The sequence below is a fragment of the Callospermophilus lateralis genome, chromosome 2, assembly GCF_048772815.1.
Source record: "Callospermophilus lateralis isolate mCalLat2 chromosome 2, mCalLat2.hap1, whole genome shotgun sequence".
NCBI lineage: Eukaryota > Metazoa > Chordata > Mammalia > Rodentia > Sciuridae > Callospermophilus > Callospermophilus lateralis.
The window spans coordinates 211,754,822-211,886,011 of NC_135306.1; the positions used below are offsets into that span (position 1 = coordinate 211,754,822).

At 57.7% G+C, this 131,190-nt stretch overlaps 12 protein-coding genes and 1 non-coding gene across 34 annotated transcripts in view; 6 read left to right on the top strand and 7 right to left on the bottom strand.

Moving 5' to 3' along the window:
* Positions 1 to 17,281: 17,281 nt before the first annotated feature.
* Positions 17,282 to 51,595, top strand: Chid1 (chitinase domain containing 1). Of its 3 annotated transcripts, none has more exons than XM_076847811.1 (14): positions 17,282 to 17,367; positions 22,060 to 22,105; positions 23,712 to 23,864; positions 25,214 to 25,363; positions 25,835 to 25,967; positions 26,715 to 26,780; positions 27,643 to 27,749; positions 28,436 to 28,497; positions 31,572 to 31,664; positions 39,743 to 39,844; positions 40,570 to 40,725; positions 50,912 to 50,992; positions 51,169 to 51,211; positions 51,417 to 51,595. In XM_076847811.1, exons 3-14 carry the CDS (start codon positions 23,754 to 23,756, stop codon positions 51,513 to 51,515), a joined length of 1,203 nt encoding a protein of 400 aa, XP_076703926.1. In that variant the 5' UTR covers positions 17,282 to 17,367; positions 22,060 to 22,105; positions 23,712 to 23,753; the 3' UTR covers positions 51,516 to 51,595. The 3 variants fall into 3 exon arrangements, with proteins under 3 accessions (XP_076703926.1, XP_076703928.1, XP_076703927.1); XM_076847813.1 differs by having other exon boundaries at positions 26,715 to 26,759; XM_076847812.1 differs by lacking the exon at positions 22,060 to 22,105.
* A 1,512-nt stretch (positions 51,596 to 53,107) lies between these two features.
* On the bottom strand, positions 53,108 to 72,256 carry Tspan4 (tetraspanin 4). 4 transcript variants are annotated; one of them, XM_076847816.1, is made up of 9 exons: positions 72,151 to 72,256; positions 69,468 to 69,532; positions 66,913 to 66,992; positions 56,001 to 56,192; positions 55,341 to 55,415; positions 54,669 to 54,770; positions 54,436 to 54,567; positions 54,281 to 54,364; positions 53,108 to 53,591 (listed from the first exon to the last, which is right to left on the bottom strand). In XM_076847816.1, exons 3-9 carry the CDS (start codon positions 66,973 to 66,975, stop codon positions 53,523 to 53,525), a joined length of 717 nt encoding a protein of 238 aa, XP_076703931.1. In that variant the 5' UTR covers positions 66,976 to 66,992; positions 69,468 to 69,532; positions 72,151 to 72,256; the 3' UTR covers positions 53,108 to 53,522. The 4 variants fall into 4 exon arrangements, with proteins under 4 accessions (XP_076703931.1, XP_076703929.1, XP_076963878.1 ...); XM_076847814.1 differs by lacking the exons at positions 69,468 to 69,532; positions 72,151 to 72,256 and having other exon boundaries at positions 66,913 to 67,362; XM_077107763.1 differs by lacking the exons at positions 66,913 to 66,992; positions 69,468 to 69,532; positions 72,151 to 72,256 and adding an exon at positions 63,095 to 63,144.
* Positions 72,257 to 73,304: 1,048 nt separating this feature from the next.
* Polr2l (RNA polymerase II, I and III subunit L) lies at positions 73,305 to 75,849 on the top strand. Its single transcript, XM_076847817.1, has 2 exons — positions 73,305 to 73,619; positions 75,593 to 75,849. The coding sequence occupies exons 1-2, from the start codon at positions 73,525 to 73,527 to the stop codon at positions 75,699 to 75,701; spliced, it is 204 nt and encodes a 67-aa protein (XP_076703932.1). The 5' UTR covers positions 73,305 to 73,524; the 3' UTR covers positions 75,702 to 75,849.
* Positions 75,850 to 76,945: 1,096 nt separating this feature from the next.
* On the bottom strand, positions 76,946 to 81,172 carry Cd151 (CD151 molecule (Raph blood group)). Its single transcript, XM_076847825.1, has 9 exons — positions 81,068 to 81,172; positions 80,010 to 80,071; positions 79,294 to 79,384; positions 78,974 to 79,165; positions 78,602 to 78,676; positions 78,168 to 78,272; positions 77,927 to 78,085; positions 77,721 to 77,807; positions 76,946 to 77,636 (listed from the first exon to the last, which is right to left on the bottom strand). The coding sequence occupies exons 3-9, from the start codon at positions 79,375 to 79,377 to the stop codon at positions 77,577 to 77,579; spliced, it is 762 nt and encodes a 253-aa protein (XP_076703940.1). The 5' UTR covers positions 79,378 to 79,384; positions 80,010 to 80,071; positions 81,068 to 81,172; the 3' UTR covers positions 76,946 to 77,576.
* A 740-nt stretch (positions 81,173 to 81,912) lies between these two features.
* On the bottom strand, positions 81,913 to 87,743 carry Cracr2b (calcium release activated channel regulator 2B). Of its 5 annotated transcripts, none has more exons than XM_076847821.2 (10): positions 87,529 to 87,743; positions 85,039 to 85,229; positions 84,854 to 84,965; positions 84,260 to 84,452; positions 83,717 to 83,863; positions 83,528 to 83,621; positions 83,197 to 83,289; positions 82,865 to 83,031; positions 82,629 to 82,700; positions 81,913 to 82,352 (listed from the first exon to the last, which is right to left on the bottom strand). In XM_076847821.2, exons 2-10 carry the CDS (start codon positions 85,198 to 85,200, stop codon positions 82,169 to 82,171), a joined length of 1,224 nt encoding a protein of 407 aa, XP_076703936.1. In that variant the 5' UTR covers positions 85,201 to 85,229; positions 87,529 to 87,743; the 3' UTR covers positions 81,913 to 82,168. The 5 variants fall into 5 exon arrangements, with proteins under 5 accessions (XP_076703936.1, XP_076703935.1, XP_076703937.1 ...); XM_076847820.2 differs by lacking the exon at positions 87,529 to 87,743 and adding an exon at positions 87,131 to 87,503; XM_076847822.2 differs by lacking the exon at positions 87,529 to 87,743 and adding an exon at positions 85,972 to 86,741.
* A 553-nt stretch (positions 87,744 to 88,296) lies between these two features.
* Positions 88,297 to 94,274, bottom strand: Pnpla2 (patatin like domain 2, triacylglycerol lipase). Its single transcript, XM_076847819.1, has 10 exons — positions 94,182 to 94,274; positions 93,324 to 93,585; positions 90,815 to 91,047; positions 90,670 to 90,735; positions 90,102 to 90,311; positions 89,836 to 89,896; positions 89,548 to 89,724; positions 89,308 to 89,440; positions 89,062 to 89,184; positions 88,297 to 88,975 (listed from the first exon to the last, which is right to left on the bottom strand). The coding sequence occupies exons 2-10, from the start codon at positions 93,508 to 93,510 to the stop codon at positions 88,696 to 88,698; spliced, it is 1,470 nt and encodes a 489-aa protein (XP_076703934.1). The 5' UTR covers positions 93,511 to 93,585; positions 94,182 to 94,274; the 3' UTR covers positions 88,297 to 88,695.
* Positions 94,275 to 96,859: 2,585 nt separating this feature from the next.
* On the bottom strand, positions 96,860 to 99,599 carry Rplp2 (ribosomal protein lateral stalk subunit P2). 3 transcript variants are annotated; one of them, XM_076844897.1, is made up of 5 exons: positions 99,447 to 99,599; positions 99,126 to 99,252; positions 98,035 to 98,083; positions 97,086 to 97,184; positions 96,860 to 96,975 (listed from the first exon to the last, which is right to left on the bottom strand). In XM_076844897.1, the coding sequence occupies exons 2-5, from the start codon at positions 99,246 to 99,248 to the stop codon at positions 96,902 to 96,904; spliced, it is 345 nt and encodes a 114-aa protein (XP_076701012.1). In that variant the 5' UTR covers positions 99,249 to 99,252; positions 99,447 to 99,599; the 3' UTR covers positions 96,860 to 96,901. The 3 variants fall into 3 exon arrangements, with proteins under 3 accessions (XP_076701012.1, XP_076701009.1, XP_076701011.1); XM_076844894.2 differs by having other exon boundaries at positions 96,860 to 96,978; positions 99,447 to 99,558; XM_076844896.1 differs by having other exon boundaries at positions 96,860 to 96,978; positions 99,126 to 99,249; positions 99,447 to 99,557.
* Positions 97,870 to 98,004, bottom strand: LOC143393269 (small nucleolar RNA SNORA52). The gene has a single exon (XR_013090566.2). It is a non-coding gene; the product is annotated as a small nucleolar RNA SNORA52 (small nucleolar RNA).
* A 2,287-nt stretch (positions 99,600 to 101,886) lies between the features above and the next one.
* On the bottom strand, positions 101,887 to 112,210 carry LOC143393126 (uncharacterized). Its single transcript, XM_077108618.1, has 4 exons — positions 112,204 to 112,210; positions 110,914 to 110,953; positions 102,641 to 103,415; positions 101,887 to 102,143 (listed from the first exon to the last, which is right to left on the bottom strand). The coding sequence occupies exons 1-4, from the start codon at positions 112,208 to 112,210 to the stop codon at positions 102,054 to 102,056; spliced, it is 912 nt and encodes a 303-aa protein (XP_076964733.1). The 3' UTR covers positions 101,887 to 102,053.
* Pidd1 (p53-induced death domain protein 1) lies at positions 102,543 to 108,849 on the top strand. The gene is made up of 16 exons (XM_076847838.2): positions 102,543 to 103,168; positions 103,803 to 104,191; positions 104,587 to 105,000; positions 105,303 to 105,512; positions 105,593 to 105,647; positions 105,798 to 105,999; positions 106,079 to 106,204; positions 106,298 to 106,477; positions 106,555 to 106,702; positions 106,790 to 106,925; positions 107,004 to 107,154; positions 107,243 to 107,366; positions 107,441 to 107,559; positions 107,636 to 107,749; positions 107,852 to 108,051; positions 108,255 to 108,849. Exons 2-16 carry the CDS (start codon positions 103,882 to 103,884, stop codon positions 108,511 to 108,513), a joined length of 2,748 nt encoding a protein of 915 aa, XP_076703953.1. The 5' UTR covers positions 102,543 to 103,168; positions 103,803 to 103,881; the 3' UTR covers positions 108,514 to 108,849.
* On the top strand, positions 109,132 to 116,660 carry Slc25a22 (solute carrier family 25 member 22). 8 transcript variants are annotated; one of them, XM_076847829.1, is made up of 11 exons: positions 109,204 to 109,221; positions 111,068 to 111,111; positions 112,138 to 112,316; positions 112,410 to 112,535; positions 112,797 to 112,852; positions 113,637 to 113,727; positions 114,244 to 114,362; positions 114,451 to 114,625; positions 114,828 to 114,982; positions 115,064 to 115,139; positions 115,211 to 116,660. In XM_076847829.1, the coding sequence occupies exons 3-11, from the start codon at positions 112,297 to 112,299 to the stop codon at positions 115,362 to 115,364; spliced, it is 972 nt and encodes a 323-aa protein (XP_076703944.1). In that variant the 5' UTR covers positions 109,204 to 109,221; positions 111,068 to 111,111; positions 112,138 to 112,296; the 3' UTR covers positions 115,365 to 116,660. The 8 variants fall into 8 exon arrangements, with proteins under 8 accessions (XP_076703947.1, XP_076703948.1, XP_076703944.1 ...); XM_076847830.1 differs by lacking the exon at positions 109,204 to 109,221 and adding an exon at positions 110,279 to 110,296; XM_076847832.1 differs by lacking the exon at positions 111,068 to 111,111 and having other exon boundaries at positions 109,132 to 109,221; positions 112,142 to 112,316.
* A 364-nt stretch (positions 116,661 to 117,024) lies between these two features.
* Positions 117,025 to 119,860, top strand: Cend1 (cell cycle exit and neuronal differentiation 1). Of its 3 annotated transcripts, none has more exons than XM_076844899.1 (2): positions 117,025 to 117,123; positions 118,362 to 119,860. In XM_076844899.1, exon 2 carries the CDS (start codon positions 118,458 to 118,460, stop codon positions 118,911 to 118,913), a length of 456 nt encoding a protein of 151 aa, XP_076701014.1. In that variant the 5' UTR covers positions 117,025 to 117,123; positions 118,362 to 118,457; the 3' UTR covers positions 118,914 to 119,860. The 3 variants fall into 3 exon arrangements, with proteins under 3 accessions (XP_076701014.1, XP_076701015.1, XP_076701013.1); XM_076844900.1 differs by having other exon boundaries at positions 118,440 to 119,860; XM_076844898.1 differs by having other exon boundaries at positions 117,025 to 117,115.
* A 6,219-nt stretch (positions 119,861 to 126,079) lies between these two features.
* Gatd1 (glutamine amidotransferase class 1 domain containing 1) overlaps positions 126,080 to 131,190 on the top strand; it is a 5,400-nt gene continuing 289 nt past the window's right edge. Inside the window, exons 1-8 of one of the 2 annotated variants that reach the window (XM_076847840.1) lie at positions 126,080 to 126,195; positions 127,835 to 127,911; positions 128,602 to 128,707; positions 129,123 to 129,230; positions 129,846 to 129,940; positions 130,419 to 130,512; positions 130,758 to 130,869; positions 130,984 to 131,190. The exon at positions 130,984 to 131,190 is cut by the window's right edge and continues 289 nt beyond it. In XM_076847840.1, coding sequence (XP_076703955.1) covers positions 126,132 to 126,195; positions 127,835 to 127,911; positions 128,602 to 128,707; positions 129,123 to 129,230; positions 129,846 to 129,940; positions 130,419 to 130,512; positions 130,758 to 130,869; positions 130,984 to 130,990 — 663 coding nt within the window. In that variant the 5' untranslated portion in view covers positions 126,080 to 126,131 and the 3' untranslated portion in view covers positions 130,991 to 131,190. Of the gene's footprint in view, positions 126,196 to 127,834; positions 127,912 to 128,601; positions 128,708 to 129,122; positions 129,231 to 129,845; positions 129,941 to 130,418; positions 130,513 to 130,757; positions 130,874 to 130,983 lie in introns of those variants that run through there. The other variant, XM_076847841.1, reaches the window with a different exon arrangement.

A 131,190-nucleotide genomic window follows, 5' to 3' on the forward strand; every position in this document is an offset into this window, starting at 1 on the left:
GAGGAGAGAGAGAGAGAGAGGGAGGGGGAGAGAGAGGGAGGGGGAGAGAGAAGAAGAGGGAGAGAGAGAAGAAGAGGGAGGGGGGAGAGAAGAAGAGGGAGGCGGGGAGAGAAGAAGAGGGAGAGAGAAGAAGAGGGGGAGAGAGAAGAAGAGGGAGGGGGGAGAGAAGAAGAGGGAGAGAGAGAAGAAGAGGGAGGGGGGGAGAGAAGAAGAGGGAGGGGGGAGAGAAGAAGAGGGAGGGGGGGAGAGAAGAAGAGGGGGGGGAGAGAAGAAGAGGGAGAGAGAGAAGAAGAGGGAGGGGGGGAGAGAAGAAGAGGGAGAAGGGGTGGAGAGAGAGAAGGAGAGAGGGGGAGAGAGGGAGGGAGGAAGGGGGGAGAGAGAGGAGGAGAGAGAGAAGGAGAGGGAGAGAGAGGGGAGAGAGAAGGAGAGGGAGAGGGAGAGAGAGAAGAAGGGAGAGAGGGGGAAGAGAGAGAGAAGGAGAGAGAGGGAGGGGGAGAGGAGGGAGAGGGGGAGAGAGACAGGGAGTGGGGAGACAGAGGGGGAGAGAGAAAGAGAGGGGGAGAGAGTGGGCTTTTATTGGGGAACTCTAAATTCTGGGGAAAATCCTGTCCAATGAAGATCAAGGGGGACAGTGTTGTAAGGTCAGGTGCGGTTGTGGAGAGGCAGGCCTATACACAAAGACACCTTCCTCAAACCCAAGAAGGGCCGGGTAGTCTAGTGGCATTTCTGCTACCTGATGCCTCAGTCACCCAGCCGGGGAGTGACTCTGTCACATGCGAGGTTGGTCTCCCACACCTCTCTTTAATACTGACTCTGAAATTCCCACACCTGTCTTCCTGTCTACACAGTGTGTCAAGGAGGGCCTGACAGGTGACCATACAAAAGACCCCCACCTCTGCCAGCACATTTACCCTCAGCCATGCAAGCAAGCCTGGGGCCTCAGTCTGCTGGAGCCTTCCTGAGGAAGAGGTCATCTTCCATAGTGTACAGTGGGCTTTTCTTAAATTATCTGAGCTGGATCTTTATCGAATTTTAGCATCAAGGTCACAGTACTGTTCCCAAGGGGATGGTAAAGCTGATAGCCCTTTCCTTCATCATGGGTCTTGGCCACTGGGTTGGAAGGGCTCTGCAGGCTCAAGATTTGCTCACATCATGAAGGAAAAGACCACAGTAGGGCTGGGCATCCCAAACACATGGCTCCTGTGTTGTTGGCTAAATATGCACACCTGGACCTGCTTAGGCCTCCTGTCAGTTTTACAAATAGCCCACGGATTACACAATCTCCATGATTGACAGTGAATTACAGACAATGACCCTTGCAGAAAATTGGGGTTAGCCATCTGATCCAGGCTGTGACCCTGAACTCCATGCTTGTTCGGAGACGGTTGTGGCAGTCCTCTGAGTTAGTGGCTACCTCTGTAGTCATCAGGAATAACATGCCCAGGGAAGATCAGACTCTGGGAGCAGAGCGTTCTCTGCCAGGCACAGTTTGCAGGCATGAGGAATTCAAGAACCCAAAGGTAGGCAAGTGGGTTGTTCAAATGGAGCTAGAGCTGGGCACAGTGGCCCATGCCTGTAATCCCAGTGACTCAGGAGGATTGCAAGATCAAGGCCAGACTCAACAATTTAGCTAGGCTCTAAACAACTTAGCAAGACTTTGTCTCAAAATAAAATTAATAAATAAATAAATAAGGGCTGGGGATATACACATGTATATGTGTTTATATATACATATGTGTGTTTACATGTTTGTATTCGTATGTGTGTATGTATGTGTATATATGTATATTTACACATTTATTATGAAGCCTGACTGCCTGAAGATTGATGAACCCAAGCTCCTACTGTTTCATCTTGGGGCAAAAAGCTATCTTGATGTACACATCTCATGTCTCACAGCCACAGAACTAAGGGAGCCCAGAGCCATATGCAACTGGATTCAAGACAGTTGCATAATAGCCACATTTAATGCATCATCTCCCCAGACATCTTACAGGGAAGCTGGAGTGCTGGTGAGGCAAGCATGGGGCCCAGGAACCTGGGATGGGGATAACCAGAGATTCCGACCCCCACTTCTCAAGATCCTTCACACACAGCCCCAGCCCTTAAGACCTAGGAGTCAGGTTTCAGAGACCCTCTCTGAGACTGGAAGACATGGCTCCACCAGGATCATAGGAAGTCAAGTTAATGTCAGCAGAAGTCTAGGTTGTGTGGGACAGATTCTAAGAGAGCAGGCCTAGTCAGCAGCTCTGTCCTTTGGGACACCCACCAGGCCTCTGGGTCAGCAGAACCAAGTCAGACAGCAGACATCCCTCATTGCTACACTGTCAAAACAGTTTAGTCATGTCCAGTGGTGCATACCTGTTAGCTCAGCGAGGCAGGAAAAAAGCAAGTACAAGAATATAAGACTATAATGTTGTCCATAAGATTAATTATATGTTGAGCAACTCAGCAAAACACTGTCTCAAAAATAAGAATTGAAAAAAGATCTGAGATGCAGCTCACTGGTAAAGCACTTGCTTGACATATGCAAGGTCCTGGGTTCTATCTCCATTGGGGGGGGGGAGCGGAGGGGGGAGCGGGGGGTGGGGCGGCGGGCAGCATTATTCACCTGATTTCCAGAGGCAGGTCAGGACACAGATCCCAGTGCCTTGAAGAAGGGGAGCCAGGCGCTCCTGAGCAGGGAGAGGCCTCAGGGAGACATAACAGCCTAGTCCTCAAGTTGTCTTTCCTGGTGATTTATCAGTGAAACTCAGCAGAGACCTGTAGGTCAGAAGTAACAGGACTCCAGACTGCAGCTCACTGGTTCCTGGGAGCCTTGGTTGCCAATCAGTCCACTGCTCAGAGAGGAGACTTAGGGGTCAGAGGAGAGATGCCACTTTGGCCTGGGTCTGTCACCATGGTAATGGAGCTGGAATCAGCATGCTCAGCAGCAGTAAGAACTCCTCCTTGGCTTCTTGGCAGGAAGGAAGGACACTGGGGTAGAACTGGCCAAGTACTTGGCGTGCAGCACAGACCAGTTGGTACTGGCTCCAGCCCCCACCCTCAGTGGTTCTGACATGACAGGAGGGGTACAACCAGGGTGTTGGTTTTTTAAGGCACTCTAGGCAGTTCTGGTGTGTGGTACCAGTTGCCAAATCCTGGACTAGCCCAGAGTCAAGCTTCCACCATCCTCAGACACGTGCGTGGAGCCGGTGTGCTGCATACTCACCCTTCACTCCCCTCCCTGCCAGTCTGCAGGAGTGGGCATGTAAAGTATCCTGGATCACTGTTTGCTCCCTTGCTGGAGGTCCTGGGGGGAAGCCGCTGTCCAGCCCTTCCTCCCACAGCAAGCCAGGTCAGATCAGGCCCACGGGTGATCTCTCAGATGTATGGGCAGAAACCAAGCTGTACAACAAGCTAGTGATGAGAGGGTTTTACTGCTCCCTTTTGGAACACCCACTCATCCAAAGTGGCCAGCTAGTAAGGTGGCTGTGGGTTCTGGGTTCAGGTAAATGACCCACCTGTCCTTGCCACAGTCAGAGGAAAGGGGAAAAGAAAGAAGGCAGAAAAACACTCTTCTTACTCAAGTTGCAAACAGGATCGTTTTCCAGTCTCTTCTATCCACACCCCACTGGCTAGAATTTCATCAGTTGGGGAGACTGAGCTGCCAGGAGGCCTGGGAAATATAGTTTTCAGGTGGCAGACCTGTGTCTCCTAAACGGTAGGAATGGAACCTAAGAAACCAGCAGCAACAGAGCCACCTCAAATAGGTGGAGAGTGACAGGAACACTGCTTTGCTTAGCAGATACAGCACACCTGGAAATGACTGTAAGAGCCACAGAGAGCCGCCTCCCTGCAGCAGCCTGATTCCTGAGAACTTGGGTCATTGCACCATCCCATAGTCATCACACCAACAGGATCTGCTGAGCTGAAAGTAGCTGTACCCGGAGGACACATTTGCCAATGGCAGAGATGTCTGGCCAATTCCTCTTACTGCCTTCCTCCTGTAATCATTCAGCTGATCTGGCATATGGATCCCCAAAATAAAAACTATGTTTCCTGGGTTGGGGCTGGGGCTCAGTAGCAGAGCACTCTCCCAGCATGTGTGAGGCACTGGGTTCTATTCTCAGCACCACATATAAATAAATGAATAAAATAAAGGTCAATCAACAACTAAAACTATATGTAAAAAATTTAAAAAAAAAAAAGTACATGTCTGTGTCCCAGTCTCCTCTTATAAGGACATCATCATTTGGGATCAGGACCCACCTTAGTAACCTCATCTGAACTGGTGACCTCACTTAGTGACCTCATCTGCCACAACCCTGTCTCCAAATAAGGACACATTCTGAAGTACTGGGGTAGGACTTTGATATAAAAGTTTTCAAAGACACAATTTAGGCCACAATAGAGATGATATTTGCACACATTGGGGCATAATTTTGAGTCACCACCCTGTCCCTCTTCCCCGTACTGGGAGCCTGGTTTTGATAGCAGGAACTCCATCTCGGACCATGAGGATAAGTACCAGCTGTCCATTGCCACAGGGCCTAGAAGAGCTGGTATTTGTGTCACTATTGTTGGGGGCTCTGTTCTACCCAGCCAAACTTAGATCCTAACTGTTACCATGCCTGAGGGTGCAAGAGGAACCCCAGGAACAATACAGGGCTGTGTTCCAGGGGCTGTGTTCCTGACGGTTCCAGGGGCCCAGGGGTCTGTTTCCTGTCTGGTCATCAGTACCACTCCATGTCGGCTCCAGTCTCAACAACACCATCAACTGTCAGGAAATGGTCATGTGTCCCTCCCCCATCAGGGCCCAAGGCCACAAGACCAATGCAGCTGGTGACAGGAGCCAGGAGAGGTGCTGAGGAGAAGGCTCTGAAGATCCTGCCTCTCCCTAGGAGGGTGCCACTTCGGGCCTCCGCTTTTCCACAGCCCCCAAACTCCCTGCGAGGACTCAGGCCAGGCCAGCCAGGCCTGGAGCCTGCTGATGACCACCTGGCAGGCCTCCCTGGCTTGGGGATTCTCGTAGCAAGTGTTTCCCTATTGGGCTAGTGTCCACCTCCTGTCATGCCAACACAGGGCGCTCACCCCCGGCTCCTTCTTCTAAGGGCCCAGCGGGGTGAGCTGATGGGATACATGCCATTTTTAAGATCCGCCTGAGAAAAACAACTTTAGGGAAGAAAACGTGCTGAAAATGTCACTGAGGTCTCTCCACACAGCTGAAGGCCTTTCCTGGGGCTGATTGGATAAGTGGCACAAACCAGACGGACAGACAACAGGAATTCATTCCCTCCCTTCAGTCAGCTGAGCAGGGTCCTTTTAGAAGCCTGGGGAGAGTCGGTGTGCACTGTGCCCTCCCACCTGTTTCCCTGGCATTCCTGGGCATGAAGACAGAACCCCATCTCCAGCCGCAGCCTGGCGTGCCTTCTTACCTGTGTGTCTCAAATCTTCCTCTCCTTCCTCCTACAAAGACCCCAGTCAATGGATTAAGCACCCACCCTAATCCAGGATAATCTCCAAGATCCTTATCTTGATGACATCCACAGAGACTTCCCAATGAGGTCACATTCACTGGAACCAGGGGCAGAAGTTGCACAATCTTGGGGGGAGGGGGCGGCATCCCACCCAAATAGCTACTGAGAAGAGCTGCCTCTTTGACCTTCATGCTACATGTATGCTCCTCCTTTTGTTTTTAGGGTTTTTAGGTTGGTTGGGGTCACTGAGAAGCATCAAACCCACGGCAGATGCCTGGAAGCACACAGATCCTGGCCAAGGACAAACACAGTGTGGGGCCACACACTGTCACAGACACCCACCCCAGGGCTCTGCGCCTGCCTGGCTGCTGGCCAGACACCCACAGCTGTCACTCTGGCCAAGGACAGTGGGGCCAGTGGGGCCCACACAAAGGACACAGACAGAAAATCTGCTGTGCTGGCCCTGGAGCTCCATCTGGAAGCTTCCGCTGCACATGAATGTGCCTGCTTCCTCCTTCCCTCTTGCCTGAATCTGCTTATCCCAGCACCTAGAGAGGATGTCTCTGTGCACAAGTGGGGATGACTCTGCAGCAGGGAACCCTAGGGTGTGTCTATCCTCCTGGACTTCTGTCCTCTAAATTGGAATGTCTCAGCAATAGTGGCTTGTGTCCTGCCCTCCAGATGACCCAGCCAAGGCCTTTGGTTAAAACAAGATAGAGTCACTGGGCTGTCAATACTGGGAAGGGCCTTGCTGATCCTGACTTGGCAAGAGAGGGATAGCCCAAGCCACCTGCAAGGCTGGGGACCCCACCTTGGCCCCACTCAGGGACACTGACAAGCCCGGGGAGACACAAACTCTGCCCCAGAGGCCAGACAGCCACCAAAGCACCTCCAACAAGCAGTGCCAGTGGCTTCAGAGTGCTGGCTACCATCTAGCTCCCATAGCAACTCAGAGACACCCTGAGGCTGTCCCTAAGAGGCAGGCTCAGACTGGGGACATCTGCTGGCCAGGAGCACTGGGGTGGGGTGACCCCAGAGCAGGAGCAGGGATTCAGTCAGCAGCAGAAAGTCTTTTCTCTGCAGGTCCACAGAGGCCACTCTGTCCCGGCCTGTACTCCAGTGCCCACTGCAGACAGGCGAGGGCCAGCAGGACTGCCTCAGAGGGCCCTGAGTTTGGACTTTGGCCAAGGCACTAGATACTGAGGATTGGGACATGGGGCAGAAGGCTGGCTTGCTTTCTGGACAAGGGGGCTAAATTGTTGGGATTTGGTTAAATAATTAAGGTTTGGCTCACTGAGTCATAAATTCCAAACCCAACTTTTTTCTTTGTTTCTTTTTTTAGGGTATTGGGAATTGAACACCAGGCACCACACATGCGAGGTAAGTACCTTACCACTGAGCTACATCCCCAGTCTGTTTTTATTTTATTTGAGACAGGGTCTTGCTAAATCGCCCAGGTCACCCTTGAACTTGTGATCCACCTGCCTCATCAAGAACAATTTCTTAGCCAGGAGCAGGTCTGTAATCCCAGTGACTCGGTTAGTCTCATGAAGAAGAATCATAGGTTTGAGACCAGCCTGGTCAATATTTGAAGACCCTCTCTCTCAAAAAAAAAATTAAAAGTTCAATTCCCAGTTATTTACACACACACACACACACACACACACACACACACACACATTCTTTAACTAAATGTGATTTTATAAACCTTGCTATTCCCTCTGTAAATCTAGAAGGCTTTACAATCTTTTTTTTTTTTTTCCTCATTGCTGGAATTGAACACAGCGATGCTCAACACCTTCCATGCTTTTTAATTTTAAGTTGCTGAGGATGGCCTTGATTGAACTTGTGATCCTCTGTCTCAGCCTCCTGAGTCCCTGGGATTACAGGACTGTGTCATTGCCACTGGAGAAACTTTATAGTTATTTCTTTCTTTAGTTGTAGATGAACATGATACCTTTATTTACTTATTTTTATGTGGTTCTGAGGATGGAAACCAGTGCCTCACACATCCTAGGCAAGCGCTCTACCACTGAGCTACAGTCCCAACCCCTTTATAGTCATTTTTAAGGAGCCTCTGGATGACATTTGGTCTCATCTACAAATTCAGTTAATTAAACGTTTTCAACATTTCAAGATGAATTTAATTTACACTAAATATCCATGGTTAAGGTCATCAGAATTGACAACAAAATCTGAGGAATCTCAACAACTCAAACAGATTAAAATCCCAGAGTGCTCTACCAAACATGTTCGGGTTTAGTTATCAGAGTCCTCGGCTGAAGACCCCAGCTCTAGGAGTCCCAACAGGCCTGGCTCAGTCACCTGTCCCAATATGCAAGGTCTTTGAGATTTCATAGAAAAAGGCAAGGGTCTTCGCATCACTGGCAGAGTAGGTCATTTGGTCAGCCATGGTTCTGTGAAACACTGGAAGGGATGATCTCTTCCCCTCCTGGGATGATTGCTCTTGCTGAGGGGCAGTCTCCGTTCCAGCATCGGGCAATCGTCCCCACCTAAGGAGCAATCGTGGGATGATCTATTCTCCCAGGTTCCATTCCTTGTCATAAAGATGCTTATCAGTCAGACCTGTCGTTCCTGGAATTCAAGATAACCACAGAATAAAGTGGCTCAGAAGGAATACAAAGTTGGACAGACGAAGTCAGGCCAGCGATGAGCCCTCCTTCAGCACTGCTCAACCCAGAAATGCCGATGCCCTGGCTCTGGCTCTCTTAGGCCTCATTCCACAGCTTCCTTAGCCTCTATCCTTAGGTGGTGGTGGGTATCCACTGAAAGAAACCCATTTTCAACCCAGGGACCTGTGGCCCCTTGATGCCAGCTCCAGGGAGCTGAGAGGCAAGCCAACAGCCTTGGGAACCAGCTCTGCAGAGGGGGCTGGCCCTGGCCTCCTTGCTCCCCTCCCTCTGTTCCCCAGGCCTGCAACGCAGACCTAGGTGCACTCCGAGTGGATTTTGCGAATCTGTAGCTCAAAGGACTCTGACCTCAAGTGGGACCCCAAGAAGGATGACTGCCTTTGCTACGTAAGAGACCTGTGAACGTCACAGCTCTCAGGACACCCAGAATAGCTCACTGGGCCCTCTAGAGCTCTGCCCAACTTGGGTTCACCACGTGCCAACGGTGCTGCCACGCTGGACACCAGGAAAGCAGTTGTTGCATGGCCTTCAGCACACATCCAGCCCTGGCCGCTCTGGAAAGGCTTGGGGGACAGCTGGCAGAGAAAATGGGGAGAGAAAGAAGGGAACCTTATTAGAAGGAAGAAGAGAGAAAAGCTCAGCTCACGAAGACTCTGAATGGGGAAATAGTCACACAGTGCACCAGGAGTTGGCCCTGGTGTTTGGGGAGTGTGTGGTGTGTGTATGGGGTGGTGTGTGTGTGTGGCGGGGTGTGTGTGTGCGGGATATGTGTGTAGCAGGGAGGTTGTGTGGTGGAGAGGTTATGTGACCGGTGTGTGTGTGGCAGGTGTTCTGTGTGGCGTGTGTGTGGCAGGTGTGTGTGGATGGCGGGTGTGTGTGTGTGACGGGAGTGTGTGAGTGGCAGGTGTATGTGTGGTGGGTTGTGGTAGTGTGTGTGTGGTGTGTGTGTGTGGTGGTGTGTGTGTGGTGGGATGTGTGTGTGTGGTGGGGATGTGTGTGAGTGGCGGGTGTGTGTGTGGTAGTGTGTGTGGCGGGTGTGTGTGGTGGGTATGTGTGGTGGGGTGTGTGTGGTGGGTGTGTGTGTGTGTGGCGTGTGTGTGTGTGACAGTGTGTGGGGGGGTGGGTATGTGTGTGGGGGGTGGTGTGTGTGTGGTGGATGTGTGTGTGTGGTGGGGAGTGTGTGGTGTGTGTGTGCAGCAGGGGTGTGAGTATGGTGGGATGTATGTGTGTGGCGGGTGTGTGTGTGGTGATGTGTGTGTGGTGGGGTGTGTGGTGGGTGTGTGTGTGTGGCGGGGTGTGTATGTGGCAGGGATGTGTGCAGCGGGGGTGTGTGTGGCAGGGTGTGTGTGGCAGGTGTGTGTGTGGCAGAGGTGTGTGTGGTGGTGAGTGTGTGGCTGGGTGTGTGTGGCAGGGTATGTGTGTGTGGTGTGTGTGTGTAGCGGGTTTGTGTGTGCGGCATGTGTGTGTGTGGAGGGTGTGTGTGGCAGTGTGTGTGGCAGTGTGTGGTAGGGTATGTGTGGTGGGTGTGTGTGTGGGGGTGTGGCGAGGGTGTCTGTGTGGCGGGGTGTGTATGTGGCAGGGATGTGTGTGGTGGGGGAGTGTGTGGCTGGGGTATGTGTGTGGTGAGGGTGTGTGTGTGGCAGGGTGTGTGGCGGGGTGTGTATGTAGTGGGGATGTGTGTGGCGGGTGTTTGTGTGGTGGGGACGTGTGTGTGGTGGGTGTTTGTGTGGCAGAGGTGTGTGTGGCGATATGTATGTGTGGCTGGGTGTGTGTGGCAGGGTATGTGTGTGTGGTGGGTGTGTGTGTAGCGGGTGGGGGTGTGCAGCATGTGTGTGGAGGGTGTGTGTGGCAGTGTGTGTGTAGCAGTGTGTGTGTGGTAGGGTATGTGTGGCGGGTGTGTGTGGGGGGGTGGCGGGAGGTGTGTGTGGCGGTGTGTGTGTGGTGGGGGTGTGTGTGGCAGGAGAGTCTGTGACAGGGTGTTTATGTGTGGCGGGGTGTGTTTGTTGTGGCAGAGGTGTGTGGCAGGAGAGGGTGTGTGTGTGGCGGGTGTTTGTGTGTAGCAGCGGTGTGGCAGGATGGTGTGCGTGTGTGGCGGGTGTGTGTTGTGGGGAGTGTGTGTGCAGGTGTGTGTGGCAGGGTGTGTGGCAGGTGGTGTATGTGGCGGTGTGTGAGTGGCAGGTGTGTGTGGCGGGTGTGTGTGTGGCGACTGTATGTGTGTAGTGCGGTTGTGTGGCAAAGGTGTTTGTTGAGGCAGGGGTTGTGTGGCAGGTGTGTTGTGTGGTGGGGAGGTATTTGTGGCGGGGGTTATGAGGGTGTGTGTGTGGTGGGGAGTGTTTGTTGTGGCGTGTGTGTGGCGGGGGTTATTGTGGCATGTGTGTGGTGGAGGGGTGTGTGTGGCGGAAGCATGTGTTTTACGGGGGGGTGTTTATGTTGTGGGAGTGTATGTGTGGAGTGCGTGTAGTGAGAAGTGTGTGTGTAAGGGTGTGTGTGTGGCGGGATGTGTTTGTTGTGGCGGGAGTGTGTGTGGAAATGTGTGTGGCGGGATGTGAGGTGTGTGTGTGTAGTGGAGTGTGTGTGTGGGTGTAGTGGGGTGTGTGTGTGGCAGGGGTGTGAGTTGTGTGTGGGGTGAGTGTGTGTGGCAGGGATGTGAGGTGTGTGTGGCAGGGGTGTGAGGTGTGGTGGGGTGAGTGTGTGTGTGGTGGTGTGTGTGTTTGGATGTGTGTGGCAGGGTGTATGTGGCGGGTGTGTGTGTGGTTGTGTGGGGGGGTGGGTGAGTGTGTGTGTGGCAGGGGTGTGAGGTGTGTGTGGGTGTGTGGCGGGGTGTTGTGGCAGCGTGTGTTTTGTGTGTGTGTGTGGGGTGTGGTGGGATGTGTTTGTTGTGACGGGTGTGTGTGTGTGTGGTTTGTGTGTGTGCGTTTGGGTATGTGTGGGTGTGTGTGTGTGGCAGGGGTGTGAGGTGTGTGTGTTTGGATGTGTGTGGGGGTGGTGGGGGGTATGTTTGGCAGGGGTGTGAGGTGTGTGTGGGGTGAGTTATGTGTGGCAGGGTGTGTGTGGGTATGTGTGTGGGTGTGGCGGGGGTGTGTGGGTGTATTTGGGTGTGTGTGGGTGTGGCAACGTGTTTGTGTGTATGTGGCGGGGTGTGTGTTGTTTGTGTGTTTGGGTGTGTGTGTGTGGCAGTGGTATGTGGCAAGGGTGTAAGGTATGTGGGGAGGGTGAGTGTGTGTGGTGTGGGTGTGTGTGGCAGGGGTGTGAGGTGTGTGTGTGGCAAGGTGTGAGGTGTGTGGGGGGGTGAATGTGTGCTTGTGTGTGTGGCAGGGTTGTGTGGTGTGTGTGTGTGTGTGTGTGTGGCAGGGGTGTGAGGTGTGTCGGGGTGAATGTGTGTGTGGGTGTGTGTGGCAGGGGTGTGAGGTGTGTGTAAGGGTGAGTGTGTGTGTGGGTGTGGCAGTGTGTGGTGTGTGTATGGGTTTGGGCGGTGAGTTGTGTGGGTGTGTGTGACGGGGTGTAAGGTGAGTGTGGGTTGTGTGACGGGGTGTGTGGGGGGTTGTGTGACAGGGGTGTGAGGTGGGGGGGTGAGTGTGTGTGTGGCAGGGTGTGGGGGAGTGTGGGGGGGTGTGGAGGGTGAGTGTGTGTGTGAGTGTGTGTGATGTGGTGTGAGGTGTGTGTGGGGTGAGTATGTGTGTGTGGGTGTGTGTGGCAGGGTGTGTGGGGGGTGGGTGTGTGTGTGTGGGGGGTGAGTTTGTGGAGGGGCTGTGGGGGGTGAGTGTGTGTGTGAGGTGTGTGATGGGATGTGAGGTGTGTGTGTTGTGTGTGTGTGTGGCAAGGTGTGGGGTGTGTGAGGTGTGTGTGAGGTGTGTGTGATGGGGTGTGAGGTGTGTGAGGGGTGTGGCGGGGTGTGGGCTGAGTGGGGTGTGTGTGTGGGGGTGTGTGATGGGGTGTGAGGTGTGGGTGTGTGTGGGTGAGTGTGTGTGGTGGGTGTGGGGGTGTGTGTGGTGGGTGTGGGGGTGTGTGGGAGGGTGAGTGTGTGTGGGTATGTGTGACAGGGGTGTGAGGTGTGTGTGGGAGTGAGTGTGGTTTGTGTGACAGGAGTGTGAGGTGTGGGGGGGGTGAATGTGTGTGGGGGTGTGTGGGTGGGGGTGTGTATGATGGGGTGTGAGGTGTGTGTGGGTGTGTGTGGCAAGGTGTGGGGTGTGTGGGGTGTGATGGGGTGTGAGGTGTGTGGGGGGTGAGTGTGTGTGTGTGGCAGGGTGTGGGGGTGAGTGTGTGTGTGTGTGTGACAGGGTGTGGGGGGTGAGTGTGTGTGGGATGTGGGGGGTGAGTGTGTGTGTGTGGTAGGGTGTGGGGGGTGTGGGAGGTGAGTGTGTGTGTGGGGAGTGGGGGGGGTGTGTGGGTGAGTGTGTGTGTGGCAGGGTGTGGGGGTGAGTGTGTGTGTGACAGGGTGTGGGGGGTGTTGGGGGTGAGTGTGTGTGGGATGTGGGGGGTGAGTGTGTGTGTGTGTGGCAGGGTGTGGGGGGGTGTGGGGAGGTGGGGGTGAGTGTGTGTGGGTGAGTGTGTGTGTGGGTGTGTGTGATGGGGTATGAGGTGTGGGGGGTGAGTGTGTGTGTGTGTGTGTGTGTGGCAGGGTGTGGGGGGTGAGTGTGTGTGTGGGGTGTGGGGGGTGAGTGTGTGTTATGGGGTGTGAGGTGTGTGTGTGGGTGTGGGTGTGTGTGGCAGGGTGTGGGGTGTGGGTGTGTGTGGCAAGGTGTGGGGTTTGTGAGGTGTGTGTGAGGTGTGTGTGTGGGGGGGGTGTGGGGTGTTTGTGGGGGTGTGTGAGGTGTGTGTGATGGGGTGTGAAGTTTATGTGGGTGTGTGAGGGGTGTGAGGTGTGTGTGATGGGGTGTGAGGTGTGGGTGTGTGTGGGTGCGTGTGGCGGAATTTTGGGTGTGTGGGGGTGGTGTGAGGTGTGTGTGTGTAGCGGGGTGTGGGGTGTTTGTGGGGGGTGTGTGTGGCAAGGTGTGAGGTGTGTGTGGGTGTGTGTGGGAGGGTGTGTGGTGTGTGTGGGGTGTGTGAGGTGTGGGTGTGTATGGGTGTGTGTAGCGGGGTGTGGGGTTGTGGGGGGTGTGAGGTGTGTGTGATGGGGTGTGGGTGTGTGTGGCGGGGTGTGGGGTGTGTGTGGCGGGGTGTGAGGTGTGTGTTTGTGTGTGGGTGTGTGTGGCAAGGTGTGGGGTGTGTGTGGTGTGTGTGAGGTGTGTGTGATGGGGTGTGAGGTGTGTGTGGCGGGGTGTGGGTGTTTGTGGGGGGTGTGAGGTGTGTGTGTGTGTGTGTGCCAAGGTGTGGGGTGTGTGAGGTGTGTGTGAGGTGTGTGTGATGGGGTGTGAGGTTTGTGTGGGTGTGTGTGGTGGGGTGTAGGGTGTGTGGGGGGATGTTAGGTGTGTGTGATGGTGTGTGAGGTGTGGGTGTGTGTGGGTGTGTGTGGCGGGGTGTGGGATGTGTGTGACGGGGTGTGAGGTGTGTGTTTGTGTGGGGGTGTTTGTGGGGATGTGAGGTGTGTGTGTGTGGGTGGGTGTGTGTGGCAAGGTGTGGGGTGTGTGAGGAGTGTGTGAGGTGTGTGTGATGGGGTGTGAGGTGTGTGTGGGGGGGTGTTTGTGGGGGTGTGAGGTGTGTGTGGGTGTGTGTGTGGCAAGATGTGGGGTGTGCGAGGTGTGTGTGAGGTGTGTGTGATGGGGTGTGACGTGTGTGGGTGTGTGTGGCGGGGTGTGAGGTGTGTGTGGGTGTGTGTGGCAAGGTGTGAGGTGTGTGTGGGGTGTGTGTGGGTGTGTGAGGTGTGTGTGTGGGTGTGTGGCAGGGTGTGAGGTGTGTGGGTGTGTGAGGTGTGTGTAGGTGTGTGTGGCAAGGTGTGAGGTGTGTGTGGGTGTGTGTGGGTGTGTGAGGTGTGTGTGGGTGTGTGTGGCAAGGTGTGAGGTGTGTGTGGGTGTGTGTGGGTGTGTGAGGTGTGTGTGGGTGTGTGTGGCAAGGTGTGAGGTGTGTGTGATAGGGTGTGAGGTGTGGGGGGGTTGGGGTGACGGGGTGTGTGAGGTGTGTGTGGGTGTGTGTGGCATGGTGTGGGGTGTGTGTGAGGTGTGTGTGAGGTGTTTGTGGGTGTCTGTGGGGGTGGTGTGAGGTGTGTGTGGGGGTGTGTGGGTGTGTGAGGTGTGTGTGGGTGTGTGGCAAGGTGTGAGGTGTTTGGGTGTGTGAGGTGTGTGTAGGTGTGTGTGGCAAGGTGTGAGGTGTGTGTGAGGTGTGTGTGGGTGTGTGAGGTGTGTGTGGGTGTGTGTGGCAAGGTGTGAGGTGTGTGTGATAGGGTGTGAGGTGTGGGGGGGTTGGGGGGTGGCGGTGTGTGTGTGTGGGTGTGTGAGGTGTGTGTGGGTGTGTGTGGCATGGTGTGGGGTGTGTGTGAGGTGTGTGTGAGGTGTGTGTGGGTGTGTGTGGCAAGGTGTGAGGTGTGGGGGGTGTGTGGGTGTGTGAGGTGTGTGTGGGTGTGTGTGGCAAGGTGTGAGGTGTGTGTGGGGTGTGTGTGGGTGTGTGAGGTGTGTGTGGGTGTGTGTGGCAAGGTGTGAGGTGTGTGGGTGGTGTGTGTGGGTGTGTGAGGTGCGTGTGGGTGTGTGTGGTAAGGTGTGAGGTGTGTGTGGGGTGTGTGTGGGTGTGTGAGGTGTGTGTGGGTGTGTGTGGCAAGGTGTGAGGTGTGTGGGGGGTGTGTGGGTGTTTGAGGTGTGTGTGGCATGGTGTGGGGTTGTGTGAGGTGTGTGAGGTGTGTGTGGGTGTTTGTGGCATGGTGTGGGGTGTGTGGGTGTGTGAGGTGTGTGTGGCATGGTGTGGGGTGTGTGTGGGTGTGTGAGGTATGTGTGGGTGTGTGTGCAAGGTGTGAAGTGTGGGGGTTTGTGGGGTGTGTGTGAGGTGTGTGTCAAGGTGTGATGTGTGTGTGGGGTGTGTGTGTGTGTGGGAGGTGTGTGTGGGTGTGTGTGGCATGGTGTTGGGTGTGTGTGAGGTGTGTGGGGGGTGTGTGGGGGTGTGTGTGGGTGTGTGAGGTGTGTGTGAATGTGTGTGGCATGGTGTGGGGTGTGTGTGAGGTGTGTGTGAGGCGTGTGTGGGGTGTGTGTGAGGTGTGTGTGAGGTGTGTGTGATAGGGTGTGAGGCGTGTGTGAGGTGTGGGGGTGTGTGTGTGGATGTGTGAGGTGTGTGTGGCAAGGTGTGAGGTGTGTGTGGGGTGTGTGTGGGTGTGTGAGGTGTGTGTGAGGTGTGTGGCAAGGTGTGAGGTGTGTGTGTGGTGTGTGGGTGTGTGAGGTGTGTGTGGGTGTGTGTGGCAAGGTGTGAGGTGTGTGGGGGGTGTGTGTGGCAAGGTGTGAGGTGTGTGTGGGTGTGTGAGGTGTGTGTGAGGTGTGTGGCAAGGTGTGAGGTGTGTGTGAGGTGTGTGGGTGTGTGAGGTGTGTGTGGGTGTGTGTGAGGTGTGTGTGGGGTGTGTGTGCAAGGTGTGAAGTGTGGGGGTTTGTGGGGTGTGTGTGAGGTGTGTGTCAAGGTGTGATGTGTGTGTGGGGTGTGTGTGGGTGTGGGAGGTGTGTGTGGGTGTGTGTGGCATGGTGTTGGGTGTGTGTGAGGTGTGTGGGGGGTGTGTGGGGGTGTGTGTGGGTGTGTGAGGTGTGTGTGAATGTGTGTGGCATGGTGTGGGGTGTGTGTGAGGTGTGTGTGAGGCGTGTGTGGGGTGTGTGGATGTGTGAGGTGTGTGTGGCAAGGTGTGAGGTGTGTGTGGGGTGTGTGTGGGTGTGTGAGGTGTGTGTAGCAAGGTGTGATGTGTGTGTGTGGGGGGTGTGGGTGTGTGAGGTGTGTGTGGGTGTGTGTGGCATGGTGTGGGGTGTGTGTGAGGTGTGTGTGAGGTGTGTGTGGGGCAAGGTGTGAGGTGTGTGTGGGTGTGTGTGGCAAGGTGTGAGGTGTGTTGGTGTGTGAGGTGTGTGTCGGTGTGTGTGGGTGTGTGAGGTGTGTGTGAGGTGTGTGGCAAGGTGTGAGGTGTGTGTGGGTGTGTGAGGTGTGTGTGGGTGTGTGTGGCAAGGTGTGAGGTGTGTGTGGGTGTGTGAGGTGTGTGTGAGGTGTGTGGCAAGGTGTGAGGTGTGTGTGAGGTGTGTGGGTGTGTGAGGTGTGTGTGAGGTGTGAGGTGTGTGTGGGTGTGTGTGGGTGTGTGAGGTGTGTGTGGGTGTGTGAGGTGTGTGTGAGGTGTGTGGCAAGGTGTGAGGTGTGTGTGAGGTGTGTGGGTGTGTGAGGTGTGTGTGGGTGTGTGTGGCATGGTGTGGGGTGTGTGTGAGGTGTGTGTGGGTGTGTGAGGTGTGTGGGTGTGTTAGGTGTGTGTGGGTGTGTGTGGCATGGTGTGGGGTGTGTGTGAGGTGTGTGTGGGGGGTGTGGGTGTGTGTGGCAAGGTGTGAGGTGTGTGTGGGGGGTGTGTGCGGTGTGTGTGAGGTGTGTGGGTGTGTGTGGCATGGTGTGCGGTGTGTGTGAGGTGTGTGTGTGGCAGGGGGGCAGGCCCGGCGGTTTCTGCGGGAACCCCCCCCCCCCAGGAAACCCCAGGAAACCCCGGGAAACCCAGGCCGGCGGCGGGCCAGTCCCTGGGGAGGAACCGCAGGCTCGGCCGGAGCCCGCCCCGGCTGAAGCAGGCCGCGGGGGTGCTCCCGTCGCCTCTGGCCGCGCGCTGGAGAGGTTTGCCAGAGGAGGACGGGGAGAGCGGGAGTTTCCTTGACTAGGGCCAGCCCAAGGCAGGGCTTACAAGGCCACAGGGCGTCCCTTCTGGGGACGCTGCAGCGGGCACCGTGGGCCCTGGAGTTGACCAGGACGCGCTCAACCAGGCCCGGTTCAAAGCGGCCACGAGGGGAGGGGTTGGAGGAAGACCAGGCGGGAAGACTGCGGGAGGTGGGCGAGACAGTGGAACTGGCCGCTTAGTGCCTTGGGTGCTGTCGAGTCCGGGCAGGGCCCTGGAGTCCCAAGCCCCCTGGGTCCGCAGACGTCGTGTCGGGCACTAGCCGGTCAAAACCTGTCAGAGCGGACACGCAACGACGCCTGTCAAATTTTTTCCCCCGTTGAACAGGCACCGGCCACGCCCACTCTCCTGGGCCCACCCCTCGCGCAAAGTCCCCGCCCCGCCCCGGCGTGCCGTGCGCGGCTGCGCGGAGGCTGGCGTGGCTGGGCGGCCATGGGCGGGGCTTCCGGCGCGTCGCAGCGCCTTCCGGCCGAGCGCGAGGGCTCTGCCGGCTTCTGATATGAAGGTGAGCCCCGCGGCCGCCGCGCCTATTCCTCCTTCTGGCACGGCCTCAGCCGCCCTGCCGCGAAGTGACTCCTCCCGTGCCAGACGGTTGTGGGGCGCGGGCGACGCGGGCGGGCGTACGGGAGCGCGAGCGCCGGGAGCAGGCGTGTGCGCCGGCGTGGCCGAGCGGGCGTGGAAGGGAAGTGGGGGCGTGGGCGAGAGAGGACCGAGGCAGCGACAGCGGTGCCGGTGGAGGCGTGTGAGCGAGCGTGCGACCAGGCGGTCTTGGGCGCGCGGCCGGGCCGGTGGTCCCGGGGCTGGGCGGGCGCGCCGGCTCTCCCCGGGCGCAGCCCCAGGCCTTGAACATCGGGGCCGCAGATGTCCACACCCGAGGCGACGCGCCAGCCCTTGCTTCACAGGTCCCTAGACTGCAGCCCACGGAGGTGAAGGGCAGCAGGCTGGTGACAGAACCGGACCTTGAGCCACCTCAGTGTAGTGTTCCCATGACTCTGGGCCCCAGCACTGGGCAGGGCTGTCCCCCTCGCCCCGCGGTCTCCTCCCGTGTGAACTGTGCTAGTAAGTGTGTCTGTGTGCTGAGCTGTGGCCTGGCACGCAGCACAAAATCAATAAATGTCGCCGGGGTCGTTATCGTTCTGCCTCTTACACCACCTTCGTTTCCAAGCATAGCATACACTCCGTCCTCACCATAAGAACATGGTTGGCTCCACAATTTGTGCTCAAAAGTGAAAACATGGAGTGGCCCAGTGTTTTTGGCATTGGAGCTGCATTTCCGTTGAGAGTCAACTTGCCCTGGCACCGTGATCCAGGCCTGTAATCCCAGAAACTCAGGAGGTTGAGGCTGGAGGATCGTGGCTAGCCTCTATTATTTTGTTTATTTTGATCCTGTCTGAAAATGTAAAAAGGGGTGGGTGGGAATAATGCTCAGTCATAGGGCTCCCCTGAGTTCAATCCCCAGTATCAAAAAGCAAAAAAAAAAAAAAAAATCAAACCAAAGCTGATTTTTACTCCTTAGGCTGATCTCATGCTGTAGTACCATACAATCTGAGGAACACTGATCAGCTTCTTTCACTCTGCACATGCACAACTGACATGCACACGTGAGATGCATGCACTAGTGCATTTCTTGCTGTGGGTTGGCATGAACAGCATTTGAAAATCTCTGTACTTCCTTTCTATCAGCCCTCCTGTGACTGTCCTTCCAGTGTCCTGGGGCTCAGAGCCCCCAAATAGTCTATTAAAACAGCAGATTCTGAGACTTGGATTAGTCAGTGTCATAACACACCACACTATGGAGGCTCTTCTGCCCAAAGGAGGGTTTTTAGTGTTTGGGAAAGAAACATGGTTTGATGCAGGAGCACAGTGTGTGAGCAAGGTACAGTGGTACACACCTGTAATCCTAGCAACTAGAGGTTGAGGCAGAAAGATCGTAAGTTTGAGGCCAGCCTTGATAACTTAATGAGACCTTGTCTAAAGTGTAGAAATAAAAAGGGCTGGGGACGTAGCTCAGTAGTAAAGCACCTCTAGGTTCAATCCTCAGTACCAAACAAACAAGCCCTGTGTGGGAGAGCCCAGGAGTCACCAATGTGAAGAGCACAGTGGAGAGTTAGCCCTCACAGGCATCCAAGCCGTGGACAGTGGGGAGCCTTGGGAGGTGCAGCAGCCTGGATGTGCCCTCACATGTGCATCACTGCCCCTCCGCTGCACTGTGGCAGGTTGCATCCCAGTGTTTCATCCCACAGCCAAGTGACCAGCTACTGGCAGTCAGCAGTAGCACCAGCCCTGGCTTTGTGTTTGGTTTGGTTCTCCCAGTATCCTGACTAGGTACAGAAGCTGAAGGTCCATCTTCCTCTTCCACAGGTGCATATGAGCTTCACCCGTTCTCTTCCTTCCTTCCTGAAGGTGTGAAATCAAATTGGGTTAAGGGTGTGATAAAGGGACCTCTGAGTGGGTGGACAATGGCCCTGCTGCAGGTTTGCAGGGCTGCAAGAAGAGGAGAGACCCAAAGTTATGGTGGTTACCAGGGCACACCATGACGATCACTCGTAATCACTTCCCTGGAGGCCATCCTTTTGCATGGTTTCTCCTCAATTTCCTTCTTTCATCATGGAAGGGACTGGGGTAAAAAATGGGTGTTTGATTACTTGGGAGGCTGAAACAAGAGGATTGCAAGTTCAAGGCCCATCTGGGCAACTCTAATAAGACACTGGCTCAAAACAAAAAAGGGCTGGGGGGACAAGCTCAGAAAGGAAACTGATGGGTTTGATCCCTGTACTCTCCCCTGCAAAAAAGGATACTTGGGAGCTAAGAGAGCTGCAGTCTCAGCCTGCCAGGCAAACTCTGGGTAATTATGGACTGTCTGCCCCAACCCCCTTCCATGGACAGAATTGTGCAGCAGTGAGAGTGTTAGGGTGAGATAAGGCTGCAAGAGGCTGCTGCCCCTTGATTCTGATTTCTCTTGCTAAAAGGAGGGGTTGGTTTGGTGGGGAGCCAGCGATGGAAGGTGTTCTGGGCCTGGATTTTCTTTTTTTTTTAATTATTAATTTTTTTTTAATTTATGTATGACAGAATACATTAAAATTCATATTACATACATAGAGCACACATTTTTCATATCTCTGGTTGTATACAAAGTATATTCACGCTAATTTGTGTCTTCATACATGTACTTTGGATAATGATGTCCATCACATTCCACCATCATTTCTAACCCCGTGCCCCTTCAATTCCCCTCCCACTCCTCCGCCCTATCTAGAGTGGGCCTGGATTTTTTTATCTCCTCAGAACTGTGATGTCTCTTATTTATTTATTTGTTTAGGTACTGGGATAGAACTCAGGGGTACTTGACCACTGAGCCACATCCCCAGCCCTATTTTGTATTTAGAGATAGGGTCTCACTGAGTTGCTTAGTGCCTCACTTTTGCTGAGTCTGGCTTTGAAGACATGATCCTCCTGCATCAGCTTCCCAAACTGCTGGGATTACAGGCATGTGCCACTGCACCAAGCATATTTATTCTTTGTTTATTTTTGGCACTGAGGATTGAACCCAGGGGGCTTAACCATTGAGCCACATCCCCCACATTTTATTTTGAGACAGATCTGGTTAAGTTGCTTAGGGCCTCACTGAGTTGCTGAGGCTGGCTTTGAACTTTCAGTCTTCCTGTCTCAGCTTCCAGAGCAGCTGGGATCATAGGCTTCACCACCATACGTACCTGGCTCTGTGATGACTTTTAGAGCAATTGTTGCCTTTCTCCAAGGCCACAAGCACTGCGTGCTGTTCTTTGTACCCTCAGCTTCCCTTCCTAGTTCCTCAGAGCCTGAAGGCCATGGGGTCTCCTTGCCTCCCAGTCTTACCCACGTCCTAGGCAGGTGATGGAATTTGGGTTTCCCCTGCATATAGCGGGCTGGCTGCAGAATAAAAGCTAAGAGAGAAAACAGAAGAAACCACAGGACACAGGAAGTAATTTTAGAAAGTGGGGATGGGACCAGTTGGCTCTTGGATCTTAGGGATCAAGTTTCCACACTGGAAAGAGAGCGTGCAAGAGAGCCCACGCTTGCTTTAATTATATGGAGGAAGCATCAAAGGTTTTCTGTGGAATGTTCTTTGCCAAATAAGGTAGGAGGTGGGCTGTCCAGTTTCCAGTGAGTTATGCCCAAGGGGGCTTGGGATATAGCTCAGTTGGTAGAGTGCTTGTCTCGCATGCATGAGGCCTTGGGTTCAATCTCCAGTGTCACACACACACACACACACACACACACACACACACACAAGTATGAGAGAGCCCAGTTCTCATGCATCACTGAATCCATTGAGTGGGAGGAGCCACAAGATAGTTTACAATGCCAAACCTAAATTTCCCTGGCTCAAGGCTGAATGAAGTCTGGAAGCTCAAATAATTCACGGTGGCCTACATTTCAGGTAGGGAACTTCCCTCCTGTGCTGGGAACATGGTTGTTTTGGGTGACAAAGATGGACGCTTGTTGCTGCAGTAGTCTTACCCAGATGATGGCAGGGTAGGAAAATCTGTTCCTCTGCAAAGGGAAGTGAAAAGAGGTCCCTGGCAAGGAGTTCATAGGAACAAGAGGGTGGGCACTGTGGTGGGCCTGGTTCTGGCAGCTCCTGATGGACATTCCTGTCTGGCCTGGTATTCCTGGAGCTTTCTCATCCTGGGCTTGGGTGTTAGAGGTGCCTGTGGCCTCCAGGGAAGGTTGTGTTCCAACTTGCTGGGCAGTGGGCTAGCGCAGCCTCCAGCTGCTCACCTCCCTTTGCCTGGGCTGTGCGAGCCTCTCAGCTCTTCTGGAGGGTGTGCGACTAGATGGATGAGCTTCTGCATATCCAATGTCTTGAAGCCTATGACAGCTGCCCAACCAGGCTCTACTTGTTGCTCAATCGCCCTCAGAGTGAAGGCCAGAGGGTGGGGTTGCCTGGAACCTAAAAATGAACTGTACAACTAATAAGAGTTCATTGCAGGGCTGGGGTTGTGGATCAGTGGTAGAGCGCTTGCCTAGCATGTGCGAGGCACTGGGTTAGATTCTCAGCACCACATCGAAAAATAAATAAAATAAAGTCATTATGTCTGACTACAGCTAAAAATATTTTTTTAAAGAGTTTATTGCAGAAAAAAGTCACGAAATACAGGTAAAGAAATAACAAAATGACCAGCAATTCCTAATTGCCAGCGTATTTGCTTTTCAGTGTATGTGCAGTACTGGGGTTTCCACCCAAGGCCTGTGTACAACAGGTAAGTGCTCTCTCTCTGAGCTATGTCCCCAGCCCTTTTTCTGATTTTTACTTTGAGACAGGGTCTCACTAAATTGCCCTGAGGCAACTCTCCTGCCCCAGGCTCCTGAGTTTCTGGGATTACAGGCATGTACCTGTGCACCCAGCTTTTATTCTTGATTTACAAGATTTCTTTGCATATTGTGGATAGGTTATGGGCAGAAACCTTTTAAGCATATTATGAATATGTTTTTCTGGCTTAATTGACTCTAAAGTTGCTCTTTTGTTTCCTAAATAAAAGTTGCACCTTTTCTTATTTTTATTTTTTTAAAATTTTTTAAATATCTTTTTAGTTGTAGGTGAACAAATACCTTTATTTTTATTTGTTCTTATTTTTATGTGGTGCTGGGGATCGAACCCAGTGCCTCATGCATGCTAGGCAAGCTCTCTACCACTGAGCCACAACCCCAGCCCCTCCTTTTATTTTTTGAGATGGGAATTTGTGTTGCCCAGGATGACCTTGAACTTCTGGGCTCAAGTGACTCCTTTTGCCTCAGCCTTCCAACTAGCTGGGACCACAGATGCATGCCATCATTCCCAGTTTTTGCTTTTTTTTTTTTTTTGGTGCGGGGATACTGAGGATTGAACTCAGGGGCACTCAACCACTGAGCCACATCCCCAGCCCTATTTTCTATTTTATTTAGAGACAGGGTCTCACTGAGTTGCTTAATGCCTCACCTTGCTGAGGCTGGCTTTGAATTCGCAATCCTCCTGTCTCAGCCTCCAAAGCCACTGGGATTACAAGCTTGCATCACCGCACCTGGCCCATGCCCAGGTTTTAAAGATTTACATAATTTTTTTTTTTTTTTTGGTGTGTGTACACACCAGGGATTGAAGTCAGAGTCACTTGACCACTGAGCCACATCCCTAGTCCTATTGTATTTTATTTAGAGACAGGGTCTCACTGAGTTACTTAGTGCCTCTCTATTCCTGAAGCTGGCTTTGAACTCGTGATCCTCCTGTCTCAGCCTCCTGAGCTGCTGGGATTATAGGTGTGCACCACTGCACCTGGCTAAAGATTTACATTTTTTAAAATTTTTTTTAGTTGTTGATAGACATTTATTATTATTTTTTTTACTTATGCGGTGTTGAGAATCAAACCCAGTGCCTTATACATGCCGGGCAGGTGCGCTACTGCTCAGCCCTAGCCCCAGCCCCAATATTTACATTTTTATGTGGTAAACTTTGTGGGTGTTCATATTTTCTCCCAGTACCTTCTGTGGCTCCACTGTTTTATACTTCATTCATATTGTGACTAGGATTTCTTTGGATCTGAGGGGGGATGTGGGGACCAACATTCTATTAGGTGGCTGGTTGTGGCCAGGGCAGCCTTGGGCAATAGGGGGAGGGCTCCGTGGCCAGTGGTGATGAGGCTGTCTGGGTGCCTGAGGGACTTGTGGCCCAGTCAAGAGCCTAGAAGAGCTGGGGATTTGACTCAAGCTACCAGGGCTGGCAGAGGCTGGGCTCTGTCCTGGGGGCCCAGGCTGTACTAGGAATGCTCCCCTCAGCAGAGGGACGCCTGGCCTGTGCTCTCCTGGTCATCGTCTCCATGTGTTCTTTCTCTGCAGCCCTCTGGACCCAGAGGTTAGACCCCGTGTGACACACTCACCATGCAGATGCTCCTTCACATCCTCTGGCTTATTCTGGCCTGTGGCTCTGTGCACACTACCTTGTCAAAGTCAGATGCCAAAAAAGCTGCTTCAAAGACGCTGTTGGAGAAGGTAGGAATAACCTGGGAACTTGAGGTGACCGTACTGGCCAATGGCTGACCCTTCACACTCCTGTCTCTCCTGTTTGGCTGGGAATCAGGACTCTGTGAATCAGGACTCTGCAGGGGCATGGCTGCTCATGTGGCCATCTGACCAGCCAGCAGTAGACAGGTGGGTGGGATGCTAGGCAGGTGGCTTGTGTGTTTCTAGGACTTTACTGGCTAAGGCTCTGAGTATGCCACCTCTGGAGCCAGGTTCTGAGGTGTCAGGCTTTGTCTTGTGTCTCACCCTGCCCATTCAGGACCTGTCCCCTATGAGTTTCCATCTTTCTTCTGCACTCCTGTCTCACGGTGGTTATTCTTTCTCATATTGATGCCCTTAAGCTGCATTGTATTGGGGATGTTGTGCTGTTCTTCTGGGATGGTTCCAGGAATTATAAACTCAAGGATAGGTCCCCATCTAGCCTATCCCTCAGCCCCAGCAGCTCCTGCAGTCCCCATGCCTCTGGCCAGACTGCAGTTACAGGGTCATTCCTGTATGGAATGATGATGGGGGTGATGTTGTGAGCTGGGCCCTAGAGCGTGGACTGAGCAGGCAAGTCGAGAACTTGTAAAAGAACTTTGACAGGGGACTGCGTTGTGGCTCAGTGACAAAGTGCTTACCTTGCACATGTGGTGCCCTGGGTTCGATCTTGAGCACCACATAAAAATAAATAAAAACAAAATAAAGGGACTGGGGTTGTGGCTCAGTGGCAGAGTGCTCACCTAGCACATGCGAAGCCCTGGGTTTGATCCTCAGCACCACATAAAAGTAAATAAATAAAGATATTGTGTCCAACCCAAAAATAAATATTAAAAAAATAAAATAAAGATATTGTGTTTATCTATAACTAAAAAATTTTTTTAAAAAAGGAAGAACTTCTAGAAGCAGAGGAGGGGAAAGAGGTGTGGCCACAAGGTAGGGGAAGACCTGTGTTGGGAGCACAAAGTTGGTCAGTGAGGTGGCATGTGCCTGGCCTGTCCTCAATATATATGGCCCTGCGCCCAGGTGAGTCTCAGGTCCCAAGTGGGTACTGACTATCCATCATCATGTGGATGGAGGCACCCTAGCTTCCTGTCTGCTCTTCAGTCCCTAGCAAGGGACAGCCCCTGACAGCCACCACATCTTCTCTAAAGGCCAGAGCCCTTCTGGCTTGAGTTGCCCACTGGCCTGTGCCCTCTACCTGCAGGGTCTCCAGGTCAACAAGTCACATTGGTCCAGAGACAGTCCATGGCTAAACAGGATGGGCTTGCTGTTGCTTGGGAGGCTACATTACACGCAGGACAGTGAGTGATGGCTTCCTCCCCTTCCTTTCCTTTCAGACTCAGTTTGCAGATAAGCCTGTCCAAGATCGGGGTCTGGTGGTGACGGACCTCAAAGCTGAGGTCGTAGTTCTTGAGCATCGCAGCTACTGCTCGGCGAGGGCCCGGGAGCGAAACTTTGCTGGAGACGTTCTAGGTTATGTCACTCCGGTAAGTTGGGTTCTCATGGTGCACAGGGAGGCCCTGAGGTGCAGATGGGCTGCCCCATCCTCCATGGCAGGCAGACCTCCTGCTCTCTTCTTCCAGGAGACAGGGCTGTGAGGCAAAGTGGGAGAGATGCCAACCTGGAGATGGCAGAGTGAAGGGTGCCGGGAATTTCTTGGGGGCTTGCACCTCCTGATTGCAAGTGACTCTGGTCAGTGCTCCCTGGCTGTCTGGCCCCACCCTGCGTAGGTGTATGGGCTGGTAAGGACGAGCACAGTCACCCTGGTAAAGGAGCTGTTGCCAGGGTGCCAGGCTATGGGCATCAGTCCCAACAACTCCCCGGAGTGCTGGGCCCCACCATCACCACAGGCAGGGTTGATGTGGGCCCTAGGCATGACCTGAGCAGCCAGAAACAGAATCACACAAGGCAGGTGTGCACTCATCTGTCCTCTGCCTGCTGTCCCCTCTCTCTGCCAGTGGAACAGCCATGGGTATGACATCGCCAAGGTCTTTGGGAGCAAGTTCACGCATATATCACCAGTCTGGCTACAGCTGAAGAGACGTGGCCGTGAGATGTTTGAGGTTACAGGTCTCCACGACGTGGACCAAGGTTTTCACACTGCCTGCTTGCCTGTGCTTATCCCAGGGATGAGGAGAGTGAGAATGTGTCTCTGTGTGATTGTGAGTGGGCACGCATGACTCGTGAGAATGTGTGACTGGGTGTGTGTGCCATGAATGTTGAGACTGTCAGCATGAGTGTGCCCAAAGTGCAGTCCTATGGTGTGGGCTGGTATGCAGAGTTGGGCAGAATGGGCCAGGAGGAGGTGGTCACTATTGTGTGACCCTCTGTATAACTGGTCAGTGCCTCAGAGCAGACCCAGCACTGCCTCAGTGTTCTGGGGATGGTGGGGCAGGACTTCCCTTGCACATCTGAGGCACGTGAGCATGTGCCAGGTGGGCTGAAGGACAACTGTGGTAGCTGCTGGGATGTGAAAGATGCAGGCCATTGGTTCCTTTGCTCTGTCTCTCCCTTGGTGGTCTCTAGCTGGTATCCAGGATTCCCATTGGGTTTTGGCTGCCTTTGGTTCATGGAGACAGCCCTAACGTTCCCAGGCCCTTGGAATGGCCTAAGATAGGGCCACCTGTTCCCTTGGCTCAAAGCCATCTCTGTTCAGGAAGAATGAGCTCAGGACTGCTCTGCAGGGGCAGGAGAGGTTGGGTTGGAAGCTGGGGCCATCAGGAGGAGGTGAGACTAGAGGAGGAGGGTGATGCAGGGTGACCCCTGGACCTGGGAAGAGCTAGTTCAAGTGGACTGGATCTCCTGGCCCTGTGCTTACTATCCCATCTGGTCCTACAGGATGGATGCGAGCTGTCAGGAAGCATGCCAAAGGCCTACACATAGGTGAGTCCAGCAGGCCTGGAGGTGAGTGTTCAGGAACCACATCCATTTCACATCATGGTGGAGGGGGTTCTGTGGACCCAGTTCACTGCATTGTGTGAGTGTAGGTCGCTCCTCTTGCTCTGAGTCCAGCCACAGCCTGGCATTCATGGCCCATGTTCCAGCCCAAGTCCTGGGCTCTCCTGCCCACTGGGCCATAGCCCACCAAGGCCAGTGCTTCCTTGGCAGTGGCTTTGCCCCTTCTCCCTCCCATTTCTTCCTTCCTTCTCCGTCCAGCATTGAGTCCCTGAGGGCAACACTGGCTCTGCTCCACCGGAGCTCCTGTAGCTCACAGTGGTGAGGGAGCACCACATGTTCCAGTGAGCAGCAGGTGCCCGGGGGCAGCCGAGTATGAGTGTGGGGCTTGGGCTGAGGGGAGACTCTACTGGAAGGCTCAGGAGCAGCAACAGGGCTGAGCTGAAGGAGTGTGGGGGTCTTGGCTGGGACTGGGAGGTGGGCAGGACACAGGGGCCTATGCAGGGCCAGGAGGGGACTTGTACTCAGGGCCAGTGGGAGCCATCAGGATAGATTGAAGTTGGAGACAGCTATGGACAGACCAGCCAGGAGCCAGAAAGCTGAAGTCTGTCCAGCCACCTTCCTGGAAAGCAGGCCCCTGGGGGAGCTGGTGAGGGAGGAGGACTGGCAGCATCACCTGCTCCTTCCCCGATGTGTCCCACCCTTGCCAGCCTGCATGGCTGGAGCTGTGTCTGCCTTGGATGGCTTCCCCTCCCATCACTGAGTTTTGATTCTGCTCTGGGGCCCAAGAAGATGCCTTATTGGGGACAAAAAGCAGAGGAATATAATTCATTGTTTCCTGGTCACAACCTCTGTGTGTGTCTCCCATCAGTGCCTCGGCTTCTGTTTGAGGGCTGGACTTACGATGACTTCCGCAATGTCCTAGACAATGAAGATGAAATAGAAGAGCTCAGCAAGACTGTGGTCCAGGTGGCAAAGGTGAGACCTGCATGCTGTCCTCACAGGCCACCAGGCCTCACCCCCAGAAGGCCCTGTCTCTCCCCGCCAGGCCTTGCCTCCTCAAATGGTCTCTTTCTCTCAGAGAAGGTTGTGCCTCCCAAACCCACCCCACCTCTCAGATCAGCTCCTGCCTCCCACAACAGCTGCTGAGTCTTCCTGGCCTTTCCTTCTGACTGGGACTCCCACAGGGCCTCCACTGGGCTCCTCTTGCTTGGATTTCTTCTTAAGCACCTTCTAGTGCAACCCAGGTCTTCCAGGCAGGACAATGTCAGCCCACTCCAGAACATTCCATGCTCCCTTTTGACCCCAGGGATCCTCTGGGGGTCCCAGGGTGGGAGACTTGTCTTCAGGGCCAGGAAGCTTCCTTTGGTCAGAGCCTGAGTGCCTTGGAGGGAGCCCATCTCCACTGGCTGCTTGTATGCTCTGGTGCAGGGACAGAAGATCCTGGATAAACAGAATGCAGGGTGCCAAGTCCTGCTTCTGACTCCTGTAGGGGGTCCCCCTCCTGCCCCCTTCAGAGGGATTTCTGGGTGTGCAGTTTAGCCTTGGACCTTGCCTCGTGGGTGACTAGGTTGTAACTTTGCCGTTGGATAAGGTGGGAGTTCTGTCTGTCTTTTCACCTGTCCCTCTTGGGTCTTTCTCCTCATTGATTCTGTTTTTTTCAGAACCAGCATTTTGAGGGCTTTGTGGTGGAGGTGTGGAGCCAGCTGCTGAGCCAGAAGCATGTGTGAGTTTGGGGCAGCAGGTGGCTGCTTGGACCTCGAGTGTTTGCTGGAGCCAGAGGGAGGACCGAGGGAGAGGAAGAGCTTTGGGGAGGGCCTTCCTCCTGCGTTCCTATGTCTGAGGTGGAGAGGAGGCCCTGTCAGAGGTGGAGAAGCCAGAAATGGCCCCAGGACAGGAGACCTATCCTGAGCACATTGCAGTGCCAGCCGGGAGGCCCCTCATGTGTGGTAAAGGGCACAGAGGACCTTCACTCACAGGGACTCTGTGAGTAGAGTGGCCAGGATAGTGTGACAGGTCTCACTAGATACAAGCAGAGGCTTCCTCGGTGAGCAGGAAGGAAATTCCTGGGATGTGAAAAGAGACTAGCCAAGCATATGTGGGACTTTGAGGTGTGATGGCCCTGGTGTCCTTTGGGCTCTTCAATGTGCCACGGGGAGGGAGCCACACAGTAGCCTCGTAGATCTGTTGAGGTTTGTCTTACTTTGTTTCTGTTTCAGTGCATTAAGTAGGCAGTAAGACGTGACCTCATAGTGTCCCTGGAGCAGGAGGGCTGTGGGGAGAGTTGCAGAGCCCAGCCAAGTGAGAGGCTATAACAGGAGGCAGAGGTAGGAATAGCCTGCCCTTGTACCCAGGGAGTGGAGGCAGCTGTCCTCAGGGAATGTCAGGGCCATGGTGTGAGCAGTAATCAGGCTCCTGAGCAGCAAAGACCAGTTGGTCCAACCATATTGGGCATTGAGCTGCCTCCAGGACAGCTGCCTCCCAGGACAGACCTGACTGAGCTGAGACAGGAATATCTACATGGGTCTCCTTCCACCCCACCCCCCACCCCCAGCATCTAGTCTGAATTCCATGTGTCAGGTTGGCTTGGCAAGTCTGTGATTAACCTGGCAATACCATGGTTGGCAGGCTTGGGCAGGCATGTGGCACTTGCTTTTGGCCCAGTATGCAGGCCCGTGGTGTGGGCTGGTATGCTGGTGAGGTCTAGTGTCTGTAACACATGGGCTTGGGGAGCCAGCCTCTTGATAGCAGCTCTCCCAGGGGCCAGAGAGGTTATCTGGGAGCCATCTGAAACAGCTATGAGAACTCCTCTTCAGAGCACCAACTGGCTGGAGTGACTGTCCCTGGGCAGAGACTGCTAGGCACGGCAGGAAGAGCTGAGCGGGCAGCTCTGCCAGAGATTCCCAGGCCTTTCTCCCCATGAAACCTGAAGCAGTTTGAACTACTGCAGCGTGTCACCTTAGTCTGCCCTGGCCAGAAGTCTCAACTTGGTTCATAGTATTACACTCCTGGTCACATCCCAGCAGACTCAATGGGCCTGTGGTAGTCCTTCCCCGAGGTCTGGAAGGCTTTGTGGCAAGTGTACACAAGTCACTGAGGGTGATAGGTGTTACGGTGAACTTTGGAGGTAGCAGATCTGGGGATGTCAGCCCTGAAGCTAATGCTACAGCCTGCCCCTGGGAGAGGCCAGTTCCTTGGTAAGGTGGAGATGAGACTGCCAGACAAGTACCTGTTTGCCCTGCTGACCCCCACTTGGAGCTGTCTCCCACATGCCAGACCCGAGTCTGGGCTCAGTGGGTTCTCTTGTGTGCTGTTGCTAGCACAGGCTCAGAGGCTATCTAGCCTGTAGGGTCTGTTGGTAAAGCTCTCAGCAGAGATTTGCGGCTGCCAGTCCCACCCAGGGTGGCTGCAGTGTGGGCCCCTGGGAGCCGCCGTTGCTGGCAGATAGGGATGAGCTTACACCTGTCCCACAAAGTCAGCTTCAGGCTACGCGCTTGTGGATGCATGTCCAGACTCCTTGGGCCCCTTACAGAGCGGCCTTGGCCACCTTTTTGGCCCTCAAGTCTCGTATGTCATGGGGATCAGAACCCATAGCCTTTGGGGCTAGTAGGAGGCCCTCTCCAAGTAGGGTTGGTTTCCTGAAGTCCCAGGCCTCTGGTGTTTAGGGGCCTGAGCAGTGTCCTCCTTGTCCATGACCTTTAAGTGATAAGTGGGTAATAGCCATTGGTACACTAGACAAGTTCTGGATGCAAAAGTGGGAGGGCAGGTTGTCCCAAGACTTTGTCCCTCCCTGGTCTGTACTTGGGTTGCCACCTGCAAAGCTAGCACTGGGCCAAGAGAGGAAGGCTGTCTGGCCTTGGCTTCCTTGTGACCACAGAGTCCTCACACTGGCATCACTGGCACAGCCTCAATGGGGCAACATCAGGGAGACTGAGAAGTCACCACCATCCCACAGCCAGTTGCTGAGAGGACCTGGCCTTCCACACTCTTCAGAGACAGACTTCCATCCCCATGGCCAGTGGAAGCCATGGCCTTATGCTTGGTGCCCATCAAGGTGGGACTTGCAGTCTACTGTCCATACAGGGCTGCTCCTAAAGGGCCTGGAGTAGAAGAGTGAGGGCCTTGTGTCCAGGGAGAGTGGGCCCAGAGTAGACACATCAATATTGGAACAGCAGCATTAGGCCAGCTCCTATGAGCAGAGACTCCACCCCAGCTAGTGTTAGGTGCCCTGTGGGCTGTCCACCCACTGCCCACGTGGGTCGAGAGTTACAGGGTAGGTTCTCTCAGCTTGTATGGGGAGAGAGGTCAATAGTTGTCCTTGGGCACACCACCCCACCTGCCCCTTTGGTCCCCTCATCTGGTGGCCCCAGCATGACTGATGACCTGCCCCATTTTGAAGCCCCCACTTGTGTGGCCCTCAGACTGTCCTGTGGTGTTTCACAGCCTGAGGCTTATAGTGCCACTCAGTGTATTGGTGCACTCGGGCTCTGGAGCATGATATAGACCTGTGAGCTCTGTTTCATCTGGGCCCCTCTCTTCTGAGCACCCACTTGGGTGCTCTTGAGACTCTAGCTGGAGGGGCCCCTGGGTATGAGGAAGGACAGGGGTCTTTTGGATAATGTATAAGGACAGGTTGGGGTGTGAGGCCCCTTCTTCCCTAGCCCTCTCCACAGATCCACATGTGCCATTTTCTGTATGGTGCTGTACCCAGGGTGGGGTGAGAAGGCCTGATGGAGGGTCTCAGGCTGGGACCACTGGGAGCCTGCAGTGCTTGGAGCCAACTGCCTCTTGTTCTTGCAGGGGCCTCATCCACATGCTTACCCACCTGGCTGAGGCACTGCATCAGGCCCGGCTGCTGGCCATCTTGGTCATTCCACCTGCCGTCACCCCTGGGTAAGTGCAGTTCTCTTGAGGGGTTGGGGGAGCAAACATGGGCATCAGTCAAGGGCCCAGGCCTCTGGTCAACAGGAGCTATGCCTGCCCCTTCGGTGTGGGTCCTGGGTAGGGAGGGGAGGGGAGGACTCTTCTCAGCTTAGGCAAGTGCTTTATCTCTTGAGTATGCCCTTGGCCCTTTTGCGGGGGTACTGGAGATGGAACCTAGGGGCGCTCTATCACTGAGCACTGATCTGCATCTCCAGGTTTTGTTTGTTTGTTGTTATTCTTTTTTAGTTGTAGGTGGACACAGTATCTTTTTTTTAATTTATTTTTATGTGGTGCCGAGGATTGAACCCATGCATGCTAGGCAAGCGCTGTACCACAGAGACACAATCCAAGCCCCCAGGTTTTGTTTTTCACTTTGAGACAGTCTCACCAAGTTGCTGAGGCTGACCTTAAACTTGTGATCCTCCTGCCCTAGCTTCCTGAGTCCCTGGTACCACCATGCTAGGCTAAGAACTAATCTTTTTTAAACTTATCTTTCCTTCATTCTCAAAGAGGTCCTGAGGCCCAGGTGCTTGGAGCTTTAAGTGAATCTGTGTGAGCTGTGTTCCATGAGAAGTTAGGCCAAGTGGACAGGGCTGTGCAGTCGCATCTACACCAAGATGCCACTGGCTGGGGCTGGCCCTCTCCCAAGCCGTATGAGGCAGGGAGTAGTAAGGAGTGACCCAGACAGTACTAAAAGAGCCAGGGAAGTTGGAATCTCATGTCCACTCTGCCAGAAGCATTTCACATAGGAATGTGGTGTTTAGCATGGAAAGTGAGCTCATGGGACACAGAGAAGGCTGAATCACAATGAGGGAACAGAACTGGGGGCTGAGTAGGCAGGAAGAGTGGGGAGCGAAGGGTGCCTCAGAGCCATTGGGGTGGGAGTCCAGGGGGTCTGCCCAGGGCCCTGGGGATTTTCCAGGGGGCAGCCCTGTGCACGTGGCCCTCAGACGAATGCTGGCTCGCAGCTGCTACTTTGGGAAGAAGCTGCCGCCATCTCACATCTCTGCAGCCTTCCACTCTCTAGGGTGGCAGCCTCTCTTCGGAGGGATGTGCTTGCACGTGGCTCGAGGGCCTGAGGTGATGCTGGCAGGCTGTAGAGTCACACAGAAGAGCTGACTTGGCTCTCACAGAGCCTTCAGTGTGCTCCACAGCCAGGACAGATGCCATCACCACTGCAAGTGCTGGGGGTGGTTTCCTGCCCAGCTGAGGGCCCTTTGCTTGGCCTGGGTGTCAGCTTCCTTCCTTTTTTTTCCCCCAAACTTTCTGGCCCTCAGTCTGAGTTGGGTGCAGCTTCAGACTTTGTAGACTGGTCTCAGGCCTGTGTCCTAGAATCTTACTCAGAGCCCAGTAGGCCAGCTGCCCTAGGAGGGTAGTCATGGGAAGTGGAGGGCCTGAGGGTTGCCCGTGTCTCTGCCCGTGTTTGTAGGTGGTGCATCCATGCGTCTGGCACACATGGGTGTAGTGGGGCTCTTGTGTTCTTTTGGTCTTGGCTTTTTACTCAGTGTGGATGCAGCTCCCGATGCTTGTTGCTGAACAGTGGAGGGTCCTGCCCCAGACTGAACCCTGAGTTCTTTTTATTTGGCGCCTATGGCACCCTGAGACCTCGACTCTATCTTCCACCTCACTGTGCTCGTTGAGCTAATCCGTGAGACCATGGGCAGTAAGGTGACGGGCTTTGCCTCAACGGTTCCTAGGCTGGGCCTGTATTACAGCCCAGCGTCGCCACCCATGCCGGTGAGGGGCCCATGTCTGGGGCTTGGGATCTTGTCTGCAGCTTGATCTGTGTCACTTCCTATGCTGAGTCTGTGTCTTTGAAGAGACGCACCTTGAATGTGTGACCCATGATTTCAGGATTTCCCTAGGGGTGGCAAGGATGAGGCTGTGTGGACCCATCTTGCAGACCTAGGGGTAGAAGAGGAGACCGGGGGCTGCTCAGAGTCTCCTGGTGATGGGTGACTGGGTGTGGCTGGGGTGCCACAGCCAGGGGGAGACCAGGTTGTCCTTGGTGGCTAGAGGGTCACCCATGAGAGGACACAAGAGCAACCTTTGGTGAGACACTGCCCTCTAAAGTCAGAGTGGAAATGGCTTCCCAGGGCGCCTTCTCTGCCCCAGCACCGTCACCCAAGTTCCCAGCCTTGGGCAGAGTGTAGAATGGGAGCTGAGGCCTGCTGTCTTCCCTCACTCTCATGACCAAGGCACACAGCTCCTTCATATGGCTGCATGGGGAGGGACCTGTACCCAGAGGGAGAGAGAGCCACGGGCAGTGGCTGAGAGGGGTGCCAAAACCTGTGGATAGGTGGCTCAGGAAAAGCGGGACCTCAAGCCCAGCACAGGCCTGGGAGCTGCTGGTATGGAACTTGCCTGGGTGCACTTGGGGCTATGAGGCTTTCCTTATTAAGCTGGCTGTCGCGATCCCTGGGGGAGTTTATTTATTGCCCCCGTTTGTCCTCCCCTCACCCTTGCTGAAGAGCTGTCACTGCAGTCAATGCTTTTGCCTTGCGTCTTTCTGCAGATGGACATCAGCTCCTCAGGTCCTTCACAGGCTATGCTGGGCGGGACACAGCTCTAGGAGGGAAGTCTGATGCAGCTGTGGGGAGAGGCGGCTCCCTTTCACCAAATACAGAGAAGGCAGGCTGGACTCAGAGCTGCCAGGGAGAGTCCTACTGGGGCTGCCACAGCACTGCAGACCTCCAGGGTCTATCCCTGGACCTGGGCAGCTGCTGGCAAAGGTGCTGTGCTGACCTTGAGCCCTGCCACCAAGGCAGTGTGGTCAGCCTCCACAGATGACCTGGTTTAACCGTATCCCCCCATCTGCAGGGACAGGAGGATACCATCCCCCACAGGGTCTGAGTTAGTCTCCAGCTAGTTCTGCATGTTTTAGGGTTTTGTTAGCTATTGTGACCCCTCAGCTCAGGATGCTGGTCGCAGACCAGAGGTTGGTTTCCTTCCCCACATTATTGGTGTGCCCATTCAGGAAGGTGTGCTGTAGGCTATGACCCCCCTGAAGTGGAGGATGCTCCCGGCTGAATCCTGCATCCTGCCTTGTCTCTCCAACCCCCGACCATGGTTCAGTATTGGTCCAGTGGTGGAGGGAGGGTGATGGGTGGGTGAGGTCCTTCATCTGGGGATGCTGTTGCTGGACCCCTAAGCTGCCCTGTGCAGAAGCCCCTGGTTTCCTAGCCTAGGAGGCAGGGCAAGCAGTGGGTTTTGACATGTATTGAGGCCTCTTTGAGGGCTGGTGGGCACCAGATAGAGTCATGCCAGGAATTGGGCTGGCTAAGTGAGGACCCAAGCAAGAAAGCAGGACCTGCTGTGCCAGAGGGTAGAGCAGCTGTGGCCAGCGTTGTCACCTCAGATTCCACAGGCAGCTGAAGCCTGCAAACCTTATCAGCAACAGAGTAACACTTGCATAAGAGGTGGTAACAGATGCTCCAACAGTGGTGAGACAGTAAGGAGGACCCACAGACTGCAGGGTCTGCACGGGCACATGCAAGGAGCCCATGGGCAGGTGGAGGTGCTTACTTTTCATGAAGCCCTGGGGAGACTACTGCTCACACCTAGCAAGGCACCATGTATCTTATGCGTGTGGCACAGGCCAGGCAGGCTCTAGGGTTCATACCCCCAAGGTGGGGCCGAGCAGAGTCTGGCACACATGGAGGTGGTCCTCAGCCACTCGCTGTCTGGTGGCCCCATTGTAGCACATGCACAGATGCACAGAGCCTTTGTGGCTGTGACACTCTTCTCAGAAAGGAGACCTGGCGTGTAGGGCTGTGGCAGGTTCCCAGGGACCTGTGCAGCCAAAGCCCTCTGACAGTCACCCGACATTTGTCTCCACTTGGCTGCCACAGCAAAGCACCACAGACAGGGACCCATTCGACCAGACATTCAATGTCTCAGTTCCAGAAGTTGGAAGTCAGATCAGGGTGCCAGCAGGGCTGTGCACTGGGAGGGCCTCTCCCTGAGTTGTGGATGGCACCTTCTTGAGTCTCTTCTGATGGCACCCTTCATAGTGCTGCCATCATTGCCACCCTGAGGCCCCATCTCCAGATGCTGTCCTGTTGAGGGTCAGGGTTTTACATGAGGATGTGGGGACACAAATGCCTGGCCAGTGGCGATTCTGTCAGCTCACATTAAAGAAAGGCCTCCATGTGTGGAAGGGGAGTCCTTCTGGCCAGGAGGGATCTGGCAATGGCTGCCCCAGTTCTCTACAGGCCCTGCCCCACACAGCTCCAGGCCTACACCCACCACACCTGGCGGACAGAAGGTCTTCTTAGTCCCTGAGGCTAGTGCCCATGGCGTCATAGTCCCTGAGGCCGGTTGGTAGTGGTAGCAGTGAGAAGTGGGCTCCAGAGCTGCTCTGCTTGTGCACCAGCCCCTAGAGGGAGGGGTCCTGGCTTCTGCCAGCTGTATCCCTCCCCTACAGCCTTGGCTGTGAGCTGCTGCTTCTAGGAGCAGAGCTGGACTCAGCAGAAGATGTGGCTACCTGAGGGTGGGGGCAATATGCTGCCCAGAGGGCCAGACCACAGTGGCCACCTAGGCCACAAGACAGGGACAGCTTTTTCTACTTGAAGACACCTTCCATCTCTGGTCCTGGTTTGACATGTCTGAGGAAAGGCAGCTTCCACAGGGTCACATATACTCCCCCCATCCCGCCCGCTGCCAGTTGGACTTGCTTCCCCCTGGGGCAGGGCCTCTTGACTGGCTCTCCGTTCTCAGGGCTTCAGGGCTCCTCACACTTTTGACCTTAGCTTCTATGTCTCCCCACCCCAAGCCATGTTCTGGTGACCTAGTTGAGGGCAGCTGCTGTGGCAGCCTTGCCCTAGAAAGTGTAAGCTGGAAGTTCAGCTGGCAGTGGACACAAGATGCTGGAAACTAGAACCCACGGGTGTCCTACTCAAGGCAGCCTCCCAGTGCCCAGCTTGGCAGGCAGCAGTCCTAGACCAAGGCAGGGAGGGCTCAGCAGATACACAGCCTCTCAGGTGTCACTCCTGCTACTTCACATCCCTCGCTGGTTGGTCCCTATGGGCAGCAGAGGCCTCTGTGAGGCTGGCCTGGCCCACCCATGCCCACCAGTGGAATTGCCCTGGCCCCAGGCAGGAGCACATGCTCCAGACCTTTCAGGGCAAGCCTGGCCTACTACTGCAGGTGGCTATGTGAGTGGGATCAGGGTGCAGGCCCCCAACCCAGAAAGCCTGCTTGATGCCTGGGCCCCACCAGGGTCTTCTGGAGGCCAGACAAGGGGCAGGGCCAGAGTTTGCCTAGAGGGCAGCAGTACCTGGCCTAGCTGCACTAGCCGTTCTCCTCTGCAGCCCTGTGGGCTTCTAGCCTGGGGTGCAGGCTGCCTTCAGCCTGACCATACCAGGGCAGGGATTCATCTGGGACCCTCCAGGCAGAATTTGTGCCACATCCCTTGGTTAGGCATAAACATCACAGCAGCTTCATTCTCCCATCCGAAGGGGCCTGCTTGTCTCCATTGTGGATGCCCAGGACATGGGTAACACTGCTGTACAGCTGCAGAGACCCCTATGTTCTCTCCTAGCATTGCAGGGGCTGTTTCAGAACCCTGTGTGGGGTTTTGTAGGGTGTAGCTTCTCTGCCCAGAGCCTTGCAGTGCCTGGTAGCTCCTGCCTGCCCACATGGCTCTCACTGCACCTCACTTAGCCTCTAGCTTCCTGCAGTCTCTCGTGGATAGCTCCACCCCTGATGCCCCAAGGGCTTGGGCAGGATTCAGGGACTAGGCTCCAAGCAACCAGCCAGGTCACAGGTGTGTTGGCCGTGGGCACTCACTGAGGGCCTGCAGGCTCCCAGGATCCCCCAGTTTGAGGGTGCCTCTTTCTGTCAAAGAAAAGGACAGATAAGAACGAAAACCCTGTACGAAACACCCCATCTCTGTCCACCCCAGCACTAACACGTGGCATTAGCATGCTGGCTTAAGATCTGTCTTTTTCCAAAAGTAAGGAAGTTTTTAAAGAGAAGCCGAGGCTCTGTCCTTCCCTCCCCTGCAGTGCACTGGCTGCCATGGGTCTGCACCGTCAGCCTTGGGTGTCAACATTCGCTCTTCCCATCCTCTCCCCAGTTCACATGCCTCAGTGTGGAGTGGCTGTAGGCTATGGCTTGGCACCACTGGGTTGTCACTGGGCCAGGCAGGAGAGACAGCCCAGAAGACACTGGTTGTGGTGAACTAGGTCAGGAAGGAGCCAGTGCCTGAGGGAGGTGCTGCTGTCCAGAGATGAGAGAAGGCCAGAAGGGCAGAATGGATGGATGAGTGGTCTGATACCAGCCCTCAGGAGGCAGAGGTGCCTCCACCGGCACCTGGGCCACTAGTGCCTTGTCCACACAGCATTTGGGCCCACTGGCCACCTGCTCAGGCACCCCCTCCTGAGCTAGGCTGGACATATTCCCACAGGGCCTTGCCCTCTCCTGCAAGCCAGGCATTTGTGCCTCCTGTTTCCCTGCTGAGCTCCAGTGAGGGCCTTGGAAGCTGGGCAGCTCCAGATGGCTTGGTGCAGAGCTGGGGGTAGGCGGTGCTCCTGTTGCCCTGTCTTGGATGGTCCCAGCCCTCTGCAGTAGTGCTTAACTCAGTTTGTCCCTCTGTGAGGTCTCTGTCCCAGGATCCCTGCTTTTCCTACTCCACATCCATCGTTCTTAGCTCCATCATGTCCTCAGTGGTATTTTGGTCATCCCTCATCCATTATCCCTTGCTGTGGTCTGCATGTCCATCTCATGAGTCACAGTATTCCTGGTAAGGCAGGAGGTATCCCAGAGCAGGGACATAGCCACTGCTGCCCTTCCTCTGTCCATCCACCTGAGCTCTGGGCTTTTCAGAAGCAATGTGAAGGGCAGAAGGGATCTCCCAACATACTGTCTCCCACTCCTCGGCTCTTATTAGAGTGTCACTTCCAAGGAATAACCAGCCAGTAAAAATATGCCCTATGTGCCTGAGCAGGTGAACAAAAGTGCCCTGTGTGAGGCAAGCAGGGCCTGGGGGGGCAGCTGGGCCTCCCTTCCTGTGTCCCTGTTCAGTGCAGCTGGCCTGGGCTCTGGCTGTCAGCCAGGCTTCTCCCTGTCTGGCCCTGCCCAGCTGAGCAGGGGAGGAGTCAGAGACAAAATGCCTCAGATACTTCTGTGACATGAGATGGGACAGGGGGACATGCCTTTCTTCACAAGCAGGGTTAGGAAGAGTGGATGCTCCTAGGTTCCTAAGTGAGCGTCCTACCTGGGTAGGAGCCTTCACATGGGGAAAGCTTTTTCTGGAGCCAAAGGCTGTTTCTGTGCATCCTCAGAGCCTGTTGTCTGGAGGGCTCTAGGGAATGTTTGAGCTGCTGTCCCTTCTGCTGGGGCTGCACTGGGCCTGTGAGCAGGCCGCCCTCTGGGTCCACCCTGGCACTTGGGTGACCATGTCTAAGGTCCCCACCATGAGACCACCTCTGGGCTGGGGATACCTGGGCACTGGCCAGCTGGATTTGGGCTTATGCAGGAACATTGAGCAGCCCAGCGTTCTTCAGAGAAGAGGCAGTGTCTTGTTTACTCACCTTGCTAGGGGGAGCAGAGAGCCTGGGGTGTGGCTGAGTTTAGAGGCAGATGGACCCTTGGGATTGGGAGCAGGGTCAGGAGGAGCCAACAGCTGAAGTGCATAGCAGACTGTGGTTACAGGAACCTGTAAGGGTGAGCATCCCTCGCTGGTTGGTCCCTATGGGCAGCAGAGGCCTCTGTGAGGCTGGCCTGGCCCACCCATGCCCACCAGTGGAATTGTCCTGGAACTCAGCATCTGGAACTGCCCAGCCCCTGCCCCTCTTCCTCTGAGCCTTCCAAGGGCAAGGAGAGCTGGACATCTCTGCTGTCTCTGAAGTATGACCCTGGCCATGCAGCAGGCCATCCCTGTCTTCAGAGGAAACTGACCCCCATATGGCAGGGATGGAGGGGTGTGGGCTAGGAGCCCCTATATCCAACTTGCTCTGACTCTGGCTGGGCCCAGAAAGCAGCTAAGGAGAGGCTGGCTGATGGGCTGTGTGTGGTGGCCAAGGTAGCATGCTCTCTCATTCCAGGACCGACCAGCTGGGCATGTTTACCCACAAGGAGTTTGAGCAGCTGGCCCCGGTGTTGGATGGCTTCAGCCTCATGACCTACGATTACTCCACGTCGCAGCAGTAAGTGTGGCCTTGTGGTGCTGCGGGCACAACCAGGTCTCTGAAGCTGCAGGCCCACTCCTGGCCTCCCAGGCAGGCACCCTCCTGCTATGGGGCCTGCTGCTTAGCATGTCCATACCCAGGAGAGGTGACCTGTGGGGGGTCCTGTCTGGGGTGGAATAGGCATGGCCTTGCTCTTGCCTCTGTCCTCAGACCTTTGCCTGAGCCACCTGGCTCTTGGAAGACCATGTGAAGTAGCAGGAGTGACACCTGAGAGGCTGTGTATCTGCTGAGCCCTCCCTGCCTTGGTCTAGGACTGCTGTCTGCCAAGCTGGGCACTGGGAGGCTGCCTTGGGTAGGACACCCATGGGTTCTAGTGGAGGGGTCCAGAGCCATTTTGCCATGGTCCTCTACAGCAGGGTCCGTCATTCCTGGTTCTTTCTGGTTTTTGTTTGGTACTAGGGATTGCACCCAGGGGTGCTCTACCACTGAGCTACCAGCCCTTTTCTTATTTCTTATCTTGAGACAGATTTTCGCTAAATTGCCCAGGCTGGCTTTGTGCTTGTGATCCTCCTATCTCAGCCTCCTGGTTGCTGGGATCATAGGTGTGTGCCACTACACCCAGCTTCTTCCCTACTCTTGAGGGGCATGGGCCACAGTAAAGGGAGGATGCACTCCAAGTGGACAGCCCTGGGTCAGGTTCAAGGCTTCCTGCCTGCACTGGAACTCTCCCTGTCACCCTGCAGGCCTGGCCCTAACGCCCCGCTGTCCTGGGTTCGAGCCTGCGTCCAGGCTCTGGACCCCAAGTCCAAGTGGCGGAGCAAGATTCTCCTGGGGCTTAACTTCTATGGCATGGACTACGCAGCCTCCAAGGATGCCCGTGAGCCTGTCATTGGGGCCAGGTAAGCTCAGGACCCTCCTCACCACATACAGGATGTCACCAATCACCAGTGGTGTGGGGTTGGAGAGGGTGGGGACTCTGGCCCCTTGGGCTCATGGGCTCTGGGGCTGATGATGTAGGAATCCTTGCACCTCAGCTACTGCCAGGGGTGGCTACCACCTTGATGCAGTAGCCTGGGGATGCAGCCACACTGCTGTCCCTGAGTGTGTTGACCTCTCCTGACCTCAGGAGTGGGAGTGTAGGCCAAGGCTGCTAGTGTATGTGTGAAGGGCTGTCATCTGGCCTGTGCCACATGGACGAGGAAGACCTGCTCCTTTTCTGTCACTTCCTTCTCTGAGGGTCTCCAGTGTCTGCTGTTGTGTGGTTCTGCTAGTGTGGAGCCCAGTTCTGTCCGTCCTGGAATCCATTGCCCCTGTCTCCCCTGCGCCTCCCTGTTCTTGTGGCCCCTTACTGCCATCAGGTTCAGCAGCTGCCACTGGGTTTTTGTTTTGTTTTTTTAATCATGTAATTTTATTTAGACTTATTTTCTTTTTTTGCCACTGGGTTTTGAGCCACATGGTCCTTCTTGTCCGGGTGCTTCTTGTACTTCATCTCCACTGTGCTCCCTTGGGTCCGTGCACACATGCTGCTTGTCACATGTGGAAGGTCTCGTGGTTCCTTCAGCTCTCTGGACCTCCCTTTGGCTCCTGACCTCAGGCACCGCCAGCGGGTGCTTGTGTCAGGGTGGTCCAGCCCAGCCGCAGCTCCTGGGCCTGGATCCACTTCTGGGGTTCTTGTTTCGTTTCGGTTGCTCCTCCTTGCTGTGTTGCACTGGTGGCACAGACTGCTGGTGACTTCTTTTGCCAGGCCCATTGCCTTCAGCGCTTTCTTTCATCTCACAGGCTGTAGTTCCCATGTGTCAGGGTTTGGGTCTCATTTTACATCCTCTGGGCCTCTGCTAAACTTGTGCTTGTGTGGGATTCTGTTGTGATGACAGCCGGTGTCCTCCTCTGCTGATCCTGATGTTGGGTCAGCTCTGATCAGCCTGCACATGACCATCTCCTTGGTCAGGGGCCTGGGGTGCAGCCCTGTGGACCCGGAGTTGGACTGGGTACCAGATGTCGCAGATGTTGCCTCTGGGAGCCGGGTGTTTGAGTGCTCCTGTGAGTCTTTGTGTTTGTTCTGGAAACAGTTTGGCTGTGTGGAGCTCATTTAAGCCACCCACGTTCCTAGTGGCTCCTTCCCTGAGGATGGTTGGTGTCTGGAGACAGGTGTGGTGTCACTGCTTACTGGGACTCTCTGCAGGGTTCCCAGGCCTGCTCTGTGAGGGCAGGGCATGTGTTACCCAGGGCAGTGAGCAGAGGCCAGGCCATCACCCTGCCTTGAATGCTGAGGTCCTGGCTGGGCCCTTGCTTTGGTGTTTCCCTCCAGCTGGGATCAGGGGTCAGCCAGTGGTGGGACTCCCAGGTTCAGGGCATGGCAGCAGTCAGTAGAGGAGGCAGGACACCTCTCTGCCGTCTTCTGTTCCTGCTTGGAGGAGGAATGCTTGTTAGGACCACCTCACTCCCATCTCCCCTGTTGGTCCCTCTGTGGTGGGCTGTCAGGGTGGATTGTGCTCCAAGGCAGTGGTGGGAAGGGGTGGTCCCACTGGGGGGCTTTTTCCCCTTCTAAACCCACACTCCCCTGTGTCCACAGGTTGGCCCTAGGGTCTGGGGTCCGGCACAGGCCTAAGCCGACTGCTGTTCTCCTGACCCCTGGGGTCTATTCTGTATCACTGAACTTGGCCAGACTCTGTAGACAGGGCAGGGCAGGCCACTGGCTGAGAAGGGCCTCGGCAGATGGCACTGGAACAGGAGATTGGGCAGCAGCCTGAGGCCCAGTGGCCCCGCACCTACCATTTGCAGCAGGATGGAGAGAGGTCAGCCTCATAGCTGTGTCCTGTGCTGGAAGACGTGAATTTGCTGCACCGTGAGGGCTCCTCCGATTCCTCCCAGGACACCCCTAGGGCAGGCTGGTGCTGAGGTGGATCCCTGTCCCCCTCTGTCTTCTTTCTGATCAGTGTGCTCTGTGTGTGTGTGCCAGGCCCTGGCATCTTCAGGAAGCCCAACCACAACACCTGCTGTGTGGGCACTTCCTCCTGCTGGGCAGGGAGTACCAGCTGCCCAGACATCCTCAGTGGACTAGCCACGAGTTTCTTCCTGGGCCTGCCAGGCTTCTCCTTGGGTGGGGCTTTGAAAGGAGGCGAGGTGTTGGCCTCGAGCTGCCATCTCTGTCCACTTGGGCTGGCATCTCCCGTTCCACTGAAGTCAGTGTTCTCACCCTCTGGGGTCTGGGGTCCAGGTGCTGCAGGCTGGCTTCTCCCAAGGCCTCTCTCCTCCCTGTCCATCAGTGTCTCCTCCCTGTGTTTTCACGTGGTCCTCTGCACATCCATCCTGACGGCCTCTCCTTTTTCATTTTGATGGTACTGGGCATTGAACCAGGCCTTGCTGCCCTGAGCCCACACCACTGAGCTGTACACCAGACTGACTTCCTCTTGGAAGGACAGTCCCATTGGATCAAGATCCATCCTGATGGCCTGCTTTTAACTTAATCACCTCTTAAATGTTGTCTTTCCAACTGTGGATGAATTCTGAGGTAGGAGTAACCTCACAGACTCAAGAATATGAACTTGGAGGCATACGCTTGGCCCGAAATGCCACCTGAGGGTGAAGAGATGATCCAGGGAGACGGACGGCCCAGCAGGAGCCGCTGGAGAGGGTTGTTACAGCCATCCTACCAGCTGATGGGATGACACAGGGCACCCAGTCTGCTCAGATCACAGAAGGCATTGGTGGCTTCCTCTGGACAGTACCTGCCCTTGATTGTTGTGAGAAGGGCTGGGGGCTTTGGAGGTTAGAAATTCTGACCACAGGTGTATGCGTGAGTGTGGACACCCAGGGCTGTGTGCATGGGTGTGTATGCACATACACAAGGATGCCCTCAGTCCTCCTGGCTTTGTGGAGGTTGGGAGGGAGGGTGCTGTCTTCAGTCCCCAACCCAAAGTGCCCCTTACTAATGACCTCTGGGCCTAGGTCGTGCAGAGTGGTGGTCTAGGCATTGGGCAGTTGCTGGCCTGGACTTGGGCCCACTCAAGGGGAGCAGGTGGGCTGGGAGACTGGAAGGATGCTTTGGTCAGGGCAGCAGCACATGTGCCAGCTCAGTAAAGTGCTTCCTGCAACTATGGGATAAATGACCAGCTCAGGAGACGTGTCCTCATGTTCTCCTTTGTGACTACAGGGCCAGGCAGAGTGCTGATGCTGCCCAGCTGCAACTCCCCTAAAGGACACCTTGCAGAAGGTGTGCCCCCACTTCAGTCTTGGCCTGTGCATCAGTCCTGCAGAGAAGGCTTCAGGGGACACAGGCAGATACGGCAGGCACTGCTGCCTGCAGGCGTTGGGAACCTGACCACCGCCAGGAGCCCCTTTCGTGGGAGTTTCCTGGCTCACTGCTGGAGCCCCCTCTGAGTCCCCTCTAAGGACGCCACAGGTCTAAGGAGAATGTTCTTCCTCACCTCTGCATGGCCTATTACCACCCGCGCCATTGCCCACACCTCCTCCCTTTTGTCCTTCCAGGCCCTCATGGTCTTGTTCCAGCCTGGTGGCATCCCCTCAACAGATCAGCCCAAGGACTCATTGGCTGTTTAGTGCACAGGGTCAGACAGACCTCCTGTCCTGGGGGGTCCTCCTCTCCGGCCCCCACAGCTGGGCTTGCTCCTCCCCCTGCCCTTCTGGAGCAGCTGCACAGCCTGGCACCCCCTCTGGCTCCTGTCTAGCTCTGGTGGCTGCAGTGCTATACCAGCTCGGAGCCTTCCCTCCCCTCTGTCCTCTCCTGCTGCTGGCACCAAGACCCAGTTCCTCAGTGAAGTCCCCCTTGTCCACTGCAGTAGCCCAGGCAGGGCAGGGAGACATCTTTAGCCCACCCTCCTCCCTGCAAGGCCAAGTACTGTCTAGCAACATTGCTCACCAGGCCCCCACCCAGGCGTGACTTTCCCAGAGTGGAAAGCCCTTCATCCGGCCTCTGTCACCTTCCTTCAAGATGTCTGTAGATAGGCACTGTGGTACATGCCCGTAATCCCAGCAGCCTCAGCAACTTAATGTGACTTTGTCTCTAGATAAAATATAAAAAGGACTGGGGACGTGGTTAAGCGTCCCTGTGTTCAGTCCCTGGCTAGGAAAAAAAAAAAAAGAAAGAATGTCTGCAAGGCAGATAGCAGGACGAGACAAATCCAGTGCATGTGACTCAGTGGATCTGGGCGTTTCTTCTTCCCATTCTTGCTGGTCTTTTACTCTGAGAACGTTCAACCATAAAAGTCTTGGACACGTGACAGATTCCCCCACTGCCTCCCAGGAGCTCACCCCCTCCTCCTGTGGGTGCTGAAGTATCTCAGCCTGCCTTGTTCCTGGGCTTCTACACATTCTACTTACTGTGTCCTCCCAAAGCCAGTGATGTGGATGAGATGCCCTCCACACCGTTCCCTCAGTGTTTGTAGCCCATGAGTGGACGTTCTGGGCTTAGTTGGCCTCCTCTAACCAGTTAGAGGCCTTGGGCATGTCCTTTGCCAGACAGGTGGTGGGTTGGGCCAGTCATCATGCATCTGTGGGTGTCCCTTAGGTCATCCCATCTCTGTAGCAGGACAGTGAGCCATGGGGTTTCCTCTTGGGATATTGCTGAACCTCACACTTCAGACATGAGGACTTGGCTTCTGCTAAGAAGGGCTGTCAGGCCTGAGGAGTTGTTTAAACCTGTGAAACCAAGGGCATCTGAACCAAGGTTTTGCACTCTACAGGGTGAGATTGGGGTGTGGCTGTTGTTGGCCCCCTCCCCCTGGGAGAAGACCTGGGCCTGTGAATGGGGAGGGTCTCAACAGCACCCATCAGCAGCTCTGGGCTGGCTCCAGAGTCCTGTGCTCACTCCTAAGCCTAAACAGGCCCTGGACGAGGGTGGGTAGTAGGACTCTTCCACAAGGCATCCTCAGGCCCAGCCCTGCAGGCTCAGGTAGTGGTCACCCACTGCCATCACTCTATCCACAGGCCTTCGTGCAGCCTGGCTCTTGTTGACAGGACTCACAAGTGACCCCAGTGCCAGCCTCAGCTGTGGGTGGACAGTTGATGGGAGTTGGTAACCCAGCAGACTGCTCTGTACACTGGTTTCCAGCTCTGATGTGGCACAGCAGTGCCATGCACCCCTGTGCACCCTACTCAGCAGCCAGACCTGCCCTGCCTGACCCTCCCAGTCATAGTGAGCAAGTGAGCAATGGTGCTTCTCCTATTTCCTTCCAGTGTACCCTCATTTACTGCCCATCTGCAGTGGACTCCCCTGAGACTTTTGCATGGGTTGGGGAGCCCATTGCAGGTAGGGCCCTGTTGGCGACTAGAATTTTCCATGGACCCTCTTTACCTGATTTCCTCCAGGCAGGAGCTGGGGACCAGGAGTCATAAGTCACAACCTTCCACAGTGGGCAGCAGCCTTCCCCCTTGGGCCAGTCCTTTTGATGGAGGCAAATCCAGATGGGAGAGGTCAACAGAAACAGGCAGAGGCAGTTGTGGGGGAGGGCCATCTCTCTCTAGAGGGCAGGGAGGGGATATGGCACATGTCTGCTCAAGGACCAGTCCCCTACCCAAACAGCTCACCAGGAGGCAGCCCACAGCCCCTCCATACAGGGGACAGCCAGATGTGAGGCATGGACGAGTCTCATCAACATGAGTCCCCCAATTCTTTGAGAATTAAGTGGCCTCTTGGTAATAGTCCAGGCAGCCTCTCAGATGATCTGCCATCCTGTCTTGGCCTCCAGCTTGGCTCCAGGGCCCTCCCAGGGTATCAGGGTCAGCTGTCTGGCCATCTGCTTGACCATAGAGCCAGGAGCCACGCTGGGGCAATTGGCCAGCTCTTTCATGCCAGCAGCCGTGACTGTGGTCAGAGCTCCTGGGGGAGCCCTGGTCATTCCCTATCTTCCTCCATGAGAATCCATGTCCCCCAGGAGTGGGTCTGGTGCCAGTTTGTATATCTCCTGCTGCCAAGTGCCCCACACTACCCTGGTGGGCTGAGATGTCTCCCACTGTCCAAGGCTCGGCCTGGCTCCCACCAGGCCCAGGTGCAGTGTAGGGTGGCTGGCAGCACCAGGGTCCATCCTACCACACAGGTGCTGTCTCCTCCCACAGGGGCTGTGTGTTCTGAGCTGGGAATGTCCCTGAGGGGTCACTCCCTGTAGGTTACTGTCCCTCACAGAAGAAACAGGGTCAGGTGTCCCTGCCTGTCCCTATGTTTGGCTGACTCAGCATAGCCAGATTGGTGACATCACCATACCCACAGGTTCTCAGGCCCTTCCTGGACGGCTGTCCACTCACCCCTGCCCCAAGGAAGGTGCACCTAGGTGGGGTAGTCCTCTACCCCTTGGATATGGAGCTGTTTCCCAGTGGTGAGCCAGCTGGCTGGGAAGTGTGGCATCCTCCGGGCAGCCTTGCTGATGCCCACCTCACAGGGAGAAGTCAGCCGTTACTTCATGATCCCGTGGAAGCCAGCAGGCCCAGGCAGTCGTTGAGAGGGGCAGCCCTAAGGAAGTACCACCTGGCTCCCCTCTATCCACCATGTCCCCAGGCAGGTTTCCTTGTAGGTATCTGGTAACCATTTCCATCCTGGGCAAGAAGTTTCTACCACTGGTGTGGGTTCTGCTCCTGGGTATAGGTGCGGGGGGCATGTGGCTTTCATTCTGCCCCCTCCCACCTGGCCCAGGGGAGTCTTCAACCATGGCCTGCTGAGATCCTGATGCCACCCTGAACCCTCCTTGCTCAGCCTGAGCTGGCCTTGCATGTGGGCATGATGTCCCACTACATCCTGGTCAGTCATCTTGCTTCTTGGCTTCTGTCTTTCTCCTGGGAAGATCCAAAGAGAAAACCACCTGTTGCCCACCAGCTCCACGTGGACAGCCATGGTGCTGGCCTCATCAAGGCCTCCTTTGAGCAGAATCTCATCACCAAGAAGGGATGCCTGTCTTAGTGGATGACCAGGGCTCCCACTGGACCAAGGCCATGGAGTTGGCCCCAGCCAGTTTTAGGGCATTGGAGATGTCTGGCCCTGCCCTACTGGGGCACTCCCAGCCCTTTTCCATTGGTGCAGTCCTGGTGGCCTGTCAAGCAGCAGGTCAGCCCTCAGTGGGTCTGGTGCCAGTTTGTATACCTCCTGTAGGTCTGTATATCTCAAGCAGCAGGTCAGCCTTCCACTTCTGTGGGATAGAGATTGCTTAGACCCCGCTTGGCTAGGAAGGGTTGGGGCCGCCATTTCAGCTGGTGTGTGGACTTGCAGCCCAGAGCCGTGCTCCTGCTACAGGCTCCGCCATGGGAGGCCCAGGACTCTGCTGTGGATCTGGTCCTGGGTGGTCGTCCACTGCCCCAGGCTGGTTTCCGTGTCTTCTGTCTGCCTGCAGACCGAGGAGGAATCCCTAAGCTCCGGGCTGAGCCCTCTGTCCATGGTCCTGCCTTCCCTTCCTGCAGAGCTTTCTCCAGTAGTTCCATAAGCTGGTCTCCATGGAGATACCCAGGTCATGGGGGGCCCAAGCATGTCTTTCTCCCTGGACATGTAGGGTGTCATCTTTGTCCCTGGTGATCGCTGAGGGCCGCTGGCCTGTCTAGATAGTTTTTCTGGGAATAAGATCTGTTTGACACTCCTCACCCTTTGAATGCAAGGTCTGTAACTTAGGGAGAGTGTAATCCAAGTGCATAACTTCCCCTTTTGGAAGTGTGCAGTTTTGGGGTGCTCAGTACATCCCAGGGCTGTGCAACCCCTACCACCATCCAGTTCCTGAAGGCTTCCTCACCCCAGCCTGCCACTGTCTAACCTGTATCCTGTGGGCTTGCCTGTTTCGGACATTGTCCACGAGTGGACACAACATGTGACTGAGGCCTTTGGTTGTAGTTTAGGGAAATGCTCAACCCTCACTTCTTTTGTGTCTGAGTTGGGCCATGCTGTGTTGCTCAGGCTGGCCTCTGACTCCTGGGCTCCAGCAGCCCTCCTACCTCAGCCTCTGAGTACTGGGTCCCACTGTACCCAGCTTGCTTCTTAGATATCTATGTCCCTTTACTCTTCCCTTCTTGTGGGCTTCCAGTGATGCCCATCAGAGTTTCTCACCCCTGTCCTCTGGGCATCTTTTTCCTCTTTTTTTGCATCCTCCATCCATCCGCTCCTTCCTTCCAGGCAGGCCTTTCACCCAGCATGCCTGGCTTCCCCCACCCCCCTCGCTGTGGCCAGGCCAGCACCTGTTGCCTCCCAAAGGCATGTGTGACCCTTTATGTTCCTCTTAGGAGCCTGGCCCATCAGGTGGGGCTCATCTTCCATGCTGACCATGCTCTTCAGGGGTCTCATGTGAACAAGACCCCAAGCCCAGACCTTGCTGATGCAGTGTTGGGGCAGGGGTGCCCTGGCTCAGGAACCACAAGTCTGGATGGCCCCTGCTCCAGGCATCTTCCTGCAGCCCTCTTGGAGTGTTTTTCTACTGTGACCTCCTGATAGGAGGAACCTAGTGCTCCCAGGGGTCCTGGCTGCCCACTCACCTCCTCCAGGGGGTAGCAGATCTTGCGAGGGTGGCCACAGAGGCCCCCAAGAGGAGCAGTATGTGGCCACAGCTCTGCACAGGCATGAGAGCCACCTGTCCTTCAGTGACCTCACACATCCCAGATTCCTCCCTCTGAGCCATCTAGGAGACATAGATCAAAGGCAGTCAGCTGTATCAGTGCTTTCGTGGTATTGTAATTAAGGGGGTGGGGGCAGAAATGAGGCAGGCAGAGCTGTGTGCTGGGCCCAGGTTGCGCCTGCTACAGCTCATGGGAGCAGACCCTCAAACCCCTCAACTCCCCTGGCACCCCATCCCCCCAGTGGCTGCTAGACATTGTCGGGGCCTGAACTAGAGGGGATTCCAGAAAGGTCAGTGAGAAGCAGAAAGGCCCGGTGTTGCACAGACTGAGTAAAAAGTGCCCACAGGTGCAGTGGCACATGCACCAGTCGTCCTGGCTACTCAGGAGGCTGGGGCAGGAGGACCACAAGTTCAAGAGCTGCAGGTATAACCCAGTGGTGAAACACTCTGGGCTCAGTCCTCAGATAAACAACAGTGAGTGTCCACAGCCGTGGTGCTTGTGCCACCAGGCAGGATGACCTTCTGGAGGAAGGGGGAGCTCTGGCTACAGGCACTTGGAGGAGGTTCAGTTTGGGTCTGGGAGGCTGTGGTACGTCAGTGGTCTGGTCCCACCCATACTCTGTACCCACCCTTCCCAGTGTTTGTCCCATGTCTTGCTGGGGCCTGGGAGGCGTCTAAGCCACACCCTGCCAGGCTCTGGCATCAGAGCACTGCTGCACAAGATGACAGCTCCTGTGGTCTGGAAGAGTCCCTGGAGGCTAGCAAGCCTCCCCGTCGGAGCCTCAGGGTCACAAGGCAGCCCCTGTGCTGGCCAACCCCAGATCCTGCAGATGTCTGCTCCCCATAGCCCAAGGCATGGGCTCCTCCCTCGGCTGCAGCCCAGGTAGGTGCCCTGTGCAGTGTCCTCACACAGCAAGCACTGATCTTGCCATCTGGGCCAGAGAGGGTCCTCCTCCTGCACAGACTACCAACTTCAGAGACGAGAAGCTTCCAGAGCCATCTGTTCCTGGTGCTGGTGGCCCACAGCCTTGTGGGCTACCTGCCCTGTTTTGAGGGTGCAGTATGGGCTAGACTGTGACTCAGATCCTCCACCAGCTTCTAGAAGCCCTCATCCTGGCCCCACACCTCGGGAGCAGCCTTCACAGTGTGGGTAGAGACATTGGTCTTCAAACCACTGGCTTCTGATGCTCTGAGGGCCTGCTTTCTCTGGATATGGGCAGCATTGTCCACAGTGTGGGCAGGCAGCAGAGGGAGGCCACCTTTGGAAGGCCTGAAACCACTGCCCACAGCCCCTCAGCCCTGGGCTGCAGCTGAGTGAGGGGCTGCCTGAGGCCCGTCTGGCTGGTTGTCCCTCTCTTGAACAGGGTGTTGGAAGGCTCAGGGGTGACTTCTCTGAGGTGGCTCTGGAGCCAGTGGTGTTTCTTGAAAGGTATGACTCATCTGCAGCAATCCTGTGGGTCTGGCCCAAGGTTGGCCTCCCACAGAGCACTCTGACCTGGGAGCTGTGAGCCTGGCTGGCTCCTGCACCCACACCCTGTTCCTCCAGGTACATCCAGACGCTGAAGGACCACAGGCCCCGCATGGTGTGGGACAGCCAGGCTGCAGAGCACTTTTTCGAGTACAAGAAGTGAGTGGGGCATGTACTGCCAGCCTGGGGAGGGTAGAGTGGGAGAACAGTGGGGACCAGTGCCAGACTGCAAGTGACCACTTCCAGGTGTCTGTCCCTGACCTTCCGGGTGTGGGGAATACAGCCCCACAGCCTTGGCTGGAGCCAGGGAGGTGGCAGTTCCTCTTGTCTTGCAGGAACCGTGGCGGAAGGCACGTCGTCTTCTACCCAACTTTAAAGGTATGTGCCAGGTGTGCTGCCCAGGGAGGTGGGACAGAAGCTTTAGTCAGATACGGAGGATGCAGCAGTGTAGCTCTTCCCACATGAGGGTCCTTGCCTGCAGTGCCAGCCCGCCCTGGAGCCCAGGCGCCCAGGCCACTCTCCCCTGCTGCCCTAGTGTGTGGGTACAGAGCTAGGTGAGACCCACACCTGTCTGTACCCACAGTCCCTGCAGGTGCGGCTGGAGCTGGCCAGAGAGCTGGGTGTTGGGGTCTCCATCTGGGAGCTGGGCCAGGGCCTGGACTACTTCTACGACCTGCTATAGACTGGGCAGCAGTTCCAAGGCAGCGTGGACTCTCTTAGTCATGAGCAACTGGTTGAGTGAAATACAGGCCTCTGCTGCTTGCTGTGAGTGTCTGCTGTGATCCCTATCCTGTCAGGAACTCTGGGACAAGAATTTGTCCCCTCCCAACTGGGCCCTCGCCATAGCCTGCTGTGGGCTCAGGGCTTGGATCTCTCCAGCACTTCCCAGGCTTCGGGCTAGATGTGGATGTCCCACACTTGCCCCACAACAGCACTCGAGGCCTCTGTGGGGATGGCTCCCACAGGGCAGCAGTGAGAGCCTGCACCTCCACTGGTCACCTGGTCAGGCGCCTGCTACCTGCAGCATCCCCCCCCCCCCGACTGAGCCTGGTGTGACTGGATGTGGGGCACCCCCCTGAAGCCCTGGCCCAGCTCTGCACTTGTCACAGTGGAGGGCAGCGAGACCTTCTGCTGAGTCTGGGTGGGCTCCATCACCCTGTGTGCACGTGGGAGCCACTGAGATGAGCACAGGGAGACCCCTGTTCCCGTGAGCAGGTGGAGTACCAGGGTGGTGTGGAAACAGGGTGGGTCCCTGGGGCCACTGAAAATGGGGGTGGGTGGTGACAGTGAGCCACACCTGGTTCTGGTTTCTTTTTTCCTGTGCTGGGAACGGAGCCCAGAGCCAGAATAAGTAAAGTAGATGCTGTCTCAGAATTGACGGGGACTGGCAGAGGAGAGGGAGGCGAGTCAGTGGGAGCCAGTATTAGCCAGGGTATGGAGATTGATGGATCTGGAGCCAAGTGACCAAGAACTGTCTGGTAGGGGTGTCCTTGGTTTGGGGGCGAGCACAATGGGCAGAGAGGGGTCCTATGTTGGACCCCAGGGCATGGCTAAGGCCTTGGGAAAAGGGAGGGTACCACACCCTGGTTTGCGCTGAAGACAGCTCTCACTTCCTCCCCAGGTGTGTGAACAGGTGGCTTTGGTGGCTCGCTGTGTCCAGATCCCTGAGATCCTGTAGCCCCCACTGGAGGGAGGAGTGGGATACAAGCAGTCACATTGAGCTGGGACATGGGGTGAAGGGGGTTGGTGTCAGCACTGCGAGTGGCCTGGGTGGTGTTCTTTCCTCCCAGATCATGGCCAGAAGGTGGGTGACAGAGGATTGGGGGCATGCAGGTGAGGGAGGGAGGATGGGATCCCAGAAGGCAGTGCTGAGGGGCTAGGGAATTATGGGAGTAGTTTAGGGGCTGGATGTTCTGCAGCAATTGAAGCTCCTTGGAGGGGCTCAGCCCCACCTTGAACTCCAGGCCATCCTCCCTGCAGCCAGGGGTTCCTTCTCACCCCATTAGAGGGATATTTGGCCTGGAGGCGGTTTGAAACATTTTGACCATTTTTCTAACTCCATGCCCTTTGACAATAGCTGTCTTTCCATCAACCCACTTCATTTGCAAAACTCATAAGCTTAATACTAGAAGTCAGAGTTCTGGACAAAACAGAACAGACTGGGCAGGTGGGGATGCACCGGCCCCGCCCCGGCCCCGCCCCATGCCTCCTGAGCTAATGCTGAGCTTCCCTGGTGTGGGCTTGTGGCTGCCCATCCTGTAGGCGTCCAGGGAGACACGGGCTGCTCACGCACTTTATTAGGATGCACCTGGAGCTGCAGCCCCTCAGAAATGGATGATGGGGGCCCAGCCTGTCTGGAGCACCAGGACCTGTGCAGGGTCTCCAAGGGGTCAGACCTACTCCCCCATTGTCCTTGGGCGAAGGGGACCATGGCCCGGCACCCCCCATCCCATGTGAACACTGCTCTGGAAGATATAAAAAAGTGTCAAAGCCCCTCCCATGTAGGCAGGAGACCCCATAGCTGCCCATGCTGAAGCATTCCAGGAATGGGGTCCTGGGGGTTCAGGGCACCAGCCTCTCCCCTGAGCCCAGCAGAGCACCAAGTCCTGCGATGTGTGGGGCAGGTTTGGATACAGCCCTGTCCCTGGTGGGTGGTGTCCTTTGGCAGAGAAGCAGGGTGGCCCGTGGTCTAAGCGCAGTAGGTGTCCGCCTTTACCACTTGGCAGTACATGGTCATGGCGAAGGTCAGGCCCAAAATCTAGGGACAGGAAGGAGATAGGCAGGGCTGCTGAAGGGAGCCACAGACCTCTGCTGCCAGGTGCAACCGGCCCTCCCTGACCTGCTGCAGCAGTGCCTCTGAGCCTCCTGCACAGCACCTGCTTACCAGCTGTGAGGCCCCAGAGACACATTTCTTGTAGAGTTTCAGCCACGTGGCCCCCATCAGTACTCAAGGACTGTGTTCTGCAGCTTGGGTCACATGACCTCCCTGCTTGGCCCAAGGCCCCTGCAGCTTGCTCACTGTGCCTCAGCCTAGCTGTGTCTACTTCTGAGTGTGTCACCCAGGCTGGGTGGGCTGCCCTGGTGACAGGTCTGACCTCATCCTGGAGCACTCTGGTGCTGATGCTCAGGGCTCCCACCTGGACTGGGAGCTGGGGTCACAGGCATCAGGATGCATCTTGTACTGGGCAGTCCTACGACTGCCAGCCTGGGGCTGAGGAACCACGCTGCCTCCCCTGCTAGACCAGTGCTGGCAGCACCCGATCTAAAACACCAAAGGTCACCTCCCCCATTGTCACCCCTGACCATGCTCTGTGAACCCACATCTGCCCATGACACCTAGAGTCTGCACCTGAAACTTGGGCCACCCCAATCCCAAGCCCTCCCAGGGCAAGGCCATTGCTGCTTTTCCCTGGGCTCAAAAGCCCCCCCAGGCCCTGCCCTGCGCACCTGCACCAGTGCCGTGCACAGCCCAAAGATGCCCACAGCCAGCAGATTCTCCTGGAGCCAGGCCTTCACCGTCTCATAGCAGGGCTGTGGGAGAGTGGAGTCAGCCAGGCCTTGCCTGTCCCATCCCCAGGCCCCAGAGGGTGGACTGCACTCACCGCCTTCCACCAGGTGCCAGGTGCATGCAGCCCACAGCTGTCACTGAACTCCAGGCAGCAGGAGTCAGGCACACGGGTGGCATTGTAGACCTCAAACCAGTCCGTGTAGTTGGAGACACCACAGCAGCGGAACTGGGAAAGCAGTGTATTGGGACTGGCCAGAGAGGCAAGGGCAGGCAGGGGGCACCACTCCAGCCCTTGCCCCCCCCCACACTCCCCCAGCCATGCCTCACATCAGTCTGAATGATGCTCCAGGCGTTGGTGAGGCCCACGTTGCCCTGTGTGCCATACAGATGCAGGCCCTTCTTTAGGTCTTGCTGGGCGTACCTGTCAATCTGGGAGTGCAGTGGGGTCAACAGCACTCTAGTGGGTGCCTTCCAGCTCCACTGCCTCCCTCAGCCAGACCCTGCCCTGCCCTTGTCCTGCTCTCACTTCCTGGAGCCCACCCCATCGTGCCCAAGGATACAGCTCCCAGCCTTATGTCCTTCTGGTAGGGCCCCCGTGCCTCATCCCCAGGCTGGCAGGGCCTTGAAGGGCCTGGGATAGAGCACAGGGTGAGTGGAGGCATATACGACCACTTAGTACGAACAAGTTTGTCTGCTATCTCAAAGTAGAAAGGGCTGGGGGTGCAGCTTAGTGGTAAAGCACCTGTGGGGTCATTCCCCAGTACCACAACAAATAGCAGCAGCAAGTGGGAAGAAAACCACCCACAGCTGGGGACAGTGGCAACGACACCATGTGACCCAACACTCTAAGCATGCACTCGCCAGAGGTTGTCCAGCAGCCTGGCCACAAGTGGGCAGTGCTGCTCTGCCACCTGAATGACCATGGCCCCCCCAGAGGGCCACTGTGCCTCAGGAGGTCCCCACCAGCCCGTGCTGCTGCCTGGACTGCAGCAGCCATACCTTGTCAGTGTAGGCAAAGAAGAGCACAGCGATGGTGGCCTCCAGCAGGAACACCAGCAGCAGCAGCAGGAAGAACTGCAGAGGGTGGGAGCAGGGCCTCAGCCCCAACCTGCCGGCAGGGCCACCCACCTTGCCTCAGAGCCCCGGATCAGCGCCCTCCACCTCCACCCTCAGCCACTCTGGACACTTCAAGTGGGAGAAGCTCGGTTCGCTAGGCTCTGGCCCTCCGCTGCCTCTGGGATGTCCCCACTGAAATAGGTCCAAACCCACTTACTCATCTGGGACTTCATGGGGCCCATGAGTGTTCCTGCCCCCTCCCCGGGGTGGGGCACGGAGAGACCTGAGCAGGCCCTACCCAGGAAACCCCGAGACTCAGGACTCCCCCTAGCCCTGCTGGAGGACCCAGCCTCCTCCTGGAGCTCACTTTCCCAGGCCAGGAAGCATCCCTCCGGGAACATTGTAAGGCCAAGGTGAGGGTCTCTGGAGGGTCCTGAAGGCAGATCCAGGCCCAAGAGAGCTGCACGTGTAGCAGGGCGTGCCCAAGTCCTGTTGTCAGGCCACTGCACTCCACCACATTCTGAGAGCACCCCACAGCCCCTCAGGCCAGGACAGAGGTGGAGCTGGCCGAGACCTCACAGCCCCGGGACCAGGCACACTCACGGTGAGCAGCAGGCACTTGTTCTCCTTGAGGGCCCCCATGCAGCCCACAAAGCCGATGGCCATGACGAAGGTGCCTGTGACGATGAGCAGGTTGGCAGCTGACAGCGACGGAAAAGAGGAGGACAGGGTGGCGAAGTTCCCCTGTGTAGCAGCCAGCCAGATACCAACACCCAGGACGCCACAGCCTCCCAGCTGGGGTCACAGTACCGAGGAAGAGAGACAGGATGAGGCCACCCCCAGGGGAGCTCCTACCCCAACCCTCACCAGCCCCACTGGCCTCCAGGGTCAGATACTCCCAGCACCCCCACTCCTGCTGCCTGCAAGAAGCACCCGGCTTGTCCCTTCTGCTGTCCTCCAGGCCCACCCACACCAAAGCCCAGTGCCCACCACAGGGAGGCCAGGACAGGCAGGTCCACTCCTCTGGACCACATGAAGTGGTCAGGCTTTTCAGTGGGTGGTCCTAAGGATTCCAGACACCAGGCCCTATGTCGCCACCTTCCCTGGATCTCAGGTGTCTGTCTGCGCCCTGCTACCCCAAGAAGGGAAAACCTGACTCCTGGTGCATCTGCTCATGATGAAGTCATGGCTCATCACTGCCACCTGGACCTCATCCCCTCCCTGGATTCAAGAGCTGCTGACCCCTGAGACTGGAAGTAGGAGGGTCTCGCCTCTGCACAACCACCTGGACCTCATCCCCTCCCTGGATTCAGGAGAGGGACTCTGAATCTCCTCATTGCCCATCATCACGAGAATCAGTAAAGTAAGAGCAAGCATGGTGGTGGCCTGCAATGGTGACCAACAGGGTTGGGAGCTGGGAACCACGGCTCAGCCCTTGTCCCCACTCTGAGGTCTTGGGTTCTGGTGGTTTGGGATAAAAGCAGAGAATGTGTGCAAGGTGGTGTGTGGGTAGGGAGGCACCAACAGCTACAAGGCTCTGGGGAAAAGACCAGACCCAGCAGGGGACTACCACAGCCACTCCTAGGATGGAGCTACTGGAGACCCGCATACGCCCCAGGGCAGGCTCGAACCCAGATGTGCACAGCTCCATGGAGACGCAGCATCCACCCAGGGCCACAGGGACCTCACCACCCCACAAAAGGCTCCTGAGCCCTGATGGCCAAAGAAACGGAGCCTGGGCCCTGCAGGAGACAGAACCCTGCCCCAAGAGGCCTGGGTGCAGGGAGATGCCACCCATCCCCACTTGCACACTGGACCCTCCTGATTCAGACTTCAGCCCAGGGGGCAGGGTCAAGGGCAGGGCTGGCAGCCACTGCTCCCTCAGTACTAGCTGGCCAAGACACATGGTGCACTTCCTGTGTCAAGCCCAGCTGGCAGGAGCCTGCAACAAAGTCGGGACCTGAAGCTCCTGCCCAGGCCCCTCACTGGTGTCTCAGGCCCCTCTGGGTCAAACCCTGGGAGACGGGACAGTCCCCTGCTGAGCACCCATGATCTTGCCTGTCCGATCTTTCCGGGGTGAGTGCAGCCATTTTCTCTGCCCTGTACTTCCTGCTAAAAACCAACATTTGCACTTGGCATTCAGCAACAGAACATCTAGATGCTGTGAACTCAGCCTGACCTGGGAGCTGCTGACCCCGGTCACTGAGCTCGTGGGACTCTCCCAGGCCAGGCCAGGGCAAGCGTAGGAAAAGCAGGGGTCCCTGTGTTCTGGACCTGGCAGAAGGCCTTGCCACACACCCTCAGATGGCTCCTGAGCAAACCTGGCCAGGGGCTGCCACAGAGGAGACCCTGGCGAATGGAGAAGGGTGCATGTGCCTCAGGTGGCACAAATGTCCCCTTGCTGTGGGACCAAGTTCTGCCATGGGATGGAGGAAAGCCCTCCACCCCCAGGTACCAACAGCTGGGAGTGGGGTGCCATCCGTGGTGCTGAACAAGCAAGGCAAGGGGTGGCGGCTGGATGCTGCGCAAGTGGGTACTGCTGTTTTCTGGGGGTGGGGGAGGCTTGGCCAGGCACCTGCTCACCTCGTACTCCTCCTGACCATGTCCCCTGCATCATGCCCCAAACACAAAGCTTCCACGAGCCATGACAGGGTCCCTGGTGTGCCCCAGGCCTGGTGGGCCTTCCAGGACCCAGTTGGGTAACGAGGAAGACGGGCACCTGAGCTGCTGTGCAGGAACACCAGGGGGAGACACACACGGCCTTGTCCAGCACTGCCCTAGCAGGGCCAGGGAGGTTGGAGGGCAGGGCTCCCCAAGGCCCGCTGGGTCTGCGTGGAGGAGCCTGGACACCATAGGGAAGTAAGAGGCCCTAGGGTCAGGCCCACCCACAGGGCTGACCCCAGGCCTGATGCCTGGCTCAGCGCAGCCTTGGCTGTGGCCAGTCACACCGGGAGGGCCGCACCTTGGGGCTGAGCACCCAGGCCAGTGATGGGCAATCCCTGAGCAGAGGGGAGGTACCAGCACAACAGGGAAATGTCATTCAAAGCCCCACTGCCTGCACCATCCACCTCTGCCTTTCAAGGGCGGCAGACAACGTGTGTCAGCAGGAAAGCATGCTGCTGGGGCGGCCCTGGCATGGGACACACAGGTCATGGGTTGAACACCACCGTGGAGAAGGGCTGGCCCCAAGGAGGAGTGCCCATTCCAGGAGGTGGGCCAGTCCCCAGGACAGTCTGGGCAGGTAGGGACCCTACACCTCAGCCCCACCCTCAGATGGGAACTGAGCACTCCGCAGACACCTTGCCCACCTACTTGGCCACTGCCCACACTGACAGGCGACACCAGCCCACACCACCACACACTCTTCACACCACACGGCAGTACACACACATGGTCACATGATACTACACCCTGAAGCCCACTGTCCCCTGGGGCCCACCCCTCCCACAAACAGCAGGCATGGGCACACAGACGGAATCCTGCACAGGCAAGGAAAGTCACTGAACCTGTCACTTTTGAAGTGTTTCTGCACATGCAGCTTTGAAAACATTTTGACAGGAAAACTACAGCCTTGGGCTGGGGTTGTGGCTCAGTGGTAGAGCACTTAATTAGCATGTGTGAGGCCTTGGGTTCAGTTCTCAGCATCACATATAAATAAATAATAAATGTTCATCAACAACTAATAAAAAATTTAAAATTTTTGCTTTAAAAAAAATTACAGCCTCGTAGTACAGGAGAAATGGGCTCATTAGCCTCAGAGACAGACGCAAAAGACAGAGTTCAAGGGCTGGGAGGCTGGAGTGGTCGTCTCCGGGGTCAGACGTGGGCGGCTGGGACCTCCCGCTGCAGCACTACTTCTCCAGCCCCCAGAGACAGACTGCCTCTCACTGTGGGCGGGAGGCAGGACCTCTAGACAGCCTGGGGGAGGGGCCAGGCATCCTGGGGGACGGCAGCTGAGGAGACAGAAAGGAGAGGGGCTTCCTGCCACCATGTCCCCAGCCCAGCTTTGAGAAGAGATCACTGGATCTAGTGACAGACTTCATTGGTGATCTTGACATAAGCAGTTTCAGAGAGATCTGAAGACTGGAAGTCAAACAGGGATGGGTTGGGCAATAGGGGTACGCAGAGATGCTGCACACAACCGACTTCTGGGTGCTATCTGTGCAGCTTACCTGGCCCCCAAGCTCTGCTGACTACTGATACCCATGGCAGCCCCTGGCTTCATGGAGGCTGGTAGTGCCTGGCATCCATCAAATGTGCCCTCTCCAGGTCCACTGGGGCTGGTGCCAGCCAGCCCTCCACCCACCACCCCTCCGGCCACAAAGCACAGTGTAGCAGATGGACAAGCAGCTGGCCATGTCCTTGGAACAGGGTGAAGGCTAGGTCCCTGCAGAAGCCCCTCTCCTGCCAGGTTGGCAGAAACATGACTGGTTTGGCTGGGAGGTTGGCCACCAGGTAGAGTGAGTTTTCTTACTTAAACTTGGATGTAATTTGTCCACTCCCAAGACCTGCCCACCCAGCAGAGCACCAGCCTAGAACCCACAGCTGGGCAGGCGACCCCCACCCTGCCACAGCAGCCCATCAGGGAGCCTCCTACTCTGCAGGGCAGGCAGGACTGCGGTTTCCCCCTGGGGTGGGCTTTCCTGTCATCCCTGCTACTGGCTGATACAGGCAGTAAATGGAGGGCTCCCTCAGAGTCCTGGCTCTGCCCTTTGCTGTCCCCTCCTCCATCAGACTCAGGACACCCTCCTCCAGGGCCAGCAACAGAGCCACTGTCAAACATCATCTCAGTTCACCAGGCGTGAAAGAAAACCAAGGGCTAGGCAAGGCCTCTGCCTGGTGACTGGCAGGACCTTCCTTTAGATTCCAAGGCTACCACAGGGAGTGGCCCAGGCAAGACAGAGCCAGAGAGGCCCAGGCCCCCTCCCAGCAGAGATGGCAGGCAGAGCACATACCCTGCACCTCCTCCAACCTGGGGCCTCTGCCCACCTGGGGTCAGCACAGGCAATGGGCAGATGAGGGTCCTCCCACATCTCTGTTCTGGAGCCCTGATCCTACCTGAGGCACAGCCCCCAGGGGTGCCGAGGAAGAAACTGATGCACCCAGCAAGGCAGGACTTGCTGAGGTCCTGGTGTCTGGGTAGTGGAGACAGGCCGGCAGGTCGGGCTCTGACCCCTACTCTGGCCACCTAGATAGTCCCTGACCACAGCATGCAGGGAGCAGCTGGGGGCTTCTGCTGAGAAAGGCTGGGAAGGGCATAAGGAGGGAGGCCACTGCCTGGGAGAAAGCTGCGTGGCTGAGGTCCAGGCCAGCCCCCGGCCACCTACAGCTAGGGAAGCATCCCCATCCTGCTGGCAGGCTCGGCCCCACTCAGACTGGCCACTGGGCTGGAGCAACTGCCCGTGGGCAGCGCCCCAAGTTAGGGCAGGGGTGGGGAGGGGGGAAGAGCTTGCTGTGCTGCTGCCCCACCCCTGGGGACCTGGAAGAGCTTTGTTGGCAGAGACCCAGCTGATGACACAGCCTCAGGCCTGAACACAGGGGTCCCCGGGGCCACCCCGTCCCCACCCCTTCACCACCACTGGCACCACAGCCCACCCCACCTCGTTCATGGGCCCTGCACTCTCATTCTCCCACAGGATGGCCTGCCGGGGGACACCCCGGGTAAGGGACCCCGAGTCTAACCTGCCACTCCACTGTGCACATCTCAAAGGAAGGCTGGGCAGAGCCATGCTACACACAGAGCCAGTCGGCTGGAGGAGGCAGCTGCCAGGGGTGTCCCAGCAGGGGTCACGGGGTGGGTGCCCTCTGAACTCTGGTTGCAGGGTTAGCTCCAGCTGGGAGGTCAAGGAAGCCACGCAGAAGGGGAAGTCCTGTCAGCTGATCTCCCAGTGTGAGTGGGAAATGGAGTGGGGGCAAAGTCCCTCCTAGAGGGCAACAGGGGGCACAGGGTCCCAGGTCAGGAATGAACCAGCCCCACCCCTCCCACCCACAGCCTGTCACCATCCAGAAGGGGTTCAGGGAAAAGACAGGGTGGACATCACACCTGCCAGGACCACGGCAGGAAGCTCCCCTAAGCCCAGCACAGTGTCTCCTGCACAGTCCTGTCTGTTCACAGCCCTGCGTACTCCCCTGTGGTGGCCTCCAACCCAGGACCCAGCCCCGGCTCTGGTCCCAGGCCTCAGACCTACTGGGCACCATTTGGGGAGAGGGTGGCAGGCAGGTGTGGGAGACTGGCTGCAAGGGACTTAGGTCTGAGGCTGGGGAGTATATAAAAGGGAATCAGATTTTCCGGCCCAGGAGGTCCCCAGGGACTGCTGATTTCTTCTTTCCCAGGTGGAGGACATCACTTAGGGAACAGCAGAATGTGCCTGCTCTGCAGCTGCAGGGTGCTCACGGGGTGCAAGGTCCCACAGGGGGAGCCCAGACTGCTCTCTGAGACCCTCTTTGAGGCCCCCTTCATCTCTTCCCTGCAGACAGGTGTCCAGGTCAGGTCCCCATCTCCTGCCCAGGTCCTGCCACTCGGCTGCCTGTCTCTTCACACCACCACCCACTCCCCTTCCCACTGCTGGGGACCTGCTGACCCTGCACTGACCACATTGGTGCCCACCGAAGCTGCCCAATCTTACCAGGAAGACATTTCCCCACACACCCACCCTGCTGCCCACTTCCTGGCCTGCAGGGCACTGCTCAGCCTGAGGCCTGGGTCTTGTCCCTCCCAGAACCCTCTTGCAGAGGACAAACCCTTGAGGTGACCCCTTCTGGAGTTACTCCCCACAGGCAGCCCAGGATGGCTGCCCTTCTCTGTGACCCCCAGCCCCTGCCCCAAGCCAGGGCCAGGCAAGAAGGTGGACCCAGGTTACAGCATGTGCCAGAACTGAACCACATGCAGATGGTAGCACCTCCGAAGTCTGAGCTCAGCTGCATCTCCTCACTCCTGACTCAGTGGTAAAAGGAGAGTCCGCACAGGAACTAAGGACAGAGCCTGGAATGCCCTTGGGTGTCATTTCTCCACCGATCCTTCCCAGCCCAGCCAGCGAAGCCCCAGGCCCAGCTCAGGTAATGGGAGTCCCCCGCCCCCAGCTCCTCTGCAGGGTCCAGCCAAGCTTGCTCCAGAGCAGCCAGGTGGGGAACCTGCCGGGCCGTCCTCCCTGGTGTTCTAGGCTGGAGGGGGTCACCCTCTGCTCCACCAGCAGGCAAGTCCCAACCCCTGCTGCCTCTCTTGCTTGTCAGCAATCCCGTTGCACCTCTACAAGTTAGGGAGGCCGGGAGCCAGCGCCTCCCCAGCTCGCCCAGGAGTCCCTTTGAAAGACCCCAGCCCAGCAACCTTAGGCTTAGTTACAAAATTATTAGGGCACGTCACAAACCTGCAGACAATGTGTTTTTCAGATAATCAGTTAAGTGTGACCGATTGAAAAGGGAAAAACAGGATGGTTGGGAAAGAGCAGAAAAACAGATTCCAGGGCATGCCTGAATAAACAGGGGCTAATAAGCAGGAACAGAAAAATCAGAATGCTCATATGTAACTGTCATGTGGTATTGTTTCAGGAACATAAAATGAAAAATAACTTTACCCTTTAGGTAACCTATATGCTGGGTTCAAAATAGCCAATAAGAAACCTGTTGCTTACCGCGCGCGCGAAACCTGCCCCTTGACCCTATAAAAGACCTGTACCCCAAAGCCCGGTGTGCCAGCTCACCAAAGCTCCGGCTGAGGTTTCGCTGAGCACCCACAGGCGTCTGTGTCTGAATAAACCTCATGCGTTTGCAGCCAGTGCCTCGTGCGTCTTTCCTGGACAGGGAATCGGTGGGTCTTTCATTTGGCGAGCCAGGCAGGAGAACTCCTGTAACCCCGTCCGGATCCCTGCCCGAGGAACACCCGATAACCACTGGGAGGTAAGCTGGCCAGTTCGTGTCATTGTGTGTCTCTGTCTATGTCTGATTGTTATCTGTTCATGCGCAGCGTCTGTACGATTACGCGTAATTGCTCTGTATCTGGGCAGCTTGAGAAGGAGTTGACGAACTCAGACTTCTCCCCTGCCACCCTGGGAGACGTCCCAGGGACTCAGGGAGGCCCATCTGGGGGGGCCTCCAATGTTCTGTAGAGTACACTGTACTCGTGGGTGACGGAGGTGACGGTATCCCTCCTCTCCCTAATCCGTTCGGTTTGTGCTCCAGCCGCGCAGCGTTCTCTGTGTCCAGTCTGATATTTGTGTCTGTCTTCTTGCCTTTGTACTTTCTCATTCCACCTAAGTGTTAAGGGATATCTACTGGTTTTAAGGTCCCATGTTAGTCTTAGATGGAATGAGAATAAGTTGCTTATAAGTGTAAGTTTTTAAACAAGTAATCTTAAAAAAATTAAACAGCTGGTTAAACAAGTGCTGTTGTTTTAAAAAAAATTGTGCTATGTTATCTCTTTAAAAAGCTAAACTTGGTTAATATAAAAACATCAATGTAATTGTGGTGCCATTAATATGTTTATATCTTCCAGGTATACAAGTCTGTAAGGTAAAAGCTTCAAAAGAACATTATATCAAACTGGTGTCCTAAAGTTGTATGGTAATTTTAGGCTTAAAAAAAAAAATGTTAGAGATTTATTTATATCATTTGTGTTCTATAACTGGACTTGTTATCAATAAGATATGTAAAGTTCTATGTTACTTTTTACACTGAGATACAATTTAAATATATTTTTAAGTTAATGAGAGCCTAATCTGTGTAAAGGTTTTATTGCAAAACACAAAAAGTACTTTGCCACTTTTCTACAAAAGGTTAAAAGCTTTCAGCCTTTCTTTAATTCATGTTTTAGATGTGATATTATGTTATGTTTGCTCAGGTTCACAACAATTTATGTAAACTTTTGTAAAATGATGTCTAAAAAATAAAGATCAGTCTCAGAACTGCAGTACTTAAGATTTATAAAGAGCCCCGCCTTACTTGAGATAAAGCTCTATGTCCCATCCCACTATATGTAAAAGTGACTATAAAAAAAGTAGGCTAGATTTCAGTACATTTAAAGTTATGTCCAAAAGTTAGTTTTTTGTTAAGATTACTAAGATCTCAAACAGGAAATTATAATGTATAACTCTGCCAAAATTCAAGGTATCTATTATATGAACTAAATATGTTTTTACTCTTTGATAATTTTATCTTGTAGTTTTCAAAATGGCTGAAAGACTGCCTGTTAATGTTTTGCAGAGGTACTGATTTAAGAACTCACAACCTGGGTTAATGTAAGATAAAAAGTTATCACCTACAGGATAAAGAGATAGACATTAAAGCCCAGTGCTCTTAATATAAGACTGTTGACTTATTTGCTAGATGTTTAAGATCAAGTTTTAAAATTAAAAATTTGGCTTTTGCCCTCTGAGTCAGTCTGAGTCAGGGGATAGGGGACTTTTCCAAAGGGCTCTGCAACTCTAGGCCACATAACCTCCTGAACAGGGAGATTAATGAGACCAGTGGAGGACAGAAAGCCAATCAGTGCATTTGCTGTGAAGAGGAGGGTCATCAAAAAAGGGAGACATCCCTGATGCTTCCGAGGGAAGCCACATGGTCAAGCAAGGCCTGGACCCATCCTAGCACAAATGGCACTAGCAGATCTGAAAAGCTGCTGTAAGTTCCCGAGGACTCCCAAGAAAACTCAGCTGACTGTTAACAATAGATAAAAACAAAGGTCAGTTTGACTTGCTTCATCTTAAACACTTAGCAAAGACAGTCAAAGCCAAAACACAGTTATTCCTGGACATTTTAAATAAAATAATAGTTAAATGTAACTTCCATAAATAAATAAACTGGAGGCTTCAAAAGAGATTCTTATGTAGAAATGCCTGATAACCATCAAAAGGGAACTGCCAGAGTAATTTTAGCTTAAGGTTAAGGCCTTTATTTCTAACCTATACAGGTGGGCTTAGTTTTTGCTAGTATGGTTATCCAGCCCTAATAACAGAATTAAAGATTTTACAAGATCAGATGACATTAAATTATTAAACTGTGTCTTAAAAAAAGGACATCTGTAACCCTAAAAGTTAAATGTTATGTTTACAGTCCTAATAACTGGGGATGTTAAAGCCTGGTAAAAAACTTATGTACAGTGACATGTTCCAGCTGCTGCAACACTTATTCAGTACTCATGGTTTTTGTTTCTCTCATAGAAGCACCCATCCCCAGATGACAACCTGTTTTTCCCCAACCAGACCTCAAATGGAACTGACTTCTAAAAGGAAACTCACGTCCCCCACGTCGCTCCCCAACGTCTTCAAGCCCCCTCATGTTCGACACCCCTTTTCAGCTCTGAAGCAGCAAGAACGAGTCATCGCCCCTTCTCCACACAGCAATAAAGTTTCTAAAATTAGGGGGGGAACAAAGCCAAAAGTAGATAGGTAGTATAGATAGGTAAATCGAGTCAGGTTGGATCTAGGAGGTCAATTTTAAGTTAGTCTGGAAAGTTAAAGACTGTCCCCTGAGGATTACTGTTTACCAAGATGTAGAGCCAGCCCAAATAGGCCCCCAACTGAGGGAACCATGATTGGTTCCCAAGTTTCCAGACAAAGGGGGGAATGAAAGACCCCAGCCCAGCAACCTTAGGCTTAGTTACAAAATTATTAGGGCACGTCACAAACCTGCAGACAATGTGTTTTTCAGATAATCAGTTAAGTGTGACCGATTGAAAAGGGAAAAACAGGATGGTTGGGAAAGAGCAGAAAAACAGATTCCAGGGCATGCCTGAATAAACAGGGGCTAATAAGCAGGAACAGAAAAATCAGAATGCTCATATGTAACTGTCATGTGGTATTGTTTCAGGAACATAAAATGAAAAATAACTTTACCCTTTAGGTAACCTATATGCTGGGTTCAAAATAGCCAATAAGAAACCTGTTGCTTACCGCGCGCGCGAAACCTGCCCCTTGACCCTATAAAAGACCTGTACCCCAAAGCCCGGTGTGCCAGCTCACCAAAGCTCCGGCTGAGGTTTCGCTGAGCACCCACAGGCGTCTGTGTCTGAATAAACCTCATGCGTTTGCAGCCAGTGCCTCGTGCGTCTTTCCTGGACAGGGAATCGGTGGGTCTTTCACCTTAAGGTCCTGCCGCTCACTCAGGCCATGCACACTATTTCTGGGGCCCTCTGGGTGACTGGGGTCCACCTAGGCTTGGCAAAGTTTCCTCAGGGCAGTCCTGGGGAAGGAGTCCCAGGGTTGGCGCTCCAGTAGAAGGGGGCGAGGCAAGGACGCAGGCTGTGGAGGCCCAGTGGCAGAGGGTAGGTGCCCGCGCAGTGCTGGCCCTGACCAGGACTGGAACCCCCACCCCAGCAGAGGCTCAGGGTCGGGATGGCCCAGCCCCATCCGGTGTGCACGTGCGCAACACATCCTGTCTCAGCAGGAGGGGCAGGCGGGCAGCCCAGGAAAGCAGAGGTCCGGCGACACCCCGCGGCTGGTCAGCCAGACAGCAGCCCCGGGCCCTCCCCAGGTCCTGGCCCCCAGCCCTCCGCGAGCAGCAGCGAGGCTGCCCGCGCACTCACCCAGAAGAGCAGGTTGAAGGCGAACATGAGGTACTTGACACCCTGGAGGCAGCCGCGCGCCATGCTGCAGCGCTTCAGCTCTAGGAGGAAGATGAAGGACAGGTCCAGGTAGAAGACCACGTACTTGTTGCCCTTGGGCGACGTGTAGCGGGCCTGAGCCGCCTTGGGGCCGGGGTTCGCGTGCAGGCCGAAGAAGGGGCTGCCGCCCGCGTCCTCGGTGTCCCCGGTGCCCGCGCGCCCATACAGGCTGCTGCAGCGCCGGAAGGGGCCGCCGCGCGTGAAGCCCGGCTCCTTGCCCTGCGGCGACGGGCTGCGCCGGTACGTGGACTCGTCCGTGCTCGAGCGGCGCATTGCGCCGGGGTGGCCGGGGCTACGGCCGCCAGGAGCACCGGCTCTGGCCGCAGTCAGCGCCTGGCGCTCGCGGCCCGGGGCCGCCCCATCTCGCCCTGGCCCGGCCCCCGCGGTGGCAGCTCCGCGCTGCTGCCCGACACCTGCCCGCCGCCGCGCCCCGCGCCGCCGCCAATCCGGCGCCGCACCGCCCCGCCCTGCCGGCCAATCGCCTGGCCCGGGGCGCGCCCCCACCCTTGCGGGGTAAGGAAGAGGCCCACCGAGGCCAGAGGAACCTTTGAGGAGGCAGATACTAAGCCCCGCAGCTCATCCCCCAGCCCACGCCCCTGGCCCACCTCACCCCACACTGGCCCGCCACCAGACGGTGGCAGAGCAACCTCGACCCGTGCAAAGGATGTGCAAAGCTCTGTGCAAATTTAGGGGTGACCCCGTTGCTGTTGGTGGCAACGTGGCTCCAGCTTTAGGTACCTTGGGGAGCCCTGGATGCCCCGGAGGGATTGCCTGAGAGGTTTACTCACTTAAAAGGAGGGACCAGGACAGAGGAGCACAGGAGTGACCCCAAAGAAACCAGCAATTCTCCACAGACCCAGGGTGCTCAGGCTGGGTTCCTTCCCCAGTGCTATCCCCTAGACTTGGGAGCAGGGCCTGCTTCACAAGCAACCAAACAGTGAATGTTGGTCTTGAGAATCCACTGATACCATCTGAAATTCTCTGTAATTTCTGAACAAGATGTCTTGAATTTCAGCCTGTAGCCAGAGACCCCACCCCTCCCAGGCACCAGCAAACAGGGGAATAGGCATGGATGACCATGCACTGGTGAGCACACACAAGTTCCAATAGCCCATCACATGCCCACAAAGATGGAGGACAGATGTGGGCCCCTGCACCACCCGCTGTCTCTGCAGCTCCAGCCGCCTTGGGCAGAGGCAGGGGGACCACAGCAGCCACAAGTGTGCTCTGCACCCTGGGTTTAAGGCTGCAGCCAAGGCTTTCCCTGTCATCATGATGGTCATAATAGTGGTGCCCACTCCATGGACAATCCCGGAAACTTCAGTCCAAAGAGGGAGGTCTTGCTCAAGCTCCCAGACAGTCCCTGGCAGAGTGGAGGCTAGGAGAAGGAGTGAGGAAGGGCCAACAGAGGGAAAGGAGGGGTGCCCATTGGCAGGGCTGACCAGATCTAAAAGCCTTTAAAAAGAAAGAGATGGGGTTTGGGCTGTAGCTCAGTGGCAAAGCACTTGCCTTGTACATGGGAGGCACTGGGTTCAATCCTCAGCACCACATAAAAAAATACACAAATAAAATAAAGGCATGCTGTCCATCTACAACTATCCAAAAAGTTTAAAAGTGGGAAGTGGCCTCTGGGAACCCTGGGTACCCAGTGAGGTCCACCCCTCTGGAGGCTGGAGGGTTCACTGCACCAGCCTTCTGCTGCCCCCTGAGGGTTCTGTGAGGATCTGCAGCCCCAGCCTTGGCTGGGAGGCAGAAAGCAGAAGAGCCCACCAGGAGGTCTCCGCCTACCACATGGCCAGCCTGGGGCTTCCCACTACCTCCCTCATCCCCTAAGGATTCTCTGGTGTTCTGGGCCCACATACCAGGAGCCCAGCTGAGAAGCAGGAAGCAGAGTCCTCCCTCAAGGCCCTGCAGAGACCATTGCCCACAGCTCTGCCCAGGGAGCAGGTAGCAAACAATGACCCCACAAGACCCCTGGTGATCCCCTTACCCCCTGCCCAACAGCCAGCCTTGCACACCCGAGGGTGGACACACAGGGCTTGGGGGAAGTGAATGCACTTGTGGACACAAGAAGGGCAGAAGCCACAGGGTTCCAAGGAAGGCTTAGGGCTGACCAGAGATGCTGACCTCTAGAACCAAAATCACCACCCACATTACATTACACACACAGACACTCCCCCCAGCTCTGGAGTCAACTGCTAGGCTCCCTCTTAGGTGGCCCTGCAGCCTGGGGACACACAGACTCAACCACAGGACGACCAGATCCCCAGCAGTGCCCACGTAGTCAGCTTCCCCTCCTTGAAGACCAAGAACAGGAACTGCCAGCTGTGGGGAGCCCAGGGCAGTCTCCCCACAGCCTGACTCCCAGAGCAGGGTACCCAGAGCCTGAGAGCCAGCAGGCCAGGCCTTGGCCTGGTGTGGAAGACCAAGAGGCAGGCCCCACGCTGCCCACCATGCACTGCCCAGCCATGACCTACCTTGGCTCACCACGGGAAAGAGACCAGTGGACTGGTAAACGGTCAGCACAGCCAGGGAGGGAGCTCTGCAGGAGAGAGGGCAGAATGCAGGTCACACCAAAAGTGGCTTCCCCTGCAGGTGCCCAAGGCCACAAGGGAGGTGTTCCAGTGTGGCAGAGAGGGGGTGCACAGCCAGACTCCAGGGCCAGGCTTCTGACCAGTGGCCCAAACCAGGGCAGCTTTCCAACAGGGACTGTTCTTCAAGTTCGCCCACCCCAGCCTCCCAGACGCTCAAGCAGGATCACAGACTGGCCCACAAATAACGCACGGGCAGGTGACACATGCTCAGAGACATGCAGAGGCACACGGCCAGGACATGCATGTGGGGACATGCAGTGGGGTCCACCCCACGGCCAGTGCCCAGAGAGCTGCCTGCATCTTCTACTGCCCACCAGGTGTACCCATTCCCCACCCCTCTTCAGCTCTCCGCAGACTGATACCCGCACTCAGGAAGGGGCCTGCTCAGCCAGCTATGTCCCATGAAGCTCATCCATCTGCCATCAGGGTCCCCAGACAGAATGCCCTTGGCTACGCGGGAGGAGGTATGAGTGGGAAACTCTGGGGGGTGAGCCACAGAAGACCACGGTACCTACCTGTCCAGAACACATCCTACTCAAAGAGGACCTCCCCAAACTCCAAAGAGAGGGTGCCCACAGCACCCAGGGCAGGCCTTGCCAGCAGAGCAACCCTCTCTGAGACGCTCAGTGGGAGAGTAGTACAGGCCGGGCTCGGGGGCTCAGAGCCCGCTCTCCACACACAGCCCAGCTGGCCCGGGGAGGCAGCAAAGCAGGAGGCGGGGAGGGCTGGGCCAACATAAACAGGCTGTGGTGTGGCCTCCTCAGCAGCTGCAGCCATGGCCTTGCTGGGCCCCAGTGCTGCCCCAGGCAGAGGCACTGCAGACACCTGGCCAGGCAGGGTGACACCCCACACAGTCAAGCAGGGACCAGAAGCTGCACACAGCCCAAGTAGGACCATCTCCCTCCCAGCCTAATCTGAGCTCCTGGAGACTGGACACACCACTCATACTTCCCCACCCACTTCAGGGAGGGACAGAGAACAGGGATGGGGTGGGAAGTATCTCAGTGGTCATCAAAAGGGCCCAGTCTCTCCTCCTGGAACACCTGAGCTCAGCACCTTCCCCTGCTTCCTCCCCTTCACCCTGAGGTGTCTCTCTATTGGAGGTCACATGGGAATGGGGCTAGAGGAGACACAATTAAACCTTTGGGGTGCCCATGTATGAACAAAGCTAAGCCAACCCAGGCCAGGTGCCCCCATGCCATGCACTCCTACAGAACAGTCTCTAGCATATCCTTCTTGGGCACCTGGGATGGATGACAGTGATGTTCCCAAATGCTCCCAGCCAGGTATGTGTCCAAAGGGTCACTGGGTTAAGCCAACTAGTCACCACCACTACTGCACACCCCCACTTGCCAGGACCCCCATAACTGTGAGGAGGCACTTGGATAGCAGACACTGGAACCTTCAGCACACAGCTAGCAACCAGATGGGCAGGGTGTGTGCAATGCCAGCAAGGTATCCAAGTAATCAGGCTTGTGACCCGTGCAGCATACTCCCCACAGAGCACACCCACAACACCCATCTGTCCCAGATGGGCTGAGCCAGAAGGCACAGATGTGGAGGGTGAGGCTGGGGTCCCCAGGAGAGAGTCACCATTGCCATTCTTGGATGACAGCTTCTGGTCCCATCAGAGCTTTACAGATGGGGAAACTGAGACTGTGATCCAGGGCCAGAGGCACAGCCAGCTCAATTCCAGCCCAGTGCTCTGCTCCCTGGCCTAGACCACCCTCCCACCTGTAGCTGACCTGTTTCCAGGGCAATGCCCAGGGTGGGGAAGGGCTCAGCAGCCAGAACTCCAATCACAGTTTTCCCTTGTTCCCTGCTCAGAAGTGACCCCTCCTCTGGCAGGAACCATGCCAAGCAGGATGCAAACCACACATCCTGGTGCCTGGACCCCACACAGAAGCATAACCACCTCCTGCTCCTGGCACCACTGTGCACCCTTCTGGAAGCCTGGGTCCCACCTACTGCTCACCAGGGGAGAGGGATTTTTTTGAGCTGGCCGGCTGGCAGGCACTATAACCTGTGCCTCTGTGTGTGCCTGAGCTGGTCCGGGTCCCAGCCTACTTTTGCCCCCAAATGCACACGGAGGGACACATCAACCAGGCTGGAGGCACGGAGCAGGGCTGACTTCTGAACTCCCCAAGGTCCTCAGGTCTAGCCTAATTCAGAGCTAAGGACAGGCCTGAGACACAGAGTCAGGGAGGGGCAAGTGCCCAGGGACAGGCATATGGGCTGAAAGGGGGCGGCCTCGGGGTTCTCTGGTCCAGGTCCTCTCCTAGAAAGTCAGAGCTGGAGGGAGGAGGTAGAGGGTAGGAGAGAGGAGGATGCCACTGCCCCAAAAAGCAGCATCCCCCAACCACGGCCCCAAGCATACATGCACTTGGAATTCAGGGAATGTCAAGTTGGCTCAGGCCTCTCTCCCAAGTCTCTCCCAGAGTAAACAACTTTTCCAGGCAAGAGCAGGGGTGGGACAGGCCATCCCTCCTCCAGGAAGCCTTTGGTCCACACCCATCCCCAGGGTCCCCCTACTGACATCCTGGACCCTATTCCCTGCCTCCCTCACCTCCAGTAAATAGCAGCTTCTGCAGCTGAGCAGGGGCCAGACCCCAGGCCGCTGTGACTCAGGGCCGCTGTGCTGTCCTTATGGCCAGGGCAGGATGTTCTGTCCACTCAGCCTGGAAAGAGGGGGCAGGAAAGGGAAGTAAGTAGCCAGAGCTCGTGGCTCTGCACGTGGCCCTGTGGGGGATGGCAAAATCAGCTGCGGAGGTTGTCCAGAATAAGGGGGTTGGTATAAAACCTAAGGTCAGCGGCTGTGTTCCACTCCCGACCCAGGAGACCCTCCATAGCCCTCCCCTACAACGAAGGCCAGAGTCCAACATTTGCCCCCGAGGGCAGCTGGCAGATGCCTGGGACTCCACAGAGCTTCTCTCCCAACTCCACGGCAAAAAACCTGCCTCCAAATCCTCACCCCCAGATCCAAAGCGCAGCTCCTCCATCAAACCTCCCTGCCCCCTCTACCCGGTCCCTCCCACCTCCCAGGCAGTCCCATCACAGCCAGAAGGTGCTGAGTCCAGGCTCGCCCCACCCCATCAATGTCCTCGAAGTCCTCAGTGGCCCGAAGGTCCTGCAGCCACAACCCCGGGGTCTGAGCCGTGTGGAAGCTCAGCTCAGAGCGCGCCCGCTCCAGGACGCCCTCCCTGACCACTTCCCCCGCCCCCTGCTCAGAGGCGCTCGCGGGCGTCCAGCGTTCACCAAGCCCGCCGTCCCACTCCGTCCCGGGCAGGGAAGGGTGTGCGGCGATGAACTGCCTGCCGCCGTCCGACCCAGTCGCCGGGAGGCCGGCGGTCCTGCGACGGCACGGGTGGGGGACGTGCAAACTCCGCCGCAGGCGTCTCGGGGCGCTGCGGCAGGACCCAAGTGAGGACGCTGCGTGGCGGGGCCGAGGGAAGACCGGCGGGGCCGCGCGCCGTCGGGCAACCCCTGTCCGGGCCGGCCACTGGTCGTGACCCACGCGTGGGGCTGGACTCTCACTCCCGGGTGAGCTCGAGCACGCGGGACCCGGCCTGCAGCCGGCGCCGTACCTGAGCGCGCGGTCTCCCGCTCGACGCCGCTCCCGCCGAGCAGCTGTCAGTCATGCGGGCACGAGAAACGCGAACCGCCGCCGCCGCAGCCTTTACGGCCGCACTGGGACGCCGTAGCGCCGGAATGTACCACTGTGGCGTGCGGGGACGCCACGCGCTACTGCTTCGGACGCGCGGGCCCCAGAAGCCGCTGGCGCGCGGGGATAACCTGTCGCAGCTGGGACGGGGACGGTGGCAGAGAGCGCCAGGGCCGTGGGGGCAGGCGAAGGCTCGGGGCGGGGCGGGCCCCCGTGCAGTGGACGCGCCCGGGGCGGGACCTGCAGGACCGCCGCGCCGCCCGCCCGCCAGCCGCCGCCATGATCATCCCCGTGCGCTGCTTCACCTGCGGCAAGATCGTGGGCAACAAGTGGGAGGCCTACCTGGGACTGCTGCAGGCCGAGTACACCGAGGGGTGAGGCGCGGGCCGGCGGGGCGCCCGGGGGGCGGCGACCGGGGGAGAGCGGGGCGGGGGGCGGCGACCGGGGGAAAGCGGGGCGGGGGGCGGCGACCCGGGGAGAGCGGGGCGGGGGGCGGCGACCGGAGGAGAGCAGGGCGGGGGGCGGCGACCCGGGGAGAGCGGGGCGGGGGGCGACGACCCCGAGGAGAGCGGGGCGGGGGGCGACGACCCCGGGGAGAGCGGGGCGGGGGGCGACGACCGGGGGAGAGCGGGGCGGGGGGCGACGACCCCGGGGGAGAGCGGGGCGGGGGGCGACGACCCCGGGGGAGAGCGGGGCGGGGGGCGACGACCCCGGGGGAGAGCGGGGCGGGGGGCGACGACCCTGAGGAGAGCGGGGCGGGGGGCGACGACCGGGGGAAAGCGGGGCGGGGGGCGACGACCGGGGGAAAGCGGGGCGGGGTCGGCGACCCGGGGAGAGCGGGGCGGGGGGCGGCGACCGGGGGAAAGCGGGGCGGGGGGCGGCGACCCCGGGGAGAGCGGGGCGGGGGGCGGCGACCGGGGGAGAGCGGGGCGGGGGGCGACGACCCGGGGAGAGCGGGGCGGGGGGCGACGACCGGGGGAGAGCGGGGCGGGGGGCGGCGACCCCGGGGAGAGCGGGGCGGGGGGCGGCGACCGGGGGAGAGCGGGGCGGGGGGCGGCGACCCCGGGGAGAGCGGGGCGGGGGGCGGCGACCGGGGGAGAGCGGGGCGGGGGGCGACGACCCGGGGAGAGCGGGGCGGGGGGCGACGACCCTGAGGAGAGCGGGGCGGGGGGCGACGACCGGGGGAAAGCGGGGCGGGGGGCGGCGACCGGGGAGAGTGGGGCGGGGGGCGGCGACCCAGGGAGGGGGGCGAAGACCCCGGGGAGACGGTGTGGCAGGCGACCCGGAGAGAGGGGAGAGGGTGGCGGGGCGGTGTGACCGGAAGCTCCTGTCAGGATTTCAAGGTCCTGGCTCTTTCAGAACAGCTGTCCATCTCCTCTCTGGAGAGTACTGCCCTCTGCAGGGTGAGCAGTGGGTGTCTTGGGGACTTTTAGGTATCTCCCTGTAGGTCACAAGCACTTTCCATCTGCAGCAAAGATCTCCCTACTTCCTTTCTCTGTTAAGCCCACTTCTTGTCCTGTAAACCTTGCTGATCCATTAAGATGCAAAACAGATTTTTTTTCCTGAATACTTAACTGCCATCCCTGACTTTTGAGGCAGAGTCTGACCACCTGCCACCTTGTAGTCTCCTGTAAAGCCCTGGGGCTCACTGTGCCTGCATGTCAAACAAGAGTCAGTGTGCAGGCTGAAAAGCTTGCTAGAGTGACCAGCATGGAAATATCCGGGAGGCCTACCCCTTCCCAAGCTGCCATCTCTGTGCATTGAAGCCAGTGGTGTGGGAAGTTTTCCAAAGCCTGAGAATGACTAAGTCCTGGGGAAACTGAGACTTGTAATTGGGCTGTGAAATGGGAGAGGGAGGTTCCTGAGGAGGTAGTTTCTCTCTTACTTGGGGAGCAGGGCTGGGGAGAGAAATTCCACAGTTTATTTCCTGTCTGCTGAGGCCTGCCAGGATGAGCAGAGCTCTGCAGGGCCACTCATCTCTGTCTTCCGCAGAACCTGCCCTGTGGGGCCTGAGCTAGATGAGAGGAGTTGGCACCTTGGTTAGGGCCTTGGTCCACAAAGCTCCCCTCCAGCTGTTCAGAAGCCCCAGGAGCTGCCTCAGTCCTGGGTACCAGCTTTAGAAACAGGCAGAAGGCAGGTAAAGGTGGGGTGGGTGTGACCTCTGAGTGAGTAGGTGGGAGAAGAGGCCCACTGGGATCCTGCTGCAGGGCCTCAGCTCCAGTCCAGGTGGAGCTGTCCACCTTGTTTAGCAGGAGAGTAAAATGAGCAGGCACCAGTGCCCAGAGAGGTTGGCTGTGGCTCCAGACCTGTGGGGACCACAGTCTCACTGCTCCTCCCCTTGGCACAGGGACGCCCTGGATGCCCTGGGCCTGAAGCGCTACTGTTGCCGCCGAATGCTGCTGGCACACGTGGACCTGATTGAGAAGTTGCTCAACTACGCACCACTGGAGAAGTAGCCACTGGAGCCGCTTTCCTGCTCTACTGATATGGACAGTGTCACGCCAAGTTCATCAGGCTGAGGTGTCTGTGGGTGGCAACAATGCGTGGCCTTAGCCACATGCCCCCCATGCTGGAAAGAAAGTTCAGTAAAGGTCTTGAGAATTACCCAGGTGTCCTGCTGATTGGCCTGGCTTGGGGAGGTTCCTTTGTCATGTCTCCTGCCTGTGTGAAGACTCAGCCCACCCTCTTACACTGCAGCAGGGCCTACAGTAGGCAGAGCCCTTGGCTGGCTGGGCCCTGGCCCCTTTGACCACTAGGCAAGTGAGATCCACAAGCCTTCCAATAGTCACCCACCTGGTGTGTCTCCTCCTTCCTGTTCCAGGTGGGTGGGGTGGATTCTGTCCTTGATGCCCAGGAAGAGGGAGAGCTTCCAATAGCCTGACACCCAAGAGAGCTTGGGGTCCTGGTGTTCCACCCTGACATTCCAGGCACAGAGACCCTATCACCTTCTCCCAGAATCTCAAGAACCAGGTTTTCTGGCCTGTGGGAGGGGGTGTTTTATTGTCAACCAACCTAGACAGTGTCTGCTACAGTCATGGCTGCCTGGCCCTGTGCTGCCCGCACCTGAGGTTCTGCTCCAGAATTTCTCAGGCTCCACCAAAAGCCAGGGGAGGGACAGCACCCAACGTCCACAGCTGGGCTGGGGGGCTCTGAGGAGGTTCCCAGCACCCAGGTGTTGGCACTTGGTGCTCCAGGGGCTTCTGGTCGTCAGTCCAGGCTGCAGCTAAGAGAGGTAGATGCCTCAGCCAGTCTGGACTAAGGGTATGTGATTGCAGAGGTATGGGAAGCAGCTCTTTAAGCGTCTCCGTCTGGGCCAGTCATTAGCTGCCCAGACATCTGACATGAGGTCCTCTGGGGACCTTAGGGACAGGAGCTAGGGTGGCCCCAATAGTGGAGGAGCATCCCCCTACATTCTGTCAGACCTGGGCCTCTCCTGCCCTCTGATCCCAGTAGGCCTGACTTGATCCTTAGCCTCTACCTCCATGCTCCCCCAAGTGGCCAGAAGGCAAGACTCAGGCCACACAGGTCTGCTTCCGTTTCCTCCTGAAGGGGTTCCTACCAGTGAACCAGGAACACACTGGCCACCCTGGACCCTGGGTATAAGGCTCTTGGCTGCTGCCCTCTGGACACAGCAGGTAGTTGTGGACATAAGTGACAGGATAATCCTGTTCTCAGTGCTCTAACAGTAAGCTGACCCAGCTGTTCAACAAACATTTATTGAGCACCTATTATGTGGCAGGAATAGTTATAGGCATTTGGGATACAGCAGTGGATAAAACCAGTAATACCCTACTCTCGCAGGGACGTTCTAACTGGGATGCAGCATACTTTGTGAACGCGATGTTGAAGAGCAGTGGCAAGAGTTAAGCCAGGCTTTGGCTGATTGGGCCTTACAGCTCTCAGGGCAGCACAAAGGGCTCCTGGTCCTGCCCTGCAGCCCCTGTACCTCTTGACACCTTTAGCAGGGCCCCTACCACCTGCCTCTGATGGTCCATTGTGTAGAAGATGGGCCTGGGTTCTTCCCAGACTTACCCAGGCATCAAGGAGGGGGAACTCTTACCAGAACCTAGGTCTCTTCCTACCTGCCAGGCCTGGGCCCCAAGCCCCACACAGTAGACTAACCATATCTTCCCTATGCTGGGGGAGGGACCCTGCCCCAGGCCTCAGGAAAAAGGCACTTGAAGCCACCCCCAGGGTGGGGTCAGCAGAGGTGATGGTGGTGGCATGCAGGGCACAGACATGAAGATGGGCTCTGTCCTGGCCTTCAGTAGTCAGCTCAGTAGTTAGGTGGGATGCAGCAGGAGGTGAGTGGCCAGGCCAAACCCTGGTGGTCAGTAGTGCTCCAACTTGAGGCTCCTGTATAAGCAGCACGTGAAGACCATGCCAAAGACCTGCAGATGGTCAGGCAGGCATGAGACAGCACCTCAGGCTAGCAGCCCTCCCCCAGCTCCCCATAGTCGCCCTTATGCCCAAACCTGCACACAAGCGATGCCGATGCCCACGGCCCCAATGACCCTCAGGTGCTCTTGGATGAAGGTTTCCAGTTTGGTGATGCAGCCACCCTGTCAGAGTGGGGGGTGCTCAAGGTGAGCCCTGTTAGCTCCCCACAGGCGTGTCCTAGGTGTGGCCCAACAACCCCACCACCCTGCACCAGGCCAGCCCCTTGCTCACAGTGACCCACCTCCACCTTGTAGATGTTGGAGGCGTGATCCCGCTGCCCACAGCCAGGTACCACTGTCTTGCAGCAGCTGTCGGGGACCACACGGCCACCAGCCTCACCCGAGCGGATCCACTCGCTGTCACGCCAGTCCTGGGAGTTGTTGCTGCCGCAGCAGTGAAACTACAGCAAGAAGAGCTGAGCCCGGGGGCCTGCCAGGGACAGCCCCAGGGGCACAGGCATATCCCCTGCAGGCAATACCCACCTCCTGCTGCAGCTTATCCACAGCACTGGTCACACCCTCATGGCCTGGCTGGTGGTACTGCTTGGTCATGGTGTCCTTCAGATTCTCCTTGAGTTCTGTGTTCAGCTGAGGGAGGGAGTGTCAGTTAAGACCTCAAAGGTAGAGAGCTGAGAGAGCCCAGGACTGGACAAAGGCCCCAGGGTGCAAGGGAAGCATTAGGGTCTCACAGCAGCTGGTTGGAGGAACTGGGAGGGTCACCAGGGGATCATGGGTAGAAGGGAATCTCCAGATACCTGGTCACCTTGGGCACTGCAGGCAGGTCACCTGCCCCTGTGGCCACCCTTCCCTAAAAACCTAAACCCTGCCTCCAGGACCCAATGGCAAGTTGGTCAGTGCTGGAGTAGCAGAGGTAGAGATGAGACATGTCTCCCAAGGCCTATCCAAGCCCCTCTCACCTGCTGGTAGTAGACGTAGGCCAGGACACCAGCAATGATCTCCAGCAGAAAGATGAGGAGGAGCAGGATGAAGTACTGGGGGGCAGGGACCCAGTGAGGGGCTCAGCACCAGGCACCACAGAGCAGAGCACCTACCAGCTCCAAGCAGTAGGTGTGGGCCAGGCACCAGGCTCCCCAGCATTCCTGGTGGAGCTGGTGTCTCAGTCTAGCTGGGGGTGGGGGCTGTGGCCCCCTGCCAGCACAGCAGGGCCAGCCTACAGTGACACTAAACCATCAGGGCCCCAAAGACGGTCCCAGGAGACTATAGAGAGGAGCCCCTGGCCAGGACCCTGTGCCCACCACCCGACCAGAATGCTGCCATGCCCCGCTGACCAGGCGCAGCAAGTTCCGTCGCTCCTTGAAGGTGGCACAGCAGCCCAGGATACCGGTCACCATGACGACAACACCAGCCACCACCAGGATGTAGGCAGTAGCCAGGTAGGTGCTTGAGGCCAGTAGGCTGATGTAGTCACTCTTGAGGGCCAGCGTCCAGATGCCCACTGCCATGACAGCCAGTCCAGCCAGCTGTAGGCATGTGCACCAGTCACCACACCTAGTCCAAGTCTGAGAGCCCCAGTTGAGCCCCTAGGCCAAGGCTCAGGTGCCTTCAAGGCCCAGGGAGTGCTGGGTGGGCAGCACGGCACCCAACTCACCCAGAAGCAGCAGTTGTAGGTGAACAGCAGGTACTTGAGGCAGACGGTGCCACATGTCGCCTTCTTCTCGTTGAATTCGCCCATCTTGGGGCTGGGGAGGCATGAAGGGGTCAGAGGGCCTGCAGCATCAGGCCCTGACTAGGAGGGTGGCCAAACGCCAGTGGGGATGAGGGAGAAGGCACTGAGATGCACAGGCCCAGCTGAGGCTGATCCAGCCACCTGTCCTGGGAGGCCTGGGAAGGCCTCCCTGCAACCAGGGCATGAATCACTTCCTGGATCACAGGCTCAGGAGACTTGACCCCCAAGCAGCCAGGCAGACCCCATGGGCGGCAGAGAAACCCAACCCATCACTCACTGACTCACCCCTGCTGGCAGCCAGGGGAGGAGGCCCCAGCTGACCCCTCCCCCAGCATTCCCGGGCTCCACGTCACAGACTGACTGGCAGGAACCTAACACTTAGAGATAAGTCCCCAGAGGCAGTAAAGGATCCGGGAGCTCAGCCCTAACAGAGGTGCTCTGCACAGCCTCTGCTCCCACCAGGATAGGGAGAATGAAGGAACAGAGAAGTGGCCATGTTCCTCCCTAGAGGCCCCAGGCACACCTGCCCTGCTCACACCAGTATCTGCACAGGGAGAGCCTGGGGTTTAGACAGCAGCTGGGCACCACTGCCAAATTTCCAGACACTACCTGCAGTCTCTGCCCCGCCCAGCACTCACCAGGCTGTCTGGGAATGACTCCTCTACAGGACAGGTGTACAGAAGTTCCCCAGGACCCTGAGCTAGAGAGGAGCAGAGAACGAGTCACAGGTCACAGGTTTGCCCTCCCTGCCGGATCCTGCCCAAACTCTTTCCTGGTGGCTCAGACAGTGGGTCAGACCTACTCAAGAGGCAGAGGGAGGAGCAATCAGGCCCAGTATTTTGGTCTGGGAAGGGGCGGGGTGGGATGTGAGGGCAGAGGACATTTCTGGGCAGTCTGGTCCTGAGAGGAACTTCAGGTCTCCAGGTGCCCCACCCTGGGCCTTAGCTCCATACCGGTCACTGCCCCTCCCCCACCAGGCAGCAGCTGCGGACGGAGAGAGCCACCGATCTCCACCCCTGGGTTTGGCGGGGGTGTCAACAGACTTCCACCTCCGAGCTGTGGGACGGTGACACAAAGCACCACTGAGCTGGGGCCCAAACACATGGTATAAACAACCCCAGCAGCCGGGCAAGCCCTGGGCCAGGCTCTGGGGACCCCTGCTTCCTGGGGCGGCTGATTCCGGGCAGACATTCCTGCGGCCTGCCCAGGGCTGCTCTACACCCGGCCTTGGACTTCCACCGGCCCTCGTCGTCCCGCCACACTCGGGGAGCCGGGACTCGGCCCCAGCCGACCAGGGAGAATCCTCGCGTCGCGGCGAAGAAGTCGCCGCCGTCAAGGCCCCCGCCCGGGCGCGACCACTGGCCCCGCCCACTTGCGCCGGGCGGTGGGCGAGCCGAGGGGAGGAGACCGCGGTCCAGGGGCGAGGAGTAGGGCGTTCGGGCTGCACATTTTGTGTCCTTGCACACCGGGACTGCCGTGCCTGTCCTAGAACCCCGGAGGCGCCCTCCCTCGCCCAGCGCCCTTCCCGCCCGGCGCACGCCAGCGACCTCCCTCCGGAAGGGGCCCGTGAACCGGCTGCGTAGGTGTCCGGCGGACGCGGCCCCCCGGGCGCCAGCGGCGGCCTCCGGCACAGAAGCACGAAGGACCTGGGCGCCCTGGGCCCCGCTCGGGCGGGCCGGCTCCGCCGCACACTCACCGACCACGCGACAGGGTCCGGGCCCGGGCGGCGGCTGCGGGGGCGGTGGCTCCCGGTGCGAGAATGCGCGGCCGCAGGCCGGCCAGGCCCCGCCCCGCCCGCGGCCACGCCCACAGCCGGCCGACGCCGCGCAGGTCCGGACGCGTTTCGGAGGGCGGGAGGCGGCGGTGCTGACCGGGCCTCGGGGGCGGGCCCGGTGAGCTGCGGCTCCCGGACACTCAGAGCCTTGACCAGCCCGACCCCGAGAGAGGAGCTGGGCGAGGGGCGAGAGGCGGGAGGTGGGGGCGGCCCGCCAGACTCCCCGCTGGAGGAGGACCCGAGTCCCCAGGCCCTGGAGTCCCCAGGCCCTGGAATCCTCAGGCCCAACCCCCATTTCTCTCTCCGTAACCACTCGGTTTTACAGATGCTGGCCCAGCCCGGAGGTTCTAGCGGAGTGGGCCCATGACCTGGCAGACCAGCTGGGCTGGTGGGAAGCCACTCAGCTCCCTGGTGAAAAGGGGGTTGCTCAGGGCTGGGGATGTGGCTCAAGCGGTAGCACCTTCCCCGGGTTCCAGCCTCAGCACCACATACAAAGATGTTGTGACCGCCGAAAACTAAGAAATATTAAAATTCTGTCTCTCTCTCTCTCTCTCTCTCTCTCTCTCTCTCTCTCGAAAAGAAACCAAAAGGGGCTTGAAGCATGGCCAAGGACAATTCAAGCACTCAGGGACCCACAGCCCCAAAAGAGCAGGGTCATGTGTCTTGTGTGTACCTCTCACATGTCGTGGTGTGCCAAGGACGCCTCATTGTGAAGCACACATATGCTGCATCTCCGAGACACAGAAAACCAAGAAGAACACACGCAGTGGATGTTATAGCAGTTTTTGTTTGTTTTATTTGTTTTTCCCGTGCTGGATAGTCAAGGGACCAGGATAAGTATTGGCAAGGGCACACCTGGCAGGGGCACATGAGTCCCTTGAGACCTTTGCCACCCACAGGTTAGTTCCTGCATGTCTTTGTGGGCTAGAGCCCACACCCTGAATGGTAGCCCTCCTCCCAGGACAAGTAGCCTTCAAGGGGCAGCTCCTCCAGGTAATGCCCAGGGGAGTCACTTGGAGCTGGTTATCGGGCACTGGGAAGGTGGCCAGACCCACGTCTGGGGGGCCTAGCCCAGCTGCAACAGCAGCAGCAGGTGGGCCCAGGCAAGTGGGCTGTGGCCAGAGCCTTCTTGTGGCTGCTTCTGAGCAGCCTGGCCTCACAGGTCTCTCTCTCATCTCGGAGGTCTCGAAGCCGTGTATTCAGCTCCCTAGAGAAGGGGAAGTGGGAGAGCTGAGAACCCTAAGCAATCTAAGACCTTAAGGAGGGAGCAACCCAAGGTGGGAATGTGGGTTCTGGCTCCCCTCAAACCAGAAGAGAGGTGCCTGGTGGGACGTAGGGATGCTGGAGGGAGGGAGAGTAGACGTGAGGAGGAGGGACTCCTCCCAGTGGGATGAGGTGGAGGCCAAGAATATTTGGGAGCTTGGATACCCCTCCGAAGCTCTATTGAGCCCTTTTCCTACCACTGGCCTAGGCCCGACTGCACCTGAGCAGCTCTAGTTGCCGTAGGAGGCTGAGTTTCTCTTTCTGCATGTTCCTGGAGACTGCAACCACGTCTCTGTGGGTAGGAAATGGTGACCCATGCAGGCAGGGCCCTCCCAGAAGTCCCTCCCTCCACCCCTACTCCCCAGACCCTGGGGGCAGCACTAGATCTTGGCATGGGGATATAAGTGGCCCAACCTGAGCCTAGCAAGCCAAGGCCCCAACCAACCAGCCCTGTACCGTTGTGTCTGCTCCTGGCGGCCCCGAGCATCACCCTCCAGTCTGTGCAGCTGCTCCTGCACCCCCTCCAGCTGTGCATGCAGTGCCTCACAAGCCTGCCGTAGCTGGGTGTTCTGGGCCTGCGCCTCCAGCTGCTCTGCAGCTCGGGCCTGTAGCTGCCGTTCCAGCTGGGGAAATGGTGTGGGCTGGTGAAGGCCCCCAGATGCCTCACTTGCCCCTCACCCCCAACATCTCTAGGGTTGGCAGCACTGAGACACAAGAGCACCCTTGAGGAAACTGGGACTGCAGGGGAGACTGTGGGATGAGGTTTGATTTGGGGTTCAACTACTTACCTCCAGCTGCCGCAAGCCAGCACTCTCCAGCTCCTGCTCGCGGCTCTGCAGCTCCAGCTCCAGATGCCCCCTTCGCTCCTCCAGGGGTAGGTTCTGGAACACACCGGGGCATCTAAGCCTTTTCTCTGGCCTCGAAGAAGAGGCAGCGGAGGGGTGGGATGGGGCCAGGGTGGGCCATGGAAGGGTGAAGGCTGGTGGGGCCGCCGGGAGAGGAGGAACAGGGCACCCGGCGCTGGGGCAGCCTGTACCCGCAGTAGGGGAACCCTCGGGGAGGGACCAGTTTGAGGAAGGTGGAGCCAGAGAGGCTAGCTAGGCTGAGAGGACGCCACACCTGGCTCTGCCTGTGGCGCTGCCGCTGCTCCCGGAGTTGCTGCTCCAGCTCCTCATAGAGGCCACGCACTTCCCTCTCATGCTCGCCTTCCCGCCTTTGGAGCCGAGGATGAGACAGCCTTGAGAACGTGCCGGCCCTGCCTCTACCCCTGTACTGGGGCCCCAGAACCGCATCGGGCTCCACTCTCACCGCCGCAGTGCCTGCTCCAGGCCCTCGCGCTCCCTGGCTGCCTCTTCTAGGCAGGCCGATGCTCGCCTCAGAACTTCCTCGAAAGAACCCAGCAGCTCTGGTCTCTCACGCTGCAGCTGGGCCCACAGTGCCCTCACAGCCGGCTGCCTGAATCAGGCAGGTGCAGACTGAGACCCAGGAGATCCCCGGAGACCCCCGCAGCCCGGGAGTTTGACCCCTGCAACGCATTCCATTCAGGGTTCAGTGCTCTCATCCTGCCCGGGTTCTGTGGCTGGGACCCTGAAGTGTCACCGTATGTGGACAGCCCAGCATGCCACATGCCCAGTGCCTCCCCTCCCGAAGCTGAGACTGCTTTGTCCTGGAATGCAAATTCTGCGGGAAATCACGCCTGGCGGGCTGACAGATGGCTGGGCCTGATCAGGCCCAGGGACTCTGCGTGGGAACAGAAAGGTGGTCACCGTGGACAGAGCATGCAGCGTGGACAGAGCATGCAGCCAGAGAGAGTAGAAGCAGGAACCGGGAGCAAAGCTAGCATCCACTCACTTGCCCAAGACCCGGGCCACTCCCAGCTGCTCCAGTGCAGTGCAAAATTGCTCCTGCTCCTCCTGTTCCTCCTGCTCCTCCTCCTCCAGAGAACCCCTGGTGCCCTGCACATCTGACCAGCCCGATTCAAAGGTTTCCTCAGTAGTCCGGGAGGGTTGCATGCCCTGAGCCAACTCCACCCCCACAAACTTCCCTGCAGACATGGGAGGGAGAGATTACGGGACTGTGGGTTACCACCCTGGCCCTCCCCTGCTCACCCCCACCCCCAGCCATATCCTGTCCTCTCTCAGGGCCCAGTTTCCTGTTTTTGTTCCTTATTCTAGTCCTGTTGGCCTGGGAATGGGAGGTGACAGCCAGGCTCCCAGCTCCACCTGGGTTTGGCAGGAGACAGAAAGGGGTTGTGAGCAGAAAGATCAGTGTCATATACTACTATCTGGGGGGGGTGGAGGTCCCAGGCACTTGAGTGTAGATACAGTGAGTGCCCTGGATCTACAGGGAGTGCCCTGGATCTACAGGGAGTGTAGATACAGCCCAGAGTCCCACATGAGCCAGACCAGGACCTCTGGTGCTGGGGGAGGGGAAGGCCCAGCTCACCCAAGCCTAAGCTAAACTCCCTGGCAGTGAGGAAGCCAGTGTGGGCCTGGTCCAGACTTTCAAACACAGCCTCCAGCTGCTCAGGTGTGAGGAGTAGGTCACTCTGCAGGCCCTGGCAGAGAAAGGGCAGGGTGAGTGACCAAGGTCAGCCCTGGGCCCAGAAGCTTCTTGTGACTGGTGCTCACCTGCAGGTCCTGCCGGGTGATGAAGCCTTTGGCTTCCTTGTCACATAACAAGAAGAGCTCCTGGGCCTGCTGCAGCATGGCAGCCTGCTGTCCAGTGGAGGCCCCCTCCTCCTCCTCCTCCTCCTCCTGGGATTCCCCAGCCCCTGGCTTGCCAGTAGCCATAAAAACAGGAACCTTGCCTCTGTTGGGTGCTGAGAAACCAAGAGAAAGAAGACATGGGGGGACATGGGGTGGGCCACACGTGCCCTGAGGGCTCTGCCAGAGAGGGAGCCTAGGGCACCAAGGGAGGGCTGGTGTTTATAAGGGAGGCTGCAAGCCTGGGGTGCCCCTGGGTGGAGTGATGCAGACCTGGGGACGAAGCAGGCTGCACAGAACCAGGTATTCCTTGGAACACAAGGAAAGGTATGCCCAGAGGGAACTAGTGCGAGAGGAAAGAGGCTCAGTTCCAGGGGCTAGCTGTAGGGGACCTTATGAGGAGGCCAATGAACTCCTGACAGCCAGAGGAGAAAGAGGTCCAGTGAAGGAGGAGCCCACTTCATGCTGGAGTTGGAGGACTGGGCCAATCCTAGCTAAATTCTTGGCCCCAGACCTGGCCTGTGGTGCCCTGGCCTCCTGACAGCTGGCAGGCCAGGTAACTCCTCCCTCCCTGCCCACTGGTCCCTCCCATGGATGACCAGTCCCCATGGGGCACAATGGTAAGCTCCCAGCCTTGGGCACCCGTGCTCCACAGCCCGAGTCAGCAACACCGATTCTGGCTAATCACCCCTCCTACGGCACTAGTACCCTTCCCCTGCTCTCCGAGTCTGGGAACCCCTCGGGGCCTCCCTTCCACCTCCCAGAGAGCTCCACCCTTAACCAGAGCCACCTGTCGTTTTCACAGCCTCCTCCCCGGATTTCTCAAAGCTACAGCCCGGCCAGAGACACCTGCCCCACCTGGGACTCTAGCTGGGGGTTAGTGTCCCCTCAGCCCAAGCCTGTCACCTTCGCCCCACCCAGGGCCGGTGTCCCTGAGAAGAGGGGCGATCTCCAAAGACAGCAGGTCGGAGAAAGCGCCAGGCGAGGGGAGGGGACAGGCAGGATCCGGGTCATGTCCCCCAGGCAGCGCCAAGGCCTCACCCGGCTCTTGGGCTGCACCGACTTGAGGTCCATCCCAGCCGGAAGCGGCGCTGTGGCCGGGCCAGGCCGGGCCAGAGAGAAGCAGGAGGTAGGGCCAGCGGGTGGGGCCGGAGAGCCGCCCGCACAGCCCGCACCCCTGGGGGCCGATGCGGCCCTGTCCCTGCGCCGCGCGCCGGGAGGGCCACGGACGTCCCCCGACTGGGAGCGCTGGTCGGCGCCCGCCACGGCGGTCGTGAATTGAGACCCAGGACAGCCGCGAGGGCGCGGCGGTGGGAGCCGGGTCTCGGGACCGGGAGCGCCTACCTGGGAGCTGCGCCGCCGCACCTGCCGCGCGCGGGCCGCTCCTCCCGGAAACGCGCGGCGGGCCCCGCCCCTGCTGGGACCCCGACCCCGCCGGGGGCGCTGGCCTTGCAGCCTCGCACGCCCGGAGACCCCAGGTGGGCCGGCCCGGGCGGAGCTGTCGCCGGCTGCTGTCGCTGTGTTCCCGCCTCTCCTGCTGCCCTGGCGGCCAGAGATCCCGGGCAGCCTGAGCGGCTGTCCAGGCAGAACCACGGGCACAGCTGGGGACCCTTCAGGAGCAGGGTCAAGGTTGCCGGAGTGCAGACACCAACCTTTCAACCCCGAGGATCCAGACTTAAGGCGCCAAAAAGTGTGTAGGAAAAAGCCGGCAGGAAGTGGACCAAATTCTTTCAGAGGCTATCTCTAATGCAGTCCCAATTTAGGTTTTTCAAATTTTAAAACAATGAACATATAATACTAGAAAATGACATTTAACGGAGCACTAAGCACCCTGTGAAGGGAGTGAAGGTAGAGCAGAGAGGTCACATCAGCGGCCACCCACCCCCAGCACTCCTTCTGGGGCACAGCCCTGACCAGGGTCCCCCTGGGGAAGAGCGGAGCACAGCGCTCCTGCCTGGAAGAAATCCTGTGCACTTCCTAAGGGTCCTCCTAGCCCCAGCCTGGACTCTGCACCCACCTGGAGGGCTGGCCTGGTTGTCACACAGTGCTGGGGGCCCTGTGGCCTCTGCTTCTCAAGTGGAACAACGGGCTGGGCCTATAGGGCACTACCTGAAGACCAAGAGGGGGTGGCCCCTGGCACACAGACCAGGGACCTGCCCGGCCGGCTCACCCAGTCCTGCTGCCCAGGTCCCACCACCGTTATTGTTGGCTGGGGGCTGCCACCACAACTGACCCACGCCTACTGGGAGGGGCAGGCAGGCCCTGAGCTAGAACTAGGCTCACAGTCAGCGGAGTTAGGCTCCACCCCAGCACCCTCTCTTCAGGGGCTTCTGTGCCCTAAACTGCTCCCTCTGGATAAGGATCACTTCAGGAAACCGCCTTCAAGGACAAAGCCACCTTCAGCTAGGACCTTACCGTGCCTCAGTATTCCAGGTCCCTCCTAGATACTGGCAGGAGACAGAGGAACGGAGACAAGAGGGACCGTGCATCTGGCCAGCAAAGCTTGTGATGCCTGGGGGCCAGATGCCCAAGGTGGAGCAGGGGCCAACATTCCCAGGTCCCCAGCCCTCAGCTCCAGGAGCTTTACCTCCTGCAACAGCCCTGTTGTCACTCTGGAGCTGAAGGGCAGGTGACTCCTTTTGTAAACATCCCCCCCCCCCCCCCCCAGTGCATGGATGGAATCCAGGCTGTGGTGCATGCCAGGCCAGTGCTCTGCTATTAAGCTGTCCAACTCTATAACATTTTAATTCAGCAAGGATCTTGGCCCCAAATATGTCCTTTGGCCCTTGGAAAGCCATGCCAGGAGGTCTCAGGGCAAAGTGGGGGGCATATATATGGGTCCTCAACAAAGTGTAAGAGAAGGTCCCAGGCCCAGCTGGCAGGCCCCAAATGTCAGGTCCAACAGTGTGAGCCTGGAAGGCCAGTCATCCTGTGTAGAGACACTGGTCAACTAGGTGGAAGCTGGCTCTGTCCACCATGGCCCCAAGCAAGAGTGGCCAAGGGAGGGGCTGGGGATGTGGCTCAAGCGGTAACGTGCTCTCCTGGCATGCGCAGGGCGCTGGGTTCAATCCTCAGCACCACATAAAAATAAAATAAAGATGTTGTGTCCACCGAAAACTGAAAAATAAATAAAAAAGTGGGCAAGGGAGTTACACAGAATGAAGAAAGAAGATTACATAGAAGTGAAGAAGGTAGATGCTGAGCTCTGGCATTTATTACTTCTGCTTTGGCAAAAATAAATAATTCTTCACACATATTCATGAGCAAAACAGGGAAAACGGGTGGGAGGAGCTGATGTGGGGTTCTCAGGGAAGTCCTGCACTGAGAAGGGGCAGGCAAGGGTAGGGGGTTAAGGCACAGGTGGAGGGGCCTCTGCAGCCCAAGAGAAGGGGCACTCCACACCCCTCCAAACTCAGTGCAGTGAGTGAGTAGTTAATGGAGGGGGATTCATAGCAAAGCCCCCTCTTTGTGGCCGTGAGGGGTTCTGTCTCCTTGCTCCACAGTAGACAACTAAGAGGCAAGGGATGGGGTCTCAGCCAGTCCCGGAAACCTGAGCCCCATGGGCTGGGGAAGGCTGAGCATTCAGCAAGGAGGCAGGCCCGGTGGGTGCTGTGGGGGCATGGGGTCTGTGGGGGTGGGGCCGGCAGGGGTGCGCATGCGCAAGGCATCCGGCGGGAAGGCCACATTGGTGCAGAAGAGACCCAGCAGCAGCTGACGCTGGCACTCCTCCCACTTGGCCAGCGCATCCCCAAGTGAGAGGTTGTTGCGCACCCAGCTGGGCAGTGCCTCGCTGTAGGTGGCACAGGACAGTGGCACAGAGGGTAGTGACTGGGCACGGCGCAGCTCCATCTGCTCCGAGAGCCTGTAATGAAGGCATCAAAGGTAGGCAGGGCTTAGTGGGGATCCCTCAACCCAAAGGCTCTGGGCCTGAGGACAGGGGTGGCTCACCTGGAGGGCAGGTGGCTGCCCAGCTTCCTCTTGGCACGCATCACCAGGTATTGGCAGATGCTGCCCGTCTGCTCCTTCATCCATCGGATGTCCTCTGGAACATCAGGCAGCCACTCCAGCAAGCTGGAGGGTCGGGGAATGCACACCTTCAGCATCTGTGTCCAGGCCCTCCCAGCTTCCCCAGCCTAAGCATCCCTCCTGGGCGACCCCAGTTCCCCTCTCCCAGCCCTTGTTCCCTGCCCACACCGAATGGTGAAGGACACAGCACTCTCCAGTGGCAGCGTGTAGGGCACCATCATAGCTGTGGCCAGACGCACTGGCAGCATGTTGGACAGAGTGGTCATCAGGTCCCTGGGCTCCACGCAGGCTTCCAGCAGGGCTGGGCAGGGGATGAGGGCAGCCAGTCAGGGAAGCAGAGCAGCCCAGTGTGCTGTGCCAGGCTTCCACACGGCTGGCCCCTCTTCCTCCCTTCCTCCCAGTGAGTACCCTCATTGAGCCGGGCAGGCAGGTGGTCTAGGATGTGATCTTCCCTGGGCGGCTGCAAGCGGCCCTCTGCTCCAGTCTTCTCTGTGACCGCAGTAGCCTCCTCTGTGTCTTCCTCCTTTGGGTCACAGGGGCGGGTGGGAGGCAGTGCCAGCAAGGGGTTGGGCCTGTTCAGGAGGCCTGGGATGGAAATGGGGGTGCGACAGAAAAGTGATCAGCACAGTCATGGTCACTGCTGGCCTTCAGTGGGCAGCAGAGCTGGCTCCACCCATCCTACAGCTACCCACGCACCGTTCCTCCGCAGGAAGCGCAGACCATCCCTGTAGCCCTGTTTGCACATCTCTCGAAGTACCTGCAGCAGGGGTATAGGTGAACTGGAGCAGATGGAGGCAAGGGTGCCCTGTGCTGTCCTCCACAGAGTCTCTATGTCCCTACAACAGCACCTCCATTCCAACCTCCTGCCACCACCAACTATCTCAGATCCAGCCGGGGGTCCAGGCTGGACAGGCCGTCTCCCCTGGAGAAAGCACAGGCCATAGCCCTAGAGAGCGGCTCACCATCGGTTCTGGAGGGAAGAGGGCCTTGGAGAGGCGATAGAGGTTGCGCAGGTTGAACTGGATGCTGGTGTTGGTGACCCGGAGCTCATGGATGTTGGTGGAGCTGTCCTGTGGGCAGATGTCACTCTCTCCTGAGAAGGGGGACACTGTGATGGTGTTCTTCAGCTCATAGAGTGGCAGGTTGTCTGAAATGCCGCCATCCACATAACGCTTCACAGGGACACAGACGCATGGTCACAAAGTGAGGGACTTTCCAGGTGTGCTGGCTGCCCCACCCAGTGGCAATTTCTTTTGGCCTTTCACACTGGGCACTGTCCATGGGCTGGCTTGGGTACTGAGTAGATGGCCAGACAGTGAGGGGGCAGCCACAGGAAGCATGTGTCCCCAGGGCTGGTCAGCTTCTTAAGTAACAAGGGAAATGAGGCAATAGGTAGAGGCAGAGAGATGATGGAGCGGATGGGGCTCTGCAGTCCTCCCTCCTCCACCCCTTCGTCCCAAAGCCCAGACAGTACTAGGTTCTCCTCAGCCCCAAAGGGCGCCCATGACAGGGCCAGGTGGGCATACTCACCACCCCTTGGAGGGAGGGTGGAATGAGGCCACAGTACACGGGGATGAACGTGCTGCAGACGTTGGCCTGCAGGGCAGAACAGGAGGGGGTGAGCAGTGGCCTTGGGCCACACTGTTCCCCACAACGTGGCCCCAGCAGGACCCACCTGGATGAGCTCCTCCTTGGAGTCGAAGTGGCTTATAATGACGTTCTCTCCATCTGAGACACGGGTCAGAGAGATGCCCAGGCGCCCACTGGCACGCTCATGGCTGTCAGCGGGCAGAGTCTTCAGCAGACAGCCACGGATGGTCTTCACCAGGTTGAAGGAGGGGTGCAGGGGACCCAGGAACCTCTTCCGGGCCTCCTTGGACACCTCGATGATGTTGGCACCTGCCTCGCCTGGGGCAGCAGGGCCAAGGTCAGAGCCAGCAACACCCCTATGGCTCCATGCTCAGGGTTCCCCAGCACACACATTCAAAACATCACCACTGACCCTAGAGGACCCCCAGTGCCCAAGACATGGCCTGGCTCACAGCTGAGATTATTATTATTAATTTTTTTTTGTAGCTGTAGATGGACAACATGCCTTTATTTTATTTGCTTATTTTTTGGTATGCAATGCTAAGACTCGAACCCAGTGCTTCACATGTGCTAGGCAGGAGCTCTGATACTGAGCCCCAAACACAGTTGAGACCTTTTTTAATTTTTACTTTTTAGTTTTAGGTGGACACAATATCTTCATTTTTTTTTTTTTATTTTTATGCGGTGCTGAGGATCAAACCCAGTGCTCCATGCATGCTAGGCGCACCCTCCACCACTGAACCACAGCCCCGCCCCCAAGGTAAGACTTTTAAAAATATATATTTATTTACTTTTCCCAATACTGGGAATTAGACAAGCTGTGCACATGTTAAACAGGTGCTCTACCACTGAGTTACATCCCTAGCCCTTTTAGCTTTTTATTTTGGTGTAGGTTCTCACTGAATTGCCAAGGCTGGCCTTGAACTTGCAATCCTCTTGCCTCAGCTTCCCACATTCCCAGACACTGTATTTGGCCACAGTTGAGACTTTTGCTATCTGTCTCTGGGTAGAGGCAGGCAGGCCAACACCTCAGAGATAGTGGACAGCAGGAGGTGGCCAGTTGGGGCTGGGACCTGCCCTCTGCCCAGCATTTCCCAAGTGCCTGTCCCCATGAGTCATTGGACTGGCGTGGTGTGGCATGGCAGGCAACCAGGAGAGGGCAGAAGGCAGAGGTAACTCTGACTGGCCTTAGCCTTCACCTACTTGGCCAGATTGAAAAGGGAACCAGACCCACAGCTCAGCCCAGCCAGGGTCACAGGCCTCAGGGCACTGAGCTGAAGGCAGTGGGCCTATCTGGGAGGACAAGATGTGTTCCACTGCAGCCACAAACAAGCATGCCAACACTTCCCTTGTGAGCTGACCCAAGAAAATGCCAAAGAAGCCAGGGGGAAAAGCCAAGGACTAGGCTGTCCTCCAGGACGTCTTTCTGGGCAGGAGTGGGACTTGTGTGCCGGGTGCTCTCAACAGGTACCTGCCAAACTGGGGGGGGGGGGAGGAGGCTCTAGTGCCCAACACCATTTGTGAGGCTTGTTGGCAGAAGAGGCTCTGCTGCAATGGTGTCAAGTAGGGTACAGGCCTGAGACCAGCAAGCAGTCTGATCCAAGGCAGAGCACAATTCCATGGACATGAATCCCAGGTCTTTCTTCTACCTTCCTTCTCAGGGCAAAGGTCACAGGCAGGGGACAGCGGAGACCCTAGATCAGCTCCTCTTGGGCATGGCGTGCGTCCGTGTCACCTTGGCTGCCCTAGTGGTCTGGGGGCTGGGCAGCAGTTCCCAGGATTGCTGGGAACGCTGTGTGCTGTAAACACCACTCTCACGTGGCAGCCCGGAAGCGAGAGAGGCCCCGCCCGGCTCACACAGACCCCTGTGCTTCTGACCAAGGGCTCCTGAGTCAGGAAGCACACCCACCTGTGAGATGGGCAAAACGACTGGCCACAGCTGAGAAGCCGGGCTGGCAGGGCTCTGCGGACCAGAAGAGGGCAGAGTCGCTGACCAGGTCCAGCCCTGATCAAGACTGGCCTCTTCCTCCAGGGGCTCTCAGAAAAGACCAGGTCACAGTGTCTAGAAGCCCCTCGGAAGCCACCTTCATATTAGGCACTCCCTTGTCCAAGGCAGCCTGAAACTGCGAAGACCCAGGACACGGTGACCGCTGGCACCAAGTAACCAGGGAGATTCAGGCCCTCCTCCGACTCTCACGTCCCGCCCACGACTTTTCTTTCCAATAGATAGCAGTGCTGCACCTGCCCGCCCACAACCCTCACTCCCAGGAGGCGGGCCCGAGGCGCACAGCAGCAATGCCCTGGTGCAGGCCAGGCCCCACCCCAGTCCCTGGGCACCCTCCGAGCAAAACAAACCAGGTTCTGCCCCCAGACCAGCTCCCCGCACCGGGACCCTTTGCCGTGGTCCCCGGCCCAGGCAGAAACCCCGCTCCACCGCACCCACTGCACTCGCCGCCTGGCCAGCTTCCCTCTGCGGGAGGGGGTGGGCGCAGTGCGCGCACGAAGGGCATCCCGCCCGGCCCCCTCCTCCTCCCCGCCGGACCCCGCGCGTTCCCCACCAGCTCCCTACCCCAGCCCCGCGCGGCCCCGCTCACCCAGGCAGGCCCCGGTGACCAGCGCCGTGGCCGTGAGCGCCCCGGCTGAAGCGCCGTAGATGTGCGTGGCGTTGGCCACCAGGAAGGGCGCGTGCTCACGGAGGCAGGAGGCCACGCCGATGTGGTAGACGCCGAGGAAGCCGCAGCCCGCGAACGAGATGTTCCACTTGGCCTCCCTGGGGAACATCGCGGCTCCGGGATCCGCGGGCGGCCGCCGCGCTGTCGCTCGAGCTCCGGGTCTCCGCCGGCGAAGGCGGAGACGCTGCGCAGAGCCGCGGCGGAGGCGGCGTTTTAGTGCGGCCGGGGGCGGGGCCGGAGCTCACGGCCCAACCCGAGCGCGCGGGGAACGGCCGCGCCCTGAGGCTCCGCCCACCCGCCCCCGCCGGCCGCTGGGTTCCCCGGCCCGGCCGCGACACCTGCGCCGCGAAGGCATCTGCGGGGCCCCCAGGAGCTACCGCGGCCCCACCGGCCTCCCGCCCGCTGCCCTGCACCTCGGGCGGCGGCCGGGCACACGGCAGCCTAGTCGCGTGGGGCGGTCCAGCCCAGGCCCAGCGCAGGGCTCGCGAGCCTCGTACGGATCTGGATACCCGCGAGAGGAGCTCCGGTTTCTGCCGCCCCCTCCTCTGGGGTCCACGACCCTCCCGGACACAGAGGAGCTGGGCAGGGACGCACGACAGCAGCCACCGAGACCGAAAAACCTCGGCCTCGCAGGCCGCGGGCCCCAGGACCCGCCGACCTGACCCACCCACAGGCTGACCCATAAACATCCGATGCCGGACGCGAGCCCACAGTCACAGCCGCATTCCACGCACCTCAGCCTCATCCCCTTCCCGCCGCCCCTCTACCCTGGCCACTCACCTGGCTCGGTACCTGGGTCTGAGCCTGCGTCCTCCCGCGGCGGGGTCCCCACGGGTCGAACTAGAGGCAGCCCCGCCCTCGCTAATTACCCTAGGGGGCGGGGCACCCAGGTGACGTCACCCACCGCCCCCGCTCCCATTTCTTCCTCGGACTGTGGGGCCCGCCAGGCTGGCTTGCTGCCAGCATCAGGCTTCACCTCGCCTCACCCCAAGACTAGGGCTGGTCTGGGTTGGGGTGGCGGCAGTGTGCGGGTCTTCCGGGGAACACTCACTCCCCAGGGGAGCTCGGCTCTGGACACAGCTGGAGCCAGAGCCGCGGAGGGTCGGGGCTTGGGGCCCTCTGGGGTCGTGCTCTCCCGTCCTCAGCCCCTGTGCTTGCTGCCGTCGCGTACTCAGGAGCTAGCGCAGGAACCGGTGGAGCGGTGGGGTCAAACCAGCTCGGCCTCACTGCGCGGCTTAAAATGAGACAACTGAGGCCATGCTCCGGCCTTCCCTACCAAGGGGCCGCTGATCTCTGTAAATAAGCAGTTAACCAAGTCCTGCCACCGGGAGGTCATGGCAAACAGCACATGAAAAGGCCTAAGGTGGGGACTGAGGGGAACAGGGGCTCTTTGACCAGTGACTGTATTTGACTTAAAAACGTCCCCCAAATGCTTTGAATATTTGAATATCTGTACAGAGCAGCAAACCCACTGACCAGGCAAAGAGAGCTGGGTGGGGGTGGTGAGAAAGAATGGCCTGATGGTCATGACCTAGCAGGAGACACCCTCACCCAGTGCCTGGACTCCCTTGGATGATCCTGCTAGGGGCAGCAGGACTCCAAGGATGTGATATGAAGAGCTTCCCAGGTTCTTCAGGGTGGCAACTGAAGGGGAAGCAGCACCAAAGCCCTTTCCCACAGCCTGATCCAAGGCCTGTCCTTAGGGTTGGTGCTGCCCAGTTCAGAAAGACCTCTAGCCCTGTTTCTACAGAGGATCAGGCTGTTTTGGGTACATTTCCCTGCAGGCCTCTGGGAGGCTATAAGCCAGGAACAGGCAGGCCCTTCCTGGAATTCTGGCAAGGGTTGTGGCCCACCCCCTCAGCATGAACTCCCAGGGCCCGCCTGATGACAGCCCCCGGGGGCATTGTCTGCTGGCTCCCATGGTGCCCTCTGGGCACAGAGCCCTTCCCTTTAAGGTTCAGGCAGGAACTGAACTGCACCCTGAACCTTGGGCCTTCAAGACAGGGTTTAAGTTGCCTAGGCTGGCCTGGAACTTGCAAGCCTCCTGCGAATCACTGCTGCCATAGTGCCAACAAAAAGCAAATACAGTAACAGGGTTTGTGGCTCAGTGGTAGAGCACTTGCCTAGCATGTGTGAGACATTGGGTTGGAGTCTCAGCACTGCATATAAGTAAAGGTCCACTGGCAACTAAAAAATCTTAAAAAAAAAATAAATAAATACATGTATATGTGTGTGTGTGTGTATATTTGTACTGTGAATTTAACTCAGGGGTCCTTTACAAACACTGAACCACATCCCCACCCTTTTTACCATGGCAGGGTCTTGTTAAGTTGCTTAGGTCCTCCCTAAATTGCTATGGTTGGCCTCAAACTTGCAATTCTTCTGCCTCAGCCTCCAGAGGCCTTGGGATTACAGGAATGCACCACATCCAGCAAGAGATGTTTAAAAAAAACAATTTAGAACTGGAGGTATAGTTCAGTGGTGGAGCGGTTACCTAACATGCACATAGAGCTGAGTTTGATCCCTAGCAAATTGAGGCTGGGTGCAGTAGTATTACCTGTGATACCAGCAACTCCGTAGGCTGAAGTTACATAGCAGTTTGTCATCAGCTTGAACAAACTGTAGAAGGCTCTGGGTCCAATCTCTAACACCACACACAAAAAGCTCTCCCCATACCAGGAACTCCTGTGGGCCTTGCCCCCCCACACGCACTCCCTGTACGGGGTTTTCCCTCCAGGACAGGGTTTCCAGCTCTTCTAAAGGCTGCTCTCATCTCCCATTTTTTCTTCTCAAACCGGGTGCCAAGGCGCATGCCTATAATCCCAGCAGCTGGGAAGGCTGAGGCAGGAGGATCGCAAGTTTAAAGCCAGCCTCAGAAACTGGTAAGATGCTAAGCAACTGAGACTCTGTCTCTAAATATTTAGACAAAATTGGGCAGGGAATGTGGCTCTGTGCTTGAGTGCCACCCTCACCCCACCCCAATCCAATCCCTGATTAAAATGTACTTTCACACTGGTTCCAAGTCTAAGATGATGCACCATTGTGCCTGGGGCCTGTCACCAGTGGGCAAAAGCTCAAGGCCCAGGGGCTGGGAGTGTAGGTACTAATGAGGCAGGGTTCCTACCACATAGCAAGGAAAACAGAATCAGGGATTTCAGCAGCTGCCCAAGTTGTACAGGAGAGCAGTGGCCTGTGAAACCCAGGGGCCATTTGACCTGTCACCCAGCACCTTACAGCAGAGCACCAGACACCACCCCAACACTGTATTTCAATTTGCTTCTCTGGTATTCACATTTCTGAAGAAATTTTCCTGGGTGTTACCTGAAAGTAGCAAGACTGTCCCTCACTGGGCCTGACAGTCCTCTGACCCAAGGTGGATTGACACCTTCAGCCCTCACTCCCTAGACACTGCCAAGCCCCACCTACCCCACGCTCTTGACACTGTGCTCATGGGCCACTCAAGATACATAAAAATGCTTTATTTGCAGAGGAACAGGAATTTAATCAAATAACCCAAATCCCATGTCATCATCAGACTCCTCAGACTCTTCTTTCTTCTCATCCTTCTTCTCCTCTGCTGTGGAAAAGGAGACCATGGTGAGCATGCCTGCATGACCAGATTGCCAGAGAGACCCCATCAAGTCCAAGCCTTAGCCCCCTGCCCACTCTCCAGGCCTCCCTTACCTGCAGCAGGGGCAGATCCAGCAGCAGGAGCTGCAGAGCCAGGGGCAGCAGAAACAGCCACAGCTCCTCCAGCAGGCACACTGGCAAGTTTGCCAATGCCTACAAAAAGCAGAGAGATGAGATCAGAGCAGGTTCCCAGGCAGGAAGGTGATTCTGCAGGGGTGAAGTGACCTGGGGAAACTCATTTCACCCACATACTCTAGCGTGCCCAACACAACAGGGTTCCACCACAGTGCCACAGGCTTCCCTTTTCTCCAGGACTTGATGTTGCAGCCCTGCCCAAGATTCAGTGACACTCATGGTCAGGGACTCTGCTTTCACTACCGTGATCCACAAAGGGAGGTTTTCTACCCAAGAACTTTATCTTATAATTAGGCCTTGGACATAAGCTGGACAAACATGTTTACAACTGTTCAGGGAGTCTACTATCCAAGTGTCCAGATCTCGGCTCCAGCAGTAAACTTATAAACCAGACTGCTGAGCTGGCTTTGCTTGTCACATATACAGGGACAGAACTGCTGAAACCACTCAACTTCCAAATAAGCTACATCAGCTCCAGTCTAATGTCACCAGAAAACCATCTGCTCAGCGAAGGGGGACAGAACCCTGTGGCCCTCAGTTCCTGCTCCCAACCCCTTAGAGAAGCAGGAACTGTGTGCAAGAGCTCCACAATTTTGGAGGAATCCTGGAGAAAAGGGTTCAAAGGTGGGGAAGCTAGGCAGGCCCCCGGGCAAGGGCTGACAGGTTCAGTGTGAGTGGAGGGCAACCCCTACCACCCACTCATCAGTGTCCAGAAGCATCCCCGGCATGAGCCCATGAAGGCCTTGCTCACCCACTCAGGTCAGGCTTCTACGGTGTTCTAGTCCACAAGCGAAACCTGGCAGGCCATAGGTTGACCAGCAGGAATTAGGATGGACACTAAAATGAAAGTCCCTTCATATAAACTCACCCTGGGCTATGACGTCTTCAATGTTTTTCCCATGCAGTTCATTGATGACCTAAACAAGACAACCACAGCCAGCAGTCAGTTATCATAGTCAAGCTGCTGCATCCTGGCCCAAGAGCAGGGATGGAAGGCACAACACAAGAAAACTTGCTGCTTCTAGACCCACAGTGACCAGCATGGAAGCCATCAGAACTGAAATACTGTGAGCTGAAACGAAGTGCCAGAATTCTAAAGCTTTCACTGGAAAAATAACACAGAATGCCCCCTTGCTTAAAGTACTTACATTACATTTTAAATAAGCAGGGTTGGGCTGGGATGTAGCTCAGTGGCAAAGCATCTGCCTTGCATTCACAAAGCCCTCAGTTTGACCCTCCCAGTTCCAAAAGACAAAAAAAAAGAACCCCACCAAAAAAAAAAAAAAGAGATAAAAAAAAAAAAACCTTTAAATAAGCAGGGTTAAATAAGACCTCATTAAGTTCGATTTTTTTGTAAGTCTGATGGTATAGACCTGTAATCCCAGCAACTCAGGAGACCCTATCTCTCAAAACAAAAACAAAAACAAAAAAAAACACCCAAAACAAAAAAAGGAGCAGGAAGTGTAGCTCAATAGGAGGGTTCAACACCCAGCATAGAAAAAAAATTTTTAATTGTTTTTTAGACTGGGGATATAGCCCCACGATGGAGCGCCTGCCTAATGGGCAAGAAGCCCTGGGTTAGATCCACTGCACCTAGGGGGGTGGGGGTTAGGGCTGAGTGGCAGAGTGCTCGCCTAACATGCGTGAGGCACCTGGTTCCATCCTCAGCACCACATAAACTACCAAAACAAAAGGCTTTCCGTCCATCTACAATTACAAAAAGAAAACAAAAGTTAGTTTTTTTTTAGTTGTAGATGAACATAAAACCTTTATTTATTTATGAGGAACGAACCCAGGGTCTCACGCGTGCAAGGCAAGGACTCTACCATTGAGCCACAACCTCAGCAAAAAAACTCTTTAACCCCAAATAACCATCCCAACTGCACAGGCCGCCCTCCGTTTCTCCAGCGGGTCATCTCGCTTGAGCCAGGTGGGGCATTTGGGCGGCGAGGGCCGTACCTTGTTGAGCCGGTCGTCGTCCGCCTCGATGCCCACGCTGTCCAGGATCTTCTTGATGTCCTTGGCGCTGGGGGAGGCGTTGCCCCCGAGGGCGGCCAGCAAGTAAGAGGCAACGTAGCGCATGCTGCTGAGGGCAGACAGGGCGCGGCGGTGGCGTTAACCCGGTGGCCTCCCGCCTCCGGGCCCCACTGCGCCGTCCGAGGAGGCCGTGCGCGGCCCGGTCCCGAGGCTCCCGCCCGACAGGGCCGCGCGGCCCGCGCCCTCCGCCCGCCCCGCAGCCCCGGCCCCCGACCGCGGTCCGGGCCCAGCGGGCCCACTCACTCGGCGGCGGCGGACTGGCCTCACGCGTGCGACCTCGGCGGCGGCAGGGAGCGAAAGGAAGGCGCTGGCGCAAGGGGCGGGGGTAAACTGATACCCAGAAGCCTCCGGGCCGCGGGGCGCTTCTGATGACGTAACGGGCGCTCGGCCAATGACGACAGGCCGGAGACAGCCTCATCCGCGCTCGTGCAGTCGCCGCGGCAAGGTCAAGAGCGCTTCCGGGGCCGGCTCCTCCTTGGGCATGAGCGCGTCTCCCTGGAACCCGAGCGGCGGCGTGCGGGGCGGCGTGTCCGTCGGCGCCCAGCGCTCCTGGCACAACCCGCGGCGCTGCGGCCCGCGTCGTGCAGCGCGGCAGCCTCGCTAGGCCGCTCCCTGGTGAACTACAGTCCCGTGGTGCACCGCGGCGGAAGTGCCGTGCGCCACGGGCCAGGCCCGGCACGTGGGCCCGGCCCGGCTGCGGGCGCGGGCGGCTCCGTGCCTTGGCGGAGGCCCGGGGCGCAAGAGGTAGGCAGGCCGCCTCGCGCCTAGTGACCCGCTCCCTATCTGGAGGCAGCCCCTGCCCCGCCGTGCCCTGTGAGCCAGACGGCCGGCTGGGAGAGCGCGAGCCCACGAGGCGGGGACCGTCCTGAGGCCCCGTCACCCACGTCCTCTGGGAGCGTGGTCCCAGAGAATGACCGGTCCCCTTGTGGGCCGAGAACTGACTACAGTGTCCACGTGGTCGTCAGCACATGCTACTCACTCGCCCCTTTGGAATTTTGCTACACTGGGGTCTTGAGCGGGAACAGGCTGGGCCTGTGTGAGGACAGAAGAGGCCGTCCCCGCGAGAGGTCATAAGGAGTCTGGACAGCCTGGGAAAGCTTTCCTGAGGCTGAGACTTTGCTGAAAGATGAGAAAGGCTGACCCAGCTCCCTGGGGCGGGGACCCCGCAGAGGGATCAGAAGCCAAGGCTGGAAGGTGGCAGGGGATGGTGACGGCGCCAGCCTTGGGAGTGCTCCCCTATACCACCGGTTATCGGTGACGAGCTCTGCTTCTCCACATGTTGAAGTTTGAATATTAGAGAAGCACACTGAGGCAAGCATATAGGGTAGGGTCTGTTTAAAAAGGGTTAACAGACTTCTCCCTGGAGGGAGAAGGGGGCCATAGCTGGTATCCCAAGAAGCGAGGTCTTCTGCCCTTTTTACATGTCCTAGGTTTCCTCTGTTCTGCTCTCTTCCCCTTATCTGTCTCCTTCCTGTGTCCGTGACTAGGCCCAGGAATGCTGGTGGGATAGCCAAAAGGTGGGACACTGGTGGACTGAACAGGGAAGGGCAGGAATGGATGGAGAGCACAGGACACTTAACAACCTTACAGCTCCTTATAGTAGGGAGGGGCAATTCCTGGGACTGGTTACCTTAGCAACAGGTTAGAGCAAGGGCTCTGAAGGAATTAACATTTCAATCCTTCCTGGGACAGTCTCCTTCTGGCTGGACTCACTCAAAATTGGCCTCCTTGATCTGACCTAACTTGATTTACCTGTCTATATTGACTGCCTGCCTAATTATGGCTTCACAACTACAGCGCAAGCCCTCCTGTGTATAGTGCCTTACTGGCTGGTGTGTGAGCCCCACATTTAAGTCCCCCAGTACTTACCTACATTTCAGAGGAGGAAGGATGGATGCAGAAGGGTTTTCTTGCTCAAGGTCCCATAACTGAGCTAAAATAGGGAGACCATTTTGGCAATGAGGAGCCTTGGCAATTCCAAAGGGAAGCCATTTGTATGGGGAGGTGGTAGGATGTGATTTTTAAAACACTGAACCACTGAGTATCCCCAGCCCACCCCTTTGACATTTTATTTTTATTTCTAGTACTGGGGACTAAACCCAGGGTACTTTACCACTGAGGCACATCCCCAGCCCTTTTTATTTTTTTGAGACAGTGTTTTGTTAAGTTACCAAAGGTCTCACTAAATTACTCATGCTGGCTTCCAACTTGGGATCCTCCTGCTTCAGCCTTCCAAGTCAGTGTGATTACAGCCATGGGCCGTGGGCCACCTCATCTAGCCGTTTTAACCTTTTTTTCTTTGGTACCAGGGATTGAACTGAGGGGCACTCCACCACTAAGCCATATCCCTAGCTCTATTTTGTAGTTTATTTAGAGACAGGGTCTCACTGAGTTGCTTAGTGCCTCACTTTTTGCTGAAGCTGGCTTTGAACTCGCAATTCTCCTGTCTCAGCCTCCCAAGCCTCTGGGATTACAGGCCTGCACCATTGCGCCCAGCTCCATTTTAACCATTTTTTTTAAGTGTACAATTTAGTGTCATTAAATGCATTCACATTGTTACATAACCATCACTATAATCCATCTCTGAACATTTTTCATCATCCCAAACTGAAGCTATACCTACTGCACTCTTCCGCCCCTCACACCCACCATTCTGCTGTTTCTATGATTTTGACTAGGCATTTCATAAAAGGGAAAACATGCAGGATTTGTTCCTTTTTCTTTTTCTTTTATTCTACATTTTCCAAGGTTTATCTGTTCTATAGCATGTATCAGAAGTTGATTTCTTAAGGCTGAACAATATTCCTGTGATTGAGTTTTAAAAACATCCCTCGGGGCTGGGGATGTGGCTCAAGCAGTAGTGTGCTCGCCTGCCATGCGTGCGACCCGGGTTCGATCCTCAGCACCACATACAAACAAAGATGTTGTGTCCGCTGAAAACTAAAAATAAATATTAAAATTCTCTCTCTCTCTCTCTCTCTCTCTCTCTTTCTCTTTAAAAAAAAAAAAATCCCTCTGGGGACTGGGGTTGTGGCTTGGTGGTAGAGCGCTTGCCTAGCACGTGTGAGGCCCAGGGTTCAATCCTCAGCACCGCATATAAATAAATAAAGAAAGAAAGATATTGTGTCAACTATAGCTAAAAAATATTTTAAAAATAAAAATTAAATCACCCCTCTGACAGCTTTGGGAGAAACAATGTGAGGCAGGGGCTGGGAGTATTGGAAGCAGGGAGTCCTGTAGGAACCTGCCCATCCCCATTGGTGGGATGGTGGTGGCTCGGGGTGCAGTGAAGATGGTGCATGTAACATGGTTAATTGGTAGAAGCTTTGTTCATTTCCAGACCATCTTCTCTACTTGACAAGCGTGCTGGGTGAAAGAAGCACAGACCCATCCTCAATGGGGGGCGCATGGTTGGTGGGGGAGGCACTGAGACTCACCTGCTTGGACAAAATCTCATCTCTAGGAGCCTGCTTTTCCTCCCTTGTGATATTCACAGGAGGATTTAGGGAGGCAGCATCAGGCAACCGTGCGCCTGGGACACCTGGCCCAGAATGATGCCATAACTTTAGGAGGGTCATCTGAGCAGAGACTGAGTTAGATCTCTGTAGGACCTGAGAGGAGGTCCTGGAAGGCTTCCTGGAGAAAGGCCTTGGGCTGACTGGAGACGGCCATGCCAGGTTTCCAGTGTCTGGCAAGGGATGAGTGTGGAGCGCAGCTGCGATCGGCCCCCAGAAGTTCCCCCGAGAAACGATGCCCCGACATGCACCGGGTCCCGGGCGACACGGCCCGGCAGCCGGCCGTCCCCGGGGCGCAGACTCTCGGCAGGGGAGGTCGACGGCCGGCGGCGGAGACCGGGAAGGCGGGGCTGGAGGGGGCGGGCCGGCGTCCCTCCCGCCCGGAAGCGCGCGGGCGGGAATCCCGGCGCGGAACGGCTGGCACTCGGGACCGCTCGGTCTGGAGCCCAGGTATAGGCGCCCGAGGCGGCGGGAAGTTTTCTGCGGAGAGGGCAGGGCTGGGGACGGAGGGTGACCTGGAACGGCGGTGGGAGAGCCTCCTCCCGTGGCTGCTAAGTGGAGTCTGTGCCTAGGCTCACTGGCTCCCTCCCTCACTGCTCCAGCGTTCTGGGATCTGGGCCCCCCAGAGCTGATGGGTGTGAAGGTTGAAGGTGGGCTCTCGGGTTGGCACAGCTTGTCATCCCAGCGACTCGGGAGGCTGAGGAAAAAGGATTGCAAGTTGAAGGCCATCCTGAGCAACTTAAAAAAATAAGTAAATAGAAAGGGGTTAGGACGTAGCTCAGTAGCAGAGCATCCCTGGGGTCAATCCATAGGATCACAAGAAATGAATTAAGGAACATGGGCTCTTATCACCAGAGCAGGGGGACAGCCTGGGTGACTTGTCAGGCCTAGGTGGTCACCTGGCCAGATTTCAGAATTAGAGAGTGGTACCTTACTCCTCTTCCTCCCTCAGTGGGCTCCCCTGTGCGGGGAGGGTCACTCTGTCCAGCTCAAGGGCTCCCCATCCCTAGCCAGGGTCCCTGTTTTCCTGATGGGGAGGAGGGGCCCAGCCCCCACTCCTGCCTATTCCTCCCTCTGCTTCTAGCAGCCTCCTTGGGCCCTGTCTGAGCAGGTCTGCCTGGCAAGTTGGGACATGTCTGGCCCCCAAGGACCATCCCTGAGTGATGGCTGCAGCGGCGGAGGGGCTGGAGTCCAGAGAAGCTGCAGCTGCCTCAAAAGATGCTCCAAGACCTGCTGTGGAGTCTGTGGATGCAGGACCTGGAGCATCTCCCTTCCTGGCTGGGAATCGGCTGAATTTGGACCTGTACCCCGAGGGCTGCCACCAGCTGCTGCACCTGTGTGCCCAGCACCGCCAGCAGCTGCTGCAGGTAGAGTTCTTACGGCTGAGCACCCACGAGGACCCTCAACTGCTGGAAGCCACCCTGGCCCAGGTGCCGGGGAACCTGCCACACCTCCGCTCCTTGGTCCTCAAAGGTAAGCCCCCTTGTTCTTGATCCTGTCCCATCTCTAGCTCTGCCCTGCTTCTTGGTCCTCAGAGGCAACCCTGGTCCCAGCTGCAGTTACAGGCTTCTCATCCTTCTGTCCTCAGCCCCTTCACCTTCCTCCCAGTGTAAAGTGGGCTGGGCCTTTGTCCCCAGCTCCGGGCCTAGAGTTGCCCATGGTGCCTCTCCAAAGACCCCAGATGTCCCTGGGTAGGTTGGGCCATCCTGTCAGTTGACGTTGCTGATGATCTCATCTTTTCTTCCCATCTTCCTTCCAGTGTCTCTGGGTTTAGCAGGCAGGTCTGTGCCTTTCATCAAGTGGCTTTCTCTGCCTAGCAGGGCTGACTGGGTGGTTCTAAGGGCTACATCTGCTTCTACCACTTCCAGGAGGACAAAATCGGGGTGCCCTGGGTGCCTGCCTCCAGGGAACCCTGACCACGTTGCCCACTGGCCTGAGTACCTTGGCCCACCTGGTCCACCTAGACCTGAGCTTCAACAAACTGGAGACACTGCCAGCCTGTGTCCCTCAGCTGCGCAGCCTGGACACGCTCCTTCTCTCTTATAACTGCCTGTCAGTGCTCCCTGAGACCCTGGGTGCTCTCCATGTTCTCACCTTCCTCACTGTGACACACAACTGCCTGCAAAAGCTGCCCCCGGCACTGGGGGCCCTGTCTGCCCTGCAGCAACTTGATCTCTCAGAGAACCTTCTGGACACACTACCTCCTGAGATTGGAGGCCTGAGCAACCTCACTGAACTCAACCTGGCCTCCAACCGGCTGCAGAGCCTCCCTGTCTCCCTTGGTGAGTAGCAGCGGCATCCGTGACTTGGCTCACTAGTCCAAGAAGTCGCACCCCTACCCATTTCTTCCCTGCAGGCTTGGGCTGTGGCTCCTCTCCTCTTCCACAGGAGACCCTGCACCCATAGGCTTGCCTACCTTTTAGCTTTCACTCCTCCCAGGCTGACCTGGGCAGCCTTGTCTACCAAGAGGTGGACCTGTAACAGCTTCCCTGGGGCTGTGGCGTGAGTGTCCTATTGTGGAGCCCCAGGGCCAGAGGTGGCCCTGAGTAGTCCTCTGCTCAACCTGAGTCAGCACCTGCTGCAGTGGGACTGCGGTCCTTGCGGCTCCTTGTTTTGCACAGCAACTTCCTGACCTCAGTGCCTGCTGGCCTGGCCCATCTCCCACTGCTCACTCGGCTTGACCTGAGGGACAACCAGCTCCGGCACCTGCCTCCTGAGCTACTAGATGCACCCTTTGTGCGCTTACAGGGGAACCCCCTGGGTGAGGCCTCGCCGGACTCTCTGAGTCCTCCAGGTAGCTTGCTGTAGGGATGGGCCAGGCAGGGAGGACACAGGCACGTTGCTGTCCTGATGACTCATCTGTCCTTTGTGCAGGCACACCCCCAGTTCTTGAAATGCCAAAACTGTTCCTGACCTCAGATTTGGACAGGTATGAAGTGGGAAAGGAGGGCTAAAGGAGATCTGTCCACCCTGTCACCCAGGCTATTCTGGACACTTTGTTTTCTGTGTGTCAGGAGTCCTAGGGAGCCAGGCTCTGACCAGATCTTGTGTCTGACCCCACACCCCTTTCCTCACTCAGCTTCCCTGTGACCCCCCAAGGCTGCTCTGTAACTCTGGCCTGTGGCGTCCGCCTGCGGTTCCCAGCAGGGGCCACCACTACCCCCATCACTGTCCACTATCGACTGTGGCTGCCGGAACCAGCACTTGTCTCCTTGGGCCCTCATGACTCCCTGCTCAGCGGTGTCCTGGAGCTGTGGCCCCATGGGGTGGCTTTTCAGCAGGCATGGCCAAGGTAGGGAGGGTGGCAGGTTTGGAGGCCACAGGCCTGGCCCCAGCCCTCACACCACCATTGCCTGGCAGGATGTGAGCCTGTGGCTGCTCTTTGTCCCCCCACGGGCCCGTCGTTGCCATGAGGTAGTGGTCAGAACCCGCAGGGACAATAGCTGGAGTGACCTGGAGACCCACCTAGAGGAAGAGGCACCCAAGGTGAGGCTGCCCAGGCCTTTGGGTGAGGGGAGGCAGGGAGTGGCATCTCTGCCTTGACTCTCTACCCTGATCTGTCCCCCTTGTGTGTCCCAGCGGCTCTGGGCTCGCTGCCAGGTGCCCCACTTCTCATGGTTCCTTGTGGTTTTGCGCCCTGTATCCAATGCCTGCGTGGTACCTCCAGAGGGGACACTGCTGAGCTCTTCAGGTCATCCTGGGGTCAAGGTCACCTTCCCCCCTGGGGCCACCGAGGAGCCTCGTCATGTCTCCATGCAGGTATAGCCAGCGTAGCACCAAGGGTATCAGGTGACAGCATGGCACCCAGGCAGGTGCTCAGGTAGCTGTCTGCACAGGTGGTGCACATGGCTGGCCGAGAGTTGCGCGCCCTTCTAGGGGAGCCAGAGGCTGCGGTGAGCCCCCTGCTATGCCTCTCACAGAGTGGTCCCCCCAGCTTCCTCCAACCAGTTACAGTGCAGCTACCCCTGCCCCCTGGTGTCACAGGTGAGAGGTCACTGTGCCATTGGGTAGAGGAGACAGTGCTTGGAAGGGCCAGCCAGAGACCTCAGCCTGCTGCCCTTTCCTGTCTAGGCTTCAGCCTGGACCATTCCCGCCTGCACCTGCTGTACTGGGCCCCTCCTGCAGCCACCTGGGATGACATCACGGCTCAGGTGGTGCTGGAGCTCACTCATCTGTATGCACGCTTCCAGGTCACACATTTCTCCTGGTCAGTGCTTCCCAGGTCCCCCTCCCTGCCCTCCCCCAGTCTGGTCTGCACAGTGCACCTCACCACTGACCCTCCCAGGTACTGGCTCTGGTACACCACCAAGACCTGTGTGGGGGGCCTGGCGCGGAAGGCCTGGGAGCGGCTACGGCTGCACCAAGTCAACCTCATTGCCCTGCAAAGGCGCCGAGACCCCGAGCAGGTCCTGCTGCAGTGCCTGCCCCGAAACAAGGTGGGGATGGCAGGAGGGCAGCAGGGAGACGAAACCCTGGGGGGGAAGCATTGAGCTTGGGGTCTAAGCTACGGGGGTGTCCCTGCAGGTGGATGCCACCCTACGCCGGCTGCTGGAGCGCTATCGAGGGCCTGAGCCCTCTGACACTGTGGAGATGTTTGAGGGGGAGAAGTTCTTTGCTGCCTTCGAGCGAGGCATTGACGTGGATGCTGGTAAGTCTCCCTCCCCAGGAGGGCCTGGGGTCTGCCCTCCCGCCTGCCCTGCTGAGCCTGTCTTGTGCCCCCAGACCGCCCAGACTGTGTGGAGGGCAGGGTCTGCTTTGTGTTCTACTCTCACCTGAAGAACGTGAAGGAAGTTTACATCACCACAGCTCTGGATCGGGAAGCTCAGGCAGTGCGAGGCCAGGTGGGCCAACAGGGTAGGAGACCCAGGTCACCTGGGCAGAGGCCAGAGGTCTGAAACTCATCTGATCTCTCCTCAGGTGTCCTTTTATCGGGGCTCAGTGCCTGTGGAGGTACCCCAAGAGGCTGAGGCTGCCCGGCAGAGGAAGGGTGCAGATGCCCTCTGGATGGCCACTCTGCCTCTCAAGCTGCCGGTGCGGCTGGGGAGCAGTGGGTGTGGGGAGGGACAGAGTCCTGGGAGTAACCAGGGATGTGAGGGTGGGGTCAGGGCTCACCTGTTCTGCTCCTCCTGACAGAGACTTCAGGGGCTCAAGGGTCACGGGAAGGGGGCCAGGCTTTCCCTGGCACCCCTGAACCTGGGCGACGCTGAGACTGGCTTTCTGACTCAGAGCAACCTGCTGAGTGTGGCTGGGCGCCTGGGTCCCGACTGGCCAGCCGTGGCCTTGCACTTGGGCATGCCCTACCGAGAGCTGCAGCGCATCCGGCATGAGTTCCGGTGAGCCTCCCAGTGAACCCCATGCAGCCTCAGGGCCAGGCCCTGACTACCAAGGTGTTCCTGATTATTTCTGGCAGAAGTTTCAAGGAGGCCGGGACAAGCTCCAGGCTGGAAAGGGAGGGTTTGGCCACAACTGGTCCACAGAGCAAGGAACCCTTTATGAGGGTCTGTGACCCCCTTGATCACTACCCCCCTTCTCCAAGGGACGACCTGGATGGGCAAATCCGCCACATGCTCTTCTCCTGGGCAGAGCGCCAGGCTGGGCAGCCAGGGGCTGTGGAGCTCTTGCTGCAGGCCCTGGAGCAGAGTGACCGGCAGGATGTGGCTGAAGAAGTACGGGCCATCTTGGAGCTCGGCCGCCACAAGTACCAGGACAGCATCCGCCGTACGGGCCTGGCTGCGGAGGACTCTGCTCTGCCAGGCACATCAGCCTCACAGTCCACAGAGCCTGCCCAGGCCTAAGCCCAGCAGGCTCTGGACATTGGCCTGGCCCCTGGCAGAGCTCGACCTTCAAGTCTCTCCCCTGTCTGGGGGCGATGTAAACCTGTACTGTTCCATCTACCATCTCAGAGCTTGGCTGGTCCATCAGGTGGAGAGGCAGTTGGAGTGAAGGCAGGGCCAGGCTATCTGAGGCCCAGCCTCTACTGGGAGGGGGTTCTGTGTGCCCAGTCTTCCCATGGCCTTTGCTCCTGCCCCTCCCTCAGACCATGCCTGTTGCCCGTGGCCCTGATCTTCCCAGAAGTGGAGAGGAGCTGACTCTACAAAGTAACGGTTCTATCAGAGATGGATACAAAGTCACCTGTGTGGTTTTGTGATTGTGCATCCACCGAGCCCACCAGCCTTGGCAGGCTGATTCCCGGCTGAGCTGGGAACCCCCTCCTCCCCCAGGATGCCCTCATCCACCGTGCTCCCTGCCACCTAATCAGACATGGGCCCTGGGGACGCGCAGAATCCCAGCTTTGCCGCCCTACTTGCAGGGAGGGGTGGTCTTGGGCTAGGACTGTGGCCTGGCTGGGCGCAGTGGCCATGGCGACCGGGAGGGGGAGCCGAAGCCCGAGAGCCAGCCCAGGCCTGGGGGCGGAGCGCGCGCGGCGCCGAGCGGACGCGCCTCCCTGCCTAGGTGCAGGCCGGGTGCGCGGCACAGCGGGGAGGCGAGCGCGGCGGAGTGCGGTGAGTGCCCGGAGGGTGGGTCTCGTGGTCGCCCACCTGAGCGCAACTGGGCTGCGAGGATAGAGGGTGTCGGAGTGGCTGGGTGAGGTGACAGCTGCCCGGACAAGGAGGCCCCGGTAGGGCCCAGCCCGGCGGATGCTCGGATCCACCATCGCCAGGGTGTGGGAGGCCGTGCTCGGCCCCGCGGTTCCGGGCGCGCTCCCTGTGCACACGTGTCCACGTGTCCCCGCGGGGTGAAAGCCTAAGCTGGAGCCCGGGAAGGAGGAGCCAGGCTGTGGGGGGCGCACACAGGGGACCTCACGGATCTTGCGTGCACATGTAAATGGCCAGAATCCGGGTCATCAAGGCCTGGTGAACCCCAACTACGGAGTAGGGTCTGAGCTTGCCTGGATCACAGCACGCAGCCTCCCACCCGGTCCTCCTTTGTCCCGGGTTGGTGTACTTCACAATTGGAGACCCTTACAGGGCCCTTCCAGCCAGCAGAACAGAAAGACCCTCCCAAGAGGAAGGCTGGGGGAGGCTGAACCGGTTCCCACTCTTGAACCTTGGCCCGTAGCCTTTCTCAGGGGTAGGGGAAGCTGGGCAGCTCATTAGGGAGATTTCACCTGTGGGTCAGGGAAGAAGCAGTATGGTCCTGCAGGGCATGGGGGTGGCTTTTGTGTGCTCCCTTGCTATCAGGCTGCCTGCAGCCTCGGGTACCTGAGTGGAAAGTTGGGGTGACCAGACTTGGCTCTGGTGCCTCAGGCCTGGCGGGGCTGCCAGGTTTCTGTGGCCACAGGGCAGGTGCGGGGGCGGGACCTTGACTGACAGCTGTCTCAGGCAGCGTGGAACCCAGGAGTGAAGACAGAAAAGGGGGGTTCAGTCCAGAGCCCCCTCCCAGTGCCAGTTTTTCCCAGGCAGAGCCCCTCGCTGTCAGCTCAGTAGCTCCTCCCTGATGATCTGGCCTGCACTGCATGGTGTGGGGCACAGGGCTGACTCAGTCCTTGGGATGTGGGGGCCTGTGTCACTCTTCCCCTCCCCACTCCAGGTGGGCTGTCAGACTCTGGCACCCCCAAGACCCAGGTGGCCTCCTGAGGTAGGATCTGGGGGGCTGGGTGGGCTCACTCCATCCTGGAGGAAGGGCAGGGGCTCCTAGGGAGAGCTGAGGCTAGCAACAGGGTGAGCTGGCTGTGGCCAGACTATACCTGGAGGGGGTGGGGAGGGGTACAGAGGAGTCAGGCTGAAGTTCAGAGGTCAAGAACTGGGCTGAGAGAGGTAGTTCTCCACTGAGGTTCTGGGTGTGCCGGTGGTGACCAGAGCAGTGCTGGGAGTGTCAGCTTCCATGCCCTCTGGACCTGCCAGGTAAGCAGGGCCTGTGGAGGGCATCCAGTGACCTCTGAGACCCAGGCACCCTTCCCTGCCCTTGCCAGTGGACGGGCATGCCTTCCTGAATCCCACTGTCAGGTCCACTGACGTTCACCTGCCTGGACAGACACATCACAGCTGAGCGTGTGCCGACACCTCTCCACAGGGTACACCTGCAGGTGCCTGAAGGGTGCCGGGGCACAGAGCACCCCAGCCCTTGGGCTTCCAGAACCCTAGACAGATCCTGGTTCATCTCACAGGCTACAGACAGGAACCCGCCCAGCCAGCCTGTGTCAGACCCCCTTGCCACCCAGTCCAAGGCCAGCCCTGCTCCTGAAGCAGTCTCACCCCTTCTCTTCCCTTCTCCCGAAGCTGCAGGGATCCCCAGCTTGCCCAAAGTGAAAGAGAAAGTCCCCCCCCAGCCAGGCCCCGCCCCAGCCTGTGGCCAATCCCTAGGTCCCTTCCCTCCTCCCTTGGCTGGCAGCTCCTTATCTCCTCCCAGAGGCAGCTTGCTGGAGCCGCGGAGGAGCTCTCTGCACCTCAGGGGTAAGCAGGACCCAGCAGGTGGTGGGAGTGGTGGAGCCCAGGAGGCTGTGGACAGCCCAGCAAGGTGAAGGTCATGAGTCCTTGCAGGGCCTGAGGATATGAGCCAGCAGTATGACCCTGGGCAGCTGTGCTGGGGTATAAGCCAGCTGACCTCTGAGGAGAACTGGGGGAAACAGAAAGTTGGAGTGGACAGACTCCAGGATGCCCTCCACAGTTCAGTTTTTATGGCCATGTCCCCCATGGTGCCCCTGAAGCTGACGCTTGTCTCCGAGAGTCCTGCTGCTAGTGGGAGAGGCCCTTTTCTCCACAGCCCTAGAGGAGATGGGGTCCCAAAGTCCCCTGGGGGCTAGCCATTTCCCAGGCTGCTCCCTAGTGCCTTTTGTTCTCAGGCTCTCTGAGGTGCTGGTCAGCGGGTTCCTGTGTCTGGGAGTGAAACTCAGAGGTTGGAGAGGAGGGTGGGGAATGGGCTGGGTGTGGGTGGGCACTGTGCTTCCCTGGGGAGGAGACCCTGCAGTCCTGAGTGGGACTGTCATGGGGTTTGGGGGCTGTCCCTGGGATGGCCAAGTCCATCTGGGCAGCCAGGAACCTCACCTAGGTGGGGGGTCCTAGGGTGAAGGCCCCAGCCCCATCCTGAAGAGGGTAGGGGACAGCTGCCTCTGTTCAAAGCTGGGGAAATGGTCACCACAGTCCAGTCCAGGCTCAGGGTGCCACTGCTTCTCAGAGGTGCCTGGCCCTTTAAAAGCTGGAGCTTGCCCCTTGTGCACGTGAGCATGAGTGTGTGCATTTGTGAGGTTGTGCCAGCCGGGAGACGCTGTGAGGAGGGCACTGAGGGGGAACCAGGTGGCCTGGGATGGGCCAGGTGGCAGCCACCTCCCCTCCTTCTGTTGTGCATCCTCAGGACATGTTAAGACTCCATTCTGGGGTGGGGGGGTGGGGAGCTTGACGCAGAGCCTGAGATGGAGGGTGGGGGAAGCAGTTTCCCATGATGGGCCCCCCTCCTGATTCCTGTCCCCTCTTTTTTCCAAGGCAGAAGTGGTGACCATTGCCTTGAAGCCCCCTGAACTGGAGGGTCACCCCTGCACTTGGTCCTACCCTCCATCGCAGCTGCCTCCCCCCTTCTCCTGTCACCACCTCCACCTCCTGGCCTCCACCTCTCCTGCTCCTGCCCGGGTGTGCTTGAGTTAAATGGCTGATAAACAGATCAGGTCAGACTTGACCCTGCCCTGGGCTTCAGCCCTAGCCACACACCCCACCACAGGTGGAGGGAGTGTGTGCTGACCCTGGCCCTGCATACACAGCCTGCCAGCAAAGCTCATCAATGGCGGCATCGCTGGGCTGATTGGGGTCACCTGTGTGTTTCCCATCGACCTGGCCAAGACCAGGCTGCAGAACCAGCAGAATGGCCAGCGCATGTACACGAGCATGTGAGTATGCCCTACCGGCAGTGTGTGGAGGCACGCAGGGAAGCTGTGCCTTGTGCCCTTTGCCATTTGATGAGGAAACAGGGCAGGACAGCCTGGAGAGACCCCTTCCAGGCCAGGAGTCAGTGTGGAGGCTTTTGACTGGCCTCTCTCTTAGCCCTGGACACTCCAGGCTGGGCAGGAAAGGAGCTGGCCAGCATCTGCACTAGAGAACAGGGGTCGCCAGCTGGCCCCCAGCTCACCCCCTAACCCCTTTGGCTGCAGGTCTGACTGCCTTATCAAGACCATCCGCTCTGAGGGCTACTTCGGCATGTACCGGGGTGAGGCTTGGGATGGGCTGGGCCTGGGTGGCACCTCCCATGGCCTGGGCAGAGAGCATGGGATGAGCAGTGTGGCTGAACCTGGGGTGTGTGTGGCGGGGGTTGTCTGGGGTGCTGCTGCTCCTGTGTGGAGGTCATTAGCCAAGCCCTGGGTGAGCGGGGGTTGGATGACCAAGGGCTGGATCTCTGGTAAATAGCAGTTCTCAGCCCTTGGCCTGGGCATTGCCCTCAGCCCCTCTGCTAGGACACTGCAGATGATCTGCCTCTCATGGCAGCTGCAGCTGGAGACTGGGGGCATTATGCAAAGCCGCTCAGGAAGCAATCCCAGCAGAGCTGGATTTGCCCAGATGCTGTGCAGCCCTGAGCCCTGCACTGAGATGGGCTGCCCATCCCCTAGCTTTGACCAATCCAGGCCACACACACCTGTGGACTGCCAGGGGGCCTGGATTCTTGGGTCTGATCCCCTGCACCTGCAGCCGAGTAAGGCCAGTTCTTGCCTCTTGCCGGAGTCAGACACATGGAGTTGGAAGGGGAGGGAAGGGGGCTAGGAGGAGGCTGCAGCACAGCCCAGCCTGCTTGGTTCCTGCCTGCCTGGCACACACCAGCCTGAATGTGGGTGAGAGGGCAGAAGGCGGTGCCAGTAGTGCCTCGGGTGGGGCTTGGCTGGCCAGGAGGCAAGTGCTGGCCCAGGGCCTCCCCAGCCCAGGCTGCTGAGCCTGTCCACCCCCACCAGGTCTTCCTATGTCTCCCCACCAGCCCCATCTGACCCCCAAATGTCCCCCAGGAGCCGCCGTGAACCTGACACTGGTCACCCCTGAGAAGGCCATCAAGCTGGCTGCCAATGACTTCTTTCGACACCAGCTCTCTAAGGATGGGTGAGAGGCTTGGCCTTCCTGCTGGCTCTTGGGGGGCCAAGATCTGGGGCTTGGGGGCTGTGATGAAAGTCAGCCCCGCCAGCCGGCTCCTTCCTGACTTCTGTGACCTTGCAGGGTAGACTGACTGGCCTGTATGGGGAGACTCAAAGTGGACGCTGAGTCAGTGGCTGTTGGCCACCAGCCACTAATGGCTGCCAGGACTTGGGGGCATCAACCAGCTCCCCCATCACTGAAGAGTAGGGATGCGAGGGGGACCCCCTTTCCGAGTACTCAGAACCATAATTCTCGTGTCTCTCTGTGAGAAGATGACCCCACTACCTTCCCCAGCCCTGCCCTAGGAGCCATCTGTCTTTTTGGTTGGTGTCTGTTGTTGGAGGCCTGAGGCTGGGGACCGTATCCCCAGGGAGCCACGTCTGCCTCCACCACCCACAGCCCTTTCACACCAGCCTCCACAGGCAGCCTACTGGGCAGGCAGTTCTGCACATCTCCTCATGGCAGGTGGCCTCTCCACTACAGGCAGAAGCTGACCCTGCCTAAGGAGATGCTGGCTGGCTGTGGGGCAGGCACCTGCCAGGTGATCGTGACCACCCCCATGGAGATGCTGAAGATCCAGCTGCAGGATGCAGGCCGCATCGGTGAGGAGCAAGGGATAGGGTCAGCAGCCAGGCCTGTCCCCTGCCTCACCATGCCAGGAGGAAGAGACCAAAGCCCCTTTTTCACCAGCTGCCCAGAAGAAGATGCTGGCTGCTCAGGCCCAGCTCTCAGCCCATGGGGCCACCCAGCCCTCAGTGGAGGCTCCTGCTGCTCCCCGGCCCACAGCCACCCAGTTAACCCGTGACCTGCTGCGGAACCATGGCATTGCTGGCCTCTACAAGGGACTGGGGGCCACCCTGCTCAGGTGGGAGGGCTGGCGGGCAGGCTGGAGGAGGTAGAGGCCTACCTGCCCTGTCCCCCCTCTCCATAGGGACTACCCCTTCCATCCCTGCTTCCCCAGCCCCAAGGTCGGCTCCGCCCCTTCTCTGGGGAGGGTGGGGGGGTGGCTACCCCTCTCCTTCCCCTCTTCCCCAGCCCAAGGTCGGCTGCACCCCTCCTCTCTGCAGGGATGTACCCTTCTCCATTGTGTACTTCCCTCTCTTTGCCAACCTGAACCAGCTGGGCCGCCCTGCCTCGGAGGAGAAGGCGCCCTTCTACGTGTCGTTCCTGGCCGGCTGTGTGGCTGGCAGTGCCGCAGCTGTGGCAGTCAACCCATGCGATGGTCAGGGCTCCCCTGGGCCACGCGGGGGAGTGGGCTGAGGGCAGGGCACAGGCTTCAGGCTGACCCTGTGTCCTCTTGCAGTGGTGAAGACCCGTCTCCAGTCTCTCCAGCGAGGCCTGAATGAGGACACCTACTCTGGGTTTCTGGACTGCGCCAGGTGGGCCAGGCCCAAGGGGTGGGGGCTGGGGTGGGGGCTGGGCGCCAGTTCTGACCCCCCTCCCCCCACAGGAAGATCTGGCAACACGAGGGTCCTTCTGCTTTCCTGAAGGGTGCCTACTGTCGTGCCCTGGTCATCGCCCCACTGTTTGGCATTGCTCAGGTGGTCTACTTCCTGGGGATCGCAGAGTCCCTGTTGGGGCTGCTGCAGGGCCCCCAGGCCTGAACCCAGCAGCTGCCCCTCCCCAGTCTGTTGGCTGTGGCCTGGGTGGGGTGCCAGCCCAGGACTGAGTGAGAGAAGGTCTCCCCAATCCTGCATGGCCAACAGGGGAGGCTGGGGTAGGGGAGCAGGGTCCACATGGGTGGTGCACACAGAGATCCCCATGGGGTTCTGCAGGCACAACTATTGGGATCAACGTCTTATTTATGTAGAAAACGCAGAAATCTGTACATTCCTGGAGCCAGTCCCTGACCCAGCCTTGCCCTGGCCTGAGCACCCCCAGGGGCAGAGCTGGTCTCTGGGCTGGGGGCCCTCAGGCCTGGGCTGGGCAGGCTGGACCCTACCCCCAGGCCCCTGGCTCCTTTCTGAGGCTCTCCTGGTCTACAAAGGGGACCTGCACAAACCTATTTATTGAAACTGCTGCGCCCTCGTGGCCCTGCCTGTCCTTCCGTCCATGGTCCATCCCCTCTTGCTGCTCTCCTCTTGGCCAGGATTCCACTCTGCCTCTTCCCCACATAGCACGGGAGTCCCAGGCGGGGAGCCACCATGAGTTCTGATTCTAGGACAAGCCCCTCCCCTCCCACTGTGGGATCTCTGGTGAGCCACTCAGTCCCACCCCAGGCCAGGCTCAGGGTCTCTGCTTGGGGGGTGGGGAGCAGGTTTGCCTGCCAGCCTTCTCATGGCCTGTGGGGAGGCTGCTGCCCCTCCCCATGTGGCCAGGCACCATGTGCACCCCAGCCCCTCTGCGGACCCCATACAAAATTTCTCCATCCTGTCTTCTGAGATCCCATCCCTGGACTGAGATTTGTCAGGGGAGAGGGTGGACAATAGGGCCAGTATAAAGCCTGGGGCACCTGCTCTGCTCATGGGAAAGGGGTGGAAGCTGCTGCCCCAGTCCTCCCAGGGTTTACCCTACTCTTTGGGCCTCTAGTTAAGGCCCCTGACCACATTGAGAAAGTCCCCTCTCCCAGCCCTGGAACCCTCTGTGTTGTGAACTGAGGCAGGCTCCCTATCCTGCCCCAGCCATGTGATTGTGTTGGTGACTGATCCTGATGTGCTGGTGCTGTGTCCCCAAAACCTAGCTCCCTCTGTGGAGGCCCCTTCCCAGTGACACTACCTGGGCTCAGGTCTGGGCCCCCAGTTCACGGTTGCTCCTGGGAGCTCCCTCCCATCATGTCTGTACCTTGAAAGCTGCTGCTGCTGCTTACAGAATTATATTTTTTTTTCTTTTGAAGAGTTTTAAGGAGTTGTAACTTTTTGTGTCTTGTCACGTAAAAGGGTAAATAAATATTCTAAATAGAACTCTCCTTTCTGGAAGTCTTTTTGGTGATGGGGCGGGAAGGGCAATCCTCGCCTCCCCAGCAGACCTAGGTCTGCCCATCCCACCTGCCTAGGGGAACCAAGGAAGAGGGGCCGGCCAGGCCTCCCCACTGCCCCGAGAGGTGGAGGGGTACAGGAAATTAGCCTGGGCACCTCTCCTCGCTGACCCTGGGCTCCGGGTCGAGAGCAGAGCTGGGTTAGGGACCCCAGAGTTCCTAGCGGGCGTGCCGAGCACGGGGCGGAGCCCCGGTGACGTGGCTGCAGTCGCTGCGGCCCGCCCCGCCCCGCCCCGCCCCGCCCCGCGCGGGTCCTTGCGTCCTGAGCCCAGAGCAGTGCATTGTGGGAAACTCCTGGGCTCTCCGACGCGTCCGCCGCCGCCGCCGCTGTCGTCCCGCGGAGGGAGCGCTCAGGGCCGAGCCAGGAACCCGACCAACTGCGTAAGGCGGTAGGCTCTGCCTTGGGTGGGTGGAATGGGGCGCTGGGTCTGGTGGGCAAGCAACGGCGCCCTGGCCTTGAAGGTCACTGGGATTGCGCGCAAACCTCTTGCTCTCCCGGGATCAGCAGCTCCGGGCGGCAGTCAAGGGGACAGAAGTGCGAGCCGAAAATAATGAGGGGAAGTCAATTTTCTGCCCTTTACAAAGGATGCCCAGCAGCTAGGCCCCCTCCAGAACTCCAGATGTGGGAGGGGCAAGGGTTTCTTAAAAGTGGAGCAGCTGCCGGGCCTCTCACCGGGACAGGCCATCCCGCGCTTGACATTCAGGTGACCTTCAGTGTGGTCACTGGGCCTGGCGGGGATGGGGAACCTGTGCTGAGCCTCCCAAACTGGCTCTCCTTTTCGGCGGTGCACTTGTCACCCTTTCTGGGTGAGGCAGGCAGGTGGCTCTGGGTCTTGGGGCCGGGAGCTCTCCCCCAGCCAGACATTGACAAACTGGGCAAGTCCTTTCCTACAGCACAGGCCCCCAGGGCTCAGCCAGAGGACTCTCTGCCCCCAGAGGCAAGCACGGCTTTAGGCTCAACAAGGACTTCTTACCCTTGAGCTAAGCCCAGTATAAAGAGAAGGCACCAGAAGCTGGCAGGAGGCACAGCCTGTGGTCGCCTCTGGGAGAGAGACCTTGGCTTTATCACATCAGGTCCTTGTAGTCTGATTCCCCACCTGACAGCTGCCTGGGAGCCCAGACTTCCTTCATGTGGACCCTGGCCAGGCGCCCCAGCATCCCCTTTGTGAAACAGCAGTGCCTGCTGAGAGGTGATGTGTTAGGACTCAGTGCTGTCCCTGCCCCAGGACTCCATCTTCCCTCCTTGACCAAATGCTCCCCTTCCTGTCCTCAGGGCTGGATTCTCCCTTCCCCTCAGGGCTTTTCTACCTGTGACCAATGGGATGGATACAACATGTCCCTGGCAAGACATGTTTGCCAACGAGGATCTCATCTGGCCCCTCCTTGCCCCATCTGGACTCAGTCCACAATCCTGCCTCAGGGGCTGGAGGGGCTTCTCTGGGAGTGACTGGGAGTAGATAGAGACCAGGCCTTGGGAGGAGGGTCTGAAGCCCACAGGAGGCTCTTAGGTTGAGGCTTCTGGGGAGTCCAAGGTCCTGAGAAGTCCCCAGGGGTCAAGGTAGTGAGGGCTACACAGGAGGGGACCTCATCTGTTCCTTGCCACAGCCTGGCTTGTGTCTCCCTGCAGGCCCATATAATGCCCAGGGGCAGGCTGTCCTGAGACACTGTGGTCTGGACACTGCCTGTCCCACTCGCCCCCACCCAGCTGCCAGCACCACCTGCCATGGAGTCCAGGGGAAAATCGGCCAACAGCCCCAAGCCAGACACCAAGGTGCCTCAGGCCACTGCTGAGGCCAAGGCCACCCCAGCTACGGATGGGAAAGCTCCTTTGACCAAGCCCATGAAGAAGGAGGCCCAAGCAGAGAAGCAGGAGCAGCCGACAGCCCCTGTTCCAGCTCCTGCCAAGAAGACCTCAGCCAAGGCAGACCCTGCGCTTCTCAACAACCACAGCAACCTGAAGCCGGCCCCCACAGCAGCCACGGCCCCCAGCAGTCCTGACGCAGCCCCAGAGCTCAAGGGGCCTGGGGATGGAGCAGAGGAGGGGTCTGCTGCTGCAGGGCCAGAGGGCCGAGGTCCATGGCCCTGCGAGAACTTGACCCCCTTGCTGGTGGCTGGGGGTGTGGCTGTGGCAGCTGTGGCCCTGATTCTTGGTGTGGCCTTCCTGGCCCGGAAAAAATGATGCCTGATGTCCAGGTGGGGGCAGAGAGCCGCTTTCTGGGCAGCCCTAGGAGTCCACTGCATGCGAATCCTCACAGACCTATCTACACACATCACATATATGTATCAATATACACAGATGCCCTACACATCATCACAGCAGGAGAGATGCACAGCCCACCATCAGAGAACAGGGCCTGCCTCTGAGCCCAGCACACTCCTTTCAGGCTCCAGGGCAGAAGCAGCCTGGGCTCTGGGGCTTATAGGGCAGGGAAGGTGGAACTCCAACATTGGGTAGAGGACTTGGCCTGGGACAGGCAGCTGGGAGCAGGGAGGAAGTCCAGTTGGTGGAGTGGGCTGGACTTTGTGGGGACATCAAAGGACATGGCTATTTCACTCTCCCCACTTCTGCTCCGTGTACTGCTGAGGGGTCTGTTTGAGCCTGATGTAGGTACTGACATGACGTGGGTGGTCACAGCTGCAGAGCCACCTCTACCCACTGCCTGCCTCATGCCCTGGCTGGGAGAAGATAGGGTTGGTCTTGGGAAGTGCTCCCCAAAGTTTGCTTTCTCCAGCTTGTGCCCCAGGGAAGCCCAAGGCTGGGACCACCATACTTCCTGCTCAGTAGGACAGTTATCCTGGGGAGTGGCTGGCAGCCTGGCAGAGAGCTGGGGGGACATTGAGACTCCCATTCCACATCTGTGTCTGCCCAATACCCCCAGCAGACTGCCCGTCCCACCTGCACCCAGTGTCCCGAGTCTGAAGCGTATACATGCAATAACAGAGTAGAGCCACCTCTCTGCCCCTCCTCACCACTTCTGGTACCAGCCTTTCCCCACACAGTGACAGTTGGCAGGCTTCCAGAAGGTAGCAGTGGGCACTGTGGGTACACTGCCCTCACCTGGCCAGCAGCTGCAGGAACGCTGGGCCTGAGTGGAGGCTGAGTCTGGAATAAACTCTGTTGTCTGAGGGCTGGGTTGGCATCCTCACCTGTGTGCGCCTGGGAGGGGCAGAGGTAGACCGGCGCCCTGGGCTTTCCAGATCAGGTAGGAAGTCCCCGGCCCCCTGCTAGGCCCTGCCTGCTACCTTCATACCCTTGGCCCTAGTGGGCTCTACCCACAGCCCCACCCAGACCCTGCCCCATCCGGGATACCCTGACTCCAGATGGACAGCTAAGTGTCTGGACTGCTGGCCACAGTCCTCTCTGCAGTGAGCCCCCATATCCCTGGAGGAGTGCAGAAGAGGCCTCGGGAGGCTCACTCTCCATCTTCTGGCCACCTCTTGTCCACAGCCCTGAGCCCACTCTGACCTGGTGTATACTGGTGGGAGCTGCCCATGGTCCAGCTGCAGGTGATGCTGGGCCCCAAGTGCTCTTTGGGCTCCATCAGCCTGGGCCCCTTGGCCCCACCACAGAGGCAGCTCCACAAGACTTTTTTGAGCTGGTTTGGGGGAAACACAGCTGTCTCTTCCTCCTGGACCTGCAGGTACCCACCCTCTCCAGAGCAGCAGACATTCACGCAGCCACATCCCAGGCAACTCTGGACCACAGGGTAGAAACACCCCGGGGACCTGCCACCCTGGCCCAGAGCCATCCCTGCAGTCTCCTCCTACCACCACCTGCACTATGGCTCTTCCTCGAACCCAGGAGCCCCGATGCTCACCCGGTAGCTTTCAGCTTGCCTGCCCCACAAGTCCCCGGCTACACTGTGGCCAGAAACCACCCCCCACCCTCTGTCCCTGCACTTGCACCTTCAGACAGGCAAGTACTTTCCGACACTTCAGGAGGCAGCAGAGGTGATTGCAGATAGGCCCAGTCCTTGGCTGGCCACGGGGTAGTCCTTGAAGGCTGCCACTCCTTTTTCTCATTGTTCTCTGTCAAAGAGCATTTAGGTCATAAAGCCTGGAAGGGCCTGGGTCTGGAATCTCCCCCAAAGACCCCTGTATTAAAGGACTGATGCCCCCTGTGGCACTATCAGAGGCAGGTTTCATGCGAGGCCTGCAGGTCAGGGGAGGGGACAGTGGGATCAGTAGCTCTCTACTCTTGCTGAGGCCAGCAGTTTTGTTCTGCCCTGTGTGCCCACAGCCATGTGCTGTCCTGACTCAGGCCCACAAGCATCAAGGCAGCTGACCGTGAACTGAAACCTCCGAAACTGCAAGCCAAATACACATTTCTTTCTTTTTTGGGGGGTGGGAGGGTACCAAAGATTGATCCCAGGGGCCCTTTACAAGCACTGAGCCACACCCTATTCCTTTTTTCATTTTCTGAGATAGCACCTTGCTAAGTTGCGTGGGGCCTCATTAAATTGCCCAGGCTGGCCCAGAACTTGGAATCCTGTGTCAGCCTCCCGAGTTGCTAGGATTAAGGGTGTACACCACGGTGCCTGGGCAAATAAACCTTTTCTCTATAAGATGGTGATGGAGAGCTGGCCAAGGAGCCTCTCCTGGGGTCCTGCATCACCTGGCTCTCACAGGGGGAGTTTTCCAGTTTCTCTGCTGGCTGGGACACCTTCTCCTTCAAGTGGGAGCCTGTGCAGCACTTGCTGGCAGATGCTTTCCCACCTGGTGCTGATGCTCCATGCTCCGTGCTCTGGGAGCAGAAGCTATGAGACCCAAGTTCCACAAGCCTAACACTGCCCCTTCTCCTGGAACCCTTGTGGAGGACATGCAGCCCAGCTCCAAACCACTGGACACATGGGTTCTGTGTGCAGCAAGCCAGGGCTTGTCTCTCCTGCCTCAGGAGATGATGGCCCTGCCCCAGGAGCTGACAAGGCCAACCTCCTCCCATGGTGATGCCATTAGGCCTCGCGCTTCCCAGCAGCTTGGTGAACATCTTGTTTCCTCCTTTCTTTCTGATTCCCCACTGTGCTAGTTCCTGGCACCCCTCCAGGGGACGTGAGACCTGGGCAGTGAGGTCCCTGGGGCCTGGAGACGGTCCAGCGCACAGCTTCGCTTCATGGGCCTACACCTGAGTGGCACAGGGGGCCTTCCTCAAAGGAAAAGGATCCTCAGGGACACCCAGGGCTGGTTTTAAATCAGTTTTATTACAGAATGACTTAAGGTCTAAACAAATACCAGATGTGGAAACACACTGAGTATATGAGCATACACAGGAATGAGCAATCACAGAAAGAAACCCAGGAAACAAGGAAACCAAGGTGAGGAGCATTGACTTCAGGGACAGAGGTGTCCATTGGCTGGGCGCAGTCAGAGAGGCCCCAAGCTACACCCTACCAGGTTCTATGTGATCTGAGCCCCACCACCTTGCGTGACGAGTCCATAACAGGTATGTGGGCCCACTATCTTCCTCTCTAGCATCTCAATGACCTGTCTCTGAATGCCTGGACATGTCCTGCCTGGTGTCTTGGCCCACGCAGGGAGGGCTGCTGAGCTGAGCAGGGCCGTGCCTTCCGGATCAAGGATCTATCTGAGGCTCCTTGATAGGAGCACACCTCGCAGCGATGTAGGCATTGCTTCCCCAATCATCCTGGACCCCATCCTAGGTGCGTGGGTCAGGGGCAGGAGGTGAGTCGGAGGTAAGTTCCACCACCCTGCAGCCTCATGGCACCCTGAGGCATGAGGCATGTTCCCTGTCCTGATGTCCTGAGCACTGGGGCCTGCCTCCTGGTCTATCACCCCCTCAGGGGCCACAAACACTACCACCCACATGTTGGTCTTCTTCTGGCCAAGCCTGCCAGCAGGGCAGACAGTACATTCAGCTATCCTGTGTGTACTGTGGATACCACTGCAGGTGCTGGCAGCCTATACCGTGACCTGTGCTGGTGTTTACATCTCCACACTCCAGCCCAGCCCAGCAGCAGCCAGACCACAGCCTAAGCCTGATCCCTCAGGGAAAAGAGCTGTGTGGGCACTGGGCCACCCCAAGGGCTTCCTCTGGCCTCGGGGCAGACCCCTTCCCAGGCAATCTACCTGGTTGTCACCTGGTCATTAAAGAGGGGAATTGGGGGGCTGGGGTTGTGGCTCAGCAGCAGAGCACTCGCCTAGCATGTGCAAAGCCCCGGGTTCAATCCTCAGCACCACATAAAAATAAATAAAATAAAGGTATCGTGTCCAACTACAATTAAAAAATAAATCTTAAAAAAAAAAAAGAGGAGGAATTGGGGGCACCACTGTGTGTGGGGATTTTCTCAGGACTGTAGCGCAGGACTGTAAGCCCATCCACTTAGAAGGCTGAGGTAGGAGAATCACAAGTTTGAAGCAAACTTGGTCAACTCAGAGAGACCCTGTCTCAAAATTAAAAATAAAAAGGAGCCAGGCATGGCTCCTCCTTAGAGGCATAAGCCTCTAATCCCAGAGAATCAAGAGGCTGAGGCAGGAGGATCTTAAGTTCAAAGTCAGACTCAGCAACTTAGTGAGACCCTGTCTCAAAGTAAGAAAAAAATGGGCTGGGGATGTGGCTCAGTGGTTAAGTCCCACTGGGTTTAATCTCTGGAACTAAAAAAATAAACTTAAAAAAAATAAAAATATATACTTGCATAGCACGCACAAGGCCCTGAGTTCCACTCCCAGCACCGAAGGAGGAAAAAACAGACAGACAGACAAAAAAAAAAAAAAAAAGCACTGGGCAGACAGGGCTGGTAGTGCCACGGGACTTGCGGGATGGTCAGAAGTCTGGCACTGAGGAGTCCCTGCACGGCAGGCACAGGGAGGGGTGCCAGAGTGAAGTCACCCAGGACATCCTGCAGCATGGAAAGTCCTGTAAGGCAGAGTGTTCCTGGAAAGGCCCTGGCCCTATCCTTGGATCCGAGCAGGAACCAGCTCTAGAGACAGCAAAGGAACAATGATCCTCTTCAAAGCCTCTCCCTTGGTGTACGGTGTACCCACAGTCCCTGCGTTCCTGTGGCCTGGGGTCTCAGACACAGGCAAGCCCCAGCCTTGAGGGCACTGCCACTTCCTCCGGCAGACAGAACTCCAGTCCTCAGCCCCAGACTCCCCCTTCACCTCCCCTCCCTGGCACTCACCACTAGGTGGATCAGGTCCTTGAACAGCAGCAACACGATGCCCCAGAAAGCCACATCCAGGGTATAAGTGAGTGAGCCTCACAATCAAAACCTCCAATTTGACACTGGGCAAATGCCTTTGGAGGAGGCTCAGTAGGGCAGGATGGGGAGCGGGTCACTTACCAAATGCAGCCCCAGACACCCCTCATCATGGGGCCACTGACCCATAATCCCTGAGACTCCTTGCCCCAGTCTGGGACCGTTCCCAGGAGATCCCACCCAGGCCTGGGCTGCTGGCTACAGACCTGTCTGGTTTTCAGAGGCCCCCTGTGTTCTGCCCTGAGAATAACTATGTGCCCTCTGCTCCCCCAAAACAGCCTCATCATGCCTAGGGGCCAGCCTTCAGGGCTGCTCTCAGGGAGATGTGGGGGTACCGGCTCAACCCACTGGAACAGGAGGTCCCTGGAGGTAGATGTGCTAGCACCACTGGGTGGGCACATCAGGGATACTGCTCAGCACAGACTGCCTGATGGGCACCCCCACTCAGGGGTTGACCCTAGGGAATGTGATAGGGCCACAGGGGGTCATTTTGGCATATCCTTACCACTGACCCCAGATGAGGAGGAGCTGGTCTTAGAGTGCTGGATGTGGCCTGTGGCTAGCTGCCCCTCTTAGTGCCTGGTTGGAACTGCCCTCCCTCACACCTGCACCTGTGCCAGCCTAGAGAGTGGGCATTGCACCAACTCTGAGCACTGTACAGGCTAGCCCCACTGGAAGCCCAGGATGCTTACAGAGACAGGTCACTGTGGACAGATATCATGGACTCAGATTTGTGTCACTCTCTCCAGGGTGCGACTGCTCAGCTCTGTGGATCATATGGCAGGTGCCCTGCCCCCAGCAGACACTCAGTGCACACTACCACCAGTGGGCACAGCGCTTCATGCATGTGCACATGCCAGCCTTGCTGCAGGGTCAGGGATGGGCCTTGGCTTCCTCCTCATTCTCTTCTTTAGAGCCTAAGGAGGCGCGCCCCGCTCCGCATGGAGCCACCCTCAGGAGAGCACCTGGAGCCTCAGTTCTGCACCAGTGGCAAGCTCAGCCAGCTCTGTTGTGTTAGGAACACCTGAGGGGCAGTACAGGACAGGTGAGTGAGCAGGTAGACCCTGCAGCTCCCAAGTGCCACCAATGAGCACTGGGAGGGCATGCCCCTTCCACAGACCCAGAAGCTTTCCAGTGGCTAAGTCCAGCCTATGGTCTGACCCAGACCTGTAAATCTCCAGCATAGGACACTAGGTGCAGGCTCAGGTCTGTCCCTCTTCCCAGCCCTACCCTCAGCTCTGCCTATGCCAAAAGCCCAGCTTCCTCTTGGCTGCAGAGCTGGAGGCCCTGGAGTGGATGACAGCAGGGGCTGCTGGCCCTTTGGTGGGTGGTCAGGAATTCCTCCTTTGGACTGGGCTGGGCAGGAGGTCGAGGCCAGTAGTTGGGGAGGTGATGCGTGCTAGGGTGGCTCCCTGCCCAGGACTCAGCCACTCTGGCTGTTTCCAATCACAAGTTTCCCTAGTTGGAGTAGAGCTTGGAGAAACAGGTACTGGCGGAGCCACCCCCTGACCAACCAACCAGCTTGGTCCAGCCTCCCTCCCTCAGCCCAGGACTTGAACACCACCTACCGGCTGGCCAACCCGCGCGGACACCCGTGCAAGTGCAGCGTCGGGGAAAACCGCCTTGAGCTTGGCCGACTCGGACGCCGCAGGGTCCGGGGGTCCTCCCCAGCCTGCAGCACCCTGGAGACGTTCCCTTCTCGGAAAAGGGCACTACCCACCCCCGTCTCCCCGCGCGCACGCAAAATCCGAGCGGCCGCGAAGTCACAACTGCTCTGAGGTGACAGGCCTGCCCCTGGGGTGAGGTCCCCGCCGCCACACCCGGCTCCACGGCCCTCACCTCCGGACGCGGCGGCCGCCAGTCTGCCGCAGGGTCTTGGCCCCGGGTCCACGCTGCCGCCCGCTCGGCCCCGCCGGCGCTGGCGGCAGAGCCAAAGGACCGGGGCCGGCTGCGTCTACCCGGGTCCGCGGACTCGGACGCCGCAGGGTCCGGGGGTCCTCCAGCGGGTTCCGCTGGGGAGGCGCGCGCCTGCGGCCGCGAGCCCGCGCGCCGAGACAGATGCGCATGCGCCGTGCGGCGCGTGGCCGGCGTGCTCCGGAGGCGCGCCCCGCTCCGCTCCGCCCCGCCCCGCGCTCGCAGGCGCCCTCGCAAGCACGCGCGCTGGCGGGCGTCGTCCCGTGGCCATGGCGTCCGAGCGGCTACCCAGCCGGCCCGCCTGCCTCCTCGTGGCCAGCGGCGCCGCGGAAGGTGCGTGGCACGGGCGCGTCACTCGGGACCGGGACCCTCCGGACCTCACGCGGGCCTGGGGTGTCTGCAGCGGGCTGCGGCGGGGAAGGTGGCGCCGGCCCTCGCGTGCCCCTGGTCCGGGCTCGGCCTCGCGCTCGCGCAGGACGTGCTGCGCACAGAGGCTGCTGGGCTGGGCAGAACCGCAGGGATCCGCACAGCAGGGGTTCCGCTGCCGCGCACTGGGTCCCCGGCAGGCACCCAAGTGCCCCGCGGGGGAGGGCCGAGCGCGCGAATCCTTCGTGGGTCCTCTAGGAAGTGACCAGCCCAAGGTCACGTTACGGGGGCTAGGGGACCGTCACGGAGGTGGGGGGATGGAGCCTGCTGAGCTCCGGAGCCCAAGTGAGGCGCCCCCGAAGGAGGCTGGAGGAGCCCAGAAGGTGTGGGTCGAGAATCTCCAGAGGCTCTGGTCTGAGCGCCAGGCCTGCTGTGGTCCAGGAAAGGAGTTGAGGACGTGGGCCTGGACGTCTCTGGAAAGTCCAGCGGGCTCGGTGGGCCGTGGACGGGACGGGTCGGTAGGGAGTGAGAGTAGGAAGAACTGCGTGGGCAGAAGCTGGGAGTGGTTTGAGGAGGTTGGCCGTCTTTGCTACGTGGACATTTTGCAGTCAATGTGTGTTAACTAACAAGAGTGCATAAGGAAGAAAATGAGGTTCAGGGACTGGGTCCCGGGATTGAAGGAATGTACAAGTCACAGCACTGTAGCCGGGCTGGGATAAGGTCTTTAATCCCAGCGACTCAGGAGCCTGAGGCAGGAGGATTGCAAGTTCGCTGTCTGCCTGGGCAAGGTAGCCAGCAGGCCGTGTCTCATATAAAAAGTAAAGAAGGCTGGGAGTGTAGGTCGGTGGTAAAAACACCCCTAGCACCAAAGGAAAAGAGGGAGGCAGGAAAAGGGAAGAGAAGAAGGCAGCCCAGCCTTGTTCCTTTTGGAAAGGTCCTTTGGTAGGCAGAAGTGGGCTGGGAACAGCTTGGTGGAAGTGGCAGAAGCCCAGAGCTCAGTGGAGGAAGGGACCCTGGGCCTGGAGTTTCCTTCCTCAGGCCAGGATACCCAACGCTGTCCCTTTGCCTCTTGCTACAGCCACACCTCCATGGGAGCAAGCTTTGCTCACTGTCTCTCTTTCCTAGCCAGGGTGCCTTGGACCCTGGTGGTTCTGCAGGGAAAGAGTTGAGTAAAAGGGAACCCACACTTGGGTTTTCCCTTGGAAAGGCCTGTAGTGGCTGTGTGAGAGAAGAGGAGGGTGTGGGCAGTTGAAGTGGGCTATTTCCTGCCCCCAATTTAGTTGGGGCCTGCGGGTCGAGGTTGAGGTGGCCAGCTTCAGGGAGAGCAGGCCCCAGGGCAATGCTGAGCTGCTGGTCAGCTGGCAGGTCTCTGGTCAGGGCTGGCAGAGCACAGACCTGGCCGTACGCCTCTGATCGCATCGTCTGAGCTTCAGCTTCCTGGACTTGAAGGGCTGCTGTCCTGTCAAAGGGCTGTAAGAGGTGGGCCTTGGAGTGGGAGAGAAGGGGTACTCCTAAGGGCGGTTCCAGGACCAGGAGAGGAATACCTGGGCAGCCTCCTGGGGTGGGGGTGGGGGTGGGGGTACCTAGCAGAACTGTTCTCCTGCAGGAGTGTCAGCTCAGTCCTTCCTCCACTGCTTCACGCTGGCCAGTGCTGCCTTCAACCTGCAGGTGGCCACTCCTGGGGTAAGTTCAGCCATCCGTCTCCAGTGGATACATGAGGTCCCTGCCTCTCTTGGGGTGAGGCCACAAAGTGCCATGGCTTCTTAGGAGTGGTGAGCCCTCTGCAGTTAGTATGACCCAGAGGGTGCTGGCTTGGGGTGAGGGGTCTGCAACAAAATCTGGTGGCTTCCTCCAAGCCCCGGTGCCCATTTCCTGGGCTCTGATGCCACAGAGGTGAGGGAGAATTTTTCCTTGTGGTCTGTTTCTACACATCTTCAAGTGAGAGAGGTTTGGTCCTGGTGCGGGGACTTGAGAGAGGAGGGTCGGTCTTTGTGAAGGGACGTGTCTTCTCTAGGAGGAATTCCCTGCCCACTAGTGGTGGGCCCAGGGAGAGTAGGATGTGGTGGGCTACAGTAGAGACCTCCAGGTGCATCAGCTCAGGTGTGGGACTGCCCTGGCTACCACACTGAGTCTGGTTCTGTGGGCTTTCCTCAGTTGTTTTTCTTGCGCCTGACCCATCTGTGTGCTGCTGGTGGGACAGGGTCATCCATGGGTGACCCCTGCCCAGGGCAGCCAGTGAAGCTGACTGCATTATCAGGTGCCTCTGTACCCTGAGGGTCTACAGTGGGTCAGTGCTCTAGACTCCCTATGAGCCATCAGTGGATGATCCCCTGCCCCATGCTGACCTTCAGCCTTTGGGCTCTGTTCCTACAGGGGAAGGCTATAGACTTCGTGGATGTGACTGAGAGCAATGCACGCTGGGTGCAGGACTTCCGCCTCAAGGCCTACGCCAGCCCTGCCAAGCTCGAGTCCATTGACGGTGGGCCGAGACCACTCCCTGCTGGGCTGACAGGTTCCCCCTGCCCCTGGGTGGTGTGCTTAAGGGTTGGGGGTTCAGGTGGTTTGGGGTCTCAGTGCATTTCCCTGCTTTGCCCCTGAATCCACCCTGTGGCTTACCCTGAAGTGCTGTGACTGTCCAGGGGAGTTTCCAGTCCACATCAGGGCTCCAGGATTCCCGAGCTCCTCGGGGGAAGGGGTAGTATGTGGAGAAGAAAAAGTCAAGCTTGGCACTTGGGAGTCTGCATGGGGCTCCAGCCTGTAGTCTGTGTAGGGGAGCTACCAGTGATGCCATCTGGCCTGTGTGGCAGAGAGGAGCCGTGGGTCCTTGTGGAGAGTCTTCCCTGGCCACACCCTTGTGACTGATACATGGCCTCGTGGCCAGTGTCTCCCCACAGGTGCCCGGTACCACGCCCTCCTGATCCCCAGCTGTCCTGGGGCCCTGGCTGACCTGGCTAGCAGTGGGTCTCTGGCCCGAATCCTGCAGCATTTCCACTCTGAGAGCAGTAGGTGACAAGAAACTGGAGGGTGGGTGGGCAGATGCTGGGTGGGATGTGGTCATTTCTCCAGCCAGTTGGCAGGTGTGGAAAGCCAGGCAATTGTGACAGGCCAGTGGGTGTGTACTCTGCTCTTCACACTGAAGGAGTGATCCCCCAAACGCTATGCTCTTTGGTCCCTTCCCTGTGGGCTCCCAAGGGGGTTGGTGGGGATGGGGGCATTATGAAGGGCATGTCAGTGGCTGGAGCAGGACATCCCTTAGGGACCGGCATGTAGACAGCTCAGGGTTGCACCCAGTTCCTGGACCTGAACAGGCTGTGGTTTTTTCTACCTTGGTACCACACCAGTGCCAGGAGCCCTTGGGCAGGGGCACCACCTGGGAGTATCTTCCCCACCTCACAGGGCTTCCTCTGCAGGCAGGGCCATCTGCACTCAGTTAATGGGCCTGGAACTCCCTGGGGACCTTGCCTGTGCATGTACCTCAGCCCCCGAGCCTGAGGCCAAACCCAGTCCTGAAGTATGCTCTGGGCAGTGGCCAGGTGGCCAGTGCATAGGGGAGCTCCTGGGAGGGGATGGAAGCCCAGGCCAGCATCCAGGGCCTTGGGCGGCCTTACTGTTTACAGAGCCCATCTGTGCCATCGGCCATGGTGTTGCTGCCCTGTGCTGTGCCACCAGTGAGGACAGGTCCTGGGTGTTCCACGGCTACAGCCTTACAGGGGTGAGTGCCTCAGGGACAGCCAGTATCCTCAGTCAGACTCCTGTGGGCGCTATGACTGCTGTCCCTGTGTCTTTTCTGAACTGAGCACATGGAAATAAGGGTGGGGGTAGACTGGGACCTTTGGGGGTCAGACCCTCATGTGTGTGCATTATGGGAGTCCAGGAAGGGGTCACCCCCAGGCTGCCAGCTCATCATTGTGTCAGGAAAGTCAGGCCTTCTAGATGTAGTGGGTTTGTCTCCAGGGCCACCCCATGGGGCAGGGTGGCTGGCCTTGCCCTGGTCCCTTGCCACCTGCCTCAGCAGCAGCCCCCACCTCATCTTGCTTCCTCACCACTGTGCGATGGGTGAGGGTCTCATCTGATGCCCTGTGGTTTGAGCTGCCTGACCCTTAGGGTCAACCTTTTGAATAGGGGTGGTTAGCAGATAAGAAAAGAGTGGTTGGGGGCTGTGGGTCTAACTCAGCCCTCTGCCCCTGCAGCCCTCTGTGTATGAGCTCGTAAGGGCTCCTGGCTTCGCCCGCTTGCCACTGGTGGTAGAGGATTTCGTGAAGGACTCGGGTGCTGGCTTCAGTGGTGAGCTGGGTGGGCACCCCACGTTCACAGGAGATGGGTGGGGGTAACTTGCTGCATCCTGGGGAGCAGCCAGCCAGGCCAGCCCCCAGGTTGTGTGCCTGTAGACTCCTGTGGCTGGTGGCTCAGCCCCAGGCAGGCTGACCTGCAGATGACCACTGGACTCTGTCTGGTGCTCACAACCCCTCAGTGGCAAGAGTGAGTCTGGGGTATGCAGCACCTGAGGCCTATACCCTTGGTCCTCTTAGCCAGCGAGCCAGATGCTGTGCATGTTGTGCTGGATCGCCACCTGGTCACCGGACAGAATGCCAACTCCACTGTCCCTGCTGTGCAGAACCTGCTCTTCCTCTGCAGCAGCCGGTGAGTATGTGGGAAAGGGCTTTGGCTGGATTCCTGCCTTGACTGGCCCCTCTACCAGGCCATATTGTGGTGTACACTACCGCTACCTAAGACTCAACCCCATCTGTCCCATAGGAAATAAGCCTGCAGGTGGACACTGCCTCTTGGCATTCTTCTGGGCATCCCCCAAAGCAGCTGGACTTGCTCTTGTGTCTTCTGCTGTCCTCTGAGGACCCCATTGCTCCTGGGACTGTTATGCCTGCAGGAATCAGCCCTGAGGGTGTCAACTCTTGTGAGGACGATGCCCTTGGGTGCCATGGGTACTGTGCTGGCTGCTGGGTG

Coding starts and splice junctions, on each gene's coding strand:
- Polr2l (XM_076847817.1), top strand. CDS start 73,525: ATGATCATCCCCGTGCGCTGCTTCACCTGCGGCAAGATCGTGGGCAAC. Junction 73,620..75,592: donor CAGGCCGAGTACACCGAGGG/GTGAGGCGCGGG, acceptor CCCTTGGCACAG/GGACGCCCTGGATGCCCTGG.
- LOC143393126 (XM_077108618.1), bottom strand. Junction 103,416..110,913: donor GGGAGAAGGGAAGAGAAGGG/GTGAGACTGCTT, acceptor CTTTTTCCTCAG/CCTCCCGAGTCGCTGGGATG. Junction 102,144..102,640: donor ATGAGATTTTGTCCAAGCAG/GTGAGTCTCAGT, acceptor ATTTATTTTTAG/TTTTCAGCGGACACAACATC.
- Pnpla2 (XM_076847819.1), bottom strand. CDS start 93,510: ATGTTCCCCAGGGAGGCCAAGTGGAACATCTCGTTCGCGGGCTGCGGC. Junction 90,736..90,814: donor CCAAGGAGGAGCTCATCCAG/GTGGGTCCTGCT, acceptor TCTGCCCTGCAG/GCCAACGTCTGCAGCACGTT. Junction 89,725..89,835: donor GCGCTTCCTGCGGAGGAACG/GTGCGTGGGTAG, acceptor TTTCCATCCCAG/GCCTCCTGAACAGGCCCAAC.
- Pidd1 (XM_076847838.2), top strand. CDS start 103,882: ATGGCTGCAGCGGCGGAGGGGCTGGAGTCCAGAGAAGCTGCAGCTGCC. Junction 104,192..104,586: donor CCGCTCCTTGGTCCTCAAAG/GTAAGCCCCCTT, acceptor TACCACTTCCAG/GAGGACAAAATCGGGGTGCC. Junction 105,001..105,302: donor GAGCCTCCCTGTCTCCCTTG/GTGAGTAGCAGC, acceptor CACCTGCTGCAG/TGGGACTGCGGTCCTTGCGG.
- Slc25a22 (XM_076847832.1), top strand. CDS start 112,297: ATGGCTGATAAACAGATCAG. Junction 112,317..112,409: donor ATGGCTGATAAACAGATCAG/GTCAGACTTGAC, acceptor CTGCATACACAG/CCTGCCAGCAAAGCTCATCA. Junction 114,363..114,450: donor GCAGGATGCAGGCCGCATCG/GTGAGGAGCAAG, acceptor CTTTTTCACCAG/CTGCCCAGAAGAAGATGCTG.
- Tspan4 (XM_076847814.1), bottom strand. CDS start 67,263: ATGCGCCGCTCGAGCACGGACGAGTCCACGTACCGGCGCAGCCCGTCG. Junction 54,568..54,668: donor GGAGCATCATTCAGACTGAT/GTGAGGCATGGC, acceptor CTGCTTTCCCAG/TTCCGCTGCTGTGGTGTCTC. Junction 54,365..54,435: donor CTGGCACCTGGTGGAAGGCG/GTGAGTGCAGTC, acceptor ACTCTCCCACAG/CCCTGCTATGAGACGGTGAA.
- Cracr2b (XM_076847821.2), bottom strand. CDS start 85,200: ATGGCTACTGGCAAGCCAGGGGCTGGGGAATCCCAGGAGGAGGAGGAG. Junction 83,622..83,716: donor CTGGAGCAGGCACTGCGGCG/GTGAGAGTGGAG, acceptor TCGGCTCCAAAG/GCGGGAAGGCGAGCATGAGA. Junction 82,353..82,628: donor CGGCAACTAGAGCTGCTCAG/GTGCAGTCGGGC, acceptor CCCCTTCTCTAG/GGAGCTGAATACACGGCTTC.
- Rplp2 (XM_076844894.2), bottom strand. CDS start 99,248: ATGCGCTACGTTGCCTCTTACTTGCTGGCCGCCCTCGGGGGCAACGCC. Junction 97,185..98,034: donor TGAAGACGTCATAGCCCAGG/GTGAGTTTATAT, acceptor TGCTTTTTGTAG/GCATTGGCAAACTTGCCAGT. Junction 96,979..97,085: donor TGGATCTGCCCCTGCTGCAG/GTAAGGGAGGCC, acceptor CCTTTTCCACAG/CAGAGGAGAAGAAGGATGAG.
- Cend1 (XM_076844899.1), top strand. CDS start 118,458: ATGGAGTCCAGGGGAAAATCGGCCAACAGCCCCAAGCCAGACACCAAG.
- Cd151 (XM_076847825.1), bottom strand. CDS start 79,377: ATGGGCGAATTCAACGAGAAGAAGGCGACATGTGGCACCGTCTGCCTC. Junction 77,808..77,926: donor CCAACATCTACAAGGTGGAG/GTGGGTCACTGT, acceptor CCACTCTGACAG/GGTGGCTGCATCACCAAACT. Junction 77,637..77,720: donor TCGGCATCGCTTGTGTGCAG/GTTTGGGCATAA, acceptor GACCATCTGCAG/GTCTTTGGCATGGTCTTCAC.
- Chid1 (XM_076847811.1), top strand. CDS start 23,754: ATGCAGATGCTCCTTCACATCCTCTGGCTTATTCTGGCCTGTGGCTCT. Junction 27,750..28,435: donor CTGTGGTCCAGGTGGCAAAG/GTGAGACCTGCA, acceptor TGTTTTTTTCAG/AACCAGCATTTTGAGGGCTT. Junction 28,498..31,571: donor CTGCTGAGCCAGAAGCATGT/GTGAGTTTGGGG, acceptor TTGTTCTTGCAG/GGGCCTCATCCACATGCTTA.